Source organism: Protomyctophum parallelum (genome assembly GCF_964188405.1).
Source record: "Protomyctophum parallelum genome assembly, chromosome: 8".
NCBI classification, from domain to species: Eukaryota; Metazoa; Chordata; class Actinopteri; order Myctophiformes; family Myctophidae; genus Protomyctophum; species Protomyctophum parallelum.
The window spans coordinates 22,792,533-22,916,111 of record NC_139703.1 but is presented as its reverse complement, the minus strand read 5'-3'; the positions used below and the strand labels follow the sequence as shown (position 1 = coordinate 22,916,111).

The 123,579-nt window shown below is 44.2% G+C and overlaps 10 protein-coding genes across 11 annotated transcripts in view; 7 read left to right on the top strand and 3 right to left on the bottom strand.

The window, feature by feature from the left end:
• The window catches only part of LOC310862953 (uncharacterized protein), a gene marked incomplete at its 3' end in the record, with an annotated part of 14,761 nt that extends 13,782 nt beyond the window's left edge, over positions 1-979 (top strand). The window contains exon 9 of the mRNA XM_083771075.1: positions 910-979. Coding sequence (XP_083627201.1) covers positions 910-979 — 70 coding nt within the window. The remainder of the gene's footprint in view (positions 1-909) is intronic.
• An 8,575-nt stretch (positions 980-9,554) lies between these two features.
• On the top strand, positions 9,555-22,834 carry LOC310862952 (E3 ubiquitin-protein ligase TRIM47-like; the record flags this gene model as incomplete). The annotated part of the gene is made up of 2 exons (XM_083771074.1): positions 9,555-10,771; positions 22,589-22,834. Exons 1-2 carry the CDS (start codon positions 9,560-9,562, stop codon positions 22,832-22,834), a joined length of 1,458 nt encoding a protein of 485 aa, XP_083627200.1. The 5' UTR covers positions 9,555-9,559.
• On the bottom strand, positions 21,787-34,800 carry LOC310863431 (nuclear receptor subfamily 1 group D member 2-like). The gene is made up of 6 exons (XM_083771756.1): positions 34,156-34,800; positions 27,008-27,307; positions 26,649-26,882; positions 24,206-24,644; positions 23,514-24,079; positions 21,787-23,385 (listed from the first exon to the last, which is right to left on the bottom strand). The coding sequence occupies exons 1-6, from the start codon at positions 34,232-34,234 to the stop codon at positions 23,189-23,191; spliced, it is 1,815 nt and encodes a 604-aa protein (XP_083627882.1). The 5' UTR covers positions 34,235-34,800; the 3' UTR covers positions 21,787-23,188.
• Positions 34,801-40,935: 6,135 nt separating this feature from the next.
• On the bottom strand, positions 40,936-65,666 carry mdm4 (MDM4 regulator of p53). 2 transcript variants are annotated; one of them, XR_014569663.1, is made up of 13 exons: positions 65,487-65,666; positions 63,494-63,581; positions 62,068-62,142; positions 60,835-60,977; positions 59,493-59,542; positions 58,710-58,774; positions 56,313-56,415; positions 52,945-53,105; positions 50,194-50,382; positions 47,060-47,128; positions 45,839-45,987; positions 42,146-42,992; positions 42,063-42,104 (listed from the first exon to the last, which is right to left on the bottom strand). XR_014569663.1 is itself a non-coding variant. In XM_083771757.1 (12 exons), the coding sequence occupies exons 2-12, from the start codon at positions 63,563-63,565 to the stop codon at positions 42,539-42,541; spliced, it is 1,530 nt and encodes a 509-aa protein (XP_083627883.1). In that variant the 5' UTR covers positions 63,566-63,581; positions 65,487-65,666; the 3' UTR covers positions 40,936-42,538. The 2 variants fall into 2 exon arrangements, 1 of the variants encoding a protein (XP_083627883.1); XM_083771757.1 differs by having other exon boundaries at positions 40,936-42,992.
• Positions 65,667-67,653: 1,987 nt separating this feature from the next.
• LOC310862951 (kelch domain-containing protein 3-like) lies at positions 67,654-68,823 on the top strand (the record flags this gene model as incomplete). Its single annotated transcript, XM_083771073.1, has 1 exon — positions 67,654-68,823. The coding sequence occupies one exon, from the start codon at positions 67,654-67,656 to the stop codon at positions 68,821-68,823; it is 1,170 nt and encodes a 389-aa protein (XP_083627199.1).
• Positions 68,824-71,286: 2,463 nt separating this feature from the next.
• Positions 71,287-72,447, top strand: LOC310862950 (mRNA-capping enzyme-like; the record flags this gene model as incomplete). Its single annotated transcript, XM_083771072.1, has 1 exon — positions 71,287-72,447. One exon carries the CDS (start codon positions 71,287-71,289, stop codon positions 72,445-72,447), a length of 1,161 nt encoding a protein of 386 aa, XP_083627198.1.
• Positions 72,448-73,429: 982 nt separating this feature from the next.
• Positions 73,430-75,214, top strand: LOC310862949 (mRNA-capping enzyme-like; the record flags this gene model as incomplete). The annotated part of the gene is made up of 1 exon (XM_083771071.1): positions 73,430-75,214. The coding sequence occupies one exon, from the start codon at positions 73,430-73,432 to the stop codon at positions 75,212-75,214; it is 1,785 nt and encodes a 594-aa protein (XP_083627197.1).
• Positions 75,215-77,156: 1,942 nt separating this feature from the next.
• On the top strand, positions 77,157-78,959 carry LOC310862948 (mRNA-capping enzyme-like; the record flags this gene model as incomplete). Its single annotated transcript, XM_083771070.1, has 1 exon — positions 77,157-78,959. One exon carries the CDS (start codon positions 77,157-77,159, stop codon positions 78,957-78,959), a length of 1,803 nt encoding a protein of 600 aa, XP_083627196.1.
• Positions 78,960-102,317: 23,358 nt separating this feature from the next.
• Positions 102,318-108,465, top strand: myog (myogenin). Its single transcript, XM_083771763.1, has 3 exons — positions 102,318-102,965; positions 104,422-104,488; positions 106,050-108,465. The coding sequence occupies exons 1-3, from the start codon at positions 102,375-102,377 to the stop codon at positions 106,181-106,183; spliced, it is 792 nt and encodes a 263-aa protein (XP_083627889.1). The 5' UTR covers positions 102,318-102,374; the 3' UTR covers positions 106,184-108,465.
• Positions 108,466-117,796: 9,331 nt separating this feature from the next.
• The window catches only part of ppfia4 (PTPRF interacting protein alpha 4), a gene marked incomplete at both ends in the record, with an annotated part of 396,281 nt that continues 390,498 nt past the window's right edge, over positions 117,797-123,579 (bottom strand). Inside the window, 4 exons of the mRNA XM_083771752.1 lie at positions 117,797-117,855; positions 120,028-120,217; positions 120,870-120,938; positions 122,497-122,672. Coding sequence (XP_083627878.1) covers positions 117,797-117,855; positions 120,028-120,217; positions 120,870-120,938; positions 122,497-122,672 — 494 coding nt within the window. The remainder of the gene's footprint in view (positions 117,856-120,027; positions 120,218-120,869; positions 120,939-122,496; positions 122,673-123,579) is intronic.

The following is a 123,579-nucleotide window of genomic DNA, read 5'->3' as shown; positions in this document are numbered from 1 at the left end:
GCACAGTTCTGTAGGACAGTGCTTCTCAAGATGTGATTAGCTTAATGTGCAACACTGTTTTCTCACTCAACAGTGAACAAACCAAAATAAGTGTATACAGGGCATCTGCACATTTCTAAAGAGGCAATTTAAGGAATTTTAAGACCTTTTTAATACCTCTAAAATAAAATAAGTACGTAAGCAAAAGTAATCAGACTATGATATAAAAACTGGTCAAACATTGGCCATATTGTCAAACAATATAAGATCTACATGCTCGCAAGCAGGTGTAGATCTGCTATTTTCACAACATAATAATAATAATACGTGGGACTGATATAGCGCTTTTCTAATACCCAAAGACGCTTTACATGTGTGGTGGCCGGGAACATGAGAAAATGACAACCTTATTAGAAAACAAGTAAAATAAGAGTGAAAACCAATAAGAACAGTACATGTAACGGGTTAATAACACATCAGCTCGGGAATGCTATTCTGAACAGGTGGGTTTTCTGTGAGGTTTTGAAGGTGGGAGTGAGGGGGCAACCCGGATCTGTTTGGGGAGGGCATTCCAGAGGGTAGGGGCGGCCACGGAGAAGGCCCTGTCGCCCCAGGTTTTGAGCCTGATCTTCTTGGGGATCACAAACATCTGTGGAACAGAGTCAAACTAGATGAAACGCCTCAACAACTACAATTACAAGTGCTTGTCAGGGTGGGTGTCAAATAGGATTTTTTGTGGGGGACCTCAGTTCAAATACGATAAAACAAAAATTCTGTTCAGATAGGATTTCTGGGGGGTGTTCAAATAAGATCATTTTGGAGGTTCGTGGCCTGAAAAGGTTGAGAACCAACCACTGCTGTAGGACTACTGTGATTTCATGTTACCTGAAATGGATACTCAGACATGTGGTTGTGTTTGTTTCGCCACAGGTTTGGTTACCCTGATGACAACTACCTGAGCAGAGTGAGGGACGAGCTGAAGGATAAAGGCATCAAATAAAGAGAAAAACTCTACTGTCTGTAAAATGAAACATAATAGGGAACAGAAGTTCTGACATCACTCGTTCATCATTATCTCATATAATGGTAAAAAAAAGAAAAACATTTGGTGGCAGTCACATTATTGATTTCTCGTCGCCGTCAGTTGATTCTTCATATCCATGAGTCAAACCTCTGGATCATTTGTTTATTTTTGGAATACAGTTCTTACAGTATTTGACGCAACATAAGAAGGTCTATGGGAATTCCAAATGGGGGTGGGGGGGGGGGGAGCGACCCAGGCAAGATGTGTAAATTACGTCAGACACCGGTTCTCTATAACAATTTGCTTTGGGCACACTGGCATCTCAGAAATTACTTACTACTTTTCGTGCCATAATCGTATATTTACATTTTATAAATCCCAGCACTTTAATGCCACCATCGTATATTTACATTTTATGGTGTTTATAGTACAGAATCAATGATCATTGTAATATTTACCGCTTAGGGCACCGCCATCTTGGAGCGGTCAAAAAACAAACTAGATTGACCCACTGAAACAGCGTCAGCTAATACTTTCATCCTGGTGTCCCAATTTTGGCAATGCGTTGTGTTGTATCAATATTTGTACCCCCCACTACATGCACACACACACACACACACACACACACACACACACACAGTTTAATTGCACTGATTTATAAACACAGATGAGGCTGTTCAACAGCACAGATTTTTATGTATAGTAGGTGGTTTCTGCCCGAATTGTAAAACCCACGCAGACATAAAAGGGTGTTCAATAGCATTGATTTATAAACCCACAGACAAAGGGTGTTCAATTGATTTATTAAATCAAGTAAATAAAAGCTTAAATATGGAGGTAGGTTTGCGTCCGACAGTGACAATATCATGATTATCATCCAATAGCTTTATGTATTGGAACATAGAGCATTAACGTTTTGATTCAATCTTTGTTTTAAGAAAACAATTCTTCAGGATCACTTACAGCATCTTTTATTTCTCATTTCCTAGCTCAGGGACGTGTTGCCTGTTGACTTGGTTTGTTTCAATGCTGCACTAAATGTAAGTTTCTCTGGACTACAATATTATTATTAAATAATCAGCTCAGTATCAAAGATTTGGTAGCTCTTTGCTGATTAGGGACTTTATTTGTGAATCTAATAAATGGGAGAGTGGGAGGGGACTAAAATGACATCACTACAAGTTTCATTATGTTGGACTATTAGGCCTACTTGGCTTTGTGGTTAATCGAGAGATTCTGTTCTTCCTCTTTTCTACCTTGCTGTGGAAGGCAATAAAATTATTTTCAAATCAATATTTTTGTGTCCAATTTGTCTTTGTTTACAAGCATGCATGCCAGTCTGAGATGGTTAGTATCCCTCTGTTATTCAGAGGTCCTCTTAGTTTTTTAATTAGTTACATTTCTTGAGAAATGTATCTCTGTACTATATTCTTTCCAGGAAATACTGCATGTAATAAATTGAACCATATCCTATTTCTACCAGCGTACGTACAGAATTCAATTTTGATTTTTGTACAGTATTTCAAATATACAGTATAGTGAAGCAACAAGGCATTTAAGTTTAATTTGCAAAGTAGAGGAAAGGTATAGGCTATAAGGAGGACATAAGCAAATATCTGGTCTCTTCAAATGAGAGTGAGGTAGGGGTGAACAGGATAGGTGGGCATCTCAGTGTTTCAAAATGCATGTTTTAAAGTAAAATAAACGTGGACATTAAACCATTATAAACATTCGACAATAGTCTAATAGTTCTACAATTGCTACAAAACCTGTACATTCAGCTGGAACTTGAAGGATACATTTAAGCCTGATAATGATGAAGTTCTGTTCACATCGTGTATACATTACATTACTTAGGCCTACACATTCAAATTCTAACATTTTGGACAAAGTAGCCAATTTTACATTGGGTGCCCAGATGTCATAGTGCCCAAATATCCTGTATCTGCCTCATTTACCAGCCTTTTATAGGTCCACTCACTGTTAACAGTTTTTGTATTGAAATTGTACTTGAATTCTGCAAACTGTTAATAAATCAATCAATCAAAGTCATGAAGGAAGTTCATGAGCATTCTTTTCATTGGGCGCAGCCCACTATACACGTAGTGCAATAACAATAAACCATTCCGCTCTAGGACGGATATACAAACACCAAAGTGAATCGTCACCAGTCAGTCAGAATACTGTGTCGGATGCTTTCACTTTCATTTATCTGGAAGTTGTTGGAACGAGTACCGAGACAGTGAGTGAGTCTTCTACATTTAATTACAAAAATATTAATCTAAATACTCAGACTATAGACGAAACTGTAGATTAAAATGTTATTATAATGTGTTTAAAATCACTAGGAATCATCTTCCTGAGACTGGCTACCTAACCCTGAAACACCAGGGCTAGAGGGGCTTAATTGTCTGCAAAATGTTTTACAAAAGTATAAGTAGCCTATCAATACTGCAATTTAGAATACTCTATTCTAAATTACTAAAGTAAAAGTCTGAAATTTAAAATGTACTCAAATAAAAGTACAAACTTAAAAAACAAAAAAAAACACATAAGCTAAATTCCAATACCGCAACTTTCACACTCGCTCACTCTCCTCGCGTCCTCCACTCGCTCCTCGGCTCCGCCCCCAGCGAGGAGGAGAGGAGGAGGAGAGGATTCAATGCGAGGACAGAGTGGTGGTCGAATTTTCCTCTGGAATCGGAATGTACTACGCTGTCATTTCAAAGCGACGGCACATTCCGCGATCACTAATGACGTGTATCAATTCAATTCAATTCAAAGGGCTTTATTGGCATGGGAAAACATACGTTTCATTGCCAAAGCAAAAGTGGTGTCACACAGCTGGATGCCTGGATCACTGGAACTCCGAACAGAGCCGTACAGTCTACAGAATAGACAATTCATCATTTTGTACATGTAACCGAGGGTCCGAGGCCAATGTGTATGTATTGGTAACATGTGCAAGGCAAGGCTATTTATTCCTGAAATAGTGAATAAGCGCCAGGATGCGCACACGTATAAATCACCCCCCCCCCACTCCTCCGACAGTCAGTCCTCCTCCGCGGTCTTTGCAAATAACGGACACTATAACAGGAATTAGGTATAGTCTCTCTGACTTACATATTCAGTTCAGTCCACATATAAATAAATACGTCATTCATAGCAGTCTGTGCATTCAGGCATGCACAGAGATAAATTAACTATAGCTTTTGAGGTGCGCACAATATAGCCGGCCTAATTTATATATCCTACTTTTATTATGCTTATATCACACAACGCAATAAAGCCAGTGGCTTGTTGTGGTCCTTTCACTTTCACATAAGTAGGCTAGATAGGCTACTTTATCATTCTGAAGCTCTATTCATTCAGCGAAAATGTGTCTCTTCAACAAACAGTTGAACAGTGCGTGCATGTGTGTGTTGGCCGTTGGGTCGGCGACTTCAGCCAGTCAGCCGGCCGGCAGCTAGTGGATGGGGGGGGGGGGGGTGCACAGTATCGGGTTTCATCAGTGTTTTGTGTGGAGGAGGCGGACTTATGTCACTGGAGAAGGAAAAAAAACATGTACACGTGATGCGGAAATCCGCTGCGAGGAGACAAAATACCCCACCGAGCCTGCACCTGGTACACTCGCTCTATGCGGTCTCGGAGAGCCCACTCGGCTCCTCCACTCGACTCCACTCTCCTCCTCGATGGAGCACTTTAACAAATCGAACGTTAACCATTTCCGGGTCACGCTGGAATGACCCCGAGTGACCGAGTGGGAGTGAGCGAGTGGCCAAGATTTTGGGTATTGGAATTTAGCTATAGGCCTAGGTGAACACATTGCTGTTCTAGTGGTTGCACCACTCAAAAAAGCGCGTTGCCGGTGTGCGAGCGTGCCGCGTAGTGTAGGCTACGTGCATGCGTGTGTGTGCACAGTCTAGAAACTATCTGGGGTATGGCAATAATGTAATTTCGTTAAAAAAATCCAATTAAATAGCATGCATAGAGATTTGACATGATTCTTCTTAACAATGCTGAGAGCACATTTTGGAATAACTGAATTCGGTTGACAGTTTGATCTGTGTATAGCGTCACTGCGACTGGTTGCCCGACGCCGAGGAAAAAGTATAGATACGTGTGATGTCCAAACGTTGACTTAAAAAAGGATATTTATTCACTGTAGGCCTACCTTCAGTATTACATAAAGCAAAATATCTATGTATCTATAGGTGAAAATTCCAGCTTCATCATTAATATATAATTGGCCTAAATATCATGTCAATATATTCTTTTAAATAGTCACACACACACACACACACACACACACACGTGCACACATGCACATGCACACACCAAATAGGATAGCCTTTAGGCCTCTTTTCCACTATGGGGTGGAACAAGAACCAGAACTAGAACTTTCCGGATCCCAGAACTACCAGGAACCTGTGAAGTTCCAGAACCAAGTTCTGCTTCTGTTTCCATATAACCAGAACCCAGAACTTTCAAGAACCTGTTAAGTCTGTTAAGTATAGTATTGTACTTAAATACATTTCGGCCATTTGAAAATAGACAATCTACAAGCTCGATGAGACACATGTGAGCTTGTAGATTGTCTATTTTCAAATGTATTTGCTTTATTTATTGTACTTTTCTAAACCAATAATATGAACATATTTTTATATGCCACATGTCACATATGCCACAGCTGTGGCTGCCACATGCCACAGCTGTCACATATATTTCCTATACATAATACATATACTGTATATGCACATACTGTAGTGTATGAACATGGATGTAGCATACATTCTGCATATATACTATATTTGCCGCTATATAGGCTATATTTGCCCCTTTCCATGTGGGGAGTGGGAAAACAGTAAAACACCCGTTTTAAATGCATTAGACCAGTTGTTCTCCAACCTTTACCTGTTTACAATATTTTGCTTAAACGGCAAGAGAAAAATAAATCTCGTATAGCTCATATGATGCTAAATGATAACCCACCTTTTGAATATAGCATTTAACATGAGTGTGGGTTGCAATTATAGTGCCTCTTGAGCAGATTGTGCCATAACATCCAGTCCAGTTGTAATGTCAATATCAAGAAATGTGCAAATACAAATCATTTAACCGTTGTGCTAGTTGAATTTAATTATTCCAATGTGTAGTATTGTGTACAGCACATTTATAGTAATGATATGCCTAATGCCTTGCCCAAGCAATATTGTGCTTCTGTTCTGACAATTTAGAATAGATCATGGCTCTCTCGCACACACACCCCCGGACACCCCTCTCTGCAGTTAGCCTAGCTGTTAGCGGTAGAACAACAACTGCAAGGAAACTCGTCGCGACAGCTTTATGGCTCTCTCTCTCCCTCACGCACACACACGCTCTGTCTCTCCCTCTCTCGTGGCCATAGTGTTTCTGTGTGCTTTTCCAGGTTATTTTTCTGTGTGTCCGCGGCGCTGCATGTGTCGCACTCAGAAGTTTAAAATGTGCGGTGTTGTGTTGTGTGGCTGTGCGCTTCGCCTCGCTCCGGTCTCCTCAGTGTTGTCACTCACCTCAGCTCAACCAATCAAGAGCAGCAGCGCTGCCCGACCCCGCCCATAGGTTCCCAGAACTCAGTGTTAGTAGGCCTATAGACCGATTCCGTACCGGTTTCATGGTCGCAGCCTACGTATTTCCTGTAGGCGGACTCGACGTAGCTGCGGGGGTAAAACCCTCACCAGGCGCACCTCTTCCACTACAGTGAACGGCAGAGTGACTGATGTTAGTTTGCCTCAAACTTTACTCCTTTACCTGCTTTTTTACTAACACTAACATTACAAAGATGCACAGAACATCGAGATGAACCTGTGTAGTTTATGGCTGCTCCAACAGTAGTGGCAACATAACAAATAAAATAAAAACGGAATGTCTAATATCCACCGCGTTGGCGGGGACCAGAGCCATTGAGCAATGGTTGAGACAAAGCAGTGAAAGATACATAACGCCAGTCTTACCCAATACCAAATATTTCTGTTTTATTAACACAAGGCTGCTGTACTTTATACCTCATACTTTAAATGCTTAGTATGAGGTATAAAATACAGCAGCCTTGTGTTCATAAAACAGAAAGATTGGGTATTGGGTAAGACTGAAATTATGTATCTTGCAGGATTCTTCACTGCTTTGTCTCAACCATTACTCAATGGCTCTGGTCTCAGCCATCGCGGTGGATATTAGACATTCCGTTTTATTTTATTTGTTATGTTGCCACTACTGTTGGAGCAGCCATAAACTACACAGGTTCATCTCGATGTTCTGGGCATCTTTGTAATGTTAGTGTTAGTAAAAAAGCAGGTAAAGGAGTAAAGTTTGAGGCAAACTAACATCAGTCACTCTGCCGTTCACTGTAGTGGAAGAGGTGCGTCTGGTGAGGGTTTTACTCCCGCAGCTATGTCGAGTCCGCCTACAGGAAATACGTAGGCTGCGACCATGAAACCGGTACGGAATCGGTCTATATAGCCTGACCCAAACAGAGACATTTCTCGTCTAGAGGGGCGGGTCGCGCCTCAGAAATGCGCGCACCCTGATTGGATCTCATCGATCTGTCCGTCACCCCCGGCCCCTCCTCTCCCCCCTAGTGCAGCGCTACGTCACATCATTTAGAGCGACGCCCACCCGGAAGGGTTGACTCCCACTTTTATACTGGTTCAGCCCACGGATTTTTCCAGGCTTTCATCTTTCTCGCAGACGAAATGAAAGCCTGGGTATCGAGGCTAGTAGGCCTACTACCTCAAAAGCAGGGCCGGAAAAAGGTTCTGAGAACCTGGTCTGAAACCGTGCCGTACCGCGCTGTGGAAACAAACCCAGAACTAAAAAAAATAGGTTCAGGTTCTGGAAAGTTCTGGTTCCACCTTGCTAGTGGAAAAGGGGCCCAAGTGTGTTAGAAAGCAGATGGACTTTTATCAAAAATGTGGTTGCTGATAACGCATTGATTTATTCTGATGGTAACAAGATGACTCACCCTTTTTCCCTTTTTGGTGAGTTGTCCGGATGACTCACCAAAAACTGCAGACAACTCACCAAAAAGTGCAGACAACTCACCAAAAAGTACAGACAACTTCATAACACAAAGAACAAAAGAATTTACATACATAAAGACATGAAGACAAGAGCAATATCCACCGTGTGAAATTGCCCGAACAGCCAAGGCTCCAAAAACAGTCAGCAATGTTAGTTAAGGGTTTTTATTTTCCTTTAACTCCTCCACCAACATCCAGAACAGCTTCAACAGTGTGAAACCAGAAAAATAACAAAACTACTGAGAAAATAAATGAACACTTGAGCAAAACACTATGAACAAACCCAAACTGGATACGAGCTCTCTCAGAAGGTCCCTTGTTCACACAAGGGCCTGCAGCTCTCCCTCAGGGTTGTTACCTGTGTCATGGCCCACATCTTATCCAGTGCCCAGTGGATCCTACCACTGGGCACAGACTCACTCAGCACATTGCTTCTCAATTACATTACTCATATAAACATCAACAACCCCTTGAATAAACAGTAACCTAAACCTTCTCAATAATATGTTACAAGTAAACAAGTATAAATCTGAATGAACACTCCATGACAATTACTCAAAGTATCAGGAAAAACACCCCTCTCCTCCACATTACTTGGCACCTTCCTCCCCTTCTTAAAGTGCCAGCACTGGAGAGGCCCTACACACTGAGGTTGCAATAAACACAGGTTAATAAACTGCATGTTCTCCCTCTGGGTAACATTTAATTTGTACATCCTGTAAATGCATACATCCACAGTATTGACATTACCTGATAGGACCTGTCTGCCCCACTACCCACAGTCTGTGTGGTGTGTGCGTGCGTGCAATGTGCTTAATCAGTGTGTGTGTGTGTATACTGTATAGGGCATGGGCTGCCCCGTGACACACCGCTTAGATTATATTGAACATCACATTATGTTCATAGATACACACACACACACACACACACACACACACACACACACACACACACACACGCACACACACACACACACACACACACACACACACACACACACACACACACACACACACACACACACACACACGCACACACACAGGACAGGATAGCCTATTTTAAGTGTGTTATAAAGCAGATGGACTTTGATCAAAAAATGTGGTTGCTGAACATCACATGTAGATTGAAAATAAATACAATCTTATATTTGGAGCTAATTCATATTTTTATTATACACTTTTCAACCTGTTCCACAGCACGGGAGACCAGCAAAGGGTTAACTTCAACAAAGTGTGACCCGCCATATCAACCTAACAGCTGCAGAATTACCAGTTCAAAAGGATTTTCTCATAAGACAGACGGTGAGTTTGGTATAATTGTATATAATTCAACACAGAACATCAACATTTTTAAGTCCATGATACATTTCTATTCATCAGAATGATGTATTGTAGTCAAAATGTATTGTATATTAAAAACTATTGTATGAATCAAGGTTTTTATTTTAAATTAAGACACGTAGCATTCAAAAACATTTTGTTTTCATTCCCAGTGTGTAGAAATGGCGTCTGCCAGCAGTCTGCTGTCTGATGAGAACTTCCTTTGTTCTATCTGTCTGGATGTGTTCACTGATCCAATCAGCACTCCATGTGGACACAACTACTGCAAAGCCTGTATCACACATTACTGGGACACTAGTGATTTGTGTCATTGTCCACTATGTAACAAAACCTTCTGTAATAGACCAGAATTCTCTGTTAATAAAGTCCTCTCTGAGATGGTTGATCAGTTCAGGAGTTCAAAACAATCCAGCACCAACCCAGAACCTGCTAAACCAGATGAAGTGTCCTGTGATTTCTGTACTGAGCCAAAGCTGAAGGCCCTGAAGTCTTGCCTGGTGTGTCTGGCCTCCTTCTGCGAGACTCACCTGGAGCCTCATCTGAGAGCCACAGCGTTTAAACGACACAAACTAATCAACCCTGTGAAGAACCTGGAAGACATTATGTGTCAGAAACATGATAGACCTCTGGAGCTGTTCTGTAAGACTGACCTTGTGTGTGTTTGTCAGTTCTGCACCCAGGCAGATCACAAGTCACATCAAATCGTATCTCTGAAAGAGGCATATGACGGGAAGAAGGCTGAGCTGGGAAAGACAGAGGCTGAAGTTCAGCTGATGATACGGGAGAGAGAAGTGAAGATTCTCAAAGTCGAACGCTCAGTAGTGCTCAGCTTTAAAGCTGCAGACAGAGAGATAGCAGACAGTGAGAAGGTCTTCACTGCTCTGATCAGTTGTATTGAGAGATGCCAGGTTGAGGTCAGGAATGTGATTGAAGAGAAGCAAAAATCAACAGAGAAACAGGCTGAAGGCTTCATCAAAGAGCTGCAACAGGAAATCACTCGGTTAGAGAAAAGAAGCTCTGAGCTGAAACAGCTCTCACACACTGAAGACCACATCCAACTTCTCCAGAACTTTAAACCCATCAACATCCCTGTACCCATCAAGGACTGGACAAAGGTCAGTGTCCATCCATCTTCATATGTGGGGGCTGTGGGTACAGTGTTGGATCAGCTGAAGAAGACAGTTAGTAAAGAGATGGAGAAGCATATTCGTGAGCAGTATCAACACGATCACGGCTCCCTCGGTTTACCACAAACCAAGCTGGGCCCTATATTTGATACCCTGGATCGTGAGCTGGGTAAGCTCATGTTCAAAGTGCCGGAACAGCCGCGGTGGCCAGAGGAGCTACAGCTGCAGGAGAGACAGAAGAACCTTGTCCGATATGTCTCGAAAACCATCCCCAAATGGAAAAACAAACATTTGTTTGTTTTTGGAACACAGTTCTTATTTGACACGATATAAGAAAAGTCTATGGGAATTCAGAATGGGGGAAAGAAAGCGACCCAGTGCTTAATAGAAATTTGCTTTGGGAACACTGGCATCTCAGTATTAGGCTACTTACAAACTTTCATCTCGATGTCCCTGGACATTCCTAAAAATTTCCCCAAATCAGCAGATCTACATGCATCATGTTGCAACATGTTGTAATTGACTGTATTAACAGTACACAGTTACAGTTTTACAATAATGTTGTTTTCAACCTTTATAGATCTGTTATTGTAGATATGATAAAGTATAGTGCTTAAAGGAGAATTCCATACTAAAAGGCTTTCTTACCTTTCTTTGTAGTTGTTACGTCCCCACCAAAGAGGTCCAGTTGTTATTTTGTGCAAAAGCTCCTTATTGGCTATTTCCCCTTCCATAAGCCCTCAATGAAATGCATTGAATTGAATGGGATGTATGGGGTGTTGTGCTAATTCGCTTATTTCCATCGCTCAAAATTATAATTGTTTTGTATATATCCTCTCTTCATAATGTAAATAATAACCCAAGCGGCACACTTTACTACTTCTTTCGATGGAAATAAGCGAATTAGCACAACACCCCATACATCCCATTCAATTCAATGCAATTCATTTAGGGCTTATGGAAGGGGAAATAGCCAATAAGGAGCTTTTGCACAAAATAACACCTGGACCTCTTTGGTGGGGACGTAACAACTACAAAGAAAGGTAAGAAAGCCTTCTAGCATGGAATTCTCCTTTAACAGTGGTAGGATCCAATGGAGTTAGGTGGTTTAGTCCGAAGCACTTTTTAATGTAAAGGCTGTTCAACAGCACTGATTTATTTAAAATATTGAGATAGTTGGTTTCTTCTGCCCGACAGCACCAAATTGTAAAACATACACAGACATAAAGGGTGTTTAATAGCATTGATTTATTAAAGTAAAATAAAAGCTTAAATATGGAGATAGGTTTGCGTCCGACAGTGACAATGACATCACACAACAATCTTCATGTTGGACTATTACTGGGCTTTGTTGAATTCTTGATTCTAATTGGTTAAATCGAGGGATTCTGTTCTACCTCTTGGTCTCCCTCGCTGTGGAAGGCAATAAAATCATTCAAATCAACATTTGTGTCAAATTGTAGATGTCTTTGTTAACAAGTAGCTGTTTAATGAGCAGGACCAATAATACCTGGAAGTTATGCGGGAAAGCCTACTCTTTTGAAGCCTACTTTCTAGCCTTCAAAAATTGCTATTTTTCAATAGCTAAAGCATAACATAATGCACCAAAAGGGGTTCCCGCCCAAAATGGGCTAGGCACCTCCTCCCCCCATGACCCCCCCCCCCCCAGTCTCTGTCCTTCCTGAAGGGTCGCTACATTATTAAAGAACATTAAGCGCACGAACATTGTAGGTGCACTGTACAGAAAGCTTGCATTATCCTATTTATCTGCAAAGTAGATCATAACTGTGTAGACATGTTATGAGCTACTTTCTGTCAAGAAAATTCTGTGCAGGTGATTATTTCTTTCCAAGTGTCAGAGTTTGGAAGCTCGTTTTCAACAACGCAATGTCCTGCTGCCTCCTGCATTATAGAAATAGGTGGTAGTACGTGGTAGCGGCCGTCAGGTTAAGTACGTGGTACACTTGTGCCGGATTTACAGTAGTAGGGGCCCCCGGGCTAGACAAAATGTCAGGGCCCCCTTCGGCCATGCAGTGTGCAATTTGGCTGCGTGGCCGAAAAAGAAAAATAGGGGTATTTTGGTTTAATTTTGGGGTACCCAGCCCCCAACAGACAGACAGACAAACAGACTAGTCGCTGTGCATGGCAGGCTTTACACTGGATCAGGCTTCCCACAGCATGGCACTGTCTCTACAGTGCAGACAGCAGAGCAGAAGCTCTCAATGTTTTAACCATAATACAACTAAATATACAACAAATCTCACTTGAATTGGAATGCATTTTTCAGTCTAATGCAGCCCACCCTAGACCAGTACAGTACAGTACAGTAGAGGGACCCCCACATGGTAACTCTGCCATCTCTCAACCGTTTCAGACGCAGGGCGGCTCGCCGGAACCGGCCCGGCCCCCTGGGTGCGGGGGGGGGGGGGGGTCTGGATGTTCCGGGGACCCCCACATCATTTCTCGACCGTTTTGGATGCGGGGTGGCTCGCCTGAAACGGGCCGGCACACTGGGATGGCGCGTTAAAAGTAGCAAACCCTTCCCTCGACATGAAAACGTTTGTGAACCACAGCAGAATGCTTTGTATTTACCTCTATTCTCCAGAAGTTGACCATGACCCCCTCACCTCAGTAGTTCCTCAAGGGAGTCAAGACCATGTGCACACACCCAGTGACCCAGTGTGTATTCTGTCCAACCTCTGTGCACACACGCAGTGACCCAGTGTGTATTCTGTCCAACCTCTGTGCACACATGCAGTGACCAGTGTGTATTCTGTCCAACCTCTGTGCACACATGCAGTGACCAGTGTGTATTCTCTCTCAGAACCAAGGACTTGGCAGTATAGATGTCCAGAACCTTCTTCATCGTCTAATCTGTGAAGTTAATGATAAATAACTACATGACTTCTCCAACACAGAACAGGTATTTTACTTTATACCTTCCCCAAATGTCCTATTCCCCAAATTACAAAAATAAATAAGTACCAACACTTAAAATAATACAAACTACAATATGGATTAATACATGAATGGTCGCATACAATAAAACACTTATTTAAATAATAATGCGCCACATAGATCCCGTAGATGGATGGCCATCAATTGCAATTAAATCAGATGATGAAACAATTCAGGGTTGGGGACAAAATTATGCACAAAATATGATCCAAATGTTCTGTGATTTGCATGCATTGTTCAGCAGTGATTTTCAACCAGTGGTCCAGGGACCACCAGTGGTCCTTGAGAGGGTTCCAGGTGGTCCCCAGCTAAATGATGGATAATTGGTACTCTTAAAAGGTCCATTTGGTTTCATTTTACACTCTCCAGGGTTAAATTATTGTTAAATATCTGCATTACTTAATTTACAATAAGTCTTACACAATTAGAGAATGTAGAAGAATTGTTATTTTGAACGTTAGCTGTATACTCTCCTAATGGCACCAACGTCAATCAATAAAGCATGGAATTGTGGACAAAATCTTATCCATGTTATGTACCTGGCCTAGGGGGTGCCACGATACACAACAAAAAACAGGGGAGACGCAGTTGACCAAATAAATAGAATTTATTAACTAAACAAAAATAGTAAATTAAGGAACAAAATCATGATTGAACAGATGAAGTGTGGAGATCAGTAGTCAGTGGTGTAGTGCGTGTATGCATGAGTGAGATGTATAGTGTGCGTGTTGTATGGATTAACATAAATGTTGAGAAGTGTGCATGGTGGAGTGCAGGAGGCAAATGAAAGGAACAGATCTGGGGAAGGACTGGGGAAGCAGGCATTTATAGGGCGTCGACACCCGGGCCCAGGTGCGAGCCACTTAGGCTGATCATCATGTCTAGCTCTGCTCCCCAATCCTATTGGATACAAAGAACATAGGTTACTATAGGGCAAACAGTAAACACAACATACCTAAACCAGACAACCTAAGAGTAATAACACACAATATAGGGAACCGTCACATCCAACAACAAGACATTTTAAGTCTTGGGTCTGAGAGGCTAAATGTCATCAAATGGTGGTCTGTGGCTCAAATGCAGAATAAACACTGGACCTTGATATGAAAAGGGTTGAAAATCACTGCTCTACACAGTTCCTGCTTCAATGAGAGGAGAGTGCCTGTCTGTCGTCGGCAGTATGCTCTGGATTTTCATAATTGCCTTTTCTCCCTGGCCTGTGCACACACACCCAGTGACCATTGTGTATCATCTCTCCAACCTCAACATCCTAGTCTCAGTACCATGAAGGACTTGGCGGTAGCGGTCAAAACCTCTCTGGGTTGTCTCAGACTGACAATTATTTAAATTAAGCAAAAAATAAAACAAATAGAAAAGCCACTATGCAGCGGCCTGCCAGCGGTCAGCTATGCAGCGGTCATATACCACAGCAATAGTCACCGAGTTGTTTTAACACTTGCAATTTCACTTTGTGAAGGGGTCCTTCTCAGCAAGCACAATGACGTCGTGATGACGTTACGATAACATCCTCCAGTGACGTTCAGGACTAAGCCAGATGACAGCTCATATGGGGATGATCTTCACGTCATTTCCAGGACGTCATAGGGCCTTTTTTTTACAGACATTTTGGGGGATAAGAAAGCCGTTTAGATGACGTTCCGCTCAAAGTCATCATGACGACTTTCAGTGACTTCTACGATTAGGCCTGCTCAACACGTCCAAATCGGCTGTGATCAACACGACGACTTTCAGTGACGTTCACGACTAGGCCATATCACAGCCCATATGGGGGATGATCTTTACGTCACTTCCGGGACGTCAACAGGACACCTAGACTCCTACCTGCCAACACCTGGTTTTAGCTGGGGACTCCTGCTAAACCTGTGTCATTATTGGCTCTGGGATTTCAATGTATCCTGAATTGCATCTAGCCTGCTGTGTTTCTGGGGAGGATCCCCAAACCCCCGTACCAAACTTAATTAATTTAACCCTAACGTTCAGATCCTTTTCTTCACCAATGTAAATCAGTGTGTATAATGTATTGTGACAGATGTTGGAGAGAGAACAAGCCTACAGTAGGCCTACTTGCACACGCACACCTACGTCTGGCTACAATTGTGAGAGACTGAATACGCTGACTGGCTACAGCAGGCGAAAACAGACTCACAGCAATTTTCCCCCATAAACTTTACTGTGAAAAACTAATCTAACAACAGCTTGTAAATCAACACAAATTAGTTGATAGTGGGATGGCAAATAATCAAATTTGAAATAACAACAATGAAAAATACATGATTTGACCAAAATTATAATTGCGAACGCAGTGAGCCACTTACTATGACAGCAAGGGCTGAATGTCTGTGTGTGTGTGTGTGTGTGTGTGTGTGTGTGTGTGTGTGTGTGTGTGTGTGTGTGTGTGTCACGCTGTTACACCACCCGCCCGCCACCAGAGGGCGCAGCTGTAGCACACACACACACACACACACACAGGGCGCAGCTGTAGCACACACACACACACACACACACACACACACACACACACACACACAACCACACACACACGAGCTGCGTTCGCTTCCCGCGTTTGCGCGTCTTACTTGTTATAACAATTTTGTTGTTATTACAGATTACGCCTGTAGGATGTATGTCACAGTAGTTGAAATAAGGTTATTCACCTGTGCAGGCTTCAACATAACAGTAGCAGCAGTGATGAGAAACTTTACATCCTTAGCTGTGTCAAACATAAGCATGGAAACATGAAAATGTCCACTTTCTGCATAAAACAAACACTTGCTGGTCAATGGACGGCCGCAGCACACCCTCTTCGCATCAACTCTGCAGTGAATGTGAAATAAAGAAAATGTGGCTTAATAAAATGTGGCTTATAATTGTCTAAAATGAACAACTGCTGGTGGAAGCTTGAGTGGACTAAACCAAAGTGCTCATATTTCCATTTATTTGCACGCCATGGATCACCATTTGATGGCATTTAGCCTCTCACACCTATATAAACTAAAGAATATTTTGATGTCGTTGGATAAGATTTTGTCCACAATTCCATGCTGTAGGCCTATTGATGTTGGTACCATTAGGAGAGATAACAGGCAAACGTTGAGAATAATAAGAATTATTTTACATTCTCTAATTGTGTAGACTTCTTGTAAATTATAATGCATATATGTTTAACAATATTTTAACTCTTGATAGTGTAAAATGAAACCAAATGGACTTGTTGGTTAAATGTCTCAGGAAGAGTTCGGGGGTTTCGAACGTGATTGTGAATGTGAACCGGGGACCACCACCCTGACCTGACCAGGACCACCATTGGGACGAATAGGCCTACGTGTTGTGAAGGGTGGATATAGCCTAATTACAGGGATCGTTCACTTTCCCCTTGAAATTCTAACTCCCCTTTTCTGAGAATTCTGACTTCCAGTAACTGACCCATTTTGCTAGAGCCCATGTCATTGTATACCTGTAAGGTGTAACCCGACGAGTTAGCTCATCCTGGGTTTGTGTTTCACAACATGTGCCTCTATCGTGACAGTCAGTGTGCACATGACAATGAGCTGATCCTCCATGTCTTTAATGCCACTGTACTTATGTAACACAAATACCAACAGGGATCACTTCCTCTTCTCGAGATCTTTGAGGAATTCCGACTTCTCAGTAGATCTATAGGCCGCTAACTGGCCTGTTTAGCTGTCCCAAAGGCACCCAAGGCACCAAAAATAATAGGAACTAATACCAAATGATGCTAAATAACAACTACACCATGGAAATAATACTAGTGATATACAAACAATACAGTGAGGATGGCTTCTAAGTTCTACAACCAGTTTTGTCATAAGTGGATCTCAGCCTACTACTACAAGGGAAGGAAGTTAAATGTGTTTACAATTACATACTGCATGATTGACTGTGGTTGTATATTAAAGTGCACTGAATACGCAAAAATAATAATCAAATGGATAATCTGTCTATCATCACTTGAGTCGTTATAAAAGTGGATAAACATATATATTTGTAACAACCACTGATAAAGATGGTGGTGTCTTTAATTCAACCACGCTTACCTAACAAATACACAGGGAAAAACAGGGATCACTTCCCCTTTGTTGAGATTCTAGCTCCCTTTTCGGATGAATTCTGACTTCTCAGCAGAGCTATCTGACCCATTTATTTTGCTTTTAAGCTCTGGGAATTGAATTGTGCGTGACACAATCCTGGCATCGAGTTTCATACACGTGCCTCTTTCTTGACAGTCTGTTGACATGATCGAAGTCGGTTGACGTGTCCATGATGAGCCAATGCTATTCTGTTGAATACTTGGTATTTGAAGTAGCTACCGCGCAAGCCTCCTCCAAAGTTTCTCAGAAATGAAACAAAATAATAGATAATATGATTTATTTTAATGATAAATAAAAAACATAGGTCTATTTAAAATAGCAAAGATGTGTATCAACAAAGTAAAGAAACACACAACACTAGCTGATGATGGTGCTGTCAGCATCACTTGGAGGCAACCCATCGATTGACTGATTGATTGATTGATTGATTGATCTTTTTTTTTTTTTCAGAGTAGAATGGGTACATTTCAAACGAAGCACAAAGTCAATACAAAAACTGCTACTTTGAGGACGAAACCATGAAAAGCACTAAGACATTAGGGTCCTCCATTTTCAATTCATCAGAACATTTAAAGATGCACAAATATACACTTCTATGAAAAACAGGAAATCATCATCAGGCCTAATGAAAGAAAAAAAAGGAAAAAACATGTACAGTATGGGAAAGAAAGGGGTCTGGGGACTTTTTACGGGGGCCAGTTTCAAATTGCAGCTGTCCGTATAGGTGCTCTTTGAGAGCGGTTTGTTTGTTGGCAGGGCATCCCACATTTTAGTGGCATAGGAGCTAAATGAATTGAATCCCTTGTTTGAGCCGAATCTGTGCTGCCTCCAGACCATGTGAACATGGTCATGAGATTTAAATAAACTAATGCCATCCCCCCACTTCTCTCACATCTACAATACTTTTTTGGCAAAAATATGTTTTTTGACTTGTCATTTACTTTTATGTATATATATATATATATTTTTTTTTTACTATACATTCTACAAATGTAGCCTATGCAGTGCATGTTTTTATTTATTTTATTTTGTTATGTTTTTTGTTGTTGTGGCTTTCGCCTTTATTTTATATTTTTTTATAGAGGGACAGTAGGCCGACAGGAATTGGGGGAGAGATGGGGGAGAGGCAAGGGCCGTCGGGATCGGGAGTCGAACCCGCGGCACACTGCCAGACTCGACTCGGGCCACCGGCCAAGGTGCCTGGACCGCTGAGCCACAGCCCAGGCCTGCAGTCCATGTTTTAATAGTAGCCTATGTATGCGTGTGGCACACGTACGTGCACGCAAATGCATGTGCATGTGTGCTCGCACATATCTTATAGGGCGTCCCCCCACTTCTAAAAGTAGCACCACAACACTGCTTTGAGGTGCTGTGGTACCAAGAGGTGCATGCATAGCCAAAGACACCTTATATGACGGCTCCAAGGTGTTTTTGTTGACCAGTGAGGAGATCCTGTACACTTAAAAATAAAAATAAAAATAAAATAAACGGCAAAAAGAGAAAAAGTCGTCCTTGGCCTGAAAAACATTGAAGGCCCATGGTTTAGAAGTGGTTAAAGTGGCAATTCTGTCAGGTGTAAAGGAGCAACTTGGACACTCAAGCATGAAGGAAGCATGAGTTCAAGTCCGTTGCTCTCCCCAGGTTGGTGGAGGGTGTGTAGAGCCCAGGATCACATTAGATAATTGACACAGGGGTGAAAAATGGGTTACAAAATCGTGGGATAAAAATTATAGGAAAAAATAAATAAATAAAGTGGCAATTTGTAACTTCATATGGTAGGCTAATGGCCCCCGTTTGTGTTCAGTTTTATTTTTATTTTTTATTTTTTTTTAGTTTGTTTTTGTTCTTCTGATAATGAGTCATATTCCAGATTGAGACAAGGCCTACATTCAGAGACAAAATGTCGGCTAAATGTAATTTATTCATTGAAGACGTTGTTGGAAAAGCCATTAATATTTCTGACCACTAGATGGCATCATGGCACAATAAATGAAAATGCATTGCCGAGTTCAGAGGAGAACCACGTTTCACTTGATAGCAGAACTACATAAGCTCAGTCACAACACGTGTTGCAAATCAACTCGTTGTACAACAGATAGATTGGCTCAAATTGTTTCGTAAATCTCCAAAGTAGGCTAACTAACGTTTTCAAATGATTATAGTGGACTAAAAGTACAATATTTGATTGATTGATTGATTGAAAATATTATTCAGTGTATGGGTACATTTCAAACTAAAGCAGAAGTCAATACAAATACTGCTACGAGGATGAAACCAGAAACGTTGGCTACTTGACTACATCAGAGTCGTCCATTTTCAATTCATTCAGAACATTTAAATAGGTACAAATATGCACTTCTATGTGCCTTTGACTTTGAGATGTAGTGGAGTAGAAGTAAAATTATTGAAAATTGGAAGTAGGCTACTCCAGTAAAGTAAGTACTTTTTAGTAGCCTATGTGAGTAAATGTTACGTCACTGGAGGTATGCAAGTCACATTGGAAACTGGGCTGGCCGTCAGGTGATGTTGAGTAATTCAATAAGTCGGCCAAGGTTGTCCTATAGAGCCAAGGTCATTGATACCAATCTGGACTTTTTCCTCCCTGAGTCCCTGGTGACCCCATTAAAATGCAAAGGCTGTTGCGAGATACAACCCAATGAATATGGGAGCAATTCATTCTGACGTCAACAAAACGGTTCACCATATGTCAAATAGCTACCGTATACCCTCAAGATTTTCTTTGTATTATTATTATTATTATTATGAATTGATGTATAATAACAACATATATTATTATTTATTATTATTTTAATTATTGTTATTGATGATGTTGTCAATTACAAATTAAGCTGAATACTGGATTCATGCTTAATTCCCCAAATTCTAAAATTGACAAAACTCCCTGCATCAACTGATGGCATGTCTTTGCTGCTACCACGTGCAGAAAAGCAGATCTGAACAAATTCATCCCATGCTCATCTGTACACTTTCTGCACTGATATTGCCATAGCTTGCAATACCCCCGACGACCTACAGGCGCATGCAATTTATGTAACTTAAAGGGGTAGTTCAGATTTTTTTTAACTTAAGCTGTATGAAATACTTGCCATTAATATTGTGGTTGCAACTGTATTAATTGATTGCCCGAGTTCCGTGGTGAGAGTTCTGCTCTGGTTTTGGTCAATATTAAGTAGCTAGTTCCGGTCATTTTGTGGGGGGCACTGGAGCCACGCATTAAAAGTAAATTAATCCACAAAACTAACGTCATTTGTATTGTTGACCTATTTCTAAAATATTAGCGCAACTTTCGTTCAACTTTGACCCCTCTATCACATGGAACAATTTTTTTTGGGAGTAGTGATATGGACACAAAAAACATAGTTCCGTGTGATAGAGGAAATGAATGAAAGTTGCACTAATATTTTAGAACTAGGTCAAAGATATGATTAGTTTTGTGGATTAATTTACTTTTAATGCGTGGCCCCCTGTGCCCCCCCACAAAATGACTGGAACTACTTAATATTTCACCAAAACCAGAGCAGAACTCTAATCACTTTAATGGCAAGTATTTCATACAGCTTAAATTAAAAAAATCTGAACTATCCCTTTAAATAGCATTTTATGTAGACATAGCACTCTATTGTATTCGCATAGTTTCATTACTGTACATAGATTAGGTTCTTAGCTTACGTACATATGATTCATGATGACTATTTTTATGTATTTGCTGTATTACCATGTTTCTGTTCTTGCTTACTGTAATTCGCTCTGGATTAAGAGCGTCTGCTATAAATGCCTAAATTGTAAATTGATATGTCACTTGTATTATTATACACACACACACACACACACACACACACACACACACACACACACACACACACACACACACACACACACACACACACACACACACACACACACACACACACACACATATATAGCACTGATATGTAATTGATGGCTGTGTGGCCTGTGGCCGAGAGTAGCCCTTAATGTTTTAAAATGTATATTTAAGATGACATTCATACTTGCTGTCAAAATCAAGAACATTTTCTTTATTACCGCCCCACTTCTAGATGGCTCTCTCAAGCCCTCGAATGTGATTGGCTGGTGGCTGCTGTTGCTAGGTTACCGCTCAACGTGACAAATGAGACGCACAACATGTACAAAGAAAGTTTCAATATAATCTGGATTTAATAATGGTACTCTATGGTATACAATAGAACATTTACAAAATATACACAAGGTGATGCAATTCATTAACAATAATACATTTGTTGTTTATATAACATATTTTCAAATAAAAAGTGTATACTCGGGGAGCACTGGTTTGAATGCTGCCGCTGCTTTTGTGTTGTTGTTGCAATAATTATAGCATACTATGCATCGTCAATTACGTTGACAACCCATACATTCAGTATAACCAAAAGCCAGCTTCATATAGATATCCAAGAATCTGCAAAAAATAATGGCATAAGAAAAAAGAAAAAAAAAGATAATATACACATTATGTACAACTGAACACAGTTATCATTTAGCCCATGATAGAACCCATGGTCTAAAATGACCAATAATTTCTCCCTGATTACTGTATACAAATAACAATGCATCATACTTTTCCGTTTGTAAAAAAAAAGAAAGAACAATGGGTATACATTTCTCAATAATCCCAAATGGGGGGAGTTTTTCATAATGATTTCCCAAACATAACATGTTTGGAAAATATAGCTTCAGTAATTTCAACAGTGCATATACACATAAACCATTGTTCTCAACGGTGTTAGACATTTCTACCGCTCTATGTACAGTATAATAAACAAATCTGCGAGGTTTTCTTGATGCCTGAAATGTGTGTGTTTAATTCTTATAGCATGAACATAACGTGTGTTTTACTGTATATAGCGAGAATGTCATTGCGGGTGAATCGGCATAACTTATTGTCAATTCCCTTTTTTTTGCCGTGCCCCACTAGAAGCTTCCGTCGCCCTGCTCGGACCGAGTGACTGTGACTGATGCTGAAGAACAAAGCAGAGTGAGGAATGAGAGAGGAAGAAACACGCTCTCTTTCTTTTTTCAGGATGGTCAGTCGGTGTCACCGGCGATCAGCGGCGGGCAGACCAGTCTTGTGTGGTTTTGGATGTCACCTCAAGGAGAACACAGTACAGAGGAGAGAACCACGGGACTTCTCAAACAGAGTCAGAAATACTGGAAGCAGTGAGTGTTTTGTTTTGTCTTTTGCCCCGAGAACCTTCCATCAGTTTAGCCCGGGACAGGTAGCCTATCTACGGGCCCCCTGCACGCGGGGAGGAGTGGGGGGGGGGCTGGCTGGCTGCACGTTGCCGTGCGGTACAACCCTCTGATGGCGTTTCTGGCGTTTTGTCCCTTTCAATCTCGGAACCATCATCATCTCCCTGAACACTGTCTGTCACACAGAGGCCGGTCGGTGACTGACCAGCCACCGGCGAGGGCTTTGAGTGACCCGGGCAGGGAGAGGCCGGACGGGGCCCTGGTGACGATGTCCGCTGTGGTCGTCCGGTCCAGTCCAGGCTATGGGCTGGCACCCCCGAAACGTTCACGGGTCGATGCGGAACGCCAGCAGCTTGTCGGAGTGCTGGTTGTTGAGCGTGCGCAGGTCGGGCAGGCGCAGCAGCAGCTTGGGGAACAGGGTGCTGTCGTCGGGGCGACGGCGCATGATCAGAGAGCGCAGCGCTTTGATCAGGTTCTCCTGCAGCTGCTCCACCGCCTCCACCTCCACGATGCCGGAGCGATCTGAAACGAAACGAGGCGAAGGGAACGTTAGATGAGGCTCAGGAATGAGGGAACTGTAGCAATGTATGGGTCTTTTTTTTTTTTTACATTATAGGGTCTTGGTTTATACGTATGATCCTAATTCTTACCGGCAGACACCAGCACCACGGCCATGAACAGCGCCATCTCGTCGGGCTCCAGCCCCAGCAGGCCCAGCTTCTCGCTGAAGTCGAACATGGCGTCCAGCAGCACGCCCATGCCCAGGGCCCGGAGTGACGCCAGAGAGTACGTCTGCCCGTTTAGGAACGTCACGCTCCTCTCCTTGGTGTCGAACAGCGAGCAGAACCTCACCATGAGGACCTGGAAGGTGCCCGACTTGAGCAGCATGACCTGGTCGTGCTGGCTGAGGCTCTGGAAGCCCGGGATGCTCTTGGCGAACTCCACCACCTCCTTGACGGCCGGCGTGAAGCACTGGGAGAAGGACTCCCACACCTCCTGGCTGGAGCGGCTGGCGGGAGCCACGGGACACGCGTTGAGAGGACACGCCAACACTTTGGCTCCGCCGCTTAACTTCCAGGGACAGGAATTCTGGTTCTGGTAACCGGAGGAGACCGGGAAGCTGCCGGAGGAGGAAGACGGAGAGGAGGATAGGCTGTGCCCGGTGACGGGACAGTGTTGCTGGCTGGAGGAAGAGGATGGCACGTAGGCGTTGTACCTAAGGAAAAAAGTCGATGATTAATTAATGACTTAATTGTGTTTTCTTGGCATTGAACATTGGAACGTTACAATTTGGTATTTCTGTTTGCCTTTTAGGCTTTCGTAATCACAGGCCTAGTCGTACCTGGCGTTGTCAACATGGTTGTTGTTGTTGCTGTTGTTGTTGTTCCCCATGGGGCAGCGCTGCTGCTGCGCGTGGCTGTAGCCGGACGTGGCGTTAGCGATGGACTGCTGGCAGCCTTGTTGAGGCGCCGCCACGCGCGAGAAGGCCTGCGCTTCCTGCTGCTGCATGCTGCCGCTGTTCTGGAACGCGTGGTTGTTGTTGATGTTGGCAGCCATCTTGGGAGGCTTCTGGTCGCAGTCGTCGTCCACGAAGCCATAGACTGCGGAGGTTACGTCGCTCAGCGGGGCGGCGGGGCTGCAGGGCGCGTCGGCGGGGGGAGGCGACGCCTCCATGTCCATGGGCGAAGACGACGCCGCCTCGTTGAGGCTGTTCATGTAGCTCTGCATCTCGTCCAGCAGACGCTGCTTCTCGCGCTTGGGGATGCGTCCAAAACGCACGGCTGGAGAAGAAGAACAAACAAACGAGGGGGGAATGTTATAGCGACTGCTTGTGACTGTGTCTTAAGTTAAGCATGAGAGAGGACAATCGGTTATATCAGACATGAACTCATCAACACATGCCGAACAGCCGGCCCGAGAAGGCAGTCCATGCTGCAAATGTCAACATGTGACATGTCTCCAACTGTCAGCGTGTGGATTACTCATCTCCAAAATCTGTCTACTCTCTCCTCTCTCTTTCTCTCTCTGGATACTCTGTCTCAATACAACAGACCCCCCCACCCCACCACCTCTCCTCGATTGACTCCAATCTTCTCCAATCTCCCCTTTCAGCCTTTTCACCGTTTCTGATTGCACCTTGTGTGGAGGTCCTATTTATACAATCTTGCTCCTGTATCTTTTTGGTAGAGCACTCTCTCTCTCTCTCTCAGTCTCTCTCTCTCTCTCTCGCTGTGCAAGTAGGTTAGTGGGTCAGCCCACTGCAGTGAAACACGACATCATCGCTTCGTCGAGAGAAGTGGAAAGGTCAGGAAGGTAAGAACATTCAGAAGGTAGACGAGTTGACCAGTGAAGTGAGAACTGAAGAGGGCGATCAGTATCAGTTCACACGTGGACGGATAGCAAAATGACGGCTGAAGGAAAACACTGGTAAATGAATTGATCGATGAATCTGTGGTCGGGGGGTGTAGGATAACATCATCATGTTCGCTAAACGCTTGCTTGGCGATCCCTATTTTAAGCGTGTCGTTATAGACGAAGTTGCGTTGCGGTGCGATGTGTTCTGAGCTATTTTTGTAGAATATGTATAAGTGGTTAAAGAATAAACATGTATAATGCGTTTGGTATGGTAAATACTCCCAATGAAAAAGAATATGATGAATTAGCAGGTGTTTTTTTTTTCCCTTCTGCCTTTTTTGGGTCATCTAAAAATGTTTGCTCCAGAAAGGCAGATGATTTATTACCACCTAGTTTAGTCAGATCCCAGGAGACTAAAGTCCAGCCGGGACATAAAGTAGTGCAAGCAGATGGGCGGCATTGACTTTTTCTAATTTTATTATCAACTAGGTTCTTATGATTAACCATGACAGAATTGCATTATAGAAGAACGCTGCTCGGCAAATAGCTCCCTGTAAGAAGTCAGTGCAGTAAAAAAAAAAGAAATAATAAGGCATGAAAGCACATTAGGCTGGACAGACACATGGGGTCATCAACAGCACTCGTGTCCCAATTTCCCAAAATACACTGTATTTGTCACAGTTTTCTCCATGACTGATGACTACTGGGACTCCCGGGCTCCGCTTGTCATAAATCAGACGACAGGGCAGGGCAAGGGGAGGAAGGAGAGAGGGAAGAGAAGAGAAGAGAAGAGAAGAGAAGAGAAGAGAAGAGAAGAGAAGAGAAGAGAAGAGAAGAGAAGAGAAGAGAAGAGAAGAGAAGAGAAGAGAAGAGAAGAGAAGAGAAGAGAAGAGAAGAGAAGAGAAGAGAAGAGAAGAGAAGAGAAGAGAAGAGAAGAGGATGGAAACATAATAGATACATAATGACGTGAGAGGGAGAGAGATAAACCTCATCTAGACGTTTCCCCTGGTCAGGATGATTTGTGGCACCAACACTACCATAAGGATATTATTTTTGCCACAAACAAAATGTCAACCAGAAATCGAGAAGCGTAGCTATGACAAAACACTGACACTAAATCTCATCTATACGCTAGTTAGATAAATGAGCATGCTTGACCAGAACTGACCCTACAAATCGCTGAGAATAACCAGAGGTCATACGGTTTGAATACCATATGACTGTATGCAATTTGACTTCAGCGCTCAGCTGACATATCGGTGGGTTGTGTGTGTCGTCGTGGCATGCCTGCGGAGCCGCGTGCCACGAATAGCAGATCTATAAGTTCACGGCCACGTCGCATCAGGACGCGTCGTGAGCTTGTAGCTCGGGCATGTGACTATACGCCATGCAACGAGAGTATGGAAAGCAGGGGGGCCGTGCGGACTCACCATCTCGGGACATGCCCACGGAGAGGCACTTCTTGAAGCGGCAGTGCTGGCAGCGGTTTCGGTTCATGCGCATGATCAGGCAGTTCTCGTTCTTCACGCACATCTTGTAGTGGATGTTCTGCTGAATGCTGCGCCTGAAGAAGCCCTTGCAGCCCTCGCAGGCGTGCACCCCGTAGTGGAAGCCGGAAGCGATGTCGCCGCAGACCTTACACAGTAGCACCATGCCTCCGGTTTCTACGAAGGGACAGAAGATAGCGTTTAGATGTTTAGAAGACTTACAATAGAAGGTACATTACCGGCACCATGCCTTATTGTGGAAAACAATACACAGTATGACTTCTAGGAGCTACTGCACTTACTGGTGAACGTTCCGGTGAACCCACAGGGTCTCTTGGCCACGATGGGGTGGCTGTAGGCGGCCGCGGTGATCTGGGCCACGGCGGGGGCCACGCTGTTCACCTCGGGGAACTGGAAGACCCGTTTCGGGGAGGGCGGCGTTCTCGCCCTCTTCATGGATCCCATGTCCTGGAAGGGGCCGGATTCCGGGGAGGAGGGCTGGGAGTGGGCGGAGCCGGGCGACTGGGTCTGGTAGCCGCTGGACGGGCTGCCAGGGCTGGGGCTGGCGCTGCCCGATGACCCCGCGTACAGGATGACACCACCTGGTGGCGAGACAAGAGAGACACACAGCGAGAGTTTAGCATTGGAGATATCTATAGGTCCGTGTTGAAATTCACAAGCAGAATGAATGTATAGGTCACGATCTGAAGTGAAATGTTGAGCAACGCTCTAGTTGACTTGATGAGATTACTTGTCTGAGTTTCCATCTATCTTCGCAAACACAAATAGGGCTGCACGTGTACGAGCAAGCAGCCACACACACACACACACACACACACACACACACACACACACACACACACACACACACACACACACACACACACACACAACACAAGATCCACTCACATGTCCATCATGTCAACAAACAGTTTCTTTGAATACTCAACAGACTGGTTATATGCCTTTTGTAAAACAATTATAAAAATGATAAACAATGCTTGAATACAACTATTATTATTATTATTATTATTATTATTACAATTGTTAGTTAAGACTTATCCCTATTATAATATTCTAAAAATAAAACATCCATGTATTTCCATCCCACCCATTCATTGTGCTGCATGTGAAACAAGGCCGTTCCCTTTCAGGATGTGAACTGGGGGAAATGTCTCATTACGTCGCTCCTGAACACGCGACCCATCCCTCTTTTATGCAGATGGCGTGTGTTCCCTGCGCGAGTTGAGCGACTGCCCCTCACGTGTAGCGGAGCCGGCTGCCTCTGCCTGCACTGTGTTCTCACTGTGCTGTGCTGCCTGGCCAGGGACCTATTTACTTAACCCAGTGCAGATACTCAAGTAGAAAGGCCTAAAGAATGTATTCTGAGTGCACGTTTTGAGGTTAACTTTTCATTCTACTCCACACACTACTCGTTTTAGAAACTAATTGACACGTTTCGGAGATAAAACAAAGTGAAATGAGACATTCATACTAGAGTACTAGAGTACTTTTACTTTGTTGGTATATTTTGATGCCACTACATTTGTACTTGAACAGTAAGTTGTAAGAGTGTTTTTTTTTATTTATAATGTAGTATTTTTTACTTTATGTAAAGAAAATAATCAGCGTATCTTAAAACAGTAAGAATGTTTTTTTTATATTGTAGTATTTCTACTTTAAGTAAAGAAAATAATCTGAGTAGCCTAGCCTACTTCTTCCTTCCCAACACAGTGAGAGAGGAGTGAGTGTAGGATAGTGTATGGCTGTTGGCCCGTGGACCGACCAACCAACCGAACGACCGCTCCCTCCCTCCCTCGAGTCTGACAGAGCCACCTGACCGAGCGCTCACATGGACTGCTGACACACTTCCCAGCCCAGCCCGCCCCAACACAAGGCTGTGTGTGCTACCGCTCAGCCCAGCCCTCCCCAACACAAGACAGTGTTCCTGCCGCTCTGCTGCAGTCCCGTGGCGTAGCGCGCCGCGGCATAGCACAACAACAGCAGCAGTACAATAACAGGCAGTAAAGAGATGGAGATCACGTTGGTTTTAAAAGCTTTGGGTACAAGAGGCGAAGGCAGGACACACAGGAGGGAGGGAGGGAGGTGGGGGTGGAGGGAGGGTACTGTACAGTTTACATTCCTAACAGTCATCGCCGGAAACTCGCTGTGGGTTGGAACAGTCACGTTGTCCATGTTCTTATTGGTGCTATTTTTTCCTCTCCTTTTTTTTCGACACAAAGATATGTTATGCTTTTGGGGTTGTTAAAAGTAGCTCAAAGGAAGCACGTCTACATCCAAGGGAAACCGGTGTGGTGTTTCTAAAAATATATCACTTCCCTGCCGACGATTAAAAGCCCCCAAAATTAGGAATTATAGAACATTACATAGCCTGTTAATGACGGCGTTGGGCACAAATAACTAAATGTAGCCTACAAGTTTGCAGGTTTTTATTTTATTTTTTGGATGTTTCTATGTTTTCTGATTTATTTAGTTTATAATTACATGAATTGAAAATGTAATATGCAATGATATGGCATTTTCTTGGCAGAACATGCAAAATGGTAGTTGTTAGACAGGTTGCGGTGCTTGCCACATTTTTTGCTGTATATAGGTCAAGGCATTTATATTATTTTTAGTAAAAATGTCAGAGGCAACTGGCAATTGTATTATCACAAGTAACAGTATAATATAAGTTTGTCTGGGAATATTATCTCTCCCCCCTCTGTCTCAAGGACGTGAGAGAAAACCTCCCTCTGACTCTGCTGCTGTTTCTCTCTCCTTGAGAAAAACACGTGCTGCGTTTCTGTTTAGCCTAATGCCACGGGACACGTGTTGTCAGAGAACGGAACGGACTGCAAAGCCCCTGGAGCAGCTCGTTTATCTGACAGGTCTGACTTTAATCCGCTCCCCACCCCCCACCCCGCATGCGGAAACACATGCAGCACATTTGAATGCTTTATTTGAATTAATCCACTCAATTCAGTTAGCATATGATTCAATTCATTAGCCTACAGAAGGAACAAGGAGTATGTCTTCCCCTTCGTGGAGCATGGGCTAACTATCACAGTAACGATTGATGGAATCTATCTCGCTGTGGAGGTGTTTGACACATACATGCACACACGTGCATGGCGAGGGTGTCGAGTTGCGTCTACGACGTCGCTGAAAGGCGAGACCGTAGGTCCATGACGACCCGCCGCGTCCACCCACGGCGGTGTCACGTATCACCATCCTAAGTGTCAGTGTCACACAATCCCCACGCCCATGTCCATTGTCACGGCCCTTCCCTTCCCTGGCCTGCATGCATACATGTGTACTGTTTAAAGTTGCCAGTGACTCACTCTCTCTCTCTCTCTCTCGTACACCGTTTCCAAGAATCTGGGCTGAGCAGCTGCCAGACCCTCAGCTCTAGGAAAAGCACAGCTCTAGGAAAAGCCCAACCCTTGTAGCCCGTGTAGTCAGAGCAGGCACAGGTTACAACATGTGACCCGTAGGGGCCAACGAGGGTCACACAGCAACCACTGAACATAACTAAACACTGGTGGCCACTCCTCCCGGCATGCATGTGTGCCCCCCCCCCCCCCCCATACACACACATGTAGAGCCAGATGGCAGACGTGTGACGTATGTGGACTCAATACTCCATATGTCTGGAGTGAGAGAGAGAGAGACGCCCCTTCTGAACTTGTAGGGAGTCTCGTCGTACTACTTTGTATGGCTCTACTGTATGTATGACCCCCTTCTGTGCACACGTGACACACGTACATACATGTCATGTCAGGTCTCATGTCATGAGGCTAGCCCTAATGCATGCAGCTGTTTAAGTTTCCTGCTTTGCCCCCCCCCCCCCCCCCCCCCCCCCCGCGCCCTGCCCCGCGCAAAAAACAACAAACCAGAAGAGGACGTGCAGGCCATTTCATTTCGAAACAAGTTTTGAAAGCGATCTCGGCAAGGGAGCACAAACTCGGTCATAGTGGAAATGCTATCCGTACTTCGTCCAAATCAAGTGTGCACTTTTTATTTGGCGTGGTAAGTAGGCTGGGCATCTATCACGCTGGCTGGTTAGAAGCACACACTGTACCGCTCGGGTGTCGGCCTCACCCCGAGATAACACCATGGCCCTCTCTCTCTCTCTCTCTCGCGCCAATGTCACCTGGAATCGTGTGGCCTTCATTATAATAAAATGCACTGCATTGCTCCAGTTATGACAAATGCAGTTATCATTCCACACGTGATCGTCGTGGCCCAAGAACCTCAGAAAGGAACGGCCAAAGGAACGGCCAAAGAAAACATAGTGGAGATGACTGACTGGCTGCCTATGTTTTTACAACACTCATTCATCTATTCTAGGTCACAAGATTGCTCCTTCTTGGAACAGCATACTACTTATAGATGGTGATTGGGGCCACACTGCTCCTACAAGTTAAATATTACATATATACTACGAATTATTTTGCCATTGTAAACTGTGTACACGCCCTTACAGATGTTACATAGTGTAGTCAGCATTCTTTGTGACTAGTGGAATTGACTAATATCACTGCATAGCAGCCGTCAACGTTCACATCCAATCTTGTGAAATTTAACAATTTAATTGTCGTTTGGCAGTGAAAGTTTACAGATCTGTAATGAAAACTGCCAGCTCTCTGCTAGTGAACTATTGTAATGGTGCTGATCGGATTTCATGTCATGTAACTGAAAATTCCAAATTCGAAAATGTACGTCCCAAGAGGCTGATAGAACCTATAAATAGCCTACAAGTAATTTTAGTCTGTATTGCATACAATGTTTTACAACTTCAATAGTGTAACCTAAACAAATTGATATAGTCTCTGTTGGATGTTGAAATATTTCTAGCCAGTGTAATTCTGTATCATATTTAGCCTATGTAGGCGATATAAGTATAGCTACATGATACGTGTGTGTGCCTACATGTGTCATATACATATTAAATTAATGTTAATTTAAATGTTATTTTCATTTTTAATGTTAATTTCATTAATGTAATCATGAAATGATTGTGCTTGCACTCAGTGACTTTAATCATTAGCAATGTTAGTGTTTTGTGAACGGCAGACCATGGGTTCTAAAAACCCACCTGACCCACTGACTGGCCAAAGCTCTATGTCGCAGGAATCCCCGTGCAAGCCTGAGAGCTTTGCAGCATGAGACCCTGAGAAGAAAGATAGATAGAGAGAGAGACACCAGAGTGATGCAGAGAGAGAGAGAGAGAGGGGAAACAAGGGGGTGGGCGGAGCGGGAGTGCCTGCCTGCTTGGGAATCACGCGCAGCACGTGGATGCCGAGGCTCATGCACGTGCTGCTGTGTTCTGTACTCTGTGCTGTGCTGCCTGGAAGCTGCAGTGAAGTCCTGTCCTAGTGTCCTGCTAATGTAATGTAATGTGGGCCATGCAAGAAAGACAGCACTGTTGCTATGCCAAGATGATGGTGTACACTACAGGGCGTTGGAGGAGAAAAAAACATTAACTATCTAATGATATCATCAATATCACTCCTATATTGTTTAATTAGAGCCCACTATACTACATGCCAATGCCCATGACAAATTGACATTGCTAAGGCTATATATGATCCACTGTGAATAATTAATGTTAAGCACAACTTTATAACAAATCACCAACAAGGTGAAAAACTATAGGGTAAGGTAGCATTATCACCTGGAATGAATATATCAGGCATCATTAGTGATATAGAGGCTAATAATTGGGCTATTAAAATAGATTTATAGGTTATGAGTCATCATGCATTTTACTCCTCCAACAGAAGGCTGACCTTCAAAGTCGTGCCCGGCCCCAGCAGCATGAAAGAACCAACGGCACGTTTTTCTTTTCTTTCTTCTTATTTTGACTCACATTTATTAGAAGTGGGCGTGACAGCATGTCAAGCCCACTTTGACATGCCCACGAAGCACGTGTGTGCGTGTGAGAAGTGGACTACTAGTAGCTAATCTCTAGACAGTGTGTGTGTGTGTGTGTGTGGGGGGGGGGGAGGGGGGGGGGTGACCTTTGCAACTGACACAATCTCCACCGACTTCAAAACACTTGACAGATAAAGCACGCGTACACGTGACGTGATTACAAAAGCACTAATAATAATAGGAGAATATTGATGATGACCTAGTAATAATTTAGGTCACTAATAACTTAACTGTACTAAGCCACAAGTGGATTTAAACTAAAAACGTAATTACGAGAAGAAAAGTTTAATTAATAGGCTATACATGTGACTGTGACTGACTTTCAATTGTAGTGTGCACTTTACATGTTGCATGTATGAGACCGGACTGAGTGAGTGCACCTCGGGTCATGCTTCACGTGAGTGTGTGTTGACATGCAGCGGAGTCGGAAAGTCTGGGAGGGAGGGGGTTCTGGGGGGGACACACCACCCCATTCCACCACCCACTCCCACTCAAAGAACACTGTGTAGTGCGTGTGTGTGACGTGTAAGCAGCAGCAGACAAATGTACTGGCGACTGTCCAAGTGCTAATAGCCTACTGGAAGTTATGACGAGTCACTGTGGCTGCTTTGCATAGAGGTACAGTGGGTGGGTGAATATAAACTACATTCACATTCATTCAACCCAAGGCTATACACAAAACGCATATATTCCATTCATTACACACACACACACACACACACACACACACACACACACACACACACACACACACACACACACACACACACACACACACACACACACGTTGTATGGACTAGATCACCAGTCAGAATGGCTGATATCCCAGCAGTCATTGCTCGTACAATTTATTTCTACCTCTACATACATGTATGGAACATCAGACTATATGCATTTTTATTATGCGTTTTTATATATGTTAGTGTGTTAATTGATGTTGGTAAAAGTACAATCACAATATAACTTTACATTTTTAAACTCTTGTTGTTTTCCAATAATGGTCTTGCATTGATTTTTGGTTTTTCTTTACAACAAATAATTAAAGAAAAATACAACAATAATATTCATATATAGCCTAATAATAGCATGACAATATAGGCTAATTGTTAATGCTGTTAAGGCTAACACTATAATAATATGCTAATCATGTTGAGTCAGACTTCCATGATTTGTAATCCAATACACATGTAGCACCACCAGCCGAATCAATAACCTGAAAAATGATCCGCTTATCTGAGGCTGGTGTACAGTTCAGTTCTGACCCAGACTTAAACGTATTACATTGAAACGATCACGTTATTATATCCATGACGAACATAATTCTCACATAATTTGAAATAAATTATAAACTGACACTTAATTGTTCCATTCATTCTTTGTAGCAGTGCACTGAAATGCACATGTCAGTCATCAATCATTCATGCGCAAAAAGCACAAATAATACACATTGCATGCAGATCAAGTCAAAACACGCACAAACAAAGAATACTTAAGTTATATTTATGTTTACCTGGGCTGGAGTCCATGTCTGCGTCGGTTCTGTGGTCGTATGTCTCTGAGGATATTCTGTGATCAATCACTGGAGTCATGAACCGCCGGGGCTCAGAGTACAGAGAGAAGAATCCCCCAAAATGTGTATCAACTATAGTGAACCAACCCGGTCAAGAACAAAAAGGCAATATTAAATGGAAAAGGAAGATTGCGCAAAATCGAGCAAATCTGTTCAAAAGTCCTCGCACCTGGCTAAAATGCCTATAGTATAATAATATCAATACAAAAATATATCCTCCGTAGCGCGGTTTAAATGCGATCCTTGGCTGCTCGTGTTGTCTGTGCGACTGACTGAGATCTAATGATGTCTTTATGACTGGAGCGAATAGTATAGCGGCTTCTCGGAATTAGGAAGAGAGAATAAAGTTCCATTCAACACATCATCATCAGGGGTTGTGGTGCCACTAGAGCAGAGTGTGTCACACACAGATCTACGTTAAACACACCCACCGTCACACGCGCGCCGCCCACGCACGCGAACCAGCACGTTTTCAGGTGTCTATGAAATGTGACCAGCTCTGCCCTCCTTTTTCCTTTTCTTTTTTTCCCCTCTTCTCCTTGCCCCTTCAACCTCTGTTTGTTTTCCTACTGACTGACTGGAGCTACCAGGAATCTCTCTCTCTCTCTCTCTCTCTCTCTCTCTCTCTCTCTCTCTCTCTCTCTCTCTCTCTCTCTCTCTCTCTCTCTCTCTCTCTCTCTCTCTCTCTCCTCTATTCAATAATATAGTCTTTTTTTTCTCTTATTTATCTCTCAATTCAATAGTCTCTCTCTCTCTGTTTTCAATAATATAGTCTATCTCTCTCTCCCCCTCTCAATTCAATAACATAGTCTATTTTTCTCTTATTTATCTCTCAATTCAATAGTCTCTCTTTCTCTCTCTCTCTCTCTCTCTCTCTCTCTCTCTCTCTCTCTCTCTCTCTCTCTATTCAATAATATAGTCTATCTCTCTCTCCCCCTCTCAATTCAATAATATAGTCTATTTTTCTCTTATTTATCTCTCAATTCAATTCAATAGTCTCTCTCTCTGTCTCTCTCTCAATTCAATAATATCCCCCGGATCCCCCCCCCCTCTCTCTATCTCTCCCCCCTTTGTCACGCCCCCCCCCCCCCCCCCCCTCTCTCAAAACATTTCACCCCTCCCGCACTACGTTCTGTGTTCTCTCTATTCTCACGTTTTCATTGGCTCTCCTCGTGGAGCCCCCGCAGCCCCCACCTCCCCCCAGACACTGTTCGATTGGAATGCTCTCTCTGCATGTGTGCGTGGCATGTGAGCTGTGTGGAGCCGCGCGCTTAGCTGTCCCACTGACACACATTTTATGCAAATTTACCCCGCACCGGGGCGAGGGGGAGGGACTACAGCACATGCAGAAGGGCGGGACTCACCGTGACTCCCCCGCCCCCTCCCTCCCCCCTCTCGTCACGTTCCGTGTTCGATGCAATATTTCGTCGGCACGACGGTGCCGCTCCGAATAATAAATTGCGTTTTCGTTTTTATTGATTGATTGATTTAATACCTTATTAACGGTTTGGTGAAAAGCAAGCACAGGAAAGTATAGGCGACAGTTCAATCAAATGCAAGGTCTGCTGCTAAGATGATTTAAACCCCAATTAGTGTTTCCATAATTGGGGATACTCAATTAGAAAAATATGCAAAAACATCAAGAAATCAAAATCTAATCTGTGTCAACCAATTCATGGCGGAGTTCGAAAATTGTCTGAAAAAGTAGAGAAGTGGAATGTGGGTCAATCGGGGGGACATGTACTCTAAGACCTGTATGGGTTAGGTCGTGGAGGAGAAAACATGAGAGGAGAGGGGCGGGGAGAAGGGAGGAGAGGAGAAAAAAGGAGAGGAGGGGGTCCCACAGTCCCAGACACCCCACTGCCACACTGCCTTGCTGACTGACTGGTGGTGGTTCATCACCCACTTATTGGATTTGGAGCACACGTGACGTGATGGACGGAATGGCTTCTTGTTGACTTTCAATCCGATTCCAGTCATTTCCATCTATCTCTGACCTCACTGTCCTCCGCACTAGATTAAAACAAATAATAATAATAATAATAATAATAATAATAATAATAATAATAATAATAATAATAATAATGATATAGGCATTCAGGCTATAATATAACATTATAGCTCTGTTTCCTGTCTCTCAACACTCTTCTACATCTAAATAAAATACACATTAATTGGCCAAAAAAGGACCCGGCCATCAGCACGTGAAAAAAGGCGGCGCACCTTGTTGTATTGACACCGTTTAGCGAATTGAATGTAGGTCATTCTGCTCTGCCTTGGGCACTATAGTATAGTCATATTAGTCACGTTTAGAATTCACATGTTTTGGTTGCTATCCGTGTTCAAGACATTGTTTTGTTTATCTCCACGGACATTACTGCAGTCTGCAGCTACCGGTAAATTGCAAAGAGCTACATTGTGTGTATGAAATATAATACCCTGTGATTAATTTCCGTTGTAGATGTAGGTGAACAATTTGCATCCAATTTCATTCCAGTGGATAGATGAAAAAATAAGATGGGAGGTTTGCTGTTTAATAAGTAATTCAACAGCACCTCCCCGTGGTTCACGTTGGCATTACTCCTACTGGTTTGTACCCTTTACAGTCTATCTATGGTTTGTACCTAGGCTATTCATTGTCATGGGCAACCCTCAGGCACGTGCAGAGGGGGTGCTTTGGGGGGCCCTGTCCCTTTGCTTCAAAGTGCGACACTCCCCCCACACCGTTTTTTGGCAGGTTGTAAAAAAAAAAAAAAAAAAGGAAAAAAAGAAGGGATGATCCGCGGCCCTTATCAGTATTATAGGCTATACATTTTTTTATGTATGGCCTATTCATTGTAACATCTTGCTCCAGGATGAAATGACTGAGATGTGTCCGTTGAAAATGGCGAGGGGGGGGGGGCATTTTATATAGTAAAACAATATAATTATAGGCTATAACTTAAAACTGTGTGGGCAGATGCAAATGAAGGCAACAGGCCCGCATATTAGCATAATACATTAGGCCCACTAGATTTCTATATGAAATGGTCACACGAGGGACGGACTCTCCAAGAAGACCAGTCCACCCACAAAAATCAGCGCATAATCTGCGCGCACACAAATGTAAATCTATAAGGCTTTAAGGGGGTACTTGCAAATAAAACAGTTGGACTCCTAATATTCCATGTATAGTATAGTGTTGTAGTAGCAAAGAAGTGTCATACATAATCTGAAGAAAACCTGGAGACTAATTGGGTCACCGTTTTATAAGAACACCTATAGGCCTAATGTGCAAAAAAGAAAATCAAAAATGTGTTATAGTCGAGGACAAGTCTTCTGCCACGGACCTGTCATCTGTTCACGTATGGAAATATTGTTGGCCGGTCCCCTTGCCCGTTGTTCCACATAGATCTCAGAGGCACGACAAACGACATGACAAAAATGAATTCCTGGATGTACCTTTATTTATTGAGTTTGTTAAATTCACATATCTGAAAACCTGCATATGCGGGCGTGGGTTATCATGACGTCTATACACACACACACACACACACACACACACACACACCTGTAGGCCTATTTTAATGGTGAATACATTAATTATTCCATCTCCCCATAGCTGTAAATATTTGGAAGGGTGATTTCAATATAATATGCTATAATATTCATTTTTTATACAGTCTACTGCTTTTGCTAATATAGCTCTAACACCAGCACCAAATACTGGATGTAGACAACAGGCATGCTCTCCATGTATGTACATCATATCAACATGAACTACTATGTATGTACAGCATATCAACATGAAATATAATGGCGTTGACTCGTACTGCGTTAGGCTGTATACACTATACAGGCAGCAGATACAATACCGACTTTTTGTCTCCACCTGCTGGCGGACATTATAAGCACAAGTTGTGAAGAGTCCTTCCTACAAGCAAAAACAAAACATCACGAGTCTGTTAAAGTAGCGAAAATAAATATCTCTGTGCAATTTATAGTCGTGATATTAAAAGGAGAGAAAAAAAGTTTTATTTTCTATGAATTACACAACCAAGGGAAGCCTGGCTTGGATTATTGGAGATTATTTTTTGTCGCATTCCAAATTAAGCCAATAATTCGGAGGAATGCGACAAAAACAAAAGAATCTCCATGAATTCAAGTTTTTGGTGGAGGGGGACAACAGCTCACACCTCCGTAACTGAAAAGAAATGAGTTTCTAGGGCATATTAACAGGCACCGACACGGGAAGAGAAAAACATGTAACCACCATCATCAGTTATTAAAATAAACACTCAGAACACACATTAATAATTGTCCTCCTGAACAACTGGAACAGAAACAAACAAGAAAGAAAAAAAAAAACTATACAAGTTCAAAATCAAAGTCATTACCTGGCAGTGAAACGCTCCAATCAAAACTCTAAATGAAGTATAAGCCCCTCCCACATCACCATCATGCAGTGAAAATCTAGATCTACAAGCACACAATGCCGATGTACTGCCAAGCTTGTAGATATCTATTCTCGCGGCGCAACACTGGTACAGGTTGCGTATAAATTAATGAAACAAACATATTTAGGCCCCAATTAACATATTTAGGCCTTATTATTATTATGCCATTTGTGAGAATGTGTTGCCTTTAACAACATGCCAAAGATAAAACTCCTCGCCTTTCTTTGGAAAGCGGCACCAAAATTCGTCCTTTTTTTCTCCTTTTCAGGATTATTTATCGGGTGGAAAAACCACATTATGTCCAAAGAGTAGCAGATCCGCAAGGACGCAGTTTCGAGCTTGTGGATCTGCTACATTTGTAGGGATCTGCTACTATGTAGAGCATTCATTTACAAAAAAAGAAAGAAAAAATAAACTTTAAAATATGGAAATAAGAGATTTCTTCCCCGAAAGCGACAATATTCATTCATGCCAAGACATAACCAACCAGTCTATGAATGGGAATAAGTGCAGACTTTTTTTTTGGCTCTTACCTTTTCTCGTTCATTACCAAGATGAACATAAATAAATTAAATACAACGGAAATAGTTGATTGCTCTCAAAAAACGTCCAGAATGAAGGTTTAAGGACAGTCATCAAATTGACCATTAAACAAAAAGGACTGCAGAGTTTAAACAGTTTTAGCTTCGGCAGCTAATTATCCAATATACATTAACTAGACCATTTATACTCCCTTGAAGATATAAATATAGTAAATATTTCTTCAGATGTGCAGTTATTCAAGCTGGTTATTATAATCCTACATATTTAAACAGAAATAAACAAGTCACCGAGCTTGTGTTGACAATAATGAATTATACATTCACCCATGTTGACAAAAAGGCATGTAGGAAAAAAAAAAAACTGGGCTGACAAGGGCGAGCTGGAATTATACTTTGGCGAAAATTAGTGCCATGCAAAATGTTTCTGCGTGGACGCCTTGTTTTTCAGTTGAAAATACAGCATTTTAGTCTTTTAGCATCACTTCTTCATCAGCGTGAATGAAGTCTTTAAAGCCTAGAAGCAGAGGTCTTCAAGGTTTTTCAGGCCAAGGACCCCTTATCTGAGAGTTGAAGCAGGGACCCCTTATCTGAGAGATGAAGCAGGGACCCCTTATCTGAGAGAGATGAAGCAGTTTGTGTTTCCACAGAAAATTAATCGGTTCAGAACCCCAACACATGGTTTGGAACTGGAACCAAAACATTCAGTGAAAGCACCATAAAAGGTTCCAAGGATCTAGAACGGAACCAATTCTAGATTAGAACCAAAGTTATTTAGGTGGAAAAGGGGCCAATTCAGTGAGGACCATAGATGGCTCGCCCATGCTGCTGGCTAATGTAGAGCGACATCGCCACGTGGCGACCATCTTGCTTCAGGTAGCTCACCCATTCATAACATTGTCTATGGGACATGTACTTTTTAAATAACCACAACTTGCTAAATTTTAAACCGATTTTCAAACTGTTTGGTTTGTTATAAACGTCAGATGATAATGCATACAAAATTCACTGTAGCAAGATGGCCACCGGTGAACGACGCCGGAGACTCCGCCTTGTGCCATCTAGCCTTTATATAAGTCTACGGTGAGGACCCCCTGTTGAAGGCCCCCTGGCCTAGAAGACTCTAGGAAGCCATGAGTGCACAAACAGCTTCAAATTAATACTCTTCTTCTGCTAACCGTCAGGAACGAGAACATAACCGCCGGTAACAGGATATGTGAGATGGGCACCAAGGAAGAGTGGGCACTTCGGTCTTAAGCCCTCCCTAACCGCACCAATGATTCGCCATGCAACTCGAGTTGCATGTAGTTGCATGAAACCATTATCCCCAATGACAGTTGCATTGGTGTGACATGTCCTAAGAACAGTTTTGTTGCAAGGAGTTGCATTGGTGCGGTTAGGGTTCTTTTAATCCAAAATAATATATTTGGAAATAGTTTTTTAAGTAAAGTAAAATGGTAAATGGTAAATGGTGCATTTATATAGCGCCTTTATCCAAGGCGCTTTACAGAGATTGTGCATTACATTCACCCATTCATACACCGATGGCAGCGGAAACCATGCAAGGCACCAACTAGCACATCGGGAGCAATTAGGGGTTCAGTGTCTTGCTCAAGGACACTTAGACAGTAACTCTGGGGGAGCCCGGGTTCGAACTGGCAACCTTACGGTTACCATCCAGGCACTCTACCCCTGAGCCACCGCCGCCCCGTAAAGTAAGTAAAGTAAATTATATATGATTAGAAGGTCTAATATTTCTACAATTGCTACAAAACCTGTATATCCAGTCATTTTGGGACATAAACAAGATGTTGTAGGATCAAATTAAGTCTGATAATGATGTACTGTGCATGTTCACATCATCTTTCAAATATTAAATGTTTTAACATTTTGGACAAAATAAACAATTTTACATGGAGGTGCCCTGAGATGTCCCTAGTGCCCACCTATCCTGTATCCGAACTGCAAAGCGTGAAGAGGCCCGGAGTTTCACCAGTCTGGTTAAAAGAAATGGCACAAAAGAAACGAACACATTTATGGCACCATTCACCTACCCTGGAAACAACTTAGATTAAGAGGAGCAACAGCTTAGCATACTTAATAATAATAACAACATGCTGAATAATGTAAGTGACTCGACAACGTTAATAAAAAAATAAAATAAAAAGCCTTCATCATGACAAAGAAAACACACACACACACACACACACACACACACACACACACACACACACACACACACACACACACACACACACACACACACACACACACACACACACACACACACACACACACACACACACACACACACACACACACACACACACACTTCTTAAGTGGCCCACCAATAAATAGATAAATAAATACCTCGTGTTCTCTGTGAAATGTGGTCAAACTAAAACGTCTCAAACACCAGATGTCTCAGGTTGTACCCGGATACTCTTCAGATTGTACCCGGGTACATTTCAGAGGCAGTATGATGTCTCTATCAGGTTGTACCCGGCTACACTTCAGAGGCAGTGTGATGTCTCTATCAGGTTGTACCCAGGTACACTTCAGGTTGTACCCAGGTACACTTCAGACTAGGCAGTGTGATGTCCCTCTCCGGTTGTACCCAGGTACACTTCAGAGGCAGTGTGATGTCTCAGGTTGTACCCGGGTACACTTCAGAGGCAGTGCGATGTCTCAGGTTGTACCCGGGTACACTTCAGAGGCAGTGTGATGTCTCAGGTTGTACCCGGGTACACTTCAGAGGCAGTGCGATGTCTCAGGTTGTACCCGGGTACACCTCAGAGGCAGTGTGATGTCTCAGGTTGTACCCGGGTACACTTCAGAGGCAGTGCGATGTCTCAGGTTGTACCCGGGTACACTTCAGAGGCAGTGCGATGTCTCAGGTTGTACCCGGGTACACCTCAGAGGCAGTGTGATGTCTCAGGTTGTACCCGGGTACACTTCAGAGGCAGTGTGATGTCTCAGGTTGTACCCGGGTACACTTCAGAGGCAGTGCGTGATGCAACCAAGCGTGAACAAATTTGAGTGCGTTTAACGTACGACTGTGTTTACGGAGATTGTGTAATGTACGAACGGCGGTGCTAATTTGAGCGAGTTCATGTACGATTTTGTTTTCTTAAGTGTGTTAGACGAGTGCAACTATTGCATGAGTCCAGGGTTTGCTCGAAAGGGGTTAAAAAAATAAATGCTAATTGATCTACCTGGTAAAAACAAAAGGATTCGAGAAGAATCCATCCGTACGGTCGAATAATAATTTGGACGCCATACATTTACTGTATGTACGTGTGTATGTAACTATGTATGTATGCGTGGGGTTGTCTTTTTTTTTTTTTACTAAAGGAAGAAAATCTTGATGACTCTCTGGATGATCTTGCCACAGCCGGGGCACGGCGCCTGGAACTTGTGCAGCCTGCGGGCGCACGGGAAGCAGGTGAGCAGGTGGGCCGTGCGCCCGTGGATGATGTTCCCGTTGCGCGGCCGCACGCGGCACAGCTTGCAGGGCTCCGACAGGGCGTCGGGCCTGGCGTACTCCCCCACCTCCATCCCCAGGCTTTCCTGGCTCTCGCCGCCCGACAGCTGCTGCTCGTCCCTGGACGACAGCCCGGAGGAGAGGGAACCCCCTCCCCGGCCCCTGCCCCCGGTCATGGTGCAGGCCAGGGGCCGGTCGGCGGTGGAGTGGGAGGGAAGGATGATGGGGTCGGACGCAGCTCGCATGCAGTCCGGCACGTCCACGCCCTCGTCGCTGTCGGCGTCGCTGTCGTCGTCATCGTTGCGCGCCGCGGCGGAGCTGCGGAAGGCGAGTGGTGGAAAGTAACATTTGCTTAAGTACTGTGCTCAGGGCTCCAGCGTGCGATCTATTAAGTATATGCTACTTAATTTCTTAATGTGCGAGTTAAATTTGAACGAGGTCGCACCGGTGCTACTTATTGCTTTCACTCCCAGTCTCAACCATGAAACACGGGCATTAGCGCGATAATAAAATATTACTTTATTCTCTCTCATTCCTCTCTCTTTCTCGCTCCCTCTCTCTGCCTGTCTGTCTGCACCGGTCTGCACACGACACACGTGAGTGCAACAGCGGCGGCGCGCTCACTGATCAACCCCGGAAAAAACGAAACAAAGATTTCAGCATCAGCTGTACACTTAAGTTTCCCTGGAGCGTACACTTAGCACACATTTTACAACTGGGATGATGATGCTGTGCATTGCTGTAGCTGAATCTACGGAGACAGCAGACACAGAACATACGGGGGACTGCGCCTCGTCCCCGTCCCCAAACACGGTAAACTTGTTGTTGAAAAATAGCTTCCAATAGCTTGTTGTTTTGCGTAGTAGCGCTGTGTGCAGGCCAGGTACATACATGATCGCCTCGAACAAAATACATCTCCCACGTGAAACCTGGTATATTCTTCGTCGTACGACGTGGTGTTGCATGCTGGAAATAGCAGATCTACAAGCTCACAACGCGTCGTGTCCACCACACGTTGTGAGCTTGTAGATCAGCACATGGAAATATGCAGGCTGAGCCGTTTAGAAACGTTCCCCTTCACAATAAAAGCACATCAGCTTTCACATGTTCATTCTATATAAAGAAAAGACAGGAGCAAAGTGTTAAATATCCTTATTGGCCATTAGGTTTAACATGCCAATGCAGAAGTAAGGGGTGTGTCTCACTTCTGTTTCATATAGCCAAATGATAATAACTATATGGAAAAATGCACTATGGGTTAATTCATTATAATAATTTCGTATAGAATGTGTGTGAGTGAGAAATATTCCATGTTATATGCTTAATTTAAGGAATTTATGCTTCAGCCAAGAAAACCTTTGCTATAGCCTTGGTGTTATATAAGGTCATACGAAGAAAACGTTGATGCTACCTAATATCTGGTGGCGCTACCAACTGAAAACGTAGGTGGCACCAGTGCTACCTGTGAAAAAGTTAGTCTGGAGCCCTGACTGTGCTTAAGAAAAAAATTGAGGCATTTGTATTTAGCCGAGTGTTTCCAATTTTTCAATACTTTTTAGTGATGCACCGTTGTATCGGCCACATAATCTGTATCGGACGATGTTGCCGGTATTGGTCAATATCGGTATTGGCAAATCAAACTGACATTAACCCATTCTGAACGGGAACCCATTTTGGTGTTAGCATCATGTTATGCTTTAGCTATTGAAAAATAGCAGATCTACAAGCTCGTAGCGCGCCACTGAGTGGCGCGCTACGAGCTTGTAGGTCTGCTATTTTTGAAAAAATCGAAGAACGACTGACATTTTTAGAATCTGATCTCAGGTCAGAATGGGTTAATCAGACCAGTGTGTGTCCAGTGGAAACCTCGTATGAATCTGATCTCAGGTCAGAATGGGTTAACCGATGGCAGCAGCCGATGTTTATTTGTTGTCGATAAGCATACATTTTGCATTGACTATGTTGGTTATCTGTAGTCTACCAAGCTGTAGATTCTGAACATTTATTTCTTGCATTGAATATGTATTTGTTTCTCTGGCACAAAAGGGAGAAATAAAAACAAACAAAAACAAATTAAACATTTAAATCGGTATCAGTATCGGCTATCAGCTAAATTGTTATTTTAAACATCGGCATCGGCCAAGAATTTCCATATTGGTGCATCCCTAATACTTTTACTTCTACTCCACTACTACCATCTCAGATGCAAATATTGTACTTTTACTCCATTACATTTATTTGAAAACCTTAGTTACTTCGTAGATTTGGATCATTAACCACTTCAACACAGTTTTTTCGTATCCCATTTCTTTCACCCAGTATTATTGTCTAGTGCGTTACACTCCCTCTGCCAACCTGGGGAGAGCAACAGACTGTCCTCATGCTTCCTCCAATGCATGAGGACGTGGAAGGAACCCTGGTCAGGGGGAGGCAGTATAGAGGGTATAGGGGTACAGAAAGGCCCTTTCAGCCAACCCCACCTAAGGCTATGTGGGCACGGAGTAACTATTCTAACCTGCTGCAGAGGAGGATGTCGGGGACAGACAGGGAGTGGACATCCTACCTGCTAGAGACGGGGATGTCTGACTGGGACAGACAGGGAGTGGACATCCTACCTGCTAGAGACGGGGATGTCGGGGACAGACAGGGAGTGGACATCCTACCTGCTAGAGACGGGGATGTATGACTGGGACAGACAGGGAGTGGACATCCTACCTGCTAGAGACGGGGATGTCTGACTGGGACAGACAGGGAGTGGACATCCTACCTGCTAGAGACGGGGATGTCTGACTGGGACAGACAGGGAGTGGACATCCTACCTGCTAGAGACGGGGATGTCTGACTGGGACAGACAGGGAGTGGACATCCTACCTGCTAGAGACGGGGATGTCTGACTGGGACAGACAGGGAGTGGACATCCTACCTGCTAGAGACGGGGATGTCAGGGACAGACAGGGAGTGGACATCCTACCTGCTAGAGACGGGGATGTTGGGGACAGACAGGGAGTGGACATCCTACCTGCTAGAGACGGGGATGTCGGGGACAGACAGGGAGTGGACATCCTACCTGCTAGAGACGGGGATGTCGGGGACAGACAGGGAGTGGACATCCTACACTGCTAGAGACGGGGATGTCGGGGACAGACAGGGAGTGGACATCCTACCTGCTAGAGACGGGGATGTCAGGGACAGACAGGGAGTGGACGAGTCGCGGGACGTCCTTGTACCAGTTCTTCTGCAGAGCCCAGCAGCGCACGCAGTACTTCTGCTGAGGTGTGTTGAACTTCCTGCACTCTGTGCACTGCCACGCGTCCTGAATGGACCACAGACACACACAGACACACAGAGTATTCATTTTGACAGCAAAGTCTTAACTCTTACATTTAGCGCCAGCATTGTTTCAGTCCATGTGCCTCCCCGCAGCCGTCCCTTCCTGTCCCACTCCTGGTAGAATTACTCCCACTCCCATCCCAGCTCCCGTAGTTTTTTTTTGTTTTGGTCTGTGGACCACTGGTGGTCATTGGAAGTATTGCATGTGGTCCCTGACCATCCATTTAGTAATAATAGTAAGGATTTGTTGATTTTTTTTAAATGTCTTTCCACTGGAAACGGTAATAATAATAATAATAATAGTGAACTGAATGACCTGGCGACCTATGATGACCTTGGAGTTGAAGGTCAAGAAATTCAACAGAACAAAGGGAGTTAGAATCTCAAGAAGGGAAAGTGCACCGGATTGTCTGGTTGAGTCATTATAGAGCGTCGCAGTCCCTCCCCCTTTCATGACGACGCTAGGCCCAGGAAATTAATCCCAATGCATTTTTCCCATAGACATTTTAAAAAGTATTTATTTAAAGACCTTTTAAGCGTCGTACGAAGCCAACTCGAGTTGTGATAAATCATGACAACAAACACAATATTTTGGACCAAACAAATAATTACAAAGAAAAAAACAAAAAAGTGTTGTAACCTGCCGCTTTGTTTGGCCCAAAACTTTGTGTTTATTGTCATGATTTGTCACGACAAGAGTTGGCTTTGTCCGCGGCGTAAACGTCTTTAAATAAATACTTTCTGAAAAGTCTATGTAGAAAATGAACAGGGATATATTTTCCGGGTCTCTCGAGGGGGCGGGACTGCGACGCTCTATTGAGTCATATTATTAGGAAATTATTAGCGGTCATCTCATCAATGGACCATTGGTTGAGAAACAGTGTGATTTATACACATGGGATGCATACATTGCATAGCAAGTGTTACAAAAGCACTAATCTTAGCCCATATCCCCACCCAACACAACAGTGGTCCCCAGGTTGATTCTAAGTAAGTCAGGGTGGTGGTCCCTGGTTCACAGTCAGTTGAAAACCCCTGCTCTAATGTTGACCTACCTGTGTACAGATCTCTATGTCTGTGTCGTCACTCAGACACTGGGAGTCCTCATCTGGCTCGTCGGCCATCTTTACAAACACACAATCATTCATTTGAATTACAGCCTTTTCCATTAACCACTAACACGTAGCATCCATGTTCTGAAGGCAGGGTTAATCACAGCCTTTTCCTTTAACCACTAAAACTAGGGGTGTAAAAAAAAAATTATTCAAATTATAGTCGCGATTCCCGTTATGAATGATTCAAAATGGATTCATAATTTTCATTTTTTCCCCTCCTGGTTACAGTTACAGGAGTTTTCACTACATGGTGTTGACTTACTTGACTTATTCCTGTAGGCTCCTAGGTGGAGCATAGGGCCACAATCACACCCCGCCATCGGACTCTGTTTTGAGCAGTTTTCTTCGGCTGGGCCCACGATAATCCGGTCGTCTTTGCCTCACTCTCCACTGATCTTCTCCAGGTCTGTTTTGGCCTCCCCACTTTTCTTTTGCCCTGTGGGTTCCAGTCCAGTGCTTGCCTAGTGATGTTGTCAGTAGGTTTACGGAGGGTATGTCCAATCCACCCCCACTTTCTCTTCTTCACATCCTGGCTGATGGAGTTTTGGTTGGTTTCCTCCAACAGGCTGGCATTTGATATTTTATCGGGCCACCTGGTGTTCAGAATGTTTGTTGGTGGTAGTATTTGTCACTCTCCATGTCTCATGTCTCTGATACATGGTGTTAGTGATATGAAATGTAAGCTTACCCTAGTCACAGTAAATATCATAGTCTTCAGTCATTTTCTAGTTAGTCACTTCAGTTCAGCACAGCTGAGGTGCGTCTTGTCAACGAGGAGCCTGACCTTAATGTTTAGGGCAGTGGTGCTGACCCTAATGTTTAGGGCAGTGGTGCTGACCCTAATGTTTAGAGCAGTGGTGGTGCTGACCCTAATGCTTAGGGCAGTGGTGCTGACCCTAATGCTTAGGGCAGTGGTGGTGCTGACCCTAATGTTTAGGGCAGTGGTGCTGACCCTAATGTTTAGAGCAGTGGTGGTGCTGACCCTAATGCTTAGGGCAGTGGTGCTGACCCTAATGCTTAGGGCAGTGGTGCTGACCCTAATGTTTAGGGCAGTGGTGCTGACCCTAATGCTTAGGGCAGTGGTGGTGCTGACCCTAATGCTTAGGGCAGTGGTGCTGACCCTAATGCTTAGGGCAGTGGTGGTGCTGACCCTAATACTTAGGGCAGTGGTGCTGACCCTAATGTTTAGGGCAGTGGTGGTGCTGACCCTAATGCTTAGGGCAGTGGTGGTGCTGACCCTAATGCTTAGGGCAGTGGTGGTGCTGACCCTAATGCTTAGGGCAGTGGTGGTGCTGACCCTAATGCTTAGGGCAGTGGTGGTGCTGACCCTAATGCTTAGGGCAGTGGTGGTGCTGACCCTAATGCTTAGGGCAGTGGTGGTGCTGACCCTAATGCTTAGGGCAGTGGTGCTGACCCTAATGCTTAGGGCAGTGGTGGTGCTGACCCTAATGCTTAGGGCAGTGGTGGTGTTGACCCTAATGCTTAGGGCAGTGGTGCTGACCCTAATGCTTAGGGCAGTGGTGGTGCTGACCCTAATGTTTAGGGCAGTGGTGCTGACCCTAATGTTTAGGGCAGTGGTGGTGCTGACCCTAATGCTTAGGGCAGTGGTGCTGACCATAATGTTTAGGGCAGTGGTGGTGCTGACCCTAATGCTTAGGGCAGTGGTGCTGACCCTAATGCTTAGGGCAGTGGTGCTGACCCTAATGTTTAGGGCAGTGGTGGTGCTGACCCTAATGCTTAGGGCAGTGGTGGTGCTGACCCTAATGCTTAGGGCAGTGGTGCTGACCATAATGTTTAGGGCAGTGGTGGTGCTGACCCTAATGCTTAGGGCAGTGGTGCTGACCCTAATGCTTAGGGCAGTGGTGCTGACCCTAATGTTTAGGGCAGTGGTGCTGACCCTAATGCTTAGGGCAGTGGTGCTGACCCTAATGTTTAGGGCAGTGGTGCTGACCCTAATGCTTAGGGCAGTGGTGGTGCTGACCCTAATGCTTAGGGCAGTGGTGCTGACCCTAATGCTTAGGGCAGTGGTGGTGCTGACCCTAATACTTAGGGCAGTGGTGCTGACCCTAATGTTTAGGGCAGTGGTGGTGCTGACCCTAATGCTTAGGGCAGTGGTGGTGCTGACCCTAATGCTTAGGGCAGTGGTGGTGCTGACCCTAATGCTTAGGGCAGTGGTGGTGCTGACCCTAATGCTTAGGGCAGTGGTGCTGACCCTAATGTTTAGGGCAGTGGTGGTGCTGACCCTAATGCTTAGGGCAGTGGTGGTGCTGACCCTAATGCTTAGGGCAGTGGTGCTGACCCTAATGTTTAGGGCAGTGGTGGTGCTGACCCTAATGCTTAGGGCAGTGGTGCTGACCCTAATGCTTAGGGCAGTGGTGCTGACCCTAATGCTTAGGGCAGTGGTGGTGCTGACCCTAATGCTTAGGGCAGTGGTGGTGTTGACCCTAATGCTTAGGGCAGTGGTGCTGACCCTAATGCTTAGGGCAGTGGTGGTGCTGACCCTAATGTTTAGGGCAGTGGTGCTGACCCTAATGTTTAGGGCAGTGGTGGTGCTGACCCTAATGCTTAGGGCAGTGGTGCTGACCATAATGTTTAGGGCAGTGGTGGTGCTGACCCTAATGCTTAGGGCAGTGGTGCTGACCCTAATGCTTAGGGCAGTGGTGCTGACCCTAATGTTTAGGGCAGTGGTGGTGCTGACCCTAATGCTTAGGGCAGTGGTGGTGCTGACCCTAATGCTTAGGGCAGTGGTGCTGACCATAATGTTTAGGGCAGTGGTGGTGCTGACCCTAATGCTTAGGGCAGTGGTGCTGACCCTAATGCTTAGGGCAGTGGTGCTGACCCTAATGTTTAGGGCAGTGGTGGTGCTGACCCTAATGCTTAGGGCAGTGGTGCTGACCCTAATGCTTAGGGCAGTGGTGCTGACCCTAATGTTTAGGGCAGTGGTGCTGACCCTAATGCTTAGGGCAGTGGTGCTGACCCTAATGTTTAGGGCAGTGGTGCTGACCCTAATGTTTAGGGCAGTGGTGCTGCCGACCCTAAGCACAAACTGTCCTGAGAGATGACATGGTCCTAACCTCTTTATCAGTCTTCTCCTCCTTCCCCGGGGTCTCCTCATCCTCAGGCAGCAGAGTGTCTCCTTCTCCTCCGCTCCCGGCTCCTCCTCCTCCCTCCTCCTCCTTCATCTCCACGCTCACCTGCTCGCTGTCTGCCTCGGTGAGGAACCACAGGTCATCCGTGGTGTCCGACACGACGGCAGTGTCCTCCTGCAGCACGGGAGGGTTGGGGTTAGGGTGTGTTTTAACAGCGGACAACAGCCTGGCATATTTTCCGAAGTGCGTTATTTGTTTATGGGACCCCGGCAACTACTGGCAGGCGAAGAGGCGATAATGAATTAATTTGATCTTGATTTGATGAATTCGACTGTTACTTTGTTTACCCCTCCATGCGGGACCATACCACCGAAATTTGGTTCCATAGTTCCACTTCGCAACGGAGGAACGCTGGGCTCATTTTATTAACCCATTCTGACCTGAGATCAGATTCTAAAAATGTCTATTACATCCTGACAGTTTCATTATTAACCCATTCTGACCTGAGATCAGATTCTAAAAGTGTCTTCGATTTTTCAAAAATAGCAGACCTACAAGCTCGTATCGTATTTTTCAATAGCTAAAGCATAACATGATGCCAACACCAAAATGGGTGCCCGGTCAGAATGGGTTAATGGATTAAATAACCCGTGCAATAAATGTGTTAATGTACAAAACGCAAAACAACTTAAAAAAAATGGAGATAATAGGTTTCTGCCCGACAGCAACGACATCAAATCTAATTTATTTATATAGCACATTTAAAAACAATTATCTGTGTTTCACAAGGCAGAATATAGTACAGTGCAATGCAATATAATACAGTAAAATTCAGTGCAGAAGACATCAACAATAGAACAGGCAAATAGGACAAAGTAATCTGAAAGGAAAGGTGCAAGATCATGTCGGGGATTCAAAGGCTTGTGAATATGAAAATGTTTTAAGTTGTGATTTAAAAGACTCAACGGAGGGCGCAGACCTAACGGCGAGGGGAATGCTGTTCCACAGTGTGGGGGCTGCGACAGCAGCGACAGCATGTATTCATATAAACGAACGCTTAATATTTTAAGTTCAATTAATTTTTTGGTGTCATTACTGCTTTCTTCTTAAGGTCAGAGAAGGTTTTGGGCTCAACACAAATTCAAACAATTTAGCTACAACAGCCACGCCTCCTCAGAGCCGGAGTGACCAAACAGGAACGGAATGTTCAACTTGTCTAGAACACAGACTACCTTGGGGATTGTGAATGTTGAACTTGTCTAGAACACAGACGACCTTGAGGATTGTGCAGACAGGTTTGTGTACATTGTTGCCAAATGGAGATGACATCTACTAGAGGTACTGGAGCAAGCGAGGGAACAGATTCACCCTCCCGGGACGAAGGTGTGAAAGACTTGGGAAGTCCTTTGTGCCTTTGAAAGGCAACAACGGCCGTTTGGCTAGGATAATCGTAGCCTAACCTGGAATAAACAGTTGTTTCATGACTCTGACCTCTTAAAACATAATCTAAGCAAGGGGTTCTTGTGCTGTTTTTTTTTATACATAAACAGCTCTTTTTGTATTATTGTTATTTCATAATATATTAAAGATAAATCACTCTTAACCCTGAAGTTCAATTAATTATGTCCATAGACTTAAAATCACTGTTGTATTTCATGGCCTAAAATAATTGATGAAAAAGATTGTTACCTTTATTTAGGTAACAGTAGTAGTTACCTAAATAACTTTTCCTGGGAGCAGATACACAGTATGTGGACAACCCTTATTTTTCATTGTACGTATATTTGCAGAATTTCTGGAGATGTGCGTGCTTCCTTTTCGATCTTATCTCTAAAATAATTGACGACACCAAAGGGCCAAGTTGCCTTGCCCTAAAATGATAACATTTTCAAAGCAGAAAAGAAGAACAAGTGACTGTTCTTACTAGGTTAGTGTGGATGTCAGTGTGCTTACTAGGTTAGTGTGGATGTCCGTGTGCTTACTTGGTTAGTGTGGATGTCAGTGTGCTTACTAGGTTAGTGTGGATGTCAGTGTGCTTACTAGGTTAGTGTGGATGTCCGTGTGCTTACTAGGTTAGTGTGGATGTCAGTGTGCTTACTAGGTTAGTGTGGATGTCCGTGTGCTTACTAGGTTAGTGTGGATGTCAGTGTGCTTACTAGGTTAGTGTGGATGTCCGTGTGCTTACTAGGTTAGTGTGGATGTCCGTGTGCTTACTTGGTTAGTGTGGATGTCAGTGTGCTTACTAGGTTAGTGTGGATGTCAGTGTGCTTACTAGGTTAGTGTGGATGTCAGTGTGCTTACTAGGTTAGTGTGGATGTCAGTGTGCTTACTAGGTTAGTGTGGATGTCCGTGTGCTTACTAGGTTAGTGTGGATGTCAGTGTGCTTACTAGGTTAGTGTGGATGTCCGTGTGCTTACTAGGTTAGTGTGGATGTCAGTGTGCTTACTTGGTTAGTGTGGATGTCCGTGTGCTTACTAGGTTAGTGTGGATGTCCGTGTGCTTACTTGGTTAGTGTGGATGTCCGTGTGCTTACTAGGTTAGTGTGGATGTCCGTGTGCTTACTTGGTTAGTGTGGATGTCAGTGTGCTTACTAGGTTAGTGTGGATGTCCGTGTGATTACTAGGTTAGTGTGGATGTCAGTGTGCTTACTAGGTTAGTGTGGATGTCCGTGTGATTACTAGGTTAGTGTGGATGTCCGTGTGCTTACTAGGTTAGTGTGTATGTCCGTGTGCTTACTTGGTTAGTGTGGATGTCCGTGGAGCCGTTGCTCCGCCGGCTGTAGTTACTGCGCAGATTACCCAGAAACCACCAGGGCAGGCCGGAGAGGTCCCAGTCGTCCAGCGTGACATCCAGCTTGGCTCGTTTACAGGCTGAACGCGTCAGGCCGTCCAGAGAGTCTAGATACATACATAGATGGTTAGTTTACAGGCCATTCAGAGTCTAGATACATACATAGATGGTTAGTTTACAGGCCATCCAGAGTCTACATACATAGATGGTTAGTTTACAGGCTGTTTAGAGAGTCTAGATACATAGATGGTTAGTTTACAGGCCATTCAGAGAGTCTAGATACATAGATAGATGGTTAGTTTACAGGCCATTCAGAGAGTCTAGATACATAGATAGATGGTTAGTTTACAGGCCATTCAGAGAGTCTAGATACATAGATAGATGGTTAGTTTACAGGCCATTCAGAGAGTCGTGATACATAGATAGATGGTTAGTTTACAGGCCATTCAGAGAGTCTAGATACATAGATAGATGGTTAGTTTACAGGCCATTCAGAGACTAGATACATAGATAGATGGTTAGTTTCCAGGCCATTCAGAGACTAGATACATAGATAGATGGTTAGTTTACAGGCTGTTTAGAGAGTCTAGATACATAGATAGATGGTTAGTTTAAAGGCTGTTTAGAGAGTCTAGATACATAGATAGATGGTTAGTTTACAGGCTGTTTAGAGAGTCTAGATACATAGATGGTTAGTTTACAGGCTGTTTAGAGAGTCTAGATACATAGATAGATGGTTAGTTTACAGGCTGTTTAGAGAGTCTAGATACATAGATGGTTAGTTTACAGGCTGTTTAGAGAGTCTAGATACATAGATAGATGGTTAGTTTACAGGCTGTTTAGAGAGTCTAGATACATAGATAGATGGTTAGTTTACAGGCTGTTTAGAGAGTCTAGATACATAGATAGATGGTTAGTTTACAGGCTGTTTAGAGTCTAGATACATAGATGGTTAGTTTACAGGCTGTTTAGAGAGTCTAGATACATAGATAGATGGTTAGTTTACAGGCTGTTTAGAGAGTCTAGATACATAGATAGATGGTTAGTTTACAGGCTGTTTAGAGAGTCTAGATACATAGATAGATGGTTAGTTTACAGGCTGTTTAGAGAGTCTAGATACATAGATAGATGGTTAGTTTACAGGCCATTCAGAGACTAGATACATAGATAGATGGTTAGTTTACAGGCTGTTTAGAGTCTAGATACATAGATGGTTATTTTACAGGCCATCCAGAGGCTAGATACATAGATAGATGGTTAGTTTAAAGGCTGTTTAGAGTCTAGATACATAGATGGTTAGTTTACAGGCCATCCAGAGTCTAGATACATAGATAGATGGTTAGTTTACAGGCTGTTTAGAGAGTCTAGATACATAGATAGATGGTTAGTTTAAAGGCTGTTTAGAGTCTAGATACATAGATGGTTATTTTACAGGCCATCCAGAGGCTAGATACATAGATAGATGGTTATTTTACAGGCCATCCAGAGTCTAGATACACAGAAGTCACAGATAGGTTGTTTACAGGCCGTTTAGAGCAGTGTTTCCCAACCTGTGCTCCACAACACTTTAGTGTGCCGTTTGATATGTCCAGGTGTGCCGCCTGATTTGACCGAAAGTAACACTTTTCATAGCCTAATAATCTCGGGGCACATCGGCTGCGTTAACGCGATAAATAAATATCGGGGTCTCACTCTGAGTCTGCACAGAGCCTCTGAGTCTGCAGCGGCCAGGAGGCGGTGTGTGTGTGCGTGAGAGAGGAGGCGGAGACAGTGCACTCTGTGTAGTCTGTGAGAGTGACGGTAAACAGTCAGCAACACGTTAAAGTTCTACTTCTACTAAGGAAAGAGGCATCGATGGAGCCATAAGTCCATATCCATAAATTCGGGGACATAAATTGCGCAAAATATTGTTAAACATGACGGCAGCAGCCTGCTGCATCCTCCTAGCTGTTGTGTGCTAAGCTAAATTATCATACGGAACCACAACACCGCGGGGGGGGGGGGGGGGATTTAACAGGGGCGGGTGGAGCTGCCGCGCGCTCAAATACGGAGCATGTCAAACAAAGCACTGTCTGCGCATTCAGTGGCCTCTCCAATATGACACAGTCACAGTGCATGTATCTTCTATATCAGAGGTTCCCAAACACCGGTGCCGGTCCGCGGGACACGTGGCACTGGTACGCAAGAGGGGAATTCTAAGTTTTGCGTCGTTTAAAAATGTCCAATCTTTGGTATCTTTAGCAGCAGCAGCTGTAGGCTATTTTGTGACGATCGCGTTATTGAAACCAAACGCTACACGCGGTTCCGGTACAGGATTATTATTTCATGTGAATCATGTCAAAATGAAAAGATGATGTTATCCAGGTAAAGTAGTGGTATTGGCACACAGCGCAACAGCAGCACCGAGAACACAATAAGAGATATAACATTATTATTCTCCTCCTCCTCCTCCACAACTCGATAACGTTCTCATTTTAGTTTGTTACTCATTTTCTGAGCCATGCAAATAAACAACAACCCGCACTGACCGGAGACGGAGAGGTTCATGTGCCCTGCGCGTAAAGCTTAGCCAGAAACAGACAGTCATTGCGTCAGCATGAATGTAGCCTCGGGAACACAGACGTTATATTTACAGCACGGAGGTGAGGGGGATATCGTTTGGGGGTAACGTTTGCGTGCTTCTATCTGTTACTTCTCTGACACAGCGCAGTTCAAACAGACTTCAGCCAGTCTCAATAGTGGGACACCGCGCGCTGAGAGCCACATAGCCTACACAGCTGCATTTGGTTTTTAATTAAGGGGGAGTTCTGAATGCAGTGAAAAAAGGGGAGGAAAAAAAGCTCAACTTTCGACTCGCTTCTGCTGCGAGTCGACTCGTGATAATTTATCGATAAATCGATAAATCGATTTTTTGATGAATGCCCTAACACACACACACACACACACACACACCGTATATCTAGGTGTGCCCCGAGATTTTTAGGCTATGAAAAGTGTTCCCTGGGACAAAAAAGGTTGGGAAACACTGGTTTAGAGAGTCTAGCTGTTTTCGCTGCATGACATGCTTCCATTGAAGACATGCAGACTTCTATAAAATCTAAAAGACTGAAATTGTGGTGGCGACTGAGAACTTTAATCCATGTGTCCAATTATGTATTATCTAGATCGTAAGTGATTAATCAAAGAGCATTGTTTGATATGCTCATGCAAAAAAATGGTTAGAATGTTAAGAATAGTACTGCTTGTGTGTGTGTGTGTGTGTGTGTGTGTGTGTGTGTGTGTGTGTGTGTGTGTGTGTGTGCAATCGCGCTTACCCTCATCAGGGTCCCGGGGTCGTCTCTGGGAGGGGGTTTGCAGGTGGAGGAGGGGCCTATTAAGGCCCGCCTCCAACCCTGCTTTTGCCACACCTCCAAACACCTGGAAAGACGAGGAAAGAACAAGGCAGAGAAGAGACGATCAGAGGACAGGAGCTACGACTGGCCACTAGGGGGACTCACAGCTCCACGCTCAACATCACCTCTTGGGGAAGGGGGCACTGGCTACAGGGTGGACGGGGTGCGGGCCAGAGGGGGAGGGAGGCTTGGGGCATAGATGGGTAAATGTTTCTGGACGAGGAGAAGTAGTAGAGGAGAAGCAGAGACAGTTTGAGAGGAAGGTTACAGGAAGACAGATGAGAAACGTATTAAAGTTTCAATCATGGAGATGAAACGCATGTGGACAGATTTGGATTGGACAAAGAAACTATAGTAAGCCATTCTTCCTACATCTGCGACTACAAGATGTTTGTTATAATAACAGACATGCCCACACACACACACACGCCATTACTGGAAAACCTTTGTTTTGCAGGGAGGCCTGAAGCAGTTAATTCTAAGGACATGCATGCCAGTAAGACTAATAAGCATTCTACAATTACCATCAGTATTTTGTGGAATCAAATAAAATATGTTAATGTTGGTCTGGTTTTGGATCTTAACTCTCTTGGGCAAAGACCAGAGATCAGACCAAAGCGATAATGAAAATTATGTTATAGGTAGAAGGGGAAAAAATGCTATGTTATTTGATATGATCCAAGAAGACAAACATAAAACATGCAATAATTAAAGTTTCACAGAAAAGTAGAGCTGGTTGAAGAGCAGTAGAATATGGCTCAACAAGATTGAATGGAGACCTATGAAAAAAAGGGTGTGGTGTTCTGTTGGTGGTGTGTGTGTGTGTGTGAGGGGAGTGGATAGAAGGTGTAGGAGTGGGTAGGGTGGGTAGGTGGGTGTCACGGGAACAGGACAGTTCAGTTGTAGGTACGTAGGTAGGGTGAGTGGAACAGGTAATTTGAGATCAGGAACTGTGATCCCCCGGCTTGATCGGAGCAGAGAAGATAACTCTGGAGAGACAGAGACAGTGACTCTGCCCCCCTGTCAGTGTGGTCTAGGGGCCGGTGGGGGTCCCACCGGACCCCCGGGAACCACCACGTGACAGGGGTTAGTAGTACAGAGACGGTGCAACTCTGTACAGAAGCTGCACCCCAACGGAGACAGCAGGCCTGCGACCCACCTCACCACACGCAAGCCTAAATAAAGAGGACCGTTTGTTGTTTGGATTATTATTAGAGCCCGACGGTCGACCCCATGATGACATGTTTTTGGGTCCAACGGACCCGATATTTTGAGAATGAAATGTCTAATTAAAAAAAGACATGTAACTTATAAAGCAACTTATATTGTAAGTTGTATTGTAAGTAAGAATGGATCACTTTTTGCTATTATAAAAGAACGCCTACATGGATCTTAATTAAACTTATATTATGGCCCATTTAAAAAATGACTACAAGCTCACAACATTTCAAAGTGTTGTGAGCTTGTAGACTGTCTCTATATATATTTGTTTTGTTTATATATAAATGTGTGATGATGACATGAACAAAATTATATATACATTAAAAAAAAATGGGACACATCGACAGCACAATCGCCGATACTGACGTCATCGAAAAGGTAAAATTATGTCGGGCTCTAAATGTACTGTAATTTAAGTACAATTTTGAAGTATTCCCAATTTCCAATACTACTACTTCTACTCCACTACACTCGAATGCAAATATTGTACTTTTACTCCACTACATTTATTTGTAAACTTCAGTTACTTACTAACATTTCAGATGTTTGAAAATAGCCAATCTACAACCTCATACAAGCGATGCGATGTGTCGCATCGCTTGTAGATCTGCTATTTTCAAAAGTTTTTTTTTTCTCGCCTAAACTTGTGAAATGGGATATCCTGCATAGCGATTACTTTTGGTACTTTAACCCATTTTGAGCGGGAACCCCTTTTGGTGGTTACATACATTATGTTATAATTTAGCTATTGAAAAATAGCAGATCTACAAGCTCATAGCGCGCCACCGAGTGGCGCTATGAACTTGTAGGAAAATTGTCATGATTTCGAAAACTTTCATTTTTTAATTTCGACGTCAGGCCTGAATGGGTTAAGTACGTTTTGATGCCAATACTTTTGTACTCAAGCACATTTTGAATTCCAGACCTTTTACTTGTAACAAGAGTATTTTATTTCTGCATTGCAGTATATGCGAGTACTTTTTCCACCACTGCTGACAGGGGGTGTCTATACTCGGTCTAGAGGGTTCGGGGTTGCGAGTGGTGAGGCCTCTGGCCGAGGCGCTCTGTTTCTCCTTTAGCACCATGCTTCGGCATTACCTGACCGCGGTCCTCCACTCCGCCCTCTACACACTCACGGCCCACAGAAAGAGTCTCTGCAGCGTCTGCATTTCAAATGAGAACATAGTAACAGACAAAAGCAAAACCCCCCCTCAGCCCTTTAGTAAGAATAAGAATATAATGATGACACTCCATTATAGTTAACCCTTCTTTCAATGTACTCTCTCCCACGCCAGCTGCCCCCCCCCGCCCCCTAAAAGGCCGAGTGGGGATTAAGAATGATGGTGCAGAATATTCCTCCCAGGAATGACCTCTTTTTTGCACACATAAAAATAGCTCATAAACAACACATGATGTATTGGGAAAGAAAATACTTTTTAACTGGCCATAAGCTATCAAAGTGGTTTGAACGATGAAATGCAAAAAAACAGAATGAATCAGTTGATCCACACGCGACAGAAAAGAGGAAACAAAAGACAAAAACAAAGAGGTCAATCACAGATGTATACCCATGTATCATTAACCCATTCTGAACGGTAACCCATTTTGGTGTTAACATCATGTCGTGCTTTAGCTATTGAAAAATAGCAGATCTACAAGCTCATAGCGCGCCACCGAGTGGCGCGCACACGAGCTTGTAGGTCTGCTATTTTTGAAAAATCGAAGAACGACTGACATTTTTAGAATCTGATCTCAGGTCAGAATGGGTTAATGTCTAGTTATCTGCATCCATCTCCCATGATGACTGACTGACTGACTGGCTGCTTTCAATAAGATATTGTATCAGCACGTTAAGACGTAATAAATGACGGCATCTCTTACCAGTACATCCAAGCACAACCAAGTACTTCTTCAGCATGTCATACACCGGGCTGTGAAATAAAATAAATATGATGATTTAACTCCTTGCTGAGCATTGGTGTGACTGTAGTCTCGCGCGCCAGACTGTTTCCTCCCACAATGTTCAAACGCTTCCGTCATACAGTCTGGAGCATGGGAAGTAGAGGTGCTCTGATTGATTTGATCGGCGATTTTCACTCCAAATGACAATTTACCTGATCTGGAGAAACCGACCATTTAAGTGGTATAAAAGTCAATCATATAGTATAACATTGCTTTGCATCTTTGTGACAGGCCTAAACATTCTCCATTTCCTCTCCACACACACAGGAACAGTTGAGACGTGGGTTTTGACATTAATAATTTTGGAAATATTCAAATGTTCCCCTTACGCACAAGATCTGTATTGGCCGATCATAAGAAAAATGGTGATCGGTCCCCAAAAAACCGATCGGAGAACCTCTAAAGGAAAGCTCTTTGTGAACGGAAATGATCCTGGTCTCTAAAATACCTCCCCCTGGCCAGCCGGGGTGCCTGATGGAGAGGAAAGGAACTGGTTGAAATGACGTGTTCCTTCTACGTGCCAAGTCCGGCCAGGTAAACTCCGCACTGTCAGGTGAAAAGAAGCAGCTTGGATTCCTCATGCATAGAAGGAAGCATGAGGTCTGTCCGCTGCCCTCCCCAGGTTGGCAGAGGAAGTGTAGCGCCCAGGATTACATTAGATAATTGACACTGGGTTAAAAAATGGGTTGCAAAATCGTGGGATAAATTTTTTGAAAAAAGGGAACGGCTTCCGTTCTCGGCTTTAATCATCGGCATAATCAACTCGTTTCCATGTTCAATCCATGTTCAATGCAAAAAACACAATCCTTAACACTTTGGATCCGTCTGTACGACGAGTACACCTGTCCTATAAATTAATGACGCTGGGTCCCCATGACGAGCAGGCTCGTCTTGAGGCGATATCTTGATATAATATAACATTGCCTCGCTCAGATTTTGTTTCTCAATAGCTTCCGTTTTAGTCGCGGCCTTTGCACGCTTTTTCCCTCAGAAACTAATGCGCTGTCCGTGCTGTTGACCAGATAGGCGATGTTCGGAGGAGGTCTTTTCTGATTATCTGGTGAGCGCGATGGGAACATTGGCGTTTCCTAGAGCAAGGATGGACGTCATGTTAGCTCGCTAGCATCGATACAGTCATAGTGGAATTGCCTAAAATCACCGGCACCCAAGCACCATCACTTTAGTCCACCGGGCGGCACTCAAAAGTGCTAATCACAATTTATTGCAACTAATATCTGTAATGGTGACAGACAGGCCCTACCTGGGGTTTTTGACAGAGAAGCTCTCCACCTCCAGCAGCTCTCCCAGAGGGTCGTCCTGACAGTGGACGATGTGATTCCGGCTCTTATCGCTCTTATCGTACAGCTGCTTCCCCATGATGTACTGGCCCAGGTAGTGCATCACCTAGTTAGTAGTACACAACCATAGACTGTAAAAAAAAATATGGACAAAGCGTTCTCCGGGTCTGATATGGACGTAAGATGAAGCCTCTATGGAGCTATGGGGTTTTTTGAGCCCAATGACAGCGCCACAACAGGCCATTATATGAACTTTCAGGAAGTCCCGATTTCCTTCGTGGCTTCACAAAATATCTGTCTGACTGCCCCCCTGTACACAACACAGAATGCATCACTTATAGACCTATGATGTACTAGTACCCAACACAGTACACACTACACATCATGATGTACTGGCCTAGATATTGCATCACATACACTACACAGAACTTTTTTTTAGAATTCAAAATTATTTTTATCATATTATATTATTTTTGTCACATAAATATGGACCCAAAGTAAATATCCGCTTTTTAACTACTTTTATTATTATTACTGTTGTTGTTTCTGGACATTTTCCCAAACAAACTTTTAAATGTTTAAGACATTTTAAGCTCATCTACAGGTTGCAATGGGACAGGCTGTGAGCTTGTACATCTGCTAATTTCATAAGTATATATATTTGTATGGGCATAATGTATTAATTAAGTTTGTGTCTCAAGCTGCAAACTTTTGGTAGCCCCTGATTCAGACAAAGGTGACAGTAGCCCTAGAGCTAATCACCTCTTTGGCACGGGCCATTTAGGATAAGCAACAAAGCATTCAAGTTCACTGGATAAACATTCATAACCACTGGATGTTGGAGGCTCCCGAGACTAACTTGAGGAGTAGGGGCTGCTGCTCTTAGGAACAGCTTTCCCTTTCATATAAAAAGTCTTTCCATTCTAAAAATATTTGTATTCTTTGGCCTTTAACCGCACTTAATGTCTGTGTCTTGATCCGTTTGTTTTCACTTTCACTTTTGTTGTTGTTGCACTGATGTCTTTGTCCTCACCCTGTGGCCTGTATAGCACTTTGGTCAATTTTGATTGTTATGAATGTGCTTATTGTGCTCTATAAAAAAGAAAGTTAGATTTTGATTTGGATAAAGCGTTCATATTCACTGGATAGACATGCACTAGATAAAGCATTAATATCCATAGGCCAGTGTCTCGTACCTCTTTGAGAGTGAACACATCCTCCTGGGCTCCGGCCACACGCAGAATCTGCAGCAGAGGAGCTCTGGGCTGGACCTGTGGAGAAAACATACATAAATATATGAATCACAGAATCTGCACCAGAGGAGCTCTGGGCCGAACCTGTGGAGAAAACATACATAAAAATATGAATCACAGAATCTGCAGCAGAGGAGCTCTGGGCCGGACCTGTGGAGAAAACATACATAAATATATGAATCACAGAATCTGCAGCAGAGGAGCTCTGGGCCGAACCTGTGGAGAAAACATACATAAATATATGAATCACAGAATCTGCACCAGAGGAGCTCTGGGCCGAACCTGTGGAGAAAACATACATAAATATATGAATCACAGAATCTGCAGCAGAGGAGCTCTGGGCCGAACCTGTGGAGAAAACATACATAAATATATGAATCACAGAATCTGCAGCAGAGGAGCTCTGGGCCGGACCTGTGGAGAAAACATACATAAATATATGAATCACAGAATCTGCAGCAGAGGAGCTCTGGGCCGAACCTGTGGAGAAAACATACATAAATATATGAATCACAGAATCTGCAGCAGAGGAGCTCTGGGCCGAACCTGTGGAGAAAACATACATAAATATATGAATCACAGAATCTGCAGCAGAGGAGCTCTGGGCCGAACCTGTGGAGAAAACATACATAAATATATGAATCACAGAATCTGCAGCAGAGGAGCTCTGGGCCGGACCTGTGGAGAAAACATACATAAATATATGAATCACAGAATCTGCAGCAGAGGAGCTCTGGGCCGGACCTGTGGAGAAAACAACGCAATGCATCTCACACTCACTGCTTTGGAATCTCGTGTAAATGTTGTGACGATGATAACAGAAGAGTGGGCACACCATCCATAGTAAAACTGTCTATTTTGTCCAAGATATTTAAAAAATATATATTTGTCTTAAGTAATGCAAAGTATACATGCTTAGAACAATTCACAATTTAGGTCTAGTAAGATTTCCACAATAACTACAAATGTCTACCAAACCTGTACATATATTATTGGTGTGTGCCAAATCTGTGTAATTTTAGATTTCAAATAAATGGGGACTTTATTTATTTTTTCATACCTACTTTTCAGAAATCAGAAAGACTTTATTGTCACTCCTTAAAAAATACTTTATAGTAAAAGAAGGGAGACATTCATTTGCCAGATCTCCTCAGTTGGGCAGTTCATTCATTAAAGAACAGAATACAACTAGCGCACGCACACGCACACACAACAAAATGTTACAACATTTTGATTATGTTACATTGAGGTGCTTACTCTTCCACCTGCCCAATGCACAGTATTGTTGTATCCTTGACCATAACACTGTCTGCCACGACTACCAAACTCATTCCTTCATTAAATAATAACAATGTAATTAACTATTCACCTGACTCTCCTCCCCGGGTAGGGTCCTGCATGGAGAGCTTGGTGCAGAGGTCTGGGTTGATGGAGAGCTCATATTAAACGAGCAGGCTCTGAAACGCAGGCGTGCAACAAACGTTATTATGCATTTATTTATGTAATAACTACCGCTGTCACGATTACAATTTCAAATTGGCGATTAATTAGCACACAATCTGTTACACATTATAATTGTGTTTGTGGCATTGAACATTATGAATAAAGAATACATTTCTGTTTGCCCCATAATCAAGAAAATGCACAGGGCAGATATGACGAATAACTGAAGAAAAAAAAACTAAGAAATTACTGACATATATTTTTATACTTAGAAGCTTGTAGATCTGCTATTTCAGATATTTTTAAATGTATTTAACGATTATGAACATTATGACAAATTAATTGAAATTCAAATAATTGTGATTAAGCGATCATGTAATAATTGTGACAGTCCTAGTAAAACTTGCCCATAATCAATCAATATAACCCAGTGGTTCTCAACCAGTGGTCTGGGGACCGCCAGTGGGCCTTGAGGGGGTTCCAGGTGGCCACCCGCTAAATGACGGGAGAGTTGTTAACCAAATGGACCCTTATTAGATTGTAAAAAATATTAAACCAAATGGACCCGTAACGCTCTAAGAGAGTTACATATTATATTTGTTAAACAGCTGCTACAATCCTATCCAATGACGACAACAATATTGTCAATATAATATATAACAATATATATATATATATATATATATATATATATATATATATAGTATATAACAATATATGGGTCTGAGAAGCTTTATGTCTTCAAATGGTGGTCCATGGCTCAAATGCTGAATATATAATGGTCCTTGATATGAAAAGGGTTTAAAACCACTGATATAACCAATCGATATGTGATAGATAGATAGATAGATAGATAGATAGATAGATAGATAGATAGATAGATAGATAGATAGATAGATAGATAGATAGATAGATAGATAGATAGATAGTATGTATGTATGTAACACATAAGAACATATAAATCATTGCATTATGACTATGAGGTAGTGGTTCAATGATACAACTGTTTTTCAAACTCCATTTCAAAACATATAGACATGTATACATACATACATACAGACAGACATGTCTTCTTCATTCCCAAACCTTACATATTCATGAAATATACTAAAGAAAGAATACACCTTTATTACAGCGTTTATTTATTTTTTAGCCCAGTGGTTTGGGGACCACCAACACCAATGGTCCTTCAGACAGGGTTCCAGGTGGTCCCCAGACAAAAGATAGATAGTTGGGGAACTAAAATGGACCCTATAAATCTGTAACTGATTGATAAGATTGTAAAAAAACAGTAAGGGTTTTACACTCAAGAGTTACATTGTTAAACATTTGCATTACAATTAAGAAGTCTACACAATTAGAGAATATTGACGAATTGTAACTTGGATCAACGTTTGCCTGTTATTTCTCTTCCATATCAATGCAGCTTTGATAATTGTGGAGATAATATTATCAAACAAAAAATATTCAACAATAACAAAATGTTCTAGGTTTTGGGTCTGAGAGGCTAAATGTCAAATGGTGGTTCGTGGCTAAAATGGCAAATAAATAATGGATCTTGGTGTGAAACCGTGTTGAAAACCACTGTTTAAGACCACCGTGAACGTTGACGAGCAGCTGTCAAGTCAACACAGAGCCAGATCTTATGAACATGATGAATAGAGCATAGAGGGCCACATACAAGCACCACAACAGCTCAAATAAACCCACAGGGTTGTTTGAAATAAAAACAAAACTAATAAAACCTTAACTGACGTTAAATACAACACGCGCGTGCGTCGCACGAGACAGCACGTGTTTACATAACGTCAATAACACAACTGTGACAAGTGGCTAAAAGCCTCGCGCTAGCCGAGTTAGCTTGTAGCTAAGCTAACGCTAAACAACACTAACAACAACGGAACATAATAATAACTCACCTTTAATGAATTGGTTATTATTACTTCAAAGTCGCTACATCGTGGCGCGCGTGCGACGGCCGTAACTATAACGGCTACTGGTTGACTGTGTGGGCCTACTGTTGACTGCCAGCGTGCTAACGTGCTAACAATGGTGCTAACAGTGCTACAGTGTTATTACAACACAATACGAACTACAAAGCTCTGGCCTAGTGGTGGATTCAAAATGATGACGCGTCGGTTGCACAACTTCCGGATACGGGTCCCCGAACAGTGGCTCGGGACCCCCATTTGTGGGTCGCGGACACATTTTTATGGGTCTCTTTGTTTTTCGTCTCCTACATTTTGTTTTCAATAGTTTATTATTATTTTAAAAACAAAACACTCCCGAAAAAGCATTTATTTTCTTGAATTAAAAACAAATTATTTTTCATGAAGAAATAAAAATAAAATCAAATAAATTCCAAGTTTAAATAGTAGTGAAAATAGCCGATCTACAACCACCACCTCACTCAGATACACTCTTGGGGTCCCGGACAAACGCCGAATCTCTGTTTTGTCTGCTGCACAACAGCGCCACCTAGAGAAAAAGATCCCGTTTTCCCACTTTGCACAATCCATGTCTCAAAATTAAATGCAGAATAAATAATGGACCTTTGATATGAAAAGGGTTGAAAAAAGAAATCAAAAAGAAAAATCTGTACAGTAAACAGTAAAATAAATTTGTACTGTATTTTACTATACGTCTGTGATCTGCGTAACCGTTTGCCCCACCGACTTCATTTGACACACGCATTCCACACCACCACAGGGAGTGCAGTGCCCGGTGTAGAGTCTGTAGGATACACCGTTGTCCAGAACCAGCACAAAAGCCTCTGCCCGGGATCTGGACCTGATCATCCCTATATCTCCATATATGAAGCTGGCCTGTTCTGACATCACAACACTTCATATTTGGGCATGCCTGAATCGGTGAATCCTGATACAGAACTCCATAGGAATAAAGGGACACAGAGACATGAGATACAGAAATCTCCATATTTGGGCATAAAAGGGACACAGAAAGATGGGTGGAATGGTTACTCTGACACGGGTACAACGGGTCTTGCATAGCTGTGGGGCATGTATCTCCAACTTCCATCGTTATCGACTCAATGCTCTAGTCTACCGTCACCGTTAGATAAACTAACTAAGAAAGTCCATGAATAAAAGCTAAAAAATATATATTTAAGAATTAGTGAAAATCGCCGATCTACAAGCCTGCGAAGCAACGTGTAGATCTGCTATTTTCACTAGTTTGGGTCCCGGGCAAACGTCTGATTGATTGATTGATTGAACATGTTATTAACAGTTTCAGTTTGTAGAATGGATACATTTCAATGAAAGTACAGATCAATACAAAATATGCTATGAGGATAAAACCAGAAAAAGCACTGGGACTAGTTTACACCAGGTTCCTCCATTTTCAATTCATCAAGACATTTAAAGACAGGACATAGGTTAGGACATAGGTTGGGACATATAGGGACATTGCCGTTCCTTGGAGTGGTTGCACCACTCAAAAATCATCAAATACACATCCAATAAACAGATAGAAAAAAGGGAATACGTGAACAGTTTAGAAAAATAGAGGGCGGGGGGACATGAACTTTTTTACAGGGGCCAGTTTCGAATTGCAGCCGACCGTAAGTGCTCTTTGAGAGCTGTTTTGAAGGAGTCTAGACCTAGGGATTCACATGTCTTAATGGCTGTTGGTAGAGAATTCCACATGTTAGTGGCATATACATCTAGGAGCTAAATTAATTTAACCCCTTGTTGGAGCCAAATCTGGGTCATTGAAATGAAAACGTTTGAGAAGCATTGAATGGGCTGATCTTCACAAGGCTGATCACTAGCTGGGGACCGAGTTGAGCCCACTAGCTGCCATTTATGTCTACTCGAGGACACTTGAACACTAACTAAGCCAGCAGGAGGAGCTGGCGATCGAACCAAAGAACCTTCCCCTTTCCCAAACGCATAAGAAAGGGCATTGGGCATTAGGCTTTCCTGATTGGCCAAACTAACACGTTGGCTCCGCAGATTGACCAGGCTTCACCGTATGTTTGTGCTGCCGTATCAATATAAGAGTTAATGCATGAACCGAGATTCCATTCTTGTTAAGACTCAACCAATATTCCGTTTCAGCCAAATGTTCTTCTGGCATGTCTGTCTGAAAGGAGCACGGAGAATCAATCATGCTGCTGTGGCAGTGGGGCACAAGGTGTATTCGTTCGGAGGGTACTGCTACAGACGCTCCCACCTGTACAATGTGCACTGTGTCTTCAACACAGTGTCCTTGCGCTGGACAGAGTTATCCCCGGCGACGAGCGCCAGTGGAGACAGCGGCCCCGAGGTTCCCGCCATAAGCGTGGGCCACACAGCCGTGCTGATAGATGACGTTATCTACATCTGGGGGGGACTGGTGAACATCGAGATCGAGGAGGTGTTGTACGTGTACACCATCTGGGGGGACACCTGCAACGCGCTCTATGCGTTCGATGTCGGCGCGCACAGCTGGTTCAAGCCCGACATTTCGGGGCGCGTTCCGGAAGCGAGGTGCGACCACTCGGCCTGCGTCTCGGGGAAGGCCATGTATGTCTTCGGAGGACGGCAGCTGACCAAGTGCATCAACGACATCCACAAGCTGGACACCACCACGATGGTCTGGTCTCTGATCAACACGAAGGGCGGTGCCCCGGCGACCGTTTCATCAAATCATTCCGCCACCTTCATCGGGACGAAGATGTTTGTGTTTGGCGGTCAGGCGGACGAGGACCAGACGGAGAACGTTAGAGTTTTCGACACAGAGACCGACCGCTGGCTGAGCACGCCTCCTGCACAGCTGGTTCCAGTCAAACGGGAAGGCCATTCAGCCTTCACCCACAACGGAGAGCTGTACATATTTGGCGGCTACGACTACATTCGGAACAGGAACATCAACGATCTGTGGAAATTCAATCCGACGACCTTCTCCTGGAAGAAGGTCGAGCCCAAGGGGAAGGCGCTGTGCTGGCGGTCTGGAATGTGCTGTTGCATGGTGGGAGATTGCATCGTCCTCTTTGGAGGATACACGCACGATCTTAAAGATCACCTGTACATCCTGGACTTGCGTCCTAGTCTCAAGACGTTATGCAAGGTAGCGGTTATTGAATACGGTCTGAAGCAGTCGGGACTCCCACACGACATCAGGTGGGAACTGGCAGCCATCAAACCAAGAAAAAGAAAAAGAAAAAAGAAAAAGACAACAGTGAGGCCAGTGAAAAGGACAGGATACACAAGAACCACAGCAAGCTCACTCAAAGGAAACAGTGGTGGATAACAAGTCCCGGGGCGATGGGACAGAAGAAAGGGAATGACGAGGAGATTGGCACTCTTTAAAAAGGAAGAATAAAATACATTCAGATGGGACAAAAGCAGAGCATAGCAATGTTTAAATGGTGCGTTTATATAGCACCTTTATCCAAGGCGCTTTACATAGATTATCACCCATTCACACACACATTCATACACCTTTACATAGATTGTGCATTACATTCAATTATTCATACACACATTCATACATCGATGGCAGAATAAACCATGCAATGCACCAACCTGTTCATCGGGAGCAATTAGAGGTTCAGTGTCTGGCTCAAGGACACTTCGACACTAACTCTGGGGGAGCCCGGGATCAAACATTCTACCTCCAGAGAAACTGCTGTCTCAATGTTCTCAGCCAGGAACTAAGCAGCATCACACTGGAAGGGGCAGACGTGATCTCTAGGAATAGAAACTTCTATGCACAGTACTTGATCTCCGTCAGGAGATAATGAAGAACAGAGATGCTTTGGGGCCAAAGAAAAAGAAGAAGACTTCAGGAAACATGGAGAGGAAAGGCACTGCAAAGGTGGAGGCCTTTTTGTTGTTTTTGTTGATTGTTGAGACAATAATAAAGTGAGCCAGCAAGCTAAAGTTTAAAGAAAGGGAAAGTATTTTCAGTTGTGTCCAAGCAAATACAATTTTACGAGCTATCACATTGTGACACCCCTTGTTTCTCACACTGTGTTCATGACACATGAAACAAGTGACTGCAACATATAGATAATTAATTAATCCTAGATTTAAACGACTTTTTTACCGTATTTTTTTTATATAGTTAATTTTTTGGAGATGACTGTCATGTAGGAATTCATGACGACACAATGCCTCACTACAAAAATAATCCAAAGTGCATAAAAGTTGAGAAGCAGACAACAATGCCAGAAACAGCATCACTGCAGTGTGAGTGAGTGAGTGAGTGTTTTTGAGGGACGCTAGCCCCTCCTATGTCCATGCTTTGAGTGAACACAAACATTGAAGACGTAAACACAAAAATTGTGTAAACACACACATTGAAGATATAAAAGTGAGGACGCAAATAGTGATTTGCCAGAATATGATGATGTATGATGATAAGAGTGCCCCTCACTTCACACAGGTGTGATTTCTATTTTTATTTCCGTGTTACAGAATTTTAAGACACCAAAAACATAACAATATCACATTCACTTCCTGAACACAGAAACTACACAAAAAGTGTGTGTGTGTGTGTGTGTGTGTGTGTGTGTGTGTGTGTGTGTGTGTGTGTGTGTGTGTGTGTGTGTGCGTGTGTGTGTGCGTGTGTGTGTGCGTGTTTCGTTTCTTCTATTCCCTCTCCTATTGTGACTGCGTTGTATCTCTTTTTTTCTTCTCTCATTCCAAGGACTGCTGCCCTGGGCCAGTGTAACTGAATGGAGGGCAGTGGGGCACGTGAAAATAGCAAACATGACATATGAACATATCAGATAACAACTAACTAACTAACTAACTAACTAACTAACTAACTAACTAACTAACTATTAACTAACTATAACTAGAATAGGCCTATGTATTTATTTATTTAAATCACAATGTCCTAATAAATACAATATTTATGTGTATGTATATCCATATTCTCCAGATTAAAAAATCAGCTGCACTGCTTTAAAGCACACATTAAAAGTCCATAGACTTGGCTGCCACGTGACATCACTGCTTAAAGCATGCATTCAAAGTTCATAGACTTGGCTGCCACATATGGCAGAGTTACCTTCAATCATTGCAGATTCACCACCAACTGTTGGTGGTCTAATCCAAAAAAATCTTCAGGGTACTTCAAAAGGACACTGAGCAAATTCCGTTGCAGAATGGTTCATGCGGTGCGTGCTTCTCCGGGCATCTATATTAGTTCAGAAACTATAAACAAACCATGCTCTGTCACACAGCACAGCTGATTGTTTGAAACTCTTGCCCATATATGGACATGGCTGGTGCATCATCATCATCATCAATGTGACATCATGGTAGCTACTGATGTCATATTCTGGCCTCCATAATGGACAATGCACTACGCTTCTAGGCCGAGATGGATGATGTCAGAGCCGTAAAACACAAACCTGTGTACACAAACTGACTTCATCAGTCTACTATATAAGATGTTTTTGATTATGACACTGCAGTCGTCGGCAGACCACAGACAAACAGACAAACATATTCCTGCCATTCGTTGAATACCACCAGGAACTGTTGGGATACCCTGATGTCCAGAAGGGCTACTGGGTAAAGTTGTAGTTTCTGAACAATATAATTATATTATTATATTCTTTATTTGATATGGACACATCACAATCACATTGCATAATTGTACAACCAGCAGATGCATTGCTTATAGTGTGTTAGCACAATTGTACATTTTCGCCAGCTGTCAACAGGAGACCTTACTAAAAATACCATAACACTTCAAAAAATGTCAAATCACGAGGACCACAGCAAACGGAGGCGAGAGAGGGTGAAGTTGGGTGCAGTGTTCCTGGAAGGTGTGACAGTGACGGGGATCACACAGGTTACCACGCAACCCAAACTGGGGGAGATTCAGAGCATGTGTCAGCAGTTCACCAAATGGGAAATGTCTGGGTTTCCCGGCGCTCAGCCCGTGTCCATGGACAGGTGGAACCTCCACCTTCTGCAGAAGAAACCATACAAGGTCAGCTGGAAAGCTGATGGCACTCGCTACATGATGTTGATCGCCGGGAGGAACGAAGTGTACATGCTTGACAGAGACAACGCAGTCTTCCACGTGGCCAACCTCGAGTTCCCCTTTAGCCAGGATCTGTGTGTCCACCTGTCCAACACCTTGCTGGACGGGGAGATGGTCATCGACATAGTGGACGGCCGGTCCATCCCCCGCTACCTGATCTATGACATCGTCAAGTTCAACAGAAAGCCTGTTGGCCAGTGTGATTTCAATACCCGACTGTCATGCATTAGAAACGAGATCATCTATCCCCGATTGGAGAAGATGATGACGGGGCAACTTGACAAAACCAGGGAGCCTTTCAGTATCAGAAAGAAGGACTTTTATAACATTCACCAATCACGCAATCTCCTGGGAGGAAGCTTCTTATCTCAGGTCAGCCACAAAGTGGACGGGCTTATCTTTCAGCCGTGTGGGAGATACAGACCCGGGACGTGTTACGATATCCTCCAGTGGACGCCTCCGAGTCAAAACTCGATAGACTTTCGCCTAAAGATCACGGAAGATTTCGGAGAAGGGTTGCTCCCTCAGACGGTGGGCAAGCTGTACGTGGGCAGATATGACAAACGGTTTGCGCAGATGAAGGCCTCCAAGCAGCTGAAGCAGTACGACAACAAGATCATCGAGTGCACCTTCAGGGACAACACCTGGGTCTTCATGAGACAGAGGACGGACAAGGGTTTACCCAACTCCTATGTCACGGCCATGGCCGTGTGGAACAGCATTCAGCATCCCGTCACAGAGCACATGCTCTTGGAGTTGTTGGACCGCTGTCCCCTGCAGGGACTGCCAACACAGAACCGAAAGCACCCGCCGGACCCATCCTCATGCCCCCCTCCTCCTCCAAAGAGACACAACCATGCTATCCTGTAGAGACAGGCCCCTCATGTTCCACATGTCTTCTACAGTCAACAGTATCAGTTCATGTGATGCGTGCTTCTCTGAGCATCTATTTTATTTTTAGAAACTACCGTAAGAGGGCGAGGTTGCGCTGAAACAACAGCTTCTTAATACGACACAGTTAAGAAGCAGGAGTTAAACTATTAATCTGGTGTCAGTGAGGTCAGTGTCGTGATCTTCATGGAGAATGGAGATCCAGGTGATGATAGTCAGCTCCACATATGGAGATTCATGTGTTGTACCAACTTGATTCATTTGCAAGTGTGACTTGCGTCGCGGTTATCATGAGACACAATATGGCAATATATTGACATTACCATATATGGGCTTAATATTGATGACATCAGGGATCTCCATATATGGGCATAACAGGGATTGCATTAGGGCACTGTCTGCGAATGCCCATATATGGACCTTTTCTCTTTTTTTCCCTCAGTCTCCTTGTGCTGCTGGGGAAGATCGGCACGTGCACGCTTCCGCATGGGTGACGGCAGACAGCTTGCACAATGAAAAACAGGTATGGCCAGGGTTCATGACCATATACACATACAGCATGTCTCCACTCTCCATATATGGGACGGGTCGCGAGGCGTGACTCATGACATTCCCATATATGGGCTTAATATTATGGGACGTCATGGTAGCTACTGATGTCATATTCTGGCCTCCAAATACTGGATAATAATAATAAAATGGACACTGCACTACGCTTCTAGGCCGTGATGGACGATGTCAGGGCCGTACAACACAAACCGTTGCCAATGCTGGCGACATCCGTGTACACAAACTTGCTTGGTCAGCCTACTATGTAAGATGGTCTGAGGTGTTTAATAGCACACTTCTGTGGTAGAAGGATCACAGACAAACAGATTATTGACATTCTTTGTGTACCAACAGGAACAGTCGGGATACCCTGATGTCCAGAAAGGTAAAGTTGTAGTTTCTGAGCAATATAATGTCAAATGATGGACCTCCCCCTCGGTGGAGGAATTGTCCCAGAAAAGGCCAGCCAGTAGCAGGTAGATTCCTGCCAATGAAGACTATGCTGGGTCCTGAATACGATGACAAAGTTCCAGAAGACAATCGGTTCCATCCAAGCATGCTGTCGAACTATTTAAAAAGCCTCAACGTGCGAATGAGCCTGCTCGTCGACCTTACAAATACCACTCGCTATTATGACTGCAAGGCCATCGAAAAGGAAGGCATCAAATATGCCAAACTTCCGTGTGAAGGACACAACAAGTGTCCTTCATCAGAGACCACGGAGAAGTTCATTGGGATGTGTGAAGACTTCCTGGAGAAGAATCCCACAGAATTAATCGGCGTCCACTGCACGCACGGCTACAACCGGACAGGTTTCCTGGTGTGTGCGTACCTGGTGGAGAAGATGGACTGGGGGGTCGAGGCGGCTGTGGCTGGCTTCGCCCAGTCCCGCGCCCCGGGGATCTACAAGGGAGACTATCTGAAGGAGCTGTACCGACGCTATGGCGACGTGGCGGATGCGCCCCCCGCCCCCACGCGGCCCGAGTGGTGCTTCGACGAGGATGGCAACGTGATTGGACAGGAGTCAGGCCCCACCTCATATGACTCGGTGCCCGGTGGTGGCAAACGGTGGCGAGAGTGGTTGAAGCTGGGTGCAGTGTTCCTGGAAGGTGTCGCAGTGACGGGGGTTACACAGGTCACCACGCAACCCAAACTGGGAGAGATTCAGAGCAAGTGTCAGCAGTTCACCGGATGGAACAAGTCTGGGTTTCCCGGCGCTCAGCCCGTGTCCATGGACAGGAGGAACCTCCACCTTCTGCAGCAGAATCCGTACAAGGTCAGCTGGAAAGCTGATGGCACTCGCTACATGATGTTGATCGCCGGTAGACACGAAGTGTACATGGTTGACAGAGACAACGCGGTATTCCACGTGGCCAACCTCGAGTTCCCCTTCAGCCAGGATCTGTTTGTCCACCTGTCCAACACCTTGCTGGACGGGGAGATGGTCATCGACATAGTGGACGGCCGGTCCATCCCCCGCTACCTGATCTACGACATCGTCAAGTTCAACGGGCAGCCCGTTGGCCAGTGTGATTTCAATACCCGACTGTCGTGCATCTGCAACGAGATCATCTATCCCCGGATGGAGGAGATGAAGACAGGGCGACTTGACAAAACCAAGGAGACTTTCAGCATACGAAAGAAGGACTTTTATGACATTCACCAATCACGCAATCTCCTGGGAGGAAGCTTCTTATCTCAGGTCAGCCACAAAGTGGATGGGCTTATCTTCCAGCCGTGCGGGAGATACAGACCCGGGACATGTGATGATATCCTCAAGTGGAAGCCCCCAAGTCACAACTCGGTAGACTTTCGCCTCAAGATCACACAAGAGAAAGGAGAAGGTCTGCTCCCTCAGATGATGGGCGAGCTGTACGTGGGCGGATACGACAAGTGGTTTGGGAAGATGAAGGCCTCCAAGCAGCTGAAGCAGTACGACAACAAGATCATCGAGTGCACCTTCAGGAACAACACCTGGGTCTTCATGAGACACAGGACGGACAAGAGTTCCCCCAACTTCTATAACACGGCAGTGTCGGTGTGCAACAGCATCCAGCATCCCGTCACAGAGCACATGCTCTTGGAGTTGTTGGACCACTGTCCCCGGGCAATGCAGACACGGAACCGGAAGCACCCGCCGGACCCAGACTCATGCCCCCCTCCTCCTCCAAAGAGACCCAACCATGCTATTCTGTAGAGACAGGCCCCTCATGTTCCACATGTCTTGTACAGCCAGCAGTCTAAGTTCATGTTCCACATGTCTTGTACAGCCAGCAGTCTTAAGTTCATGTTCCACTTGTCTTGTACAGCCAGCAGTCTTAAGTTCATGTTCCACTTGTCTTGTACAGCCAGCAGTCTAAGTTCATGTTCCACTTGTCTTGTACAGCCAGCAGTCTAAGTTCATGTTCGTCTTGTACAGCCAGTACCCAGTAGTCTAAGTTCATGTTCGTCTTCTACAGCCAGTAGTCTAAGTTCATGTTCTTCTTCTACAGACAGCAGTCTAAGTTCATGTTTGTCTTGTACAGCCAGCAGTTTAAGTTCATGTTCGTCTTGTACAGCCAGCAGTCTTAAGTTCATGTTCCACATGTCTTGGACAGCCAGCAGTCGTGCTTCTCCTAGGGTCTATTTTAGTTTAGAAACTATATGAATGAATGAATGAATGAATGATTTTATTTACGTGTCTGAGTGCCTTTTGCAGCCCATCCCTTACGGGATTATTCAGACACAATTTACAGTACAATATATTTCCTGACAAAATATTAAACAAAAGTAAATATCATACAATGTATACATAACATAATCAAGATTATTGTACATTCAAGTATTCCATTTTGTCGAGATAGAGACTAAAGTGGAGGGGGGGGGAGAGAGAGAGAGAGAGAGAGAGAGAGAGAGAGAGAGAGAGAGAGAGAGAGAGAGAGAGAGAGAGAGAGCATAAGGAGATAATGGACAGAGGACCGATTTGCGTCTAACTTCAACAAGGTATAGATGTATACACACACATAGGATATATTAATATATGTGCATATATGTACATACACACACAAATAACTTAGATCTCAACATAGGAGTTGGTATGATCCATCACCGTGCCACTATGCATAAGTTGTATGTTTTCTTCTGTTCCAGCTGGCTTTATGGATAAAGTTTGAAATTACGAATGTATGGTTATCAAATAAATATTTAACTAAAACACTGACCTACATGTATTTTTGATCAAAGAGTGTTTTCTTAAATCATGATAAAAAAGGGCAGTACAATAGAAAATGGAATTCATCCTCAACCTCACCAAGTTCACAATAGCTACATACAGTAGTCTTTGATCTAATTCCGTTCCAATGTACCGTCCTGTTTCAACATGTAGTGGCAGTATTCCTGAGGGGAACTGTGCACACAGAGATCGTTGGCTCTTAGATAGATCATACACAACATATTTTTCACATTCATACACAGTTTTAAACTGGCAATATGTCTTCCAACCATTTAACTCTGTATTTTGTCATAGCCAATTCCTTGAATATCCCCACATCTACCTTCTGTCTGTGGATGTAGAGATGCCCAAGTCCATGCTCATGGAGAAGATCAGACACTTCCTGTGCCCAATAACATCCTATTAGAATGTCCCATCTGAAAATCCTATATTTGCCATTCTGTCATCTGGTACGTCAAGCATTCTGTTCCACAGGTTTATTACATTAATTTTCCACCTAACTTCACACAATATCCTAGCCTGGCACAGCCACACTTCACCCGCCCCTACTGCATATGCATATGCCCCGAGCCCAGCGCAGTGGTATATTAGTATCGCAACGCGAGGCTAACGATAACCATCCCATATCACCTTAACCGCTGTTGTAGGAGCAAATGTGTGAACACCCAATGATGTGGAACACAGCACGGCTGATTGGTTGAAACACATGCCCATATATGGATATGGTACACAAACTGACTCGGTCCGCCTATATGAGATCTTCCGAGGTGTTTGAATAGCACTGCTGTCATAGGCCCACTGACGAACAGTTTCTTGCCGCTCTTTGCGTACCAACAGGATGGGTCCGGACACTCTGATGTCCAGAAGGGCTATTTGGTGAAGTTGTTCAAGTAATTACAATAGAGTGAAACGGATTTTCTGAACAATAATGTCAAATGCTAGACCTCCCCCTCGGTGGAGGAATTGTCCCAGAAAAGGCCAGCTCGTAGCAGGTAGATTCCTTCCAATGAAGACTATGCTGGATCCCGAATACGACGATAAAGTTCCAGAAGACAATCACTTTCATCCAAGTCTGCTGTTGAACTATTTAAAAAGCCTCAAAGTGCGAATGGGCCTGCTCATCGACCTGACAAATACCGCTCGCTTTTATGACTTCAAGGCCATCGAAAAGGAAGGCATCAAATATGCCAAACTTCCATGTAAAGGGCACAAGGAGTGTCCTTCATCGGAGACCACAGAGAAGTTCATTGTGATGTGTGAAGACTTCCTGAAGAAGAATCCCACAGAATTAATCGGCGTCCACTGCACGCACGGCTTCAACCGGACGGGTTTCCTGGTGTGTGCGTACCTGGTGGAGAAGATGGACTGGAGTGTGGGGGCGGCTGTGGCCGGCTTCGCCCAGTCCCGCGCCCCGGGGATCTACAAGGAAGACTACCTCAAGGAACTGTTCAGACGCTATGGCGACGTAGTGGACGCACCCCCCGCCCCCGCGCGGCCCCAATGGTGCTTCGACGTCGACGATGATGACCACAGCGAGAACGGCAACGTAATTGGCCTGGAGTCGGGCTCCTCCTGCGGTTCGGTGCCCGGCGGAGGCAGCAAACGGAGGAGAGAGTGGTTGAAGCTGGGTGCAGTGTTCCTGGAAGGCGTGACAGTGACGGGGGTCACACAGGTCACCACGCAACCAATACTGGGGGAGATTCAGAGCACGTGTCAGCAGTTCACTGGATGGGACAAGTCTGGGTTTCCCGGCGCTCAGCCTGTGTCCATGGACAGGAGGAACCTCCACCTTCTGCAGAAGAAACCATACAAGGTCAGCTGGAAAGCCGATGGCACTCGCTACATGATGTTGATCGCCGGGAGGAACGAAGTGTACATGGTTGACAGAGACAACGCGATCTTCCACGTGGCCAACCTCGAGTTCCCCTTCAGCCAGGATCTGTGTGTCCACCTGTCAAACACCTTGCTGGACGGGGAGATGGTCATCGACATAGTGGACGGCCGGTCCATCCCCCGCTACCTGATCTATGACATTGTCAAGTTCAACGGGCAGCCCGTTGGCCAGTGTGATTTCAATACCCGACTGTCATGCATTAGCAACGAGATAATTTATCCCCGGACGGAGATGGTGAAGACAGGGAAACTTGACAAAACAAAGGAGCCTTTCAGCGTCCGAAAGAAGGACTTTTATGACATTCATGAATCGCGCAATCTCCTGGGAGGAAGCTTCCTATCTCAGGTCAGCCACAAAGTGGACGGGCTGATCTTCCAGCCATGTGGGAGATACAAACCCGGGACGTGTGACGATATCCTCAAGTGGAAGCCTCCGAGTCAAAACTCGGTAGACTTTCGCCTCAAGATCACGAAACTGGGAGGAGAAGGGTTGCTCCCTCAGACGGTGGGCTTGCTGTATGTGGGCAGATACAACCAGCCACTGGCGAAGATGAAGGCCTCCAAGCAGCTGAAGCAGTACGACAACAAGATCATCGAGTGCACCTTCAGGGACAACACCTGGGTCTTCATGAGACAGAGGACGGACAAGAGTTTACCCAACTCCTATGTCACTGCCATGGCCGTGTGGAACAGCATTCAGCATCCTGTCACAGAGCACATGCTCTTGGAGTTGTTGGACCGCTGTCCCCAGGGAATGCCAACACAGAACCGAAAGCACCCACCGGACCCGACCTCATGTCCCCCTCGTCCAAAGAGACCCAACCATGCTATCCTGTAGATACGGGCTGGGACCTTCTGGACTGGACTGCTCCACAAGTTGCAGTACACACCTCTTCCTCCCCAAGTTTAGTTTTCCCAACCATTTATACAGGTTTGATTATTAATGTTTTTGTTGGATTCATCTTGTAGGGTTTCTTTAAATGCTTGTTCTTAAACTGCATAACATGATGCTCAATGCATGTTTTTTTGTGTGTTTCTATTTTAGCAAGCTGAGCTTGATCATTAGTAGAGGCCTGGACCTCTAGTACTATATAGGGCATAGCGGACATATTCTTGTTCCATCGATCCAGACCCCATTCATTTTTCCCATAGAGATTTCCAAAAATATTTATATCAATGGTTTTAAGCCTATAATTAAGCCTTCCAGGATCCTGGTGAATCATGAACATAAACCATCTCGCACGTAGTCTCGCGCAGCCAGACAACTATTCCACAATCTAAGAATGCTGCAACTACAGCTCCCGGGAGCCGAGTAACGGAAGCTGTCTCTTCTGCTCAGACCAGAAAGATATTTGACCAATCATGACGCTGTGCTCACAGAACTGTAATGCCATTGGAAACACAACCGAGATGGGAGCATGTAGTCATACGAGCGGTAGATTCATGTTATTTGTGCATGGTTAGTTTAACACAGAGAAGAATCATGGAATTAACACTGACAACTAGTGACTAGAAACTAGAAATGCACTCTGTCGAGCTGCCAACTTGCGCTTTGCACACAAGTTGGCCATGAATGGCCTACTTGTGCGCGAGCAGAGCGCGCAACTTTCTCTGACTCTTGTCAACTTACATTCTGTTTGGCGCCCCGGCTCTCCACTGTCAACTACTGCACTATAAGAAGACCCCAATCAAGTTATTGAAACATCTGACATAGTTAAAAAACAACAACAACTAAAAAACTGTGCTTTTTAGTGCTTTTTCTGGTTTTAGACTCTTAGCAGTTTTTGTATTGACCTGTACTTTCGTTGAACTGTAGGCTACCCATTCTATACAATCAATTAATCCCTCTTGACTCTTGGTCGGGATACCAATTTTATTCAATCAGATGAGAGAACTCATAGCCCTGGATAAATAAGCAAAATTCAATATGAATTTCATTGAAGGTCCATAGTTTAGAAGTGGTTAAAATGCCAGTCCGTAACTTCATATAGCCCAGTATGTAGGCTAGGCCCGTGTGGTTTTTTTAAGCATTTTGACCCCTTCTGAAAATTAGTCATATTCCAGGTTGAGACAATAAATTCAGAGACAAAATGTGTGGTGGACCAGTTGTACTTCATCCTATTCATCTGAACCAGAATCTGGCTCAAACATATATGGCTGAATCTCACCAATTTGTCCTCCCTCTGCCATTTTATATTTGTAAACACATGGGTGGAGCCATGGGCAGTCCTTTTGTAAGAAGGGGGAGGGACTATGACAGGTGGGTGGTCTTAAAGTAGGAGTAGGAGGCGGGGGGCTGGATAAGGTGGGTGGTGCTAAGGTTAAACTCACGCATACCTAATGAACTGGTGGGTGTGTCCACATAAAACCATAATTTTAACAAATACTGTACACTTTTTTGAAAAAATTATACCTCCTTATATAACAATAACACCTGATGATCATGTTTAAGGGTGGAAAAAAATCACGGCACTCCATCTTTAAGCATTTTGACCCCTTCTGATAATGAGTCATATTCCAGGTTGAGACAATAAATTCAGAGACAAAATGTCGGCTAAATGTTATTTATTTATTTATTGAAGACGTTGTTGGAAAAGCTATTTTAATTTCTGACCACTAGATGGCAGTAAGGCACAATGAATGACAGCATTGCTGAGTTCAGAAGAGAACCTAGTCCAGTGGACTTTCCTCCTACTGCTTAAATTGTTAACAATCATCAGTGGTGGAAAAAGTGGTTAATGTATGTTTTGTAATAACAATCCAAATCTACAAAGTAACTATAGTAGGCTAACTCAAGTTTTCAAATGAATGAATCTGATGAATTGAAAATGGAGGACCCTGATGCAAACAAGTCTTAGTTCTTTTATAGTTTCATCCACGTACACTGTAGCGGTTTTTGTATTACCTTGTGCTTTTGTTTTAAATGTAACAATTCTGCATACTGTGAATAAAATGTTCAATCAATCAATCAATCAATCAATGGAGTGAAAATACATTATTTGGATCAGAGTAGTAGAGTAGAAGTAAAAGTAGGCTACTGGGAATTGGAAATGCTCAAGCATAAAGTACAAATACTTCAAAAGTACAGTACTTAAGCAAATGTACTTTACATTTAGGTTTAACGTTACACTACTGACCACTATCAACCTTTCTTATGCCTGTTGAATGTATGGTATAGCCTACTGGGATTCCTAATTAAAGTTGAACATGTCACCAACTAGTGGCTTTTTAACCTAATACAGTGGTTTTCCCCAGTGGTCCTTGAGGTTCCAGGTGGTCCCCGGCTGAATGTTGGAGAGTTACACTTGTAGTTCTTTGACGCTCGCTGTAATCTTCATCATTCTTCCGGGTCCTTGGAAATGCCCCCAGCCACTGTGTTTTCTCTGACCTGAGATCAGATTCATACGAGGTTTCCACTGGACACACACTGGTCTGATTAACCCATTCTGACCTGAGATCAGATTCTAAAAATGTCAGTCGTTCTTTGATTTTTCAAAAATAGCAGACCTACAAGCTCGTAGCGCGCCACTCGGTGGCGCGCTATGAGCTTGTAGATCTGCTATTTTTCAATAGCTAAAGCATAACATGATGCTAACACCAAAATGGGTTCCCGTTCGGAATGGGTTAATAGTTTCACTGAGGTTAGGTCATTCACAGTGACTGGCCAGTCACAGCGCACCATCTACTCAAACACGCTGAAGATCCCATGCTCGCATCTTTAACTCTTGAGAGCGTGAAGTGAAACCAAATTGACCCTTATTGTTTGGTTTTATGATAACAAAATAATTATGTTTTGGGTCTGAGAGGCTAAATGTCATCAAATGGTGGTCCGTGGCTCAAATGCAGACTAAATAATGGGCCTTGATATGAAAAGGGTTGAAAACCACTGACCTTACAGTTCTTCAGTGAGTCAAATCACAAAAGATAATTCCGCTGGTACTATGGCGTCATGTGGAATGTTTAATTATTATCACATCACACACATCAATAATTACACGTACAATTACAGCCAGAGTGCAGTGTCCGCTGGTAAAGAGTATGTGCGTGCGTGCGTGTGTGTGTGTGTGTGTGTGTGTGTTGTGTGTGCAGGCTGAAGAATAAGTCATTGTGTGACAGTACAGCTGTCATGTGACCTCTTGGTGTGACAGGACGGCCTCAGCACCTGCCTCTCTCTCTCTCTCTCTCTCTCGCTCACTCTCTCTCTCGCTCACTCTCTCTCTCCTGCTTCTCTCTCTCCCTCCCTCCCTCCTGCCCCTCTCCCTCCCTCCTGCCCCCCTCTCTCTCTCTCTCTCTCTCTCTCTCTCTCTCTCTCTCTCTCTCACTCACTCTCTCTCTCCTGCTTCTCTCTCTCCGGCCTCCCTCCCTCCTGCCCCTCTCTCTCCCTCCCTCCTGCCCCCCCCCCCTCTCTCTCTCTCTCTCTCTCTCTCTCTCTCTCTCTCTCTATCCTTTACTCTCCTCTCTCTCGCTTTCTTATGTCTGCCATATAAACCCGAATGTACATATTATACATTATCCAAAATATAACTTCATAGTGTCATACAAAAGCATCAATTCAAAAGTAGCAGATTCACAAGCTATGTGTGTTACAAAATATATAATAAATCCTATACGCATCCTACTATAAATGCGCCACGTCTCTGCGTGCGTATGAATGAATAGTTTATTTCGATCTTACAGAGGGAGACATTACACAAAACAGTTTACTTTTTCTTTTGTGATCAAAAAGGCATAGGCAGAAGCTTAAAGCTTATAAGTGCCTATCCTTATCTCAACTTGCTCCAACATGCTGTTGAAGACATGCATAACAATCAACACAAAAAAACAAAAAAAACAAAAAAAAAAAACAAATGACATTTATAGAAGAATAGAAAATTAAACAAACCAAAAGCAAAAAACAGAAAATAAAAACAGACAACGACAAAGACAAAAGAAAAAAAGACAGGAAAAAAAAGACAAGAACAGACAAAGCCAAATGTTATACTAAGTCCAACTCTACATGGCATAAACATAGCTCAGCTCCCTACTCATTCCAGGTTATATCCATGCAATAATTCCTGTTTGAGCCTCTTTTTAAATTGTTTAAGGTTGTTGCTTTGCTTAATTGTCTCAGACAAGCTATTCCACAGCTTAACCCCATGGACAGAAACACACATGCTCTTTAAGGTTGTTTCAACACTTATTTGTTTGAAGTTTAGTTCCCCTCTCAGCTCATACCTCCCATCCCTATCCCTAAACCTTTTTTGGATATTTCCAGGAAGCAGATTATGTCTAGCTTTAAATAATAATTGTGCTGTTTTAAAATCAACTAAATCAAAAAACTTTAATGTTTGTGAATTTAGAAACAGTGGATTTGTGTGTTCATAGTAATTTACTTTATTTACTATTCTTATTGCTTTTTTCTGCAGTAAATATATTGGCTGAAGGTTGCTTTTGTAAGTGTTACCCCACACTTCCACACAGTAGGTGAGATATGGTGTTATAAGGGTGCAATAGAGGGTGTATAGTGATTTAGACTCAAGGACATTTCTTGTTTTGCCCATGACACCAATATTTCTCGCTAATTTAGACCGGATATAATTTATGTGGGGTTTCCAAGAGAACTTATGATCTATTATTACTCCTAAAAACAGATTATCAAAAACTCTTTCTAGTATGATATTATCAATTTTGACCTCAATGTTTGTGTTCATCAGTGTTTTTTGTTTACCAAAGACCATATATTTAGTTTTTTTCAGGTTAAGTGATAATTTATTTTGATCAAACCATACCTTTAACTTGTCCAATTCAATTTTTACCACCTCCAGCAGCTGCTGAATGTCTTTTCCAGAGCAAAATATATTGGTGTCATCGGCAAAGATAACAAATTTCATGATACTGGATGTCTTACATATATCATTAATATATAATATGAATAATTTCGGTCCTAGTATTGAGCCCTGCGGCACTCCGCACGTGATGTGTGAACAGTTTGATTTATACTCACCCATCTGCACATACTGTTGTCTATTTGTGATGTAACTTTTTAACCAGTTTAAACCTACCCCTCTAACACCATATCTCTCCATCTTTTTCAGCATAATATCATGATCTATTGTGTCAAAAGCTTTCTTTAAGTCTATGAACACCCCCACTGCATAATTGTTATTATCAACTGAAGTTGTTAGTTCCTCTATTAAATCAATAAGTGCCATCGATGTGGATCGTTTTGCTCGAAAACCATATTGACTGTCTGTCAGTAACTGGTGTTTTTCAAGGAAGCCACCTAGCCTTGTGTCAAATAGTTTTTCAAGAATTTTAGAAAATTGTGGCAACAAGGACACTGGCCTGTAGTTCGTGTAAAGATGTTTGTCTCCTGCTCTGTATATGGGAATAACCTTTGCTATTTTCATTTGGTTAGGAAAAGAACCAGTCACAAATGATAGATTACATATATATGTTAATGGCTCTGCAATAGCAGTTATAACTCTTTTTATGAGTGTCATGTCTATGTCATTGCAGTCATAGGAGATTTTATTTTTGAACTTATTAACTATGTCTATGATTTCATTTTTATCTGTACTTGTTAAGAAAATTGTAGCTGGGTTTCTATCTATTACATTTTGTTCCACATCCACACCCCCTTGTGGAGGGTTTATTTCTTTTGCCAAATTTGGTCCTACATTCACAAAAAAGTTATTAAAGCCATTAGCCACCTTATTCATATTAGTAATGGTCATTTCATTCTCCATAAAGTAATCTACATAGTTATTATTAGTTCTCTTCCTAATCAAATTATTTAATATTTTCCACGTGCCCTTGATATTGTTTATATTTTTTTCTAACTCTTTATTATAGTATTCTTTCTTGCATTTTCTAGTAATGTCTATTAATTTATTTTTATATTTTTTATATTTGATTTCCGATTCTCTGGTCCTGTATTTAATGAATTCTCTATATAAATTATTCTTTTTTTTGCTAGCATTTTGCAGTCCTCTTGACATCCAGGGCTTATTCTGGTGTTTTGGTTTATTCCTACATTGTTGAAGTGGACAATGTCTATCATATGATTGTATGAATATATTTAGAAATGAATTATAGGCTGAGTCTACATCTTCTGCCTCATAAACCTTGTTCCAATCCTGTAATAACAAGTTACTTTGAAATTCATTGAGAGCACCTTCTGTTTGTACTCTTTTATATCTAATAGGGGATTCCTCTTTCAACATCGTATAATTACAATCATATATTGCAAATACTGGCAGATGATCACTTATATCATTAATAATTAATCCGCTCACTATGTTATTTTCCATGTTGTTAGTATATATATTATCTATTATAGTGGCTGAATGTGATGTTATTCTACTAGGTTTATTAATAAGAGGATATAGACTCATGCCAAACATTACATCAATAAATTCATCAATCAAAGCATTCTTATTAGGATTATTAATATCAATATTATAGTCACCAGCTATGTACGTGACCTTCTGTCCGGTGTTTCTAAATGTACTTTCCATAAAGTTGGTAAATAGCTCAATACTGGAGTCTGGGGCTCTATAAACACAGCTGACAATAGTATTTTTCTTTTTTCCCATATCAATTTCTATAGTAATACATTCACAAACATCATCAATGGCGATAGTCATTGTATCTATAACCTTATGTTTGAGTCTACTGTCCACATACAGAGCAGTCCCTCCTCCAGTTCTAGTATTTCTGTTCATGAGGTTCAGCTCATAGCCCTCTAGCTCAAAATCCAACCCCCTCTCCGGGTTAAGCCACGTTTCAGATATTGCTATTACACTGAATGGTGTAGTGTGCTGTCTAAGGTACATTCTGATTTTTTCAAAGTTGGCATACATACTTCTGGCATTAAAGTGTATAATTGATATGGTATTTTGTATTTTTATATTATTTTTAAACTGTTCGTCAGTGTAGTAACAGGAGTTATTTAAATTTGCAAAGAAATTTATATCTGGGTCAATATCCTGATTTATGTCATTCATGTTCTGAGCCTAGAGTCCTTAGTATAGCCATATATGATGTGAACTTAACATTTACAAAAAAATAAATACCATGCCCGCTCCGTACACACACCCACGCACGCACGCACACACATAATCTCCCATGAAGCCAACAGTCCACTGGGTCCAGTATGAGAGGCATCTGCACGTACATGCGCACGCACGCACGCACACACACACACGCAGCCATAGTGTCATTGTTATGGGCAAGGCAGTCCATATTTGACGTAGGCACGCAAACGCACACACCAGCACAGTCCAGCACGAAAGGCATCTGCACGTACATGCGCACGCACGCACGCACACACACACACACACACGCAGCCATAGTGTCATTGTTATGGGCAAGGCAGTACTTGTTTAACGTAGGCACGCAAACGCACACACCAGCACAGTCCAGCACGAAAGGCATCTGCACGTACATGCGCACGCACGCACGCGCACACACACACGCAGCCATAGTGTCATTGTTATGGGCAAGGCAGTACTTATTTAACGTAGGCACGCAAACGCACACACCAGCACAGTCCAGCACGAAAGGCATCTGCACATACATGCGCACGCACGCACGCACACACACACACGCAGCCATAGTGTTTGTCCAACAAAAGGAAAAAAGGAGAAGGTTGAAAGAAAAAATAATGATCACTACTGTATGAAGCCAGTCCAAAAGGGGAAAAAACGTAGAGTCATAAGTCCACCACTCGGCCTTTAAGTCCATCAAAAAATAAATAGGTAGCTTGGGGGCGTACATCTTAGATCTATCCACTAGGCAAAGTTTCATGCAGAGGGCCATGGAAAAATGGAGGTAATAAAAAGCAAAGAAAGCATTTTGAAGGAGCCATGCAGAATCCCAGGAGATCAAAGCAAGATGCTTATAAAAAGTAAACAATAAGGCGAAAAAAATGTCAATTATGTTACTTGCCACTGAGAAACAAGGAGAGACAGAGTAGGGGGGGAAGAATAGCAGCTCTATGTCCATGACTATAGGCTTTCTATTCCTGCAGGTTTTATCATCCAGCATTATTTATCTGTATGGGTCTAGGTCTCGGAGATCTCTTACCAGTACAGTTTTTGCTTCCTCAGGGGTTTCTCCATTTAGCCGTATCAGTACCTTGCAGTTTCTCGTCCAAGTTGATTTGATTTTGCCACTTCTCTTCAGGGAGCGGGCCTCTCGGGCTATCTCGGCGTTCCTTTTGGTTAAGTGTTCATTTAGATAGATCTGGGTCCCCTTGAGCTTCTTCCACTGCATCAATAGCTGGGTCTTGTGTTTTCGGTTCACAAAACGGACTATGATTGCAGGTTTTGAGGTTGCGTCCTTCCGAGGAAGGGTGTGGCACGCATGTATGTGTGTAGAGAACCGTTTGACCCACCAAAGCCAGACCCACGCTTCTCCAGAACCACCACAAAAGGCTCTGCTCAGGTTCTGCCAGTGGGCCTAATGAGGCCAACTCCTTTCACCTGGGCCAGGCTCTGCCAGTGGGCCTAATGAGGCCAACTCCTTTCACCTGGGCCAGGCTCTGCCAGTGGGCCTAATGAGGCCAACTCCTTTCACCTGGGCCAGGCTCTGCCAGTGGGCCTAATGAGGCCAACTCCTTTCACCTGGGCCAGGCTCTGCCAGTGGGCCTAATGAGGCCAACTCCTTTCACCTGTGCAATTTCCAGCCTCTGCCTCAGCTAATTGAGGCTCAACCAAACAGGCTCTGCCAGTGGGCCCAATTGATTGCCAAATACACTTTTCAGTTTGTAATCTTCACACACAGGCACACAGGCACATAATATACACAGATCTCCATGTGGGACATCGGCGGGTGCTGTGACAACGTATATCATTAGGTTCCCAAGGTGCATCGTTCCCAAGTAGGCCGGTTGGCCGACTGCGACGGGCACTTACAGTACAGGTCTAGTTGAGTTAAATTAATCACATTCAATCTCCAATGTCCCCCCCCGTTGTTGAACATGAGATTTTGCCTTCTAATTTTCATGCCATCATAATTAAGCCTAAATTGCCCAATGCATCGCATAATGGGAAGGCATTTATGAGCTCATACTGTAGATCAGCTATTCGTCACACAGCAATATACAGGACTTAAGTCGCTGAGGATTGTACTGTGACTACTGTCCATGTACAAACATTATGAACGCTATAATGAATCCAAACTTATTAGAGCGCTGCTTAGTCATTAGCACATGTTTCCTTGGAAATTTAGGTTCCCTACGGAATTACACCTCCTCCTGGTATCACACAGAGATTCATTGTCGAGGTAGACTTTAGCCTAGAGAGGAACGGATATTATGTGGACTGATATTGTTGTTGTTTGTGAACCTGCCGCTGTCACAAATTCTTCCAAAAAAGTTTAACTGCCAATGTCACAATTATCATCTCTCTTCCAAGGTGTGAAATCTGCGTAGGCAAAGTAATTACTGTAAGATGTTATTGGCGATGGAGGCTAGATTTAGGTGTTTTTGGGGGCAGGATTTCCTCTTGACTCTCATTCATTCAATATTATGCCACATTGACTATGTTTACACCTCTTGGTTCTCATCTAAATGTCACTAAAAACTAAGCTTCGGACCTCTCCAAACAAAATGATATGACGACATCTCGGCCTTAAGCCCATGACTCATCGGATTCCAACACACTTTGAGAGCTTGGGATGCCTGGAAGACTAGGGTTAAGCAAATATCACTGGGATTGGTATTTAAGATAGTCAAAGAGACAGTGGCCCCAATGCCCTCATACATGTCTGAACCGCTTCTCGTGAGTGACACCCACATCCACAACACTAATAATCTGGTACCACTCGAGTTTTCTTGATTTGTTGAAATGTAGTTACAGTTGAAAGTACGGAACAAAAAAATCTGCTATGAAGATAAAACCAGAAAATGCAAGACTTGTTTACATCAGGCTATCGGGAGGCCACAAGGGGAGGTGAATGTATAAAAACAAATATCAGGAGGCCACATGGGGAGGTGAATGTATAAAAACAAATAGCAGGAGGCCACAAGGGGAGGTGAATGTATAAAAACATCTATCGGGAGGCCACAAGGGGAGATGAATGTATAAAAACATCTATCGGGAGGCCACAAGGGTAGGTGAATGTATAAGAAAACATATATCGGGAGGCCACAAGGGGAGGTAAACCAGCAACCTTCTAATTCCCTGGCGGCCGGCCTCTCTACTCTATACCCACTTGGCTAGAGTATTGTGGAATTGTGCATATGTAATAGCCATACCAAAATGGCCCCCGGCCCCATTGCATCTAATCCCAGTGTGGACTACTGGTCATGTCCGAGGCATGTGGGGTTGGCGGCCGCCCGGTGGCATGTTATGGCATAACAGCCCGGTGGCACGTTATTTTACAGTAGAGGAATGGCATGACTAAAATTCATCACGGCATGGCAGCTCCAGAATGCAGTGGTGTGAAGTAACTACGTTACTTTTTTTTCCAAGTACTGAACTTAAGTAATTTTCTTTTTAACTTTACTGGAGTATTTCCACTTTTCAGTACTTTTACTTCGACTCCACTACATCTCAGAGGTGAATACCGTATTACACTTTTACTCCACTAGAATTATATGAAAACTTTACTTTTTTTGATTATTATTACAAAATATATAGCCTACATTTCGTCCATTTGAAAATAGCCGATCTAAGCTCACATAATGACTTTCGGTACATTTTGATGCCAATACTTTTACTTGAGTAAACCTTTAATTCCGTACTTTTGCTTGTAACAAAGTATTTCTGCATTGCTGTATTTTCACTTACACACGAGAGTACTGTCCACCACTGCCAGAACAGAATGGCACACACACAGTCCAAAGGGAGTGGTTGGTAGCTAGGTAGGATCTCTCCTGTTTCCATGACTACGAAACCACGCGCCATCCCAACAATCCCAGAATAACGTTTAACACATTCCGGCGTTCAACCACCCCCCACCACCCGTGTGCGACACTTCCTAGAGGGAAAAATAGTTAGCATTTGAGCTCTGTGGTGGATAGCATTGCTCCGATGCATACCCGTGAATATCTCCGTGATTCATCTATTCTCGGGCAGTGCCCTCCTCTCTGCCCTGCACGGCCCAATTCGGATGAAATGGAAACATGGATCAGATTCTTTTTTTTTTTTTTTAGAGCGCTCGATGTGCCTTTTCTCTAAAGTATCTTATTTGACCCATTCTGCGCGGGAACCCATTTTGGTGTTAGCATTATGTTATGCTTTAGCTATTGAAAAATAGCAGATCTACAAGCTCATAGCTCATACGAGCTTGTAGGTCTTCTATTTTTGAAAAATCGAAGAACGACTGACATTTTTAGAATCTGATCTCAGGTCAGAATGGGTTAATCAGACCAGTGTGTGTCCAGTGGAAACCTCGTATGAATCTGATCTCAGGTCAGAATGGGTTAAGCAACATTACATGAGAGGGTGTGCTTTATCGTCATTAATGGCATGCCTGCGTTAATAAAAGAGCTATATAAATGTTAGATATTATTATTATTCTAATTATTATTAGGGATCGGGCGAATACCCCTTAATGTTTTCGTATGGGGTTCCGCCATCAGTATGTATGTTCCACCAGTTGTATTAGACATTTGTTAGTAGCAGTACTTGCGCTCTGCTTGCGCACAAGTAGACCATTTATGGACTACTCGTGTGCAAGGCGCAATTTGGCAGCTCAACAGAGTGCATTTCCAGTTATTATTATTAAATAAGGAGGTAGGAAGACTGGTAGCCTTCAGCATGCACGGTCGGTATGTGTGTCACTCTCCCTGCATGCTCTCCTGAGTGCTCGTCTGCGTGCCTGCAGAGCCTACCCTCCATAGTGTCTCGGGAAGTCTGTAACGGAATCTCTGTTGTCGCTAGAAGTTCTGCTCTCTCACCTACACGCGCACACGCACGCACGCACGCATACACACACACACACGCACGCACGCACACACACACACACACACGCACACACACACACACACACACACACACACACACACACACACACACACACACACACACACACACACACACACACACACACACACACACACACATTCCGTCTGTTGTGTCCAGCTATTTGGTGGTCGCTCCAGAAACCAGGCAGCTAAATCTGTCCACGGTGCTGACATGGGAGAAGGTCACTTGGAGCCGGAGATAAACAACGATGGGAGTTGGGGGATCTACAAGCAGATTTAGCAGATCTACAAGATTCCACAGGACTGCACCCAGTATATACGCTTGTTTTGTCGCCTCGGCTTCTCCGTGTGTACAAAAAACAGGTCTCATTGAAAATGAATTACTACAAGCGTTAATCGCTGCCCGCTAATCCTAACCTCAGTCTTAACCGGCCACGTAGGTCGCTAATGCTAACGTCAGTCTTAATCGGCCACATACGTCGCTAATCCTAACCTCAGTCTTAACCGGCCACGTAGGTCGCTAATCCTAACCTCAGTCTTAACCGGCCACTGGTTAGGTACGTAGGTAGGTAGGTCGGACTGACTAAGCCATGTGGAAAAGCCAGTCCTCTGGACGGGTCTGGGATCGCTGCCACCCACACATAGTTTCCACAAGCAGCCCATCCATCCATCCGCTCACGCCTCCCCTCTTAACATCACTCCACAGGGGTGTAAACTTAACACCCAGACATCCTCCTCCATGGAGCATCACCTGGTGTGTCTCCTATATGAGAGGAGCTATGCTGAATGTGGTTTACACTATGCTAATATGCTAGGTGTAAATTGCCCCCCGTAATATTAAGCTGGAGAGCTTTTATGAGGGCCGCGAGCAGCTCATGCTCTCTGCAGTCCTCGATCTAAATTGTGTGAGATTAGTTTCTCTGCCTGGAAGGAAGAAGTCCAGTGCAGTTTGTAGCCAGATTTACAGTAGGCCTATACTGTATTCAGTTTGTTTCCTGGTCTACATTGGATGGGCTGTCCACACTCCAAACACGATAACTATAAATAATATATGTTTGTTTAAAATTGCTCCAACTCAAGGGGATGGCACCGTCGCCACAATTATTATGACAACACCAGTGTGGAAGCTCACATTATCGTGTTGTGACTTGGACTCTTCCTTGAACCTACCTGTAGACTATACCAGAGACAAGGGACCAATCAAATAATCATAAATGTCATCACACTTGGCGTCTACACTTTTCTACCCTCACTTTTATCTTTAATATGTACTTTGCTCAGCCAATCAAATCGTCACTATGGGGTGATCAGCCAATTACAATGGAAATGCACAAAATGACAAAAACAAATTTCACCTGCAACCATTTTAAACCCTATATTTATTTAACTGGCTTTATAATAGGCCCTCCACTTTCTCCCCTCCACTCTAAATATCTTGACCCCTGAAAATAGCCCTTCTACGAGCTCACAAACATGTCGCAAGCTTGTAGACCTGCAATTTTCAAACAATGTTTCCCATAATAGGGACTTCAGGGTCAAGTAAACAAATGGCATTTCATGTATATCAAACCGTAAAATCGGATTAGCACAAATGTATAGATCCTAAATAAATAATTGTTGGCAGCGATGGAATATGAATTGTTTATTTTTGACAGTGAATATTAAGTTAAGGGCTGCGATGTGGCGTTTGCAGTATGTTAGTATAGGAAGTGTGCTGTATGTGTGTGTGTGTGTGTGTGTGTGTGTGTGTGTGTGTGTGTGTGGGTGCGTTCGTGTGCGTTCGTGTGCGTGCGTGCGTGTCTGCCATCCAGTGAGTGGGATGCCGATGAAGGGAAGGGCAGTCGTTGGTACAGTACTGGGCGAGGGGGGGGGGGGGGGGGGGGGGGGGGGGGGCGAGGTCCATTCCTGCGATTCAACATGACACCACTTGCACTAAGACTGGCGACAGCTGCGTATGCGCATGCCGGCCATTCTGTTTGTTGTAGGGGATTACGCCACGATAAAAGCCCCAGTGACGAGCGCTCGTGGCTGGGCCTTGCAACTACTGTTTCGCCCCGACTTAGCAGGCTTTGGGCCGGGGCCCTCCGGAGCGCTGTGAAAACACAGGTGGGACGCTTCATTCTGAACGGGGAATGAATGGAGGGCATTCTAATGATGACGAACCTGACAGCAGAATACAGTTAATGAATGAATGGGTGAGTGGATGAATGAATGAACGGAGGGCATTCTAATGTCAAGCATATGGGGAGTGGGGACTGCCCATAAGCCATTAGTCAGACCGGTTGAGACTCACCTGTGCTGCAGGTTAAAAATCACCCGTGGCTCCCGACAAGCGTGGTGGGCCCCCAGGAAGGCTCTCCAGTGTTGAGGGCCCTATTGGTCAGAGCTGAGAATGCAGGCGGGCCCCTGGATTTCCCTGAGGAAACCCTGTGCAGCTCGGGTTTAACATTGAGCACTTGGTCCAAATCGCTCCGGTCCGGTCGCTCCGGTCCTCCCTCTATCCTTTTATAACTCTGGTTAAAACGAATCTGTGCTGCTCTGAAATCTTTGGGAAGCGTTTGGTTCTGACATGCTTCCTCTCAATTAGTATTTAATATATATTTTTTATCCCACGATTTTGTAACCCATTTTTCACCCCTGTGTCAATCATCTAATGTGATCCTGGGCTCTACACACCCTCCTCCAACCTATAGTCCCCGGACTTGAACTCATGCTTGCTTCCTTCATGCCTGAGTGTCCAAGTTGCTCCTTTACACCTGACAGGGGGGAGTTTCCCTGGTTGGACGTAGCGTGTGGAAGGAACACGTTATTCCAACCAGTTTTTTTCCCTCCATCCGGCTGGCCAGGGCGAGGCAGTTTAGTGACCAGGATTACTGCATGTTTTTTGTGAGGGTACATACCCTAGGGGACACGGGGAGAACATGCAAACTCCACACAGAAAGGCCCTTTTGCCAACCCCGCCTTCGGGTATGGGCACTGATGACGCGGAGGAGGAAACACACCGCCTGCAGCACCCACAGCGTCCCGAGCGGGAATCAAACCCAGGACCTTCTAGCTGTGAGGCGACAGCACTACCAACTGTGCCACCGTGCCCCCTCAATTACTAGTATGGTTTGGTTTTTCACTAGTTCTCAAACTGGCCCACTCAGGGGTCATTGAAACACAAACGGCTTGTTTAATGGAGCTCATAGCTGAAGTTCAGGAGCAGGACCACACCTCCAACACAGCTACCTCAATCAATCCATTCAAGCCACCTCCAATCGGGTCACCTCCACCTGTGTATATAAAGCCCATCCAACCCACTGTTCTAATTTGGGCCTGGACAGAGGCTTTTGTGCTGGTTCTGGACAACGGTGTATCTGACGGGCACCGGACACTGCACTCCCTGTGGTGGTGTGGAACGCGTGTGTCGAATTTTAAGTCGGTGGGGCGAACGGTTCTCGAGTTACGTGGGTTAACATAACATTGACATAAAGAGACAAGGCACATAGATGGATAAAGCCATTTATAATACTTATCGCACATATTAATGGTTGTTTTAATGTTTGGCAAAAATATTTTAAACTTTTGTCATCTTTTGTCACGAACTGCAGTCACTCACAACTGGCCAATACAAAAAAAGATACTGGTTCTGTTTAGAATGAATTGTCGTCTCTCATCTTTCCGCAAAATAATAAAATGCTGATCAGTAAGGTGCTCGTTATCGTTTTGGGCTAAACAAATAATTAGAAGAAAAAAAGGGCAGGGTACAACTACAACACTGTACACTTTTTTAATTTCCCACTCCTCACTCACTTCTTGGTGTTCGAACATGCTGACTAGAGTTGCTGTTTCCACTTCATTTTGTCTTTATGTTGCTGTTCATTGTGTATTGTTGTTTTGCTCTTGGTATTTCAGTATATTTCTCTGGTTACTGACTGTACAGTACTTTGTTGTACTCTATAACCATAGAACACTAAACCTTATGTTTAGTGTGATTTTCATAACGTTGTAGCAGTGACATTGTAGATTAAGGTATAAGGTATTAAGGTTTGTTTCCCTGCCCACATGCCACATCCCTCTTTTTTTCTACAGGCAGGTGTTCTGGTGAATTTCACCTGGATTTAGTGATACTACTAGCCTGACACTCAGTCTGAATTTTCATTTAGTTTCACTTCAATCGCCAGAACATATTTTCTTAATGGGCGTGGCTAGCGATTCAGGGCTGGAGCCAGGCTACCACAATGGCCTGGGCTTTTTGGCTGGACCAATTCTCACATGTCCCAGGAATGGGTGGATCAAAGGAGAAGATCCCAGCTCAATTTTTTTTTAATATTCTTTAAAATAATACCCACATTTTTCACCTATGTTTCACCATTAGCTGTTTTTCGTTGTTTTGTGAAACTTCATGTTGAACTATTAAAGAACAGTACCTCAAATTGCAATGCATTGTTGTATAGCTTAATATATTTCGATGAGTAATATGTTGTATGGAATGTAAATAGTGATAGTGTGACAAACGTTTTGTGAAGGTTTAGTGTTCTAGGGATAAATAAAGTGGATTGGATTGGATTGAAAAATTTGGCCTGCCCTGGTGCTCACACGCAGGCCGGTGATGTATGTTGTGACCGGGACGGGACGGGACTGGACAGGACAGGACAGGACAGGCCGACCCAAAGCAAGGAGGGCTGAAAATGCTCTCCTCCTTCACCTCCTCCTCCTCCTCCTCCAAACTCAGCTGTCTCACAATGTGCTGCTGCTTGTCACCGAGAGGAGCAAAAACACTGTGCCTTGTGACAAGGTCCACACACACGCACGCACGCACACTCACACGCATTGCACGCGCATGCTCACGCACGCACATACTGTACATACTGTACATACGTACAGACTTTTAGAATAGACTATTTGCAGTCCAAACTACAACAATTTAAAACAGTGGGTTTCCTTTTTTCATATCAAGGTCCATTGTTTTTTTCTGCGTTTGAGCTACGGACCACCATTTGATGAGATTTAGCCTCTCAGACCCAAAACTAAAGGATATGTTGTTGTCGTGGGATAAGATCTTGTCCACAATTCCATGCTGTATTGATGTTGGTATACCATAGATGTTGATAACAGGCAAACATTGATCAAAATAACAATTCTCCTACATTCTCTAATTGTGTAGACTTCTTGTAAATTACTTAATGCTGATGTTTAACAACAACAATCCAAATACACCACTTTAGTGAAATCACCCCCTCCCCCATATCATACAACAGCTGTGGGCATTCAGTTCAGGTGGGTGGTGCTAAGGTGAAAACCAAGTAGGCTATACCTAATTGAACATTTCAGAAAAAAATCTTCCTAGTATAATCTCAGTAGCATAGGCGGCGGGTGTGTAAGGCTAGGGAAGGCTTAGCCTTCCCAAAAAATATGCTGGGTATTTTTTTAAATATATATAATATGTGCACAGCATTATATAGAAGGCTATTGTGTGCGTGTGTGTGTGTGTGTGTGTGTGTTGTCGTGTGTGTTGATCGCTGATCGGGTAGGCTATACACTATACAGCAACTGGCCTAATCAGCATATGATTGGCTACGTACTATTGGTATGTCTGTAAACCTCGTCCTTCCAGTCGCTTTGTAGCAAACAGTAGTGCGCGCTGGTTTGTTTTGGGAAACAGCAAAACGCAAAATGTCTTTTTCAAGGCAAAGATAAAGTAATTCAGAAGAAGAAGCTGTGAGTCGGCTGTCAGAAGTCAGCAGCACCAGTGCCCGCACGGTTCACACCACTGCAGCAACACTGACACGTTCAGCGGAGTGGCTGCTGTCTCTGTGCCGTCTGTGAAGAGCCCCCCCCCCCCCCCCCCAATGCAATTCTATAGCCTACCCAAAGGTAAAACACACCCGCCGCCTATGCTCAGTAGCCTACTTGTCAGGTAGTACCTGATGATCACGTTTTAAGAGGGGGGGGGGGGGGGGGGGGGTGGATCACGGCACACCATCTTTAATATTTTGGACACATTTGGTTTCTGCACCGTATGAACATATGTCTTGTTCATACTTCTTAACTGGGTTTTAATTTAATCCCTGCTCCTCCAGAGTTCCTAAACTGGTGCTACTAACATATATGTTTAGGTTAGTAGTGTCAGTGTTGCCAACTCTCGTGAGAGAAATTAGCCAACCCACCTCCAAAAACAAGCCAACTCTTGTGGGAGAAATAAACCAAATCTCCCCTCCAAAAACAAGGCAAAACATATATGACCATATAATCCTAATACAAAGTCGTGGGAAATCAGCGGGATTGGCAACCTTGGTTTGTATTTACACACAGTGAGTAAACACTGACCCCCCCCCCCTCCCCCCCACACACCAATCCCCCCCTGCAGGGAGGAGGCAGCTCAAGTGTTCACTTGAAAATGCTGAGAGGGAACTTGTCCTTGGAGTGTGACTGACACCTCTGACACTACACTGGTCCCCTTCCCCCTACACACCAAAACACAGTACACGCGCGCACGTACGCACACACACACACACACACACACACACACACACACACACACACACACACACACGTTCTCCATCTATTGCTGACAATGGGGTTAAGATGACAGGAGGTTATGAGTGACTCCGACACACTGCGCCTCCCCCAGCCCTCCCCCCCAGTCCCACACAGACGTCTTTGTCCCCTGACTCCACCATCAGTGACGATCCATCACAGACTAACCTGACAGCCTCACCGCCAGCCAGGCCAGCGCTGGCCCCGGACGGACTGATAGCCCTGCCTGGGCGCCACGTTCCACCATGTGCCCCCTTCCTTAACCCGAAACTACACCACCATGCTGCCCCCCCCCCCCACCCCCCACCGGGCAGGCAGCCCGGACCATGCACGTACGTCGGCCTCATGCCAAGAACTGAATAAACACTGAAATCCTAATATCGTTATGGTCGTAGCAGAAGTGTGTGTTTGTATTTAAACACACTTATTTTCCTGACACGTTTTGAGCTGCTATACTTGTGCTGTCTTTTGTGTTTTTTTTAATGGTGCAACCACACCTTAGAACCAGCAATGACCATCCGTTCCTATATGTCTGTCCGTATGTTTAGGGTACCAACGGGTACCACTCACTTCAGAGCAGGTCTGATTATTTTGTTTGTTGAACAAGAACATGAACAATGAATAAAATTTAGATTTTTTTTGTTTTGAAAAAAATTAAAGTTGTAACTATAGCACATTTTCGTATTGATGGAAATGCACAGGTAGACAGAGACAAGTTGAATTGGTCGGCTATACATAAGAGTGTGACCAGCGAGTTTGACGTGTTTGGTTTCAGACCATCCGGGCCTGCCCTGCAGCACCACAACTTAAAAAAAGTAAAAAAAAAAAAAAAATTGTGAGAGTTATAGTTTTAGGGGAACCAGCCGTGATATATGAGTTTGTGTCTTGTGAGTTGGCATAGATAGAAGTGAAGTGGTTGTTAAAGGCTTGAGAGATATGGGATCCGAGACTATTTCATTATTCATTTTGAGATGTTTTTATTGCTTTTATTGAGAAAGCAAAGAAAATTTATTCCAGAACAGTTTTGGAACTGTTAAGCTGTTTTTATAGTAGTCAGATTGTGCGTTCCTTGTTTTGGTTTTGCATAAATTCCTCAGGTGTTTGTAGTTTTCCCATGTCAACAGGGTCTTTGGATTTTCGATGTTTGTGCCAGGCTTTATTAGCCTGGTCAAACCACTCCCCCTGCTGGACAACATTTGCATTCTGCCAGAAGGGAGAGTCTGGTGTCTCTCGGGCAGAGACGATGTCCTCCGGACCAAATCACACCGGAGCGGTATGTGGCTGTATGCGGCCGCTATAGGCAGGATCAACGCGAGACTGATGACATATTGAAGCTGTGCCACAGCACAAATGTAAAAACCTAACAAGACTACAACTCAAAATTATTATGGAGATATCAGATTGTTGTCCCGCTGCTTCCGGTTAATCATTTCTGCTTGAGAGCCCAGATGCAGGCAGGAGGGAGTGCAGTACTTTCATCCGACGGAGCATTGGTCCGAACGACAACCTACCTCCTCCCTCACCCTAACCCTAACCTCCCCCAGGGCAGACACCTAAACCTAACCGCAACCCTCTTCCGACCCGCAGCGCACCTCGGAGCATTGCCCCGTCGGGCCTATGAGTTGTCGGACAAAAGGATGCCCCCCGGCAGGAGGAGGGAACTTGTGTACTCAATACTGCCGCAATCTGGCAGAGTCAGGTTAAGGCTATATCTTTGCTTGTAAAGATTGATAAGTTGGCACGCATCGGCCCCAGAGCTCCGGCATTGGTCGAGGCTCTACACTCATTTAACTCTATCCTTGTCATGTGGGCTACGTCTGTGATTAATATCCATTTGGTATTTTATACTCGCCACGCTATAGCTAGATAGCGGAAGCATGTCACCGAATTTAATTAGAGACAGTGTGAGCTACTAGGCGATACAATCTCCTGGAAGGGATTAGCACCCGGTGGCTAAGCTAACACTAATGCTAGTTGTAACAGGGTCGTTCCCCCGGATGTTAGCTCGGTGTTAGGTATTATCCCTCTCTGTCTCTCTGACCAGTGGTGGAAAGTAACTAAGTACATGTACTTAAGTAGGCTACTGTAAGTAAAAAAAATAGGTATTTGTGCTTTACTTGAGTATTTCCAATTTCCAATACTTTTACTTCTACTCCACTGCATCTCGAAGGCAAATATTTTACTTTTTTTTCTATTTTACTCCAGTACAATTATTTAAAAACTTTACTAGTTACTTTGTAGATTTAGATTATAATTACAAAACACACATTACCCACTTCAGCACTATATACCATACACTATATTTGGCCATTTGAAAATAGATGATCTACAAGCCCACAAGCTCAATATTTTATAGATCTGCTATTTTAAAATATTTCATACATTTGAAAACTTGGCACAAACTTGACACAAACAAACTTGACACAAACACCCATCAATGTCAACTTCTCACTGAGTCACTGTACTTACAACCATTCCTGAAATGGCCTAGCTGTGTGTCGTGTTGCATTATTGCATACTGTAGGATTACAAGCCTGAACTTGCGTCCAGGCGCTGTGGCTCGTCATCATTTCCCTCAGCAACATAAAAAGCCCCCAAGTTTTCCCTCTGACATATTATTCACTCCATCTAATCTTCTTTGATTACTCTTTGAATCCAATGGCCTTTTCCGGTATAGGGGCTGCCCCCCACACACACTGACACTGGCTGACATTGTACACTCATACACTTGTTCATATAGGTCAGTCGACACCTAGCAACACGGTTGTGTGAAATGTGAATCACTGGTTATTTTCTAAAACTGAAGAAGAGGAAATACATCGACTCACTGGCCTTGGAACGTCTGGCAATCCCCCAGGATGAAGTCACACTAATGTTGCTCTGGAGAGGGAAGTCTAGAGCTCTCTGGTGGAGCTGTTGCCCCCGCGACCCGACTACGGATAAGCGGTTGAAGATGGATGGATGGATGGATGGAAGAAGAAAAAGAAGAAGAAGAAGAAGAAGAAGAAGAAGAAGAAGAAGAAGAAGAAGAAGCATATAGTATTAAGACTAAGACCCCAGAGCGGCTGGCCAACATTGAAGCCGCTGAGACTTGGTGGTCAAAGCTGCGGGTGGGCGTTTTTTGCCCGTAAAGTATGTACATGTACAGTATGTAGCACGACTCGAGTAAACCCCGCGCAGCCATGGGGTTTACCACGGTACGCTCATCAGCACTTCCGCATTTCACCAACCAAATGTCGGTTGGCAATTCGAAAAAAAGGTGGAAGCAGAGCATTCTTCCGGGTCCTAATTCAAACGTCACCGATATGAGCAACTTCCATTGAAATGAACTGTGGGGGGGCGGGGTTGTCCGCTCTCTAGATGATATATATCCTAATATATTAGGAGACAAGATAAGGGGAGGTAAATGTAAATTCACATATAGAAAGGACTTGTCATTCACTGTCACAGATTTTCTCCTTCGTATACTGTTTTGTATTTGTCGATGACACCTATTACTTACTTTAAGGAAGTTCTTAAAAGTACATTTTGAATTCAGGACCTGTAACAGAGTATTTAGTTTTACATAAAGTAACCACTGCTGCGTCGATGTCTTGTCATCGCATCTCATTGTGGCTTCAAGTGGAAGTGACAGCTGTCTCCAGACCCTCCGTGCGGGTGTCATGGAGAGGGGACGCGTGAGTCTGGGATTAGTTCATTAAGACACTCGTCTTTGATCTGAGGTAATCTGTCCCATTTCCACTGAGCAACCTGATCATATTCCAGCCTCCACACACACACACACGCACATGCACACACACGTCACGCACGTCACGCACGCACGCACGCACGCACGCACGCACGCACGCACGCACGGACGCACGCACACACACACACACACACACACACACACACACACACACACACACACACACACACACACACACACACACACAGGGCATGTATACACACGGGCATGTACACGTACGGCCTATACACAGTCACACATGTACACACTTAAGTAAAAGTATACAGCACAATACCACAATGTAGAAATACCAGTTGTAGTCCTGTGTTAAAATACTTCCTGTGTTTAAAATACATGCACTTTTTGTGCATGTATTATGCTTTGTATTAATAATCTAAATCTACACACAAAATAACTTTTTGATTGGTTGAATACTGTATTAGTCCAAAATGTAAATTGTATAGTCAGACATCAAGGCAAAAAGCATAACACATTGTTTCCATTCACTTGAGTAAATATACTGTACAACTGTATGGTGTTTCCGCCACTGATACACATCGCACACTTCTACACTCAGCGCGGACGTAAAAAAGCCCCCCAGAGAGCTATAGGGGGGCAGGGGGTGGGGGGTCCGGCTTGGCAGGCAGGGGCAGAGCTGAGAGTATACGGGCCGGGGGTCCGACAAGACAAGAGACGTGAGGAACGAGGGGCTAGATGTGCAGCAACAGCTAAACGTGGGGTCAGGTTTCCGGGGGTGGGGGGGGGTCTTGTGCTAAATTTAACCCTGTGATCCCCCCCATTCGCTGGGGCATCAGGCAGCAGGCAGCAGGGCTTTAAATGCCAGCCTACAGTTGCTCCGCAGCAGCAGTTGTTCTCCACACATCTTCCTCTCATCACAAACCGAGCGGCCGGCCAGCCCTGGGAGAGAGGCGCACACACACATACACAATTACACACACACACACACACACTCTTCCACAGGCCCAGGACCCTAAAGAAAAAGAGCCCATCTAAAGGAGGTTGCTCTAGGGGGGAGTAAAGCAGGAACCTTCATTCCCCAGTATAACGATACGACATACGTTCCGGCGATGGAGCTTTTCGAGACCAACCCGTACTTCTTCCCCGACCAGCGCTTTTACGAGGGGGGGGACGCCACCGGCGGCTACTTCCCCGGCTCTCGGCTGCCGGGCGGCTACGACCAGACGGGCTACGGCCAGGACAGGAGCTCCATGATGGGCCTGGTGCAGGGCGGAGGCATGCTGGGCATGGAGGACAAGGCCTCGCCGTCCGGCCTCTCGCCCCTCTCGTCGGTGGGCGGCGGCGGGGACCAGGGACCCCCGCACTGCCCCGGCCAGTGCCTCCCGTGGGCGTGCAAGCTGTGCAAGCGCAAGACGGTCACCATGGACCGGCGGAAGGCGGCCACGCTGCGCGAGAAGCGGCGCCTGAAGAAGGTGAACGAGGCGTTCGAGGCGCTCAAGCGCAGCACGCTCATGAACCCCAACCAGAGGCTGCCCAAGGTGGAGATCCTGCGCAGCGCCATCCAGTACATCGAGAGGCTGCAGGCGCTCGTCTCCTCGCTCAACCAGCAGGACGGCTCGCCCGGAGCGGCCGACGGCCAGCAGGGGATGCAGCAGCTGTATAACCGGGCCGGTCACGGGACCGGCACCGCCCAGCCCAGAGTGAGTATATAGAGAGGACCCGACAACAGAGGACGGAGCATAGGGGATGGATGGATGGATGGATGGATGGATGGATGGATGGATGGAGCACGGAGGGTTTTGGGAGGAGACGATGAAAGAGTTCACTATACAAACAGGACCACAAAGAGGACTTCACTTCACAGTACAATACTGAGGTTTTCGTTTTAAGGAGTATATAGTTCACCCAAAAGATGACTTATTTGCTATCAACTATACACAGAAACCCACACTTTAATTAATGGAGATTTGTTTGTTTTTGTCGCATTCCCGAGGCAATGATTTGATGGCCCGGGTGGCTTCTCAGTTGGAGGCTCTTTGACTCCACTCCACTCCATCAAATGATTGGCTGTAATTTTGCTTTGATTGAATTGTCAAGGCTTCATGGGGGTGTGTAATATAAAGTAAGTCATTATTTGATGTGAATTAATTCTCCTCACACTCTGACAGTGTACAAAGGTAACACAAACGGAGGGTCCACTTGGTCACATTTGTGCATGTCAGGAGTTACAAATGGATAAATGAGCGGATGATAAAGGCCAGTACGTTGCTATACTCCGGAGATCAATCTGGATTTTGCTTCTTCACGGTATAAACTAAAGGGTGGTGGTTTAACTGTGGATTGGACTGTGATGCAGGCAGGATGAGTCTTACGACTGGAGGAACACCTTTTAAAGACAGGACTGAAGGTCAAACGTGGTACTAATAATAATAATAATTATTATAATTATAATTATAATTATAATTATTATTATTATTATTATTATTATTATAATAGAGGTAATGGTCATCCATTAGCACAGTTGTTTTGTGTCACTACATTGAAATCTGTCTGGCCAGTGTACTCATTCATACAAGGCAGAGAGGCTGTACAAGTAATGTACCAATACCAGTAATATTAATAATTGACTCAGTAGTTTGTTTAATTACATGAAGAAAGAAAGAAAGAAAGAAAGAAAGAAAGAAAGAAAGAAAGAAGAGTGAGACAGACAGACAGACAGACAGACAGACAGACAGACAGACAGACAGACAGACAGACAGACAGACAGACAGACTAATCGATAGATTTGTGTTCAACTTGTGTCATGAGAGGATTTCAGGCATTCCAAGCCAAACACAATGTTGTTTTACACCTTGAATAGTCTACTGTGTGTGTGTGTGTGTGTGTGTGTGTGTGTGTGTGTGTGTGTGTGTGTGTGTGTGTGTGTGTGTGTGTGTGTTTGTGTGTGTGTGTGTGTGTGTGTGTGTGTGTGTGTGTGTGTGTGTGTGTGTGTGTGTGTGTGTGTGTGTGTGTGTGTGTGTGTGTGTGTGTGACAGTGTGAGTGTGTGCGTGCGTGCCGTTGGGTTGGGGGTGGGTTTGGGGGCGCGGTCGTGTCATAACATTACCAACGTGACTGACAGCAGCTTCTGCATTGTGTCGCTGTCTCCATGGCAACAGGTGTCGTCGTCCAGTGAGCCCAGCAATGGAAGCACCTGCTGCAGCAGCCCTGAGTGGAGTAGTGGAGGTACGCTCGCACGCACGCACGCACGCACGCACGCACGCACGCACGCACGCACGCACGCACGCAAAACATTATACATACAGTATAGACACAGCAGACATAAAGCATGTGCCCTAAGCTGCCAAAGATACAAACTAAACGTTTGTAGCCTATAGCTGTGAGTTGGTCTGCTCTAGCTGTTGATATTTCAGCACTTTGGTTAGAACGGCTAGCTTCCACCAGGGCAGGCTGTATAGTAAAAGGCACAGCCGCAACCTCGAGAATGAACACCGCTCTATGATTTTCATTTCCAGCAGAGACATCAGGGGTGTTAGCTGAAATGTTATAGAGAACACGGAGTCATCATTATACACAGGGTAAACATGCTTGGCTTCACAGCAGATAATACAGTGAGGACCATCATATTGCCTGGAAACCCAGATGGAGAGATTAAGTTTAGATGGTAAAACCTGTAATCTCGCTTTCAAAGTGAAGACAACATTGCACTCATCTATGGCAATGTTTTGTTAACACAGACTGAGAGACAGAAAGGTCCGCAGCAGGGAGACATGCATATAGTCTTCCCTTGTAATCTCAACGCAGTCCAATGTCGTCGCCGCCTTTGTTGTTGCGCCCACAGGAGGCGACCTCGGGCATTAGTCAGTGGACGTGGATGCTCCGTTCCACACACTGTCATATCATAGTCGCTCTGACCAGAGATACTGGGGTCAGATATAACATTCTCTGAGGCAGCCATGCACCGCCTCAGAGTTAGACTCTACCCGCACCATTGTCTGAGGCAGCCATGCACCGCCTCAGAGTTAGACTCTATACCCGTGTGCCCTCTCCTCCGCGTCATAATACCCTATAGGCGGGGTTGGCTTAAGGGTGGAGTTTGCATGTTGCATGTTGGAGTAGGAGCAGGTACCATCACACAAAAACATGCAGTAATCCTGGTCTCTAAACTGCCCCGCCCCCCCTGGTCAGCCTAACGGAGGGGAAAGGAACTGGTCGGGATAACCTGTTCCTTCCATGTCCTACTGGGGAAACTCCCCCCTGCCAGGTGATGAGAAGCGGTCTGCTCACTCCTCATGCATTGGAGGGAGCATGCAAGCTCAGTTCGGGGCTCTCCCCAGGTTGGCAGAGGGAGAGTAGAGCCCAGGATTTACAGTTTAGGCAATTGGCACCAGGTTACAAACATTTTTATGGTGTTCGTCCCTGAATAACATCTCTGACTCTCTGTCTTCAGATCTCCTGAATAACATGTGTCTCTGTCTCTCTGTCTTCAGATATCCTGAACAACATGTGTCTCTGTCTCTCTGTCTTCAGATCTCCTGAACAACATGTGTCTCTGTCTCTTTGTCTTCAGATCTCCTGAACAACATGTGTCTCTGTCTCTCTGTCTTCAGATCTCCTGAACAACATGTGTCTCTGTCTCTCTGTCTTCAGATCTCCTGAACAACATGTGTCTCTGTCTCTTTGTCTTCAGATCTCCTGATCTCCTGTATAACATGTGTCTCTGTCTCTCTGTCTTCAGATCGCCTGATCTCCTGTATAACATGTGTCTCTGTCTCTCTGTCTTCAGATCTCCTGAGCGCCGCAGACTCTCCGGAGCAGAACAACATGCGCTCGCTGACGTCCATCGTGGAGAGCATCTCCGCGGTGTCGAACGGGGGCGTGGTGGCGTATCCCGTGGTGCCCGTGGACATTCCCAAATGAAAAGCTTCCGAGAAGCCTCCAGAAATCTGACCTATTGACACGCAGAGCGAGAGAGAGAGAGGCAGAGAGAGGCAGACACACGCGCACACCCACACCCACCCATACACGCACATGCACGCACACATGATTACATTGCTGTTGTTGGGCAGAAACCTCTTATCTCCTTGTTTGAACGTTTCATGTTTTTTTTGTAAATTAATGTCCCTATACTTGATCGTACTACAGTGTCACACAAAAGCATCAGAAGTATCTACAAGCTGGAAATGTGGCGTGAAGCGACGCATTTTGAGCTTGGAGATCTGCTACTTTTGATGCTTTTGAGTTTGAATCCTGAAAATGAACAGATTCGGACATATGAGGTTTCCCCCCCGACCTTACACAGACGATGTATACAGCAAGACAGGAAAACTAACGGATAAGTACTTACTCCACACGGCTTGGAGATGCCAAAAAAAAGAAAAGAAAAGGATCTCAATTCCATAAAATGTTTTGGGGGTCCACCTCACGCCTTCGTTCGGGGGCTGTTTGGTCTTATAATGACACAGTGGTTCTGAAAGTGGGGAGCCCAGGGACCCCCATGCAGTGGTCCTTGATGAGGGTTCCAGCTAAAAATGAGGTATAGCATCAAAATGCAGTTTGACCACTTTAAGCCTATACCGCGTATACGAGATCACAAATAGCCCACGGCTGTAAAATGTCTCGATGTGTGGATGTCTGTGGATATGTACGGGTCGGCTAGCTATAAGCCATACTGAATTCCTCCCATACCGTTCGGTCACAATGAGGCCTTATTATTATTATGTTGATTCCTTGATGCCTTATGCTCAATCTATGCGTTGTCGTATATGACGGGAGGATTACCAGAACGCTCGGCTCAAAACACAGAACCCCCCCGGGGAGCAATTCCAACAAACTCTGAATGCTCTCTACCTGGTATTCCTAACCTTAACTAAACTATGCCATTATAACCCTAAACGTATTTCCAACCTCAGTAAAACAAATACAAGAGTATACTGTACATACAAGAGGACGAAAAAGACAGTGTTTTGAGGCGAGCATTCTGCTTACCGATGGGATTCACGGGCCTTTCGCTGCCTGCGGTCCATGGCGCGTCACGTGTCAGAGTTTCGGAGTCCAAAGTAGAGAGCTACTCTTCACTGCATGACCATACCAAATAATAGACTGTTGCCTTAGTGTGCTTCTCTGTTAGACCTGCATGCAGTACCGACTGACACCACTAGAGGAAGAACATATCGTCGCTGTCAGGCAGAAAAAGAAAAAAAAACCCTCTTCTTCCATATTTTAACTGTTTTTTGTATTTTTTTTGTATTATTTTTTTTTTTGTAAATTAACCAATACTGCAGCGTCACAAAAATGCATAAAACTATAAAACTATAAAAGTAGCAGATCCGCAAGCTTGAAACGTGGCGCAAAGCGACGCGTTTTTAGCTTGTAGATCTGCTACTTTTGATGTATTTTTGCAGTTTGAATCAGGTGGTTGCACACTGGACGCGTTTTTCATAAAACCGATGGAGAAACGCAGCTAAAAATCCAAAGAAACGTGTGTAGGGACCTTTACAGACCTGTTAGGGTCATTCAGGGCTATATCTCTTTTATGTGTTTCTGGTAATATTATTATCCACTCATTTTGTATGTCAAAATTTATTTTTTTGTAAATTAACCAATACTGCAGCGTCACAAAAATGCATCAAAAGTAGCAGATCCGTAAGCTTGAAATGTGGCGCAAAGCGAGGCGTTTTCAGCTTGTAGATCTTCTATTTTTGATGTCTTTTTGCAGCTTGAATCACGAAAAGTAGGCCTAACGCTTTTTTGTGAGGTTTCCCCCGGACAGCGACCATTAGACTTCTTCCGTTCCTTCTTCTACCTTAATTTAAAGAAATGTTCCTCAATTCGCAATCTTTCCCTTATGGTCTATTTTGCGTTCTTGTTTTTTTGTGTGTATTATTATTATTATTATTATTATTATTATTATTATGATGATGCTTAAAACAAGAGTTTTATTTGTGGGGCCAACAAGTACCTTATTACTGCAGTGTTTTTTGACCAAGACCTGCTTAATTTAAACTGGTTATGAACGCTAGTGATGTAAATACCTTTCCTTTTTCTACAGAGTGGAGTTGTTGTTTTTTGTTTATTTTATTTTCAAATTTTTGCTAACTTATTTTTGGACTTTTATAACTAAAGATTGTTGTGTATTTGTAGATGTTTCTATAAAAAAATAAAAAATAAAAAACGGTCATATTTTATGTCCTGTTTTTTAAATAAAAGATGATTTTCAATACGCTGTCTTTCGCTGTCCATGTTTCGACCAGTTTACACAGTCTTGCAATAACCATTTAAACCGGGAAAACGTCCGTCATTTTAGATTTATTAAAATTACTGAATGTCAAGTCTCCAGGTTTTCTTCAGAATGTATGACACTATGGCTTCAGGAGTCTAACTACAACTATAGTACTAGAGTTTCTCAATTGTTGTATACAGTAAGCAAGGGGGATGCACATGCGAATCCGACAGACCAATGATCCGACAAACAACGGTCGGACATGCGGTGGAACATGCGCTGCTCCCGTGCTTGCGGTTAAGGTTAGGTTAGGGTTTGAGGTAGGTTGTCGTCTATTGACACTCGGACCAGTAGTAGACTCTGAGAGTGTACAAAAGAAACCAAATGGACGTGTCAGGGTCCATAAAGTTTCATTTGTACACTCTCAGTTAGGGGTGTCCAACAAAAAAATATTCAAATTGGAATTGGGATTCACATTATGAACGATTCAAAATCGGTTCATAATTTCCAAAAAATATTGTTTTCCTTCTGGTTACAGTTACAGGAGTTTTCACTATAGTGTTTATGATATGAAATGTAAGCTTACCATAATCACAGTAAACATTATCACGTCTTCAGTCATTTTCAAGTGACTCCAGTCACTTCAGTTCAGCACAGCTGAAGTGTGTCTGTCAACGAGGGTCCAGCTGACCCTCGTTGACAGGGACTCGTTCATTTTACTTGCATCAAAGGCAACTCTTTATAGTGTGAGTTTGTCTCTCTCTAGTCTAAGTGATTGAGTTCAAAAGTCTATGTGCAATACATTATGGGTTTCTGCATACCGCGTGCATGTGAACACCAGCTATAGCCTAAGCCTACCAATTGTTTTTATTTTACAGCATTATACTTGAAAATTGTTCTGGTAACTGAGAAAACTGACCGAGTGTCAGACTCAGTCGGAAGTTAAAACGTTTTGTACATTGGATTTACCTTTATGTGTTTATATTTATTTACAGTTCATAAAACCTTTACAATTATAAAAGCTAAATATATACTCTGCTTTCATGCCAGAAGACTGGAGTAGATTGTGCTGAAATCCTATGTCATTCAGGGCTAAAGCTCTTTTATGTGTTTCTGGTAATATTATTATCCACTCATTTTGTAGGTCAAAACTTTTAATTGAATTTTGACAAAAAAATTATTTTGACAAAAATTGAATTTTGACAAAAATAGAATTTTGACAAAAAATGAATTTTGACAACAATTGAATTTTGACAAAAATTGAATTTTGACAAAAATGTCCACCACAAGTAAGAATGGTGATGACCCCTGTGCCTATAGCACATTGGTTGGCTATTCAAAAATCACACACACACACACACACACACACACACACACACAGAGGATTTAGAAGACTCTAAAATCGGCCTCACGGTCTACTCTCCAGGTGGGGCGAAATCCTTTCGGGGCGGAGACGTAGGTCCCAGCGTATTATCTTCCGTCGTGGCTTATTATTCAATAGGTCGCTGTTTAAATATTAATTCGTCCCGACGGTTTAATAATTCACACCAACGCTTTATTTCGTCGGGGCTATTTATGAATCCGTCGGCGTTCGCGACGTATTTTATTATAGGTCGCGGCGGTTTGATAATAATTTGCCTCGACGGTTTATTTTTCGTCGGCGTATTACAACTCGTCGTACCGTATTAATTAATACGTCGAAAGGGTGCATGCTGCCTTTCCCCGTGGAGAACCTGCAGGGCAGCAGGCCTTTTTACGGCGCACCACCACGTGCGCCTCGCCGGTCCGGTTTCCGTGGAGGGATGGCCCGACCCTCGTCCGTGAACCCCTGGGGGGGTCCCTGGGGGACCCTTGGGGGATCACGGAGGTCCGCATAGGAGCGACGAGAGTGAGTGAGTGAGTGAGTGTGTGTGTGTGTACAGCTGCGCTGCACAATAATTAGGAGAGAGCGAGGACGAGAGTTTATAGGCGCGGAGCGAGAGAGATAGAATGTAAAACACGTTGTTTCAAAGTCTTTATAGTTTTGACCAGATTTTAGTGCATGTGCTTGCCTTGTGGCTTGTGTGTGTGCGGACACTGCGGAGGGTTATTGTCACGTCACTATGGAGCATGCTGCCGCGCTGCTGAAGCAAGTCCAGTCTGGGTGAAATTCACATCGGAAAATTAATATAACGGCGCGTGAGCCCGCCCGGCCCTGGGCCCGTTGGGCAGTGACAAAGTCGGCCCGGGCCCGGCCCGTTTGCCCCGTCGGTACGCGACAGGCTTGCAGGTCTCTAACACACACACGCAGGCTCGCCTGGAGACGGCGGAGAGCTCCACGGAACCGGGCCGGAACATTATTATTAAGTCATGGCGAATTATTATCTATAGCCCCGACGAGTGCCGCGACGAGTCCTCACGCCACGACGGATTCTTAACGATTCTTAACGATTTCGCCCTCTCTCCTAAATTCAATGGGTAAAAAAAGAACACACAACACCAGGGGGAAATATCTTATAAAAACAGATTTACTTTATGTCTATATAGTTCCATAAATACAGTACTCTTTTTTTAATTGCCAAATAATAAAATCTTGATTTGTCAGCATCAGTTTCACACACCTGGAATAATAAATAACACATACAGTACTCATAGTAGCTGCCACATAGCACGTTACACCTTTTAGACAACTTTGAAAAAACAAACGTAAAAAATTAAATAAAAATTCATAATAATTTACACACTCATCCAATACTTCACTGGTTCACCGACATGTCGTGTTCTCATTGGACAAAAAAGAGCTAATCAGCGCGGTTAGCGAGCGAACGCTAGCCGGCTAACGTCTCAAACATGGCGACGACGATGATTAAAGAGAACCCGACCGGATTAAGATGATCATCGACCAATCACACGGCTCCATCGGGCTCCAGCAGTCTTTGTGTTGGGTTTGTGATTGGCCGATGCCGAGCAGCAGTTTACAGTTCTGATTGGAGAGGAAGTAAAAGAGGGAGGGGCTACACTTTGTCAACACTATCCTTGTCCACGTATATGAAACTACTAGGGCGTAGCAGTGGCAGCCGTCGTTTCAGACATTCATTTTTCCCATAGAAATTACACAAAAAGAACTACAAAAAAAGAAAACCTACAAAAGCAGTTCCTGCAGAAAACTTGCTGGGGCTCGCTGAAAACCCGCAATGTATAGGATGTACAGTAGCTAGAACATGTGTTAAAGCTGAAGAAAACATAAAAAAAAACATTTACAACAAAAATGTACCGTTGGCCCGGCGCTGATGATGATGATGGATTGGTGACGTATTCACGGACGCTCCAGGAAGTGACAGGGGTTTGAATGCAGAAAAAGATAAACGAACCAGGTGCTCGACGGAGATATAAACAGGTGACGATGATAAAAAGGTGCTCACACGGATCAAACGGGATCAAGGTATGAAGAAAAAAGAGACGATCTGCATGGGCACTCACATTAAGATTTCTTTTTTGTTTAATGCGTTGTTTATAGCAACCACAGACAGCACCTCTGCGTGAACCTAAAGAAAGATCTGACCCTTCCTCGTGCAAAAAAAAAACGTTTACAAAAGAAACATTTGTAAAAAAAATAAAAACCTATTTAACTGCATAAAACTGAACATGTTGAAGTAGAGCACAAAGTGTGTGGAAGTAGTTGCCAAAAGAAAGTGAGAACTAGTGTGTGCTCGCACAATTCTTTTAAGACTATAGAATCAAGCTTATGATCATAACACATTTGATTCTGTGAAAACAAATATTTTGAAAACCGCAAAAAAAGGGTATTTATAAATTATAGTATGTAATCAAATGTTTTATGGTCATGATTCACCAGGATCCTTGATCTTGATTGACTTGATTCAAGCCTTAAATATTTTTGGAAATCTCTATGGGAAAAAAATGATTTCGGTCTGGAACGAAGCCGGCGTTTTACTCCGTCACACACAAGTATAAGATTTAGACTCGCAACCACTTCCAACCCGGCTGGCTACCATCCGTCCCTCTTTTTCGGACATAGGGGTCTTTTTTCTTTCTTCAAAAACAGTAGCGAAAATATCCAGTCTGTAAGCTTCACAGCGTGTCGCGATTAGACCGGCTATTGTCGCTGTGTGTAGCACACCTCCGTACTACGAAATGTACATCAGGCTCAAGTGGTTATTGGTTTCACTCAACCGCCCATACGCACGCACGCACACGCACGGACACACACATACTTCGTATTAAAGGTATCCTCTCCATTCTAGGCTACATACAGAAGGCGAGAGAGGAGGAGGAAGAGGAGAGGAGAAGAGGTTAACGGCTACAGTGTCAGAAGAAGAAGAAGAAGAAGAAGAAGAAGAAGAAGAAGAAGAAGAAGAAGAAGAAGAAGAAGAAGAAGAGATACAGAGAGAGAGAGAGAGAGAGGCAGAAGATGAAATAGAATTGGACCCATGAACCTGTGAAGCAGTGTTAATTTTGGCAGCAAATTGATTAGTTTTAGTCACATCTTAGTCATCTGAAATATTTCAGTTATAGTCTAGACTAGAGAATCTATATATGTTACGATTTCATACAATTTAATTTTAGACTAAACCTACAGTTTTAGTTTGTTGAACAAAAAAATATTTTGGCGGTGCCTTGATGGCATCGCGTATAATTAAGCAATAAGCCACGAGAGGTCTCAGGTTACCGGGTATTTTACAATGGCTGGGGACGTAGGCAGACCCGACGCGGAGCGGAGGGTCTTCTACCCCCCAGCCATTGTAAAATACCCGGTAAGCTGGGGCCTCGAGTGGCTTTTTGCTTTTCTAAAACTGTTACAAACATATAGCAATATTAACCTAATAAAACTATTAAATTCACAAAAGTAGCTACGCTTTGCTCCACTAGAGTGAGCCACATCACTTCCTTGTGGCAAGTAGCCTATGTGACGGGAGAATAGCGCTTGATGTCTTTACGGGGCTGCCTGGAGCCACACATTCACAGTCGTATGAGCCCGCACGGCATGTGTTTGTAAAGCAATCAAGCGCTCCCCTTCACCAGTACAGCTACAGAGATGTGGAATCACCTGTGAATGATATAAAGTGATTGAAGGTGTGGGTTATCGGTGGAATTTACACCGGTCACGTGACGGTAACCAGCCAATCAGAATCAAGGGACTACCCGTTTTAGAATGCCTGATTTTACACTTGGTTGCATGCTGAAAATAACAGAGCTACAAGCTCTGCTATTTTCAGAGCGCCCGAGCGCGACCAAACATAAAATGACTTGTCTTTTCACCTGATCACTTCAAAATTTGTATTTGTTGACGGAATTGTCTATATATCTAGGCTTAGTTTTAGTTATCCTAGTTTAGTTATTTTCGTCAGTGAAAAAAGGTAGCCGACGAACATTTTCGTCATAGTTTTAAGCCGACAAAATTCACACTGCTGTGAATAAGTCTTAGTCGCTTTCACAGAAACGCGCTCCAACTCTGTCAGTCCCTCCCACTAAAACAAACACACGCACGCATGCACGCACACACACACGCACCACACACACACACACACACACACACACACACACACACACACACACACACACACACACGCACAGCGCAACAGTAGAAGACGCGGAGAGAGAAAGATAGAGAGAGAAAGATAGAGAGAGAAAGAGAGATATGAGAAAGAGAACAGTCACTACCGAATACAGGGAATAGGGTTTTCATACAGCAATGATATCATATTATTCTCCATATATAATTCCAATATATATATATATTTATATATATATTTATATAATATTTCTATAAAAAACATAAGTCATCCATTTTATGTACAAGGACGATTGAATGAGCTAAATACCTTGCATAACCGATACGGGGGTCAGTTAGCAGTGGGATATCTGCCGTCGTTTTTTTTTTTTTACACCGTAGTATATTCATCATCATTCCCACACACAGTACGTCCACATCAATGGATTCATAATAAATAATAACCTTTTCCTTTGTGTTTACTTTTTATATATTATTCTATACAGTCGAGTCCATAGACATAGAAAGGTATAGACGCCTCCTTCGGCTCTGGGGCGTTTGTGTGTACTCGAGTGAGGGGCAAGCTTCCTTGGGTTGGTGCTTCACTACGTCTCACGGAACCAGACTACGATAAGAGGCGACAGTCTGGCCACGCGAGACTATTAGTGCTTCACAGAAGCTTCCGCGTGCGCCACAGAGCGGACGGACGGACGGACATTCGGGTCTGAACGAGTCCCGGGGAAAGGACGCCGCTGTGATTTATCCAGTCGTCCACTTGAGTGGCAGGCGTACGGTGTGCCTTTTCCGCCCACGACGTCGACACACGTCGCTCCAATGAACTGCAGCGGCCGACGAGGCATCTATTTTCTGTTTATGTCTACGGTCGAGTCCAAGACAACTGTTGTGCTGCTTCCTTTCGCTGGTGCTGGATGAACGGACAGCGAGGGGATTTTGGCTTGGACTTGATTCAAGTTGCCAGACTACACACCCCCCCCCGCCCCCCGTGCCCCCCGTCCCGTCCCGTCCCGTCCCGTCCCGCCCCAACCCCCGTCCCCGTCCCCGTCCCTCCTCCATCTGACGTCAGTCGTTCATCCCCTGGGTCGAGGAAACTCTATTGATAATAACATCGGGTCATCTTAAAGTCGTCGCGTAAGCATTGTGGTCCAAAAAAATTAGCAAACTCTCTCTGCGACATTGTCAGGGGAGGTGCCTCTGTATCGTTTACGATACACTCATATTTGATAGGCATATACAGTCTGTTTTTGTATCAAATGGAAAAATTTACTAATTCGGTGGCGGTAACATTAGCGTTTTCTCGCCGTCAGTTGATTACTCATATCCATCCGAGTCAAACCACTGGGATCATTTGGTTTTTTTTGGAGCACCGTTCTGACGCGACGTCTATGAGAATTCCGAATGGGGAAAAACACGACCCAGGTATGACGCGTAAATTACGTCAGACATTCGGTGCTCTATGAGTGTGTGTGTGTGTGTGTGTGTGTGTGTGTGTGTGTGTGTGTGCGTGTGTGAGTGTGTGTGTGTGTGGGGGGGGGGGGTACGTAATTAGAAAAACTAACTTCGACCTGCATGGAATTAAACAACTCCAGAAACCTCTCAGTAACTTCCACGGTGTGGCTTTGGGTTTCGATTACTTCTTCATTAGTCTTCATTACCCACAGCTGAGAACCTGCAGTGGGAGTGGGAGCAAAACACCACAATGACAAGAAGGGGGGGGGGGGGGGGGGGGGGTTACACCCGGGGGAGACCACCAGAGGGACGAGTCTCTCATGGGCTCCGCCAACGATGAACGCTCTCTCGCGTGGGAGTTCAAAGGTCAAAAGGAGTTGTTGACCTCTGTGGTATTGCACGTTATCCGAAGGAGAGGTCGAGAGGTGAAAGGTGAGTGTTCGAGGCTGGACTGGACACCGGCGGGGGGGCGGCGTGAACGAAGCCCACCCCCCCACACTCCCTGGGGGGTGGGCTCTCTCTCACTCTCTCTCTCCAACTTGTTTGGCATGTCACTCTATCACTCTCGAAAGGCCGCAAGCATGTGTCCGTACAGGTAGTGAGATTGCACTGGGGAGAGAAAGAGATAGAGAGAGAGAGAGAGAGAATGAGAGAGAGGGAGGGGGGGATTCAAGCTGTCAGAGAGAGAGAGAGAGAGAGAGGATTTTAACACCTGCTTCATGCTTTACAATCATGCATGGTAAAGCAAGCAGGTGGGGTGGGGGTTGGGGCCTCAGCGCACAGAGGAGGTCCTTAATTACCCCTGGGCAAGGCAGTTAGACTCCTGGGAAGCCCTAAGGCCGGCTGCAAGGCCCAATGGGCAGAAACCTGGGGGTTGTGATACTAAGGTCTCAGAGGCACTTCCCCATAGGGCAAGTACAGGTCATGTTGTATAATAGTTTCCCAAAAGGTCATGTCCACTTACAGTATAAACACCCTGGAGCCGTTTTTATGTGCAATGATGTATTAACTTTGTATTTAGGGTTTCTTCCTGGAGGCTGAACCGTTGACAGTCAAACGGGACAATGATATATTATAAACAGTAATATAGTGACATCACACTATCAGCCCCTCCCCTAACCCCTCCCCCTTTATCATACAACTACAGCTGTGGGTGCGGCTTCAGTTCAGGTGGATCACCACCCATCACCACCCACCAGGCAAACCAAGCATACTTAATGAACTGGTGGGCGTGCCCACATAAAAACAACATTTTAACAAATACTGTACACATTTTGGAAAAAAATATACCTCCTTATATAACAATATGACCTGATGATCATGTTTTAGGGTGGAAAAAAAATGTGGTACTCCATCTTTAAAAGCTGCCGTGGGACTCAACCATTATATACACAGAGTATACGTTGGGGTCCGTATACATACGGACAAGCAAATAGCGCCCCCTAGCTTGGGGATACGTATACGGACATGGGATGAAATTAATTAATGAACTGGTGGGCATGTTCACATAAAAACGACATTTGAACAAATACGGTACACTTGTTTGAAAATAACCTTCCTCCTTATACAACAATAATACCTGATGATCATGTTTTAGGGTGGAGAAAAAAATCACGGCACTCCATCTTTGACTAACTAAAAGTTTGCTAGTCTTTACAGAACGCTTTCAAATGACACCACCAGTCCTGTCAGATGCCTAACACCCACGGAATCATGGGAAGTGTAGTGTATATTTGTACGTTCTGACCTGAGATCAGATTCATACGAGGTTTCCACTGGACACACACTGGTCTGATTAACCCATTCTGACCTGAGATCAGATTCTAAAAATGTCTGTCGTTTTTCAAAAATAGCAGACCTACAAGCTCATAGCTTGTAGATCTGCTATTTTTCAATAGCTAAAGCATAACATGATGCTAACAACAAAATGGGTTCCCGTTCAGAATGGGTTAAATGTTCTGATGAATTGAAAGTGGAGGACCCCTGACGTAAACAAGTCTTAGTGCTATTTCTGGTTTTATCCTCGTAGCAGATTGTGTATCGACCTGCACTTTCATTTGAACTGTACCCATTCTGCAAACTGTTAAAACAATTTTAAATCAATCAATCCAAACCACCACCACATAGTAACCGCGCTAGTGTGTATGTTCTCATATAGCAAACATCCCCTCATACATTCTGTCACTCATGGGACGACGAGCCAATGGAAAAGGGGTGTGGGCGGGGTTTGGATCCCAGGGGGGGCAGTGGCATTTGAAAGAAGTATACGCCTACTTATCATAGCTAGCTACATACCGCTATCCTGTTAGCTTACCTGTTAACATTAGTGCTCCTGTTAGTAAGCGGAGAAGAGTTAGCATGAATAGGTCCGCACGGTCGAGGGGTCGAGTCTGGGCGGTGCTGGAGGAGGAGCTAGAGAGTGGGGGGGGGGGGGGGGGGGAGGGGGCGTGGAACACAGAGGGCGTGGCACAGAGAGGGCGTGGCAGAGCGGGGGAGAGGACAACAGCATGCAGTTAGTCAGGCCAAGCTGTGAGAATGCTACACACACATGCACGCACGCACGCACGCACACACGCACACATACATACACACATGCACACACGCACACAGGCACACACAAACGCGCACACGCGCAAGCGCACATGCACACACGCACGCTAGTCATTTTCTAGTCATTTTTACTAGTTGACTATAGGTTTTTTATTTTATTTATTTATGCATATTTAAAAACTGTGTACATTGGTGACTATAACTATAATCTACCTGAGGCCTGCAAAATCAACCCCCCCCCCCCTTTTTTTTCTTTTCTTGTCAACTAGTACCAACAAGGTCGACTAGTGGATTTACTAGGTTCACACGTCTATTTCTCATATTCTACTATACTTGTGGGGACATGTGGTCCTCACAAGTATGGTCGCACCCACACACACACACGCGCACACGCACACACGCACACGCACGCACACACACACACAGACAGACGTAGGCCAATACAGATGTGAATGGATATGGTAAGCCATGCACCAAGTCAAAGAGGTCAGGTTGACCAGCGCGCCTTGTCGCCGCGCCGTCCACCCACCTTCAGGTTGTATGTGCTTAATTGCTGCCTCCTGCTGCCCATCAGTGACATGGACGGTGGCATGGGCGTGGCGGGCATCGCCCGCTTTGAATGTTATCAACCGATAAACGCCAGTATGTTCTCATCTGGACCATGCAATGTAGAGCAATATGGACATTTCCACACACTGCCTATATATACCGCTAGGAAATGCCAAAGTGAATTTACTGCCGGCCGAAGCGAAACCATCGTGAAACTGACTTACTGTACACGGACGGTTAAGACTGATATGAGGTTAGGGGGGACTTACGTGGCCGGTTTAGACGGAGGTTAGGTGACTTACGTGGCCGGTTTAGACGGAGGTTAGGGGACTTACGTGGCCGGTTTAGACGGAGGTTAGGGGATTTACGTGGCCGGTTTAGACGGAGGTTAGGGGATTTACGTGGCCGGTTTAGACGGAGGTTAGGGGATTTACGTGGCCGGTTTAGACTGAGGTTAGGGGACTTACGTGGCCGGTTTCGACGGAGGTTAGGGGACTTACGTGGCCGGTTTCGACTGAGGTTAGGGGACTTACGTGGCCGGTTTAGACTGAGGTTAGGGGACTTACGTGGCCGGTTTAGACGGAGGTTAGGGGACTTACGTGGCCGGTTTAGACGGAGGTTATAGGGTTAGATTCAGGGTTAGTAGTCGGACAGCGTGACCAAGGCCACGTCGGACAATGGCTGGAAACAACGTCAACATGTAGTTAATATCCATATACTGGCTCCATTGCATGGTCTTGATGAGGGCTGGTGACGGAGATTAAAGGACCACTTCACCACTTTTCAACCTATCTTCATATAATAGGTCCTCACTAATAATCATGATAAAATGGCACGATTTCTTCTACTCAGTCTGTGTCTCATAGGAAGGCTGTGGGCAGTTTAGAAACCGTCTTCCAGTGACATCATCATTAGGCAGATATTTATTTGATTGATTTTCATTATCGTGAGAACGATGGCTTCCATTTTCCCATTGCAACTATTCAGGACTAGAAATCCTGCAGTTTCTATTAGGTTGTGTCCCCCATCGATGATGTCACTGGAAGACGGTTTCTGAACTGCCCACAGCCCTCCTATGAGACACAGACAGAGTAGAAAATAATTGCATTTTTTCATGATTATTAGTGAGGACCTATTATATGAAGATAGGTTGAAAAGTGGTGAAGTGGTCCTTTAACCCATTTTGGGTGGGAACCTTTTTTGGTGTTTTAAACATCATGTTATAATTTAGCTATTGAAAAATAGCAGATCTACAAGCTCATAGCTTGAGCTTGTGGGTCTGCTATTTTTGAAAAATCGTGAAAATATTTATTTCAGAAAACTGGAGGATTTAGAAGATTCTTTTTTTTTTTTCTTTTTTAGGTCAGGCCTAAATGGGTTAAATCATCTGATAACATCCGAAACCGCTACAGGCATACTTACCTATATGTACATCAACGTGGTGGCATGGACATGGAGGGTGGCATGGCGGGCATACATACATACCTTCAGGCTGGGCGTGCTGCCTCCTGCCCATCAGGGACATGGAGGGTGGCATGGACATGGCGGGCATGCGGAAGCCCGTGGGCAGCGTCTCCATGGAGCCCGCCATCATGCCCAGGCCCGTGCCGCCTTCCCGCGCGCGGAAACGCTTGCGCCACGACGGAGACCGCCGGAAGGTCTTGTCGTCGTCGCTCTGTAGCGGGGGGGAAGGGGGGGGGGGGGGGGGAAGAGTAGCTGTGTTGATCAGAGTCATGGGTCATAGTCTTTGGAAATAAAATTCCATTATTTAGTTATAGTCATGTTATTTTTCATCTGAAATGTTTTTAGTTTAAGTCCAATTCATGTCGACTGAATACCATACGATTTTAGTCGACTAATGGCCTGTTCATACTGTAGTTTTAGGTGAAGAGGTGGTTCTGATGGCGGCGCTCATTGTCCATCATCATGCTCACATCTACTAACCTCCATGGCCAACAATTCCGCAAATTCGTCCATTGTTTACCCTCTGCTTTCTCACTACTGCCTATCTGCATACATTTTATTTCTCTCATTATGTCATTGCTTTGTTCTCTCGTTCTCCCACCACTCTATTTCGGGAGTTGTTTGTTTCTACGTCGGGAGCTTACAAAACACAAGGGGACCGCCCACCAACTTCTAGACAAATCATTGCCCCGGAGCGAGTTTCGGTTGGTGAGTAAAAACAGGAAGAAGGGATGGGGAGAGCGGTATAGTTATCTCTTCACTGCAGCTCAGTGACGTCATGTTGTAGTTTTGTTTTGGAGTATTAAAACTGGAGTATTCAATAGGCCTTAATTTCCCTTAAATCTAAAGTTTTAGTGTCTCACCTCCTCCAGCCTGCGGTCCGTCCCCAACGCCAGCACGTTGTTGAACTCTCTCTCCATGACCTGACGCGCCTGAAAAACAAAACACAACTCTTAAAATCTTAATACTAAAGAACTCTCTCTTCTCTGCCCCCAATATCAATGTCAATTCACTGCTGCCGAGTAAACTGTTCCTTGTTATCGACCGGTATTCACATTGAAACAACTTTGTATTATTATTATTATTATTATTATAAGCATTGAAGTGAGTGTTTTTCTGTTACATTGCTGTCATGGCTGCCAGTTCCCACCCGATGTTGTGTGGGAGTCCAGACTGCTCCAGACCGCAATTGATAACCACTAGCTTGCATAACGTCTTCAGGCTAGGACTTAAGTGCAAGATATGTAAGATGAGTCGCGTTCCAAAGAGGATGATGCGATCTCCCACAATGCAACAGCACATTTGACCCAACCAACCTGGGCCTGTCCCCTTCGGATCGACCTTCGTCCAGGAGAAAGTTGTGGAATTTAATTTCCACAGATCACTGAACTCCCGTCTCAGACCAGCATTGTGGCCACCAAATATATACAGCTCTCCGTTGTAGGAAAAGGCTGCATGACCGTGACGCCGTTCTGGAACAAGCGGTGCAGAAGGTATTCTCAGCCAGTCGTTGGTCCCTGTGTCAAACACTCTGATGTCCTTGTCCTGGTGCCCTACGCCCCCAAATACAAACATCTTTGTCCCAATGATGGTGGCAGAGTGACTTGAGGAAATGGTGCCTCGGGTGTCAATGACAGACCAAACCATGGTGGTGGTGTCCAGCTTGTAGATGTCATTTGTGCGTGCGGTCAGCTTGTTGAATCCTCCATGGATCAACATGGACTTCTCCAAGACGCAGGCCGAATGGCCGTACCTCCCCTCTGGAACAGCTCCGGATACGTCTGGCATGAACCACCTGTGGGTGTCGACATCGAGTGCATACAAGATGTTGTCCATGTCCCCCGTGATGATAAACCACTTGTCGGCGTGGACCTTTATCGTACAATTCACTCTGCCTCCCCAGATGTAGATGGTGTCTTCTATCAGTACGGCTGTGTGTCTGTAGCGCATGGAGGGAACCTCGAGAGAACATTCTCCTCCTCCAGCTGTCTCCGGGGGCAACGTCATCCAGCACAAAGTCACTGCGTTGAAGACGTGCACATCAATCTGATCCGTGTCGCCAAAGGTCTTCCATTCCTCGAAGAACCCTCCAAAGGAATACACCCTGTTCTCCACCGGACCGACAGAACACCCACAGAAGCGGCGGGATGTCTGTCCTCCTTTCAAAGGCAACGACCAGCTCAGCATCTCTTATCTTCTCGTAGTGGCGTAGTCTGTCTGTCTGTCTGTCTCTGGCTGTTTGTCTCTCTCTCTTCGGTCGATCGGTTCAACCCAAACTCTGTTCCTGACCGACTCTCTAGATGTGAGCACGCCCATCTTATATAGGCTGCCACGGCTTCGGTCTGATGTCACTCACAAACCGATGCATGCATGTGGAACGACACTGATTTGCGCAGGCGTTCCAGCTTCATACGCACGTGTGTGTGTGTGTGTGTGTGTGTGTGTGTGTGTGTGCGTGTGGGTGCGTGTGTGTGTGCGTGTGTGTCATACCTGTGTGTTCTGCATGGGGATCTGCAGTATGAGCGCCAGGCTGCTGTAGTCGAAGGTCTCGTCCAGAGAGACCAGCGCTCCGTGAACGCCGCTCTCCAGGAGGTTCCCGCTGTACTCCCTCAGACCGATGGACTGCACCCAGTGGATCACCTGCTCGTTGGTCCACACCAGGACGTCTGGTAGAGACATACACACATTAGTTTAGTCTAGTTTAGTCTAGTTTAATCTAGTTTAGTCTAGTTTAGTCCCTCAGACTAATGGTCGCTCCCGTCTGCAGTGGGACGGGACGGGAGGACGGCGTTGGAATAAATGGAGCATTTATATAGCGCCTTTATCCAAGGCGCTTTACAGAGATTGTGCATTACATTCACCCATTCACACACACATTCATACACCGATGGCAGCGGAAACCATGCAAGGCACCAACTAGCACATCGGGAGCAATTAGGGGTTCAGTGTCTTGCTCAAGGACACTTCGACAGTAACTCTGGGGGAGCCCGGGTTCGAACTGGCAACCTTACGTTTACCATCCAGGCACTCTACCCCTGAGCCACCGCCGCCCACATGTTACTCAAAAACTGTAAAATATTACGTATTACTAGTAGTTACTTAACCCATTCTGACCTGAGATCAGATTCTAAAAATGTCAGTCCCACATTGAGCGTTTGATTCCTGTCACGCTGCCGTGCATTGTCTCTCCCCGCTGAGTTGCCACACACAGACAACACTAACAGATCAGTAAAAAGAAATGCAACGCCGCTTCTGTCGGTGACTAGACATTTATTTTTATAAGCTACAAACTAGCACAATGGGTGGACACTCACATCTCACACTACCCGGTTTGTTACAGTTGTACTATAGTTACTGGAAAAAAGGCAATAATAATGATTAGTTTAAGACAAGTAAGTGATACATTACTTTAGTTACTTTCAAACACCGATGGGAGGACAGTGGCGTTGCTGTTATAAAACCAATGGCATGCCAGTTTATAACAAACAAAGTGTGCCCCCCCCCCCCCCACATACCCTCCTTCAAAACAGCCATAGAAAAAGCACCTGTCTGTAATTTACAACCTCAGACAAG

Bases quoted from the DNA above. Each gene is read 5' to 3' on its own strand.
- LOC310863431 (XM_083771756.1), bottom strand. From the start codon at position 34,234: ATGACTCCAGTGATTGATCACAGAATATCCTCAGAGACATACGACCAC. The intron at 24,645-26,648 runs GTGAGTCCGCAC...CTTCTTCTCCAG, and splicing joins CGTGGGCATGTCCCGAGATG to CCGTGCGTTTTGGACGCATC. The intron at 24,080-24,205 runs GTACGACTAGGC...TTTTTTCCTTAG, and splicing joins AACCATGTTGACAACGCCAG to GTACAACGCCTACGTGCCAT.
- mdm4 (XM_083771757.1), bottom strand. From the start codon at position 63,565: ATGAGCTCTCCATCAACCCAGACCTCTGCACCAAGCTCTCCATGCAGG. The intron at 58,775-59,492 runs GTAAGAGATGCC...TTTGAAATGCAG, and splicing joins GGTTGTGCTTGGATGTACTG to ACGCTGCAGAGACTCTTTCT. The intron at 50,383-52,944 runs GTAAGCACACGG...CCCGTGCTGCAG, and splicing joins CGGACATCCACACTAACCAA to GAGGACACTGCCGTCGTGTC.
- myog (XM_083771763.1), top strand. From the start codon at position 102,375: ATGGAGCTTTTCGAGACCAACCCGTACTTCTTCCCCGACCAGCGCTTT. The intron at 102,966-104,421 runs GTGAGTATATAG...CCATGGCAACAG, and splicing joins CCGGCACCGCCCAGCCCAGA to GTGTCGTCGTCCAGTGAGCC. The intron at 104,489-106,049 runs GTACGCTCGCAC...CTCTGTCTTCAG, and splicing joins CCCTGAGTGGAGTAGTGGAG to ATCTCCTGAGCGCCGCAGAC.